Consider the following 121,896-nt stretch of genomic DNA (forward strand, 5'->3'; position numbering starts at 1 on the left):
CATCCCAAAGCAAACAAAACTCTGACTGCACATTTTTCTTGTAATGTTTCTCACAGTAATGCATTAAAATGAAGAAAAGCATGGGCCTTTCCTTGCTGCAATGTTTATTTATTGAGGCATGCACAAATGAAAACATCCCGATTTGTCATTCCACAATGCCCTCTTCGGTCACTTTGTAATTGAGCAAGCTAAGACCGACCAGTTTGACCAGGCTGATCAGGCTGAGATATACCTGGAATGTGCCACAGAAAATCCTGTCACACTAATGGTATATCAAAAGTATGATTGGGGTTTTATAGTGTAACTGACTCATTTAGACCACTTTGATTAGAAATTAGATGTGCAATCATGAAACCAACATGGCAAAGTTTAATTTATTTATATACTCTATATTTATCTTGTGGGGTCAGTTGAGACCAAGTTCACATTAACAACAGTGATCTGGAATTCACAGGCACTGTTTGCTTTAGTTAACAGAGTAAATATTAGCTGATTACACAAAGATCTGCTTCTACATTTAAACTGTCAAGCCTAAAAAGAAAAAAAGAATTGGCACAAGCTAACACATCCTACACGTACAATAAACACACTGTAGGAAACGGATGGTAGATGGAAAGTATGTCAAGTCTTGTTTCCCACATTTCACCTTCTTTGGTTTATCCAGACATGTTTAGCCTCATATTACCTCATGCCTGATAACTGCATTTTCTAGAACCCTCTCATTTAGTGCAGCAAGTGAATTGTCTGGGTTTTTTTTTATTCTTCATCAGTCACATAGTGCATCCACAAAATTACTTTACTCGTTAGAAAATGGGGTGGCCATACTATTAGCTGAAAAACATTCATTTTACAGGGATAGGGGGATCCGAAACACATTACGGACCTACTACTTAAGGGGAGAGAGCATTTAGGGAATAATGACATTGACTTCCAGGCACCAGTACTGCAAGGCTGTTATCTTTGTTATCTTTCTGGTTCCATCTTGATTATTGTAATAAATTGTTGAAATTTTTTACTGTTGTAGGCAATTGTAATGCAACTACTCTTTTACCCTTTTCAGTTATAACAAAGTGTACAATAACAGGCCACCACCCAGTATCAAAACATTTGCTCCCTCACAAACACTTCAGACCACTGCTCAAATCCTTCCTGTACTTACCCTGTGCTGAGTCACTTTTTTCCAAACTCCAGAATCTCTTGTAGTTACCATAATTTCACATTCTCATGTCCTGCACACTCCCTTTATTTCTGCCCAGACTTTGCAATTTTCTTCCATCTCCTTCTCTCCACTGCTTATTGATTTCAGATTTATATCATGAGCATCATCCTCAGAGATTTTATCACTCTGCACATACGCATGAGCCTCTGCGCATGAAAACAGCTGCTTCTTATGAAAAGTTGCCTTTGAAGACACTTATTTTGGCAGCACAACATTTTAAACAGTTATTAAAATCAAGGCTTTGCTTATGTCAACACATAATGTGTAACACATATCTTAAGACATTTTGGCCTATGACCCCATCTTGAATCACTAAAATTGCATGTATTGCTCTTCCCAACATGTACAACAAGATTACAAAAGATCAGTTGTAAAATTTATGCCTGTTGCTATTAATCCAGACGGTTCCAGTAGATAGCAAATCCTCCCACGTTAGAAATCTTTAAAAAAACAGTTGCGATAAATGGATGGACTCTTGACCTCAAGTATAAAAAAGAGAAAAATGTATAAATCATGACAATGTTCAACAATGTTAAATTAATTGCCTATTTCTGAAATATAGCCGTTACAAAATTTTTTGGTACATTATATCACTCTTTAACCACAGTCATGCTGTGGTCCTGTGAATTATTCACTTCATTAAAATTTGTCCCACATTAGTTTGACCTACACAGAATACCAACCTGTTACACATCTATACTGATGTATGCTTTATGAACCACAATTTTGTGGGAAAATTAATTTTGTAGAATGTCCATCTTTAATGATTTTTCTGGCAATAACAGTAGACCCATTGACTCAATGGGACGTCATTGCCCTCTTGTGGCAATACTGAAGAGCATCTACAATCAGAATGATTGGTAAAACCTACACTTTATACTTTATATCTTTGACAAAGAATATGTTATAGTAACAAACAAAAGTAAAACTTAAATAAATGCATGTCTTTTGTACAGGAGATACGGTCCTTTCAAAACTAATGGTGTCCAATTTTATCCTTTACCTTATGCTTCCCCCAGACACACTTGAAACCACCAAATATTAAGCTTGATTGTGACACGCTTAATATTTTAATTTCATTACACACTCAAATAAGCATAAGACTTGTGCTTTGCAATAATGTGATTTTCAAACTGGGATGAGGTATAGCACTAAAAATCATTAAACATAACCACTTTGGCCATCACAAATCATTCCATTTTTCTTCTGGTTTCCTCTCAATGTTTTTATTTTACACCATCTGTAAAACACTTGCTTTTTTATTTCACTAGTAATTTTGAAGTTCTAGAAAATTAAATGGCAGTCATAAAATGTGTTTTTGTTCTGAGGGCTTTACAATAATTCAAATACCATAATAATAATTGTACTCAGAGAGGAATTGAAAACAAACAGAAATATAAATATTCCTTTTGATTCAAAATATAGAAAAGTAGAGAATGAGAATTAAAAACGAATATCTCATCACAAAGATATTTTCATCGCAAAAAGCTTCATGAGCAGGTGGCGGCACATGGTGGTATGGCTACTGGCTGGACAACTCGCAGCTTAATTCACTATGATTATTCATTGAAATATGGTCATCAAGTCAGTAATAAAGGCAAAAATTTACAAATTGGGCAAACATTCAAACAATGATCATAATAACAATTGTAATAGGTAAGCCATATTTATACTAAATAATAAAGATTGCATAACAAGTGTGTTGTGGTTTTTAAATGTTTGTCCAAACATACACTCAGTGAACACTTTATTAGGTATTTATTATACTTATTTTTTAGACTTATTAAGTCTTTGGCTGCTGTAGCCTATCCACTTAGAGATTTGATGTGTTGTGTGTTCAGCAATGCTCTTCTGCATACCACTGTTGTAATGCGTGGTTATTTGTGTTACTGTCACCTTCCTGTCAGCTTTGACCAGTCTGGCCATTCTCCTCTGACGTCTCTCATTAACAATGTGTTTCTGTCTGCATTGTTAACTCACTGGTTTTTAGTGTGCATGAAAATCCCAGGAGATCAGCAGTTTCTGAGATACTCAAACCACCCTGTCTGCCACCAACATCATGCCATGGTCAAAGTCACTTAGATAAAACATTTTCCCCATTCTGGTGGTTGATGTGACCATTAACTGAAGCTCCTGACCTGTATCTACATGATTGTATGCATTGCACTGCTGCCACACAATTGGCTGATTAGATAATCACATATCACAAATCACGTAATAAAGTAAATATGTTCCTAATAAAGTGCTTGGTGAGTGTAGATATAGCCATATTAATCCAGATGACGATGATGATTAGGGGATGGTCAAGTTTTTCCACATAATTTTGTCACTGCTGTTCAACACATTGGTGTAGTATTTACAACATGTTAATATTTTTAAGTATTGCTCTGAGATGAAATGAGGAGGGCCATTAGCTATGGATAGCATTGTAGTATAACTGAATGCCTGCAGTTGTCTACAAACAGAGCATTTTCGGCATTGTATGAATAAGTTTAAAAGATTCATTCCAGGTGTCTTCATCAGGGACCTCAAGGTATTTCACTCTTTTGGACATTGAAACGTGGCCAGTAACGCTGCCAACCACCCTGAGAATTGTCAATTGTTTGAGAATTATTTGTTCTCTGCCGTCCTTCTGATATGTGCATGCCTATAGCTGCCTTCATAGACCGCTATCATGCGTGAGGCACAGAGGCTGGTCAAATATGGCTTTGAATTCTCAAAGAATCCTAGAACCCTCTTCCATCTCCATTGTCTCTTCAGTGACTTCACCACATTCTGTGTGACTGAGGAGATTCTGAGGAGAAACTGTTTGGGTGTTTCATCTGTAGTTTTCTGGCTTTGTCTGCTCTTTTAGACCTGGCTTCTTCTCTTGTAGTTTATTGACAACATGGGTAAGAGGATACCTCCCTGAGCGTCTCAGAAGTTTCAGATATTTTAGGTAGTTTTCAAAGAAGAAAAACGCAGAACAGTTGTCCAGGGAACCATATTTCTCAGCATCTGATGTGATGTGGACCATGGAGTGAGCATTGACATAGCAGCAAATTCCTCCCCATACAACCTGATCCCCTACTCCAGAAAATTAGCAGGCTTCTTGAATAGGTTCTGTACTGGCAGGTAAGTATAGGGCAAACCAAACTGCAGAGTGCAGCACTGAAGGCCATGAAGTGATGTTATAGATCATATGGAAGTATGCCCCTGAGCACAAGTTTTCCTGTGTACAAGGAAGGAGAACTGCCTCAACTCTGTTGTTTCCAGAAATCTACCTCATCCAATCCATGGGGCTTACAGGCAAATATGCTTGGAATTGACAGCTTCACCTCATGAACTTTTGCACTGACCTGCTTGATATGCTGAGGTGACAGCCTGCTCATTGTGTTGCCATGCATCTGTAACAAGAGAGATTGCCCGAGTCTGAGGTGGGATTTGAACCCCAGCCTCTCACTTATCCAAATAATTGCGAACGAACGCGTTACCAGTCAGCTAAATCATCTCGAGCCACGGGCAACAACGTTCTTTTGAATTTGAGAGTCATCAGGGAGCACTGCCGCGCTAACCTGCTACCTGCCTTCACATTCACAGCAAATTCCGCAGCAACCTCTTTTTCTTTACAACCCATCAATCCGAGTCATGGCACCAATGTGACGAGAGAGACATTGCCTGAGTTTGAGGTGCGATTTGAACTGCGGCCTCTCACTCGTCCAAAGAATTGTCAGGCAAACACATTACCTGTCAGCTAAAGACAAATTTGCCTCTAGTCAAGGGTAAAAACTGTATGTGCACACGCACACACACAGAGCCAGCACCATTAGACAGATATTTTACAGACAATACTTTGGATTTTATTTGGCTCATGAGTTACTTATTTGGACAGGCTGCATTGTTTGTGATACTTTAGAACATTTGTATAAATCAAGTCAGAACCATGGTCAACGTATGGTCATAGAATCAAATCAGCAAGTCAACAAATCAACTAACCATAGTTGCAATATTTACAGAACTAAAGCTTAGGCCTGTAGGCTACTCATGTGTCAGTATCAGAGGAAAAGCACAACACACTGAATGTATTGTTCACGGTGTTTTTATGCCTAATTCATTGAATATGTTTTTTACAATAAAAGATTAATTCATGTATTAAAATCTGTAAAATTCTTAGCTTTTGTTTTATCTTTCAATTTGTCTTTTTCATTATTATTGAAATAATGAACGATATATTTATATTTATTGCAGGTACTTATTCGTATTCTAATTCTTATTATGGACGTAACTCCTCCTGCTGTTACTAAACAGACCAAACTTGCCAAGCAAACCTCCACACACCTATTTGGTCACTTCCTCTTTGTTAAGCGATAGAATTTATATCATATATCATAGGGTTTTTAAAAACAGCCCCCTGAATTAACATTGTTGGACCGCTGAGTTTACAGCAAAAAACTAGTCCAGTAATTGGATAAACAAATCTAAAACACGGTAACTGCTGGGAGAATTAGCAGCTTCTTTCACTCGTTTTCAGGGGTGTCACCAAAGTTTGAATACATTTGGGGCTGAGCCAAAGTCATAGCTGAGCTGGGAACGGGTGTTCCATGCATTTTACCTTTAGAGGTTAAAATTACTGTAATGTTTAGCAGTCTGTATGTATAAATATAATAAACAATTATATTCTGATCACAGTAGATTGGATTGAAAGACTTATTTGTATAACCATTTAAGCAGTAGGTCTTTTGCGTTATGTTCCTCTGTTCTGTGTGTTAGTGTATCATTGTTTAGTATTATTTATTCTTGTAATTTATTATTTTTCATATTTCATGTCTGGTTCTGTTTAAATTCGTTAGTCTTTGCACTCGTCTTCCCCTGTGTCTGAGTCTGAATGTTTTCTAGCCCAGTCACTCCCTTGTCTGCGTGCCCCACTATTTGGGTGTTTACGGTAGTTCCAGGGTTCAGTCTTCCTTCCAATCTTACATTCCTTACTTCCTGCTTTCTCTCCATTTCATGTTTGTACATAGCACTAATATACTAATCCCAACTAACATAGAATTTGTACAGTACTAATTATACTAACACACTAATATGTTTGTCAAACTAACAAACTAACATTCACTAGTTTTGGGTATTTGTAATATAAAACACTTAACTAACTTACTAACGCATCTCCAGTTTCAATTCTGTTCTGTAACTCCGCCTCCCTATTCTATCACTGATGACTTGCTGAGTTTCAGCGAAGTATTCGCACCTGTCTCTCTCTATCTCTGCATCTCCTGATTCTGTGCAATTGTCTACTCTCCAGAGATGTGGACTCGAGTCATTGTGACTCGGACTCGAGTCGACTCGAGTCACCTTTTTGACGACTTGCAACTTGACTTGACAGAAAATAATTTACTTGAGACTCGACTTGGACTTGGAAGTTAAAGACTTGAGACTTGATGTGACTTGAGACATGATGACTCGAATGACTTGTTTGTGTTCGTTTTGTTTTCAGTTTAAATATTATTCAAATGTTCAAGTTGTCAAGGTTACCGGTATGCGAGCGCGTACACTGGGAATGGCATGGTCATGATTGGATGACTGCCCTGTCATGTGAATGTGATCTGATCATGGCGACCGCGACTGTGCCAAGAGTCATCACTTTTGGATTTAAAAATTTCAAATGTGATGGAAAAAAACGAACTGCTGAATGCAAGACCTGCTCAACAACGATTTCTGACAGCCAGAGTACAACATCAAACTTTGTTCGTCATTTGAGGAGTCATTCGGATCGGTAAGTGTGAGAGGTGGCTCATGTTAGCTAACGTTAGCCAGATAAAATGAAATAACCAGTGCTTAGTTTGTAAATCAGGAGGTCCCGATACAAAAAGAGGCTGCTGTTCTGTCGCGTCAGGGGAAGAAAAAAAAAGTCCTGGAACGCCGCCAAGAGTTACCAACTATCCTGTATTAGCCGGGACATCCCATACATTGGGCTAAATTAGTTTGTATTGACTGCTACTCTACTCTGCTCAATGATCGGAATCCTTGTTGCTTCAAAAAGTTGCCGGTTATTTTAGTCTGAACACTGTGGGTATGCTCAGTGAGCATTACTTCTTCTTCGTGTGTCCTTCTGTTGCCGCCACAGCACCCGACCGTGATGCTGCCCCCACACAATTGCACCCCCAATACTCTCCATTACCAGCTCCCAAAACAGACCACAGACTTGTAACTTGTACTAAACGTTTGTCAGAAGCCGTTTCTACTTACCTCCTGCCCCGCGCTTTGAAAGCGCTGTAGGACACGGTGTCGTGGAGGAGGAACGGCTGATTAATTTAGTGGCTGTCATGCGACTATCAAAACCAACTATAAGCCGCTGAGAGGGCGAGTACAGGGGGATCTGTCCGACACGAGTCCAAGGAACGAGCATGAGTCGTAGCTGCAGTTAAAGAGTGTTTATTGATACTACGACAAAACATTGCTCTGCATAGATGGTATTGCATTTGGACTTAGATGTTAGTGTTAGCGTTTAGTGGTCAACAGAAATATCGGCACCCTGACTCACCCTCTCTCAGTTGCAAACAACAAACAGACTGATTCCTAAATAGGCGCAGGTGATATTAATTAGTAGGGAGGGCAAAGTGGAGCTTTAGAATGTAGACCGCTGTGTGTGCACGTGAGCTCGCCAATAGATTTCTCACAGAAAACGTAATTTGTCCACTTTTTTACTTTACAGTAGAGGTGATCAAACTTACAATAACTAAGTGCTAGTGTGTTCTAAGCCTTTACTGGTCCCTGTACGATGTTAGCATGATGTAGCTAGCATACGCGAATAGCACAAAGCCAAACAATTTGCTTTTTAACGGCACTTGTCATTCGAACGATATAAATAAAAGCATTCGATTAAGTTTGATGGCACCGGAATTTTCTGTCGTACCGTCCATAAATGGCAGAAGTCCCACCATAGGATTTATTTAAATCTTTAAAAGTTATACATTTTCTGAATCGTCATTAATTCATCTTGTTTCTATCAGTGATTCGGCGTGATCGGACAGTTCTGTAGCTATGTAAATGACGTCAGAAGGATACAGCACTGTTATTTGCTACCTAAACTTTGACGCACGCTCGAGAGCGTTAACATGATTGAAGTCTGACATGTCTATTGTCAAAATCCATTGAAACTATGAAAAAGTAACCAGGGACTTTGGACTTATAAGGCTGGACATACCGAGTACCCAGCAAAAATATTGACCTGGCTACAGTCACACTTTTGACAGTTCGAACTGCCACCAACTGCCATGTATGAGCGCGTGAAGTAAACCAGCAAGCTATTGTTGTGTCACCATTTTCGAGCTCCATATACGTAAATAATGGAATGGCAGTGAAATCTGCCTGTTTTGAGTGACTCGACTTGGGACTTGACTTGCCGTAACCAAGGACTCGACTTGACTTGACTTGACATAACCTGTGACTTGACTTGACTTGACTTGCCCAAGAAAAAAATACTTGGGACTTGCTTGAGACTTGGACCAAATGACTTGAGACTTACTTGTGACTTGGATAAGAGGGACTTGGTCACATCTCTGCTACTCTCTAGTCCGGAGCCGTTTGTATTACATGTGTGTCATTGTGAATCCAGTCCGAGTTTTCATTTCCCCCGGAGAAACCCAGTATCGGGCCCCTGAGCCGCTTCTGCCTGGAGAGGGCCCATCTCGGGCCCCCGAGCCGCTTCTGCCCGGAGAAACCCCGTCTCGGGGCCCCGACCCGCTTCTGCCCGGAGAAGCCCTGTCTCGGGCCCCCAAGCCGCTTCTGCCCGGAGAAGCCTCGTCTCTGGGTTCCAAGCCCCGTCTGCCCGAGGACTGCTCGTCTCCGGGTTCCGAGCCCCGTCTGCTCGAGGACTACTCGTCTCCAGGTTCTGAGCCCCGTCTGCCTGGAGAAACCCAGTATCGGGCCCCCTCCTTCCCTCCGAGAAGCCCCCGAGCTCCCTTCCTTCCCTCCGAGACCCCCGTTCCCTTCCGAGATCCCCGTTTTCCCGTCCGAAACCCAAGCTCCCTTCCGAGACCCCCGTTTCCATCCGAGACCCCCATTGCTGTCCGAGACTCAAGCTCCATTTTGTTCATCTTATTTTTTTTATCATATATCCTTTTAACTTATGTCATCTATGCATACATCAAATAATAACATTACATTCATAAAACAATCTTATAAATTGTGTTGTTTGTAAGAATTTAAGGAATATTTTGAAATTATGACACCTTTGTTTTTGCCCAGTGGAGATTTTAAGGAGGGGAAATACTTAAGGAAGTCTGCATAATGCAATGGGTGCATACACAGCCACCTAGTGGATGGACAAAAACCTATTTAAGATATTTTTACCCTATTGTTTTTCTGAACCAATGTTTTCAAATGTAGGCTAATCTCAAACAATCTCATAGACTGCCCATAATTTAGATATATCTAATGTAGTAATGTAGTAGGTAAGTTCATATTGCCTTTTAATGCTTGCACAAGGGTCCCCAGAAATGTTTTGGAACCTTACATAGTTAAATACTTTACATAGCTAACGTTAACATTTGTTACATAGCTAGCTAAGTAAAATGCTAATGATACCCTAGGTTAGCCTCATCGTGTTTTTTGGACATGACATTAATGAACTTAGACCCTCACAACTGACATCACTTTTATCTCTCTTATCATATATGTTTTTTAAATTTACCTTTTTGGTGTAATGAAACACCTTCTTCGATCATCACACGGTGTCAAGATAACAATATTAGAGCTAATGCTGCATTCCAGACAACTCGGAAGTCTTTCCGACCTCATACTAGGAAAAGTCTAAATTCAAATCCATCTACCCCAACTTCACGATAAGCAGTTGTCTGAAGTCGCACAATAATGGCAGCACCCGTGGAGCCACACATCGTAAATGGTAAACCATTTAATGCAACGCAAATTATTTTGTTCCTGCATGACATTGTCGTGTCTAGGAAACGACAGAGTCCAAATCTTCAATTTGTCGAAAAACATCTTCGCGAGGGAAAAGACAACACCACGGCAGCAAGATCTTCAGGAAAATCAGACTTTATTAGCAGCAGCGCATAAAGCCGGAACAGTTCTCCAGAACTGAACCCCGACTGTCATTTTTACACCCATTTTATACACAGTTACTCCACCTACAACTCCTCCTCAAACCTCATTCTGGCAAATCACCCACACTGTTCTTATCGTAACTCCTCCCAACGCTCCTCCCACAACGTCATTGTGGCAAATTGCCAACGGTCCTTATGCTTTACCAACTGTACAAAGTTCAGGGCGTTCTGCCAACTACGAACAAAGTTCAGGACTCCCCCTGTCCTCACTTCACCCCGCACCTGCTCTTGGCAAACTACCAGACCTCATAAAGTTCTAACACACACATCATCCATACACGTCACTCTGTATCTTTCGCTTTTATAAGACGAACTAAGCAGCAGTAATCATTGAAAATATAGAGACAAACTAAACATTTCATTCATATTCACTTCTAATATACTTTTCTAATATACAGACATACTAAACATTTGATTAATTATTCTCTTCTAAGGGAGATCAATCTTGTGATTGTTTATCATGCTTTTAGGAGGGAGATCTTTTGTTCTGTGAATTTTCCCCTACAACATTAAAATAGAACATACTGTCATATAGTAAAGCCTGTTCTGCGCATCAATTGATATGAAACGAAGTTGCCAATGTTATTAGTGAGATGGTTATGGCAAATTACCTCTGAAAGTTATCTTCTCTGCACAAAAGTTATTTGAGAAAAAAAAACACCACCTGTATATTTTTTGTTCACGTTTGGTGTCATGCACCTGGAAGGTCAGAACTTGGAAATTTCAACTGGGAAAGTCTAACCTCCGATGGTAAATGGAACGCAGCATCATGAGAAAGATTCCCGACTGAAGCCCCGGAAGCTCGATGCTGGTGACGGCACTGCTCATTTTAATCCAATGCCAGTGAAGAACATTTAGGGACTTAAATGTTAAATTACGGACTTGACTAATGTTAATCATTGCAAGATTGAGCAATGTAAGTTTACTTAGCGAACATGAACGTTGCCTTTGCCGCAACAACCGAATGAGCACGGTTGTGCACTAGACGTCGAGAGAGGGGGTGGACGGACTAGGTTAACCCCAGTACAGCTCAGGATTTACCTGGATATAGCATGGCTACGTCCTAGTTGCTAGAAAACTTTCACTTTTCAGCCAAATGTGGCAGGATTTTCCCCTGAAAAAGTACAGTAAGCTACAATATATCTAGCTTGCTATCCTGCCTGGAAGGTTTTGTGTCCACGGGTGAACAATTCTTTTTAATCCACCCAGTTTAGATAGCTTTGCTACCTTTTCCTCCTGATCTTTTTTTATCCTTTCTTTTCTGCAACCCACTTTTGTGCTTTATGGGCATTTTCATACCAGGGAGCTAAATGGCACTCAATATGATACTCATTAGACTAGCTATCAACACATGATCAAGCCATTTCACATTGGGAAACAGCAAACATATTTCCCAGCAGCACTCTTTGCATATCAGAAAATTATACCAACACCAAATTAACTAGCCTGTTATTTCATTGAATAGTTTATACAATATAACATGTTATCTGGAGAACATTCATTCATTCATTCATTCATTATCTTAACCCCCTTATCCTGAACAGGGAACAGGGCCTATCCCAGCATACATTGGGCGAAAGGCAGGAATACACCCTGAACAGGTGTGTACATGCCAGTCCATTGCAGGGCACCCACACCATTCACACCTATGGGCAATTTAGACTCTCCAATCAGCCTAACCTGCATGTCCTTCATGGACTTTGGGAGGAAACCCACGCAAACACAGGGAGAACATGCAAACTCCACACAGAGAGGCCCCGGCCGACGGGGATTCAAACCCAGGACCTCCTTGCTGTGAGGCAGCAGTGCTACCCACTGCACCATCCGTGTCGCCATCTGTAGAACAGATTACAGTAAATTTAGCATGATCACAGACTATTCTACAAATTAAGTAGAATAACCATGACCGAGATGAGTTTGCTTATTTAAGGATATATAAATACACACCACTGCTATAGTAAACATACTCTGTGTGTTATTTTCCGGGGAGTGGTTAAAATATAAATGCCTGTAAACAAATGGAAGTATTGATATATGACATGGAGAGGCATGGGCCCTCCTAAACCATGGGCCCCAGTGCAGCTGCACCTGCTGCACCACCTATATCTCCGCCATTGACTCTTTCCTTTGATCACTTGCTCATCTTGCTTGATTTCATTTTTCTCTTTTCCAAATGGTGTGGTAAAGCTTTTCCTTGGATTTTTGCTTTTTTTTGCACTGAGAACTAGATTTACTGCAACCTAACAACCAATTTAGATAACAAATTAGTAAACAAAACATCAGTGCATATCAAACACAATATTATTTAGCTTCGTCATACTTTGATAGTGGAATCCATTAAACATTCTTAGGTGTAACATTGACAAAGAACATACCTCCACCCTTCCCATGAATTAAGTATAATCTTAACTCAAAACACCTGTGAGTAAACCATTATTGAAATGTTAGTTACTTTTTATTGCTAGAGTTTATTGTATCCCATGCCTGTTGTTTAGCCTAGTGGTCAAGGAGAAGGCCTAGGAGTGAACAGGTTGTTGGTTCAATAGCCTTCAATAACCTTGCAGATCCAGAACAAAATTAGGAAAGAGAAAATAAAAAAGAGCTCCAAGTAATCCATACAAACTTTGCACCTTGGTTGGTTTTCATTGATGTCCTCATTTGAGTATCTACTAAATACAATGGAAGATGAGGATAATGCAGATGTTTCTCCCAAAAACTTTATTCACCTGAATGAAGTCCTTTGTTGTGTTGGCAGTGTATTTTGGGTCATTGTCTTGCTGCATGATTAAGTTCCTCCCAATTAGTTTGGACGCATTTCCAAACTAAATGGTTACATCATCAATAAAGATCAGTGAGCCCACTCCAGAAGAAACCATGCAAGCCCAAGCCATGACACTTCCCCCACCGTGCTTGACAGATAAGGCAAATCCCAAGGCTAAAACCAAGAGTAGACATTCAGAGCTATTTATTGTTTAACCAATCAATCTAACAAGACACATCTAGGCAACAAGAAACACCTGTCAGTCACATGTTCCAATACTTTTGCTCACCTAAAATGTGGGTGATCTGATACAAAAGGTCATATGTTCGAAGTTGTTTAACAAATCTAGATGAACAACACCAGGAAATAAAAGCTGAAATTCGGATCTGTCATCTCATGTACAGCATTTCACCACAAAATCAATTGTCTTCAATGTATAGCGAAAACAAAGGTATTGACCTTGCTGTTCAAAAACTTTTAGATGTGACTGTACATTCTACAGCAAGGGGCACGTTTTAAGGACTCCATTTATTTTTGTTGTTTTGCAATTACCTAATTTGGCTGGGTTTTTGGGTGCACATTTGGCTTATTGTCCTCATAGATATTAAAGAAACTGCATTTCACAGGTGTCTGAGGATCATTTATTGTAAGCATATACTCAAAACAGATTAGTAAAAAGACTGACTAGAAATATTTTCTGAAGAGAAACAACAAATATTTGTTTAAAATATATCGTCACTGGCTGATCATGGTGCCCCTGACCTATTGGGAATGTCAATGAGCATATGCAATTAAAGAATCAATTAAACTTTTTTTTTCTTTGTAATACTCATTTGAGCATCCTGGGGCAATACAAAATCTCCCTCCCTTCCACAGTCCAGTAATAGGAATAGGTAGTTGGGACAAACCGACCTAGTGAGGTCACAATCTAGCTTGTAACAAGATTGCTGCACCCTAGTAATGCTAGTAGCTCGAAAAATTCAATTTATTTTTAGAGCAAATAGGGGTCTATGTGTGATTTAAATACAGTTCCATATCAAAGGTAAATACCAAACAAACCAGAGTCATATTACCAAGTGCTTCATGTCCCCCTTATAAATGAGAAATGACGCCTTTCAAAGATTAGACCCAAAGGGAGCCATTATGCTGGATAATAAAGTGTAGAAAATTCCCCATATTCAGGTTTTAAATCTATATATTCAGCTTTTAACCCCTTAAGTATCACCCCTTTTTTTGACTTGAAGCTTAATGACATACCCAAAATGAAATGGTTACTATTCTTGAACCCTTTTGAGTACAGGCACAATCCTGAAAAGTTAACCCTTTAAGGTTTGTTTTCCATGAGTCAGAATTACTTCAAATATTACTGAAACAAAGTTACAGAAACTCAAACACAGTGAAAGTGGAAGCTTTTTTCCTCACTGAAAAGATGTTCTGTTTTTGACTGGATACAGGTTATTGTAGCTGTGGCTGGTGCGCTTAGAGTCACAACACTGGACAAATCTATTTTAAAATTTGAGGACAATCATTAAAAATGAGCATTCTACATTGTCTAGGCAGTTTTCCAAAAAGGATATGTAGAGACTCCAAAAGGACACATGGAAAATAAATGATATTGAAAATGAAAATATTGCATTTTGTATACTAATGTAAACTATACAACACTTTTTATCCTGAAAAAATGTGTTTGCACTTCCCCCTACCTGTCATCTTCCCCTGCCTCTTTCCCAAACTCCCTCTCCTTGCAGCTATCCTGAGACAGCAACAGGTCGAGAAGATAATAAAAAAATTGGTCCATTGACTGATGTACCCAACCCCCATCAACAAGTCAAACACATGACATAATTTCACCTTATTTATTATTCAAAAGCAGTTCAATGTTTCCTCAGAAATATTCACTCAGATGAGAGATTCATTGGAACTCCTCCAAAGGAAGTCCTCTAGTTAGACGTAGGCACCGTAAAAAATTTTGGGGGGTAAAATAGCAACCTCTTTTGGAATGAAACCGTCTTCACTTCAATAACACTCTGTTCTTTGATGGGCTGAAGTTACACTTAATTTTCCTACACATGGATGGAGGTAACGCATTTTCTCTGCAACTATGTTATAAACACTGGTCAGAGACAGTTGTACTTGGGCTCATGGTGTTTGAGAGACTCTATACAAAACATAGATAATAGATTTTCTTTGTGCAAGTACTTTTGTAGAAGTATACAATGGCAAAAAGGACAACAGTGATACTTCCTCCAGAGAAAGTAAACAATAGACATTCTACCAACATTTCTCAGAGTTAGCACATTTTCTGAATAAGAAACTATTATGCATTTGGTCTGCTGGACATTTTTCATGAAAACGACACTGACATTACCTTATTTCTTGCAGTATGTGGATTTCCAAAATGCAGAGAAGGTGAGGTCCCCCCACACTTTTTCTATGCACATGTTACAAAATAAGGAACTGTTGTGACTAAAGCAATGACATCTTAAAATAGGTTATACATCTAGAACTGTGAATTTTAATGCTTTCAAATGGTATATCCTGTTACCATAGTGATTGAAAATTGCACCGTGGAAAAAAGAAATGAATGCAAAAAAAAAAAACATGAGAGTTAAGGGAGATTTAAGGGATTAAATGGAAACACACACTTATTTTTAATCTCAATTTTATCTCTTTAATATTAGTTTTAATAAATGGCCCAAACCTAACTTTGTTTTTGTCGCCTGGTTTCTTTTGTAACTTCCTACATTATTCCTAAATTAATTACAGCTACTGGCGAAATTCATAATTCTTGTCTTGAACAGATTTAAGAGAAATTTACAGAGCCCACGGACACTTGCTTTGTTCGTGGATTCAGAACAAAAACATGTTCATGACTTATTACCTTTGGGTAACAGCAATATTGACCAAATAAAAAAAACAGCATGAGCAGGGCGGCCCTGGACGGAGTGGCTCATTGTGTATGCCAAATGTATGATCATAAAAATGCATATTCTTTATGCAAAATAACCTGTCTGCCAGTGGGTTGTTTAACTGTCATTTTCTTTTTACTCAAAGGAGCAGACACCAGATCTACTTCCAAAAACACAACATGCCAGCAATAGTCTCTGGAATTGAAGTGCATTTGAAAGACTATGTCATAGGATGTGTTGTTAGGCTCTGGAATAGCCCAGCCAGGATGCAGACAGGAGGCTGAGCCCCTTTCCTGTTTTCATTTTCAATTCCAAAGACTTTCCTGGCTATAAATCCCTTTGTTAAATATTCAAAGCTCTGCTTTTGCCACACTTTTCATGATAAGGGACACACACACACACACACACACACACACACACATATCTCAACCAGAAATGGGCAGTACTTCAAATACACTCAGTGAGCACTTTATTGGGTCTTTATTTTTTAGACGTATTAAGTATTCTGCTGCTGTAGCCTATCCACTTAGAGATTTGACACTGTGTGTGTTCAGAGATACTTTTCTGCATACCACTGTTATGCGTAGTTATTTCGGTACTGTCACCTACCTGTCTGCTTCAACCAGTCTGGCCCTTCTCCTCCATTAATAACACGTTTCTGCCCACATAAATGCTGCTCACTGGATGTTTTTTGTTTTTCGCACCATTCTCTGCAACCTCTAGAGACTGCTGTGCATGAAAATCCCGGGAGATCAGACATTTCTGAGATCAAACCACCCTATCAGGCACCAACAGTCATTGTATGGTCAAAGTCACATTAGATCATATGAATTCCCCATTTTGACATTAATTCTGAAACAAAAATAGCTCCAACAAACAACAACTGAAGAATAGATACTAGGTCCTTTCATTAAGTGCATCAGTCTCCTCCCAAGCTAGTTGAACATAATCTGGTTTTGCTCAATATCAGAGTCTGGGCAACATACTACATTGTTAGAGAGTCTAAAAATAAAGTTCAAATATGTGGGTCATATTCCAAAATAACCAAGGGAAAAGTTGCCTGCAACGTGCCCAAACAGCAACTGCCCATTTTTCCACTTTAAAGGAACCTGCTCAGTTTAGTTTAGTCTAAGTACGCCATGTCATGGTTTGAATTAAAGATTTAATCATATGTTATATATTTTTTTAAATTTAGTTTCAGCAACAGTTCAGAATAGTTGTTTCACTGCTGTGAATAAGATAACTGGCATTGTTATTATTTAATTGTCTGTTACAATTTCTTTAATTTGAGCAACAGTTAATGCCACGTCATTTTACAGCTATGAACCGGGTCATTGGCATTGTTACAATCTTCCACATTTTATTTTGTTTAATTCAACTTCAAGATACTGTTGTATATCTTAGTTAGAGCATGTTTAAACTATTTAGCTACAGGTTTAATGTAAAATTAAAACTTGCTCATAATAAACATGTCCCCCATGTTCAGCTATGTCATGGCACAGATTATTAATTTTTTTACTGCTAGCAAGCAATATTCTATCTCTCTTGGTAGCTAACTATCTATCTCTCTAACTAGTCTAGCAAACTAGCAATATCTATATCTGAATATTTGCTGTAGCGTAGATCTCTCACAAGCCAGCTAGCTAGCCTACCTCTCTCTCAATTGCTAGCAAATAAAATGTTAGTGATACAAGCATTATTGAAATGGAATAGATCATTAGCAATAGTCCGCTCTTCAGTGCTGTAAAAAAAATCTAGATGTTTGTGTTAATGTGACTTATTTTAGTAAAGCAAGCTCCATTATTTGCCATAATCTGCTGTATGAGGTTGACGGCAACTTTTTTCTGCCAATTTTTGTTGCTCAGTTGCCCAATTGCTCATGTTTCTGCCCATTGCTCAGCTTCATAGAAAATGAATGGACTTCCACTAACTGATTGACCAAATTGCTCACTATGAGAACAATTACTGTGAGAAATTGTTTTATTTCAATTCTGCAGAAGAAAATTTTAACAGATTTCTCATATTTTATTTTATTTATAAATCACATATATCTGTAAATGTAGAAGAGAACACGCTTTATAACTCCACCCAGTGAACGCCCTTAATTGTCCTTATATGGTGGCTTTGTGCATCTTATTTAGCTATTTAAATCTTTCAAATGGCAGTAAAACTATGACAAATAAGGAAATTTCAATTGTAGTAAAATATAAGGGAACATAAGCGCAGAATTTTTTTCAATTGCAGCAATTAGCCAAAAAAAAATAGTACTCTGAAGGTGACACTGAAGTGCTGTTAACAGATGTGCAGGGAGGAGCACAACTGTTGTAGCTGAATAGTACCTACTCTAGGATATCCAGAAAAACTAAATATCTTGCTTGGCAAGCTTTAACAGGTTGGCTCTGGGTAATGGCATGGACTTATCTTTATGTAGGCATGTAGGTAGGCTATTAATTAATTTTGTCTATATTATTCACATTTTGCTGTCCCATTCACTCTTAGGCTGTTCTTAGGCTACACATTTATGCTGTTCAGATATCAAGGTTGTTGATGGACGGAGAATTTCAAGAGATAATAGCCTCTCTCATGCCTGCAGTACAGTTGAACAGCCACAAGGAATAGTTTGTACAGATGTTCTGGAGTGTGTGTCCACGTGCAGAAATTTTCATGATAATTTAAAGTTTATGAATCTCAATGTTGTCCTGGATTTTGGCATATGCACAATTTACAGTCAAACAACCTACAACCTATTTATGCATGAGGCCCCAGAACGCTGATGAGAATGACACTGCTCAGTGAACCATAGTCATAAACACTATTCCTCATACAAGATTGCAATTAAATGTGTACACAGTACTTTCAGTACTTTCTCATGTATACAACAGGATACATTTCAGGTTAAGTGGGAGAAGCATTGAAACAGAACTACCTTTGCCGTTGTACTAACTGAATTAATAAAGTTGACCTCCAAAGTGGGAGGGTGGTGGTGGGATAAAAAAAAATAATAGAACTGTCTTTGCAAGAAATGCAATACTAAACACATGACAAAAGTCATCCATGCTTGATTTTCACAAATACTTCATGAAAATCTAATTTTTGTTCCATATATTATTATTCTATAAGTGTTATACTGATTAAAATTTTATTTGTACAGTGTTCTGAATTTGCTAATGAAGCAGCAATGATGGACTGAATAATGTCACTTTTCTTCAACTAAAATAGTTGTCAATACTGGAACACAATAGGAGTCCTGTGAGGATTAACATTAATCTGAGGGCATACGACAAGGAACAAGGAATTCACTATTGAAACCCAAAGGATTTCACTATTGATTTGCTGATTTGATGCTAAAAGGTGGTGGCTGATGTAAAGATGTAAAACATGATGACATACTGATGTGATATGATATCAATACATGACACATTACTTTAATATAGATCATAGATGTTTCTGTTTGTGTATTTTATATAAATGTGGATTTGTATTTGAAGTGCATGTAAAGCTTTTTTTAAATTACTTTCGATAAGTGTTTCAATTAATTCAAGAATGTTGCTAAATATTTTAGTGGTCACCTTTTCGGAAAAAATGAAGGGGTCTGAAAAATCTTCAGATCAAGCAGCAAAGACTGCATGCCAACACTGCATGGAAGAGGAGCTTGTTGATGACAGGAGCCCTCAGCCCTAGAGTCAGCTTCATTTGAAGTTGTCCTCCACAGAAGCACAGGAGTTTCTGAAATCCCTTCAGGCATGGGATCGTGATGGGACCATGACGTTGGCAGCTACTGAGAGTGGAGTAGAGTATCCTGCAGTGAAAGTCTGCAGCCCAGCCACTAGGCATCTCCAGCTGAAGCGCAGAGCCTTGCCCACATTCTAAAAGAGACAGGAGATCAGAGAAGTTTCAGACAGGAACCAGCTACAAGATAAAAAGTCAACCAACTGGAGAAGTCTCTTTAACATGTCTAGCCAAGATAAACAAACAGAAAAACAGTCAATTGTGTTCATATTCTGTCTCCAAAGTCAGCCTACTCAGGAAAGAGTGCTCCCAGGGTAACTACCAAGGAGTGACCCTTCCTGGTTTAGAGGCAGTTCGAAAACAAACTTGGGCCTCAATCACTACTATTGTGGAGCTATAACCCTTACCTCAACCGCTGCAGAAAGTTTATAATGTTGCATGCTGCCCAACTCAAGGCCATCTGGAGGCGATTGGAGCAATGAGAAAACCCTTAAAGGGTACCTGTACTTAAAAGGAGCATATGACTAGATCTATTCAATATATCATAAAAATAACTTTACCCATTCTCATAAGCTAAATAAGTTATGCATACAAACATATTTAATTTATAAGGTGTGACGCCAATGTGTGTTTTATGCGACCCTTACGAGCTAGCGTTTGTGCTGGAGGTACCATAATGTCATCATCTGAATCACTGCTTTCTCCACCTAAGCATACTAAATGGGGATAATCCCTCTTCAGTGGTTCATACAAATAACGGGTTTCTGAATCATTTTCACAATTCATAATGATGCCTAGATCGAAGAAATCTGCAAATCCTCTGCATAATTTTGCATATATACTTGGCTTAAAGAATGGGAAATGTTTTTTATGATATATTGAACAGATTTGGGTAAAGGTACCCTTTAATCATTACATGCAAAACACTGGTGGACAGAAAAATGAAGCAAAGCCATCCATTTCAGCATGGTTTTTAAATGCAATGATATGCACAGTAAAATGTTCAGTGTTCTATCAAACAACTCTGACAGAGTACATATGATTCCTATTTGACTCATATGTCAAAGGAGTAACATGGTGGTTGGTCATACTTTCTAGGTTTTTATATGCAATTTGCACAAGAGGGTATTGAAGAAACACAATGAAAGTATTAAATATGTCTATTCTTTACTTTGGAGGAGTAAGCATTTTAAATGTATCATCCTATTTTCAACTGGTTGAGAATGTTCACACAAGGATAACCACTCTCCTTATCCCTCCCCTATAACACGTGACCCACAGAGGAAAGTGGGGGCACGTCATAGCTAATTGGCAGTTCTCATTACCATGCCCAGACAGTTTGGGAAATTTAGACTTGTTATGTTTTAAAGTACATTTAAATGACTGAGTGATAAAGATTATGCACATTTGTTTTATTGTTGCCTAAAAACAACTGGAAAGTGTCACATTCAACCACCATGTTACACCTTTACCACCTTTAGGTGTTTTACTGTGTATGTTTTCTGGCCCTCACAGCACAACCACTCCTTGCATTACAACCCAGATTATGAACTGAGTATTTTATTCTATTCTTGACCATGGATCATTTCCTCTTCATTGTTCTTAAAGGAAGCAAAAGAACACTGGCTTTTGAAGGCACAAGATATGTCCACAGATTTGCACGAAACTTATTTACACATGCACATTAAAAAATGTTTTGACCTCAAATCACTGTCAAATTCGAAATTAATGTAATGAGTTGAATCACATGCATCAGATAAGAGGCCTTTTACTCCTAATCCAATTTACACAGTTAAACCACATCACATCAGAATTAAGGCAATGCCATGTAATTGAATGATTCCATAGTTTAATTTGGAGAGGTCACAAAGAATTAGCAGTACTTTCTGTGATGTTGACAAGCTATAGTGTGCAATCTGACTGGGAACCAAAAAAAAGTTTAATAAATCATTTGTGGAGATTAAACGTAATTATGTAGAGATAAAGCTTGGGCTTTTTTTATGTTTTTGTGAATTTACTTACCTTATTCAGGTACATTATCTACTCAGTAGATTGTGGATAAACTAATATTGAAAATATCAGAAAATCAAGAATTTGTAAGGTTGAGTAAATAATCATTTTAATCTGATGCAGAGTCACCATAAAAGCATTACAGCATCAGCAGTGGTAATGAATGGTGTTCAAACCAAGAAACGTTTTTTATTGGTAAAGCCATTTTATGGCCTTTTGTGGATTAAAACTCCCCAAATAATTCAAAATACAAAAATGTTTCATAAACAAGACCATATTATATAAAGCCAATTCAAATGCAAGTAATGGAAAATGGCCGGTTTGGTCCAGAAAAGTGTGCTTGTTCATAGCTTTTTTATATTCCCATTAATTTCCGAGATATTTAAGATTTTCGAGGGGAAAAGTCCCATAGGAATGAATCGTGGAATGTTCAGTTTCTAGAGTTGTGACTGAATTTTTTTTTAACGTTTTTTTAAACTGGCATTAGCTACTCTGTCCATTTTTACACTACATGCATACATATTATACATCGAAATGCTCATAACTCAGTGACCACTTTATTACACCAGCTTGTAAATGAATATATATTTAAACACCATAGTGCTAGCAGTAGTAGCAATAGAACACCGATTTGCCGCAATCACACTCACACACACACGCATTTTATTACTATATTCTATATTCTATAAAATGCCTTGGGTTCCTATTTTATCTTAGATGCAGGTGACTGCCGTCCTCAGTATAGGCTTCATAATGGGTTCAAGGCGATTTCTAATGGATAAAGCAAAAGACCAACTGCGCTTTATCATTCACCTACATCGGTTTAGATCAGCTAAGACTTGCGCAATTCAACTCGTATGGGTATTCTAATTGTGGACGCAGATTGTTAGGTCACTGCATCCACACATTAATATAACCAGATCTGCAGAACCCCAGTCCTAAAAAAACAGCCTACCCGTTCAAGTGACACTGGGCATCAAATATGCAGAAACAATGAGTAAATCGGTATTTACAAGAAACTTTATGAAACATACCTTCCTGTACTTCTTATAGTTTAGTTTCTTTTTAATGAGCTTTTCCTCTCTCAATCGTGCTCTCGTTTCATCAAATTCTATAAGGGGCTCGTACCCCTCCGGCAGAAAAGCGAAATTAATCGAAGACTTGTCCTGTTTTTCTTTATTGCTGCTTTCCTCGGTCAAGTTGTCGTTATTTGTAACTTCAGTGCGAGTGTATTCAGAATCAATTTGTCGCCGATACCTCGTTCCTCTGTTGTTTTCTGTTTCATCTAATCTTTCACTACTCTCAAATATTCTCGATACCTCTCCCCACAAAGACTTTGACTTCATTTCAATTTCCAGCACCTACTTACCACCCTCACTTTGAAAAATTATGTTCTCTAATGCAAGCAGTGAGTTCATTTAATTTTTTCCTTTGAAGCTATTCTGGCAAAAGTTATAAGACTTGGCACCATTCCCTTAAAGAGGTATGTCTTAATACAGCTGAAACGGTACCGCCCACCTTTTCAGCGGCCCTGGTTCCAAGATTAAGAGTTTGAACCTTGAGCCTAACCATCCAGCTATGAGATGACTCATTACATTATAAAAATAGATTCCAAGCAAAAAAAACTACAAGAGTGTGTTCTTAAGGCTTTTTAAGAGGGAACGAACGACTCATCAGATAAAGCATAGCGAACAGTGTCAGCCACTCAATGGGGTGCTAAGAGCGTCACCCCACCCCGACCTGTCACTGGGGAAATCCATGCTACAGCAGCAGAAGACCAATAAGTCTAAAAAATAAGTCTAATAAATACCTAATAAAGTGCTCACTGTGTATATTATTGATCAAATATATGAAGAAGATATGCTCCTTTGAATGTTGGTACTGTTGGTACTGAGGTATCTGTTCACAGTTATTGGCTGTATCAATTTGTTATTTTTACACTTTCCCAAACCCATCCCTCAGTTTAATAAACAAACTGGCAGGGTTACCATGTTAAAACTGCAGAGGGTACATTGAAATAAACTTTAATGGCTGGCCTGTAGCGTAGTGATTACGGTACATGACTGGGACCCGCAAGGTCAGTGGTTCGATCCCTGGTGTAGCCACAATAAGATCCGCACAGCTGTTGGGTAAGGCCCTTAACCCTACATTGCTCCAGGGGACGATTGTCTCCTGTTTAATCTAATCAACTGTACGTCGCTCTGGATAAGAGCGTCTGCCAAATGCCGTTGATGTAATGTAATGTAATGTAAAGGTGTGTTTACAGCATACAATAGTACAATATGGAGTGGAATGGTGGAATGATGCAATGTTCAACATTCAGCTCTATAATGCCCAATGCAGCTGGGGAGATGCAGTCCCAATGCAGATGTGAAGCTGGAGAGCCTTGTTTTGAGCTGTTGTGGAGTTGTTGGAGGCATGATAACTCTGGGAGGTTGGACATTAGCATTGCACAGCAGCTGAAATCTATTGCTACTGCATCACAGCGCTCTTTGGCAATAAGCACTGGTGCGACACATGGGGTACTTATAATGACACAGTAGGCATCAACTGATGTATCAGAAGTTTTATTCTTTCAGGTTGCATATCTTTGCTGTTCTGTGACTTCATCGTCACTGTGATAACTATAATAGAAACGAAACATAATTTATTATAAACAGTCTTTGTGTCCATGAACTCCTGTGGAAAGCCACTCAGTTCTAGCATTAAGCTAGTGAGAAAATTAGCTACTATATTTGCTCGGTTAACAACACACAAACTCAAATAAAGTACAGGCTATTGCAACAAAGGATAAACCATACCGTTGTGCGCCATCTTTCCCACATGTATCTAGGTTGGCTTCATACAATGAGCAATCAACAACTTTGGCTTATAATGAGCAACTTTTCCTCAAGTATTTCCTGGTGGCCTGATGATGTGCACGCAAGCATTACAATAACTACACTCGGTCACGTGACATAACGGGTTTATTTTCATGCATCACTATATTCAAACCAGCAGATGGCACTATCACTTATTTCTTATAAGTGATAGCAACATCTTAACTAGATGTTAATAGAACCTTTAAGAACATTTCCCACAGTACATGGTAAATACTGAAAACAAACTGTCTCTACGGACAGCTACAACCACACCAGGCTTCTAAGCATCAAAGCTTTAACAGAAAGAAGACATTAAATGGCAGGAAAATGGTCAAAAACATACAGCCAAAGCAACCAAGGACTTTTTTGGGGCAAAAGCGTGGAATGTTCTTGACTGGCCAAGTCAATCACCTGACTTCAATCCAATTGAGCATGCATTTCACTTACTGAAGCCCAGACTGAAGGCAAATAGCTCCTGAAACAAGCAGGAACTGAAGATGGCTACAGTACAGGCCTGGCAGAGCATCACCAGGGAAGATACCCAGCATCTGGTGATGTCTATGGGTCGTAGACTTCAGGCAGTCATTTATTGTAAAGGATTTTCAACAAAATGTTGAGTATGATTACATTTCAGTTTGTGTTAATTTGTCCAATTACCTTTGGTCCCATAAAATCTGGGGGACTACATGAAAAAATGAATACACTGTTCACCCAATATGGATGTAGATGAACAGATAAGGCTAGTTATTATATGGAAATCCATATGGGACTGGTGGCACTGAGCATGCATTAACAGTACCAGTGGGGTTATCACAACCTTCGTCACCGGGGAGGTCCATACAGTACTGTTGTTGTTCTATACATGGGGTGCACTAGTGTTAAGTGATGAGGGTATGGAGGGGGTGGGTCTGGGACCCCCGGCTTCATTGTTGAGCCTTCTGGAGGTGTCATGGGTCTTACTAAATAAAACACAAGTGAAGGAAGGTGCCTTCACAACCATAGTGAAATGCTCGCATTAGCACCCTTTTGGTTGATAATATTATTGTTCGTTGCCTGGTTATTTGGTTGGTAGGAACCATGCTAGTTTTGGAACATTTGAGCTGGGCTTTTATGCACAACCCCCTAATTTTTAGCACAAGGAAAATAATATCATATCATGTGTAATGTAAAACATTCAAATAAAAGCTAAAAGGCTGCACTTTAACTTAACTGCAGAAGCAGCCATGAAAGCCATGACCTTTCCAACACTTTGGTAGAGGTTAATCTTGGTCTTATCAGTCCATATAACTTTGGTCCAGAACTTTTGTGGCTCTCTCTGTATTTCTTTGCAAATTGTAATCTCACCTTCCGATTCCAACTACTGATGAGTGGTTTGCATTGTGGTATAGTCTCTATATTGCTGCTCTCTTCGAATGAAGTCTTCTTTGAATGGTTGATTGAGATACCTTCACCCCTGCCCCGTGGATATTGTTTGTGATGTCACTGACTGATGTTTTGGGGGTTTTCATCACAGCTCTCACAATGTTTCTGTCATCAACTGCTGTTGTTTTCCTTGGTGACCTATACACCGACACTTTGTGCCGTCTGGCGCCTCCCCCTCACCACATCTGCACTTCACGCTTACGATTGCTGTCTGTCCTGGTCCCATGGTGGTGGAATGACCTCCCGGTGGATGTCAGAATGGCAGAGTCTCTGACCTCCTTCAAGCGCAGACTGAAGACCCATCTCTTCAGGCTACACCTTTCCCTCCCCAACTCACAATCACTGTGATTAGCCTTAGACCGTAATGGCACTTATGTATAGATATCGGTACTTGTATAGGTATTGTTGTTTTTATTGGCTGTATTCTAGCTGCCAACTGTGGTATGCTAGGTTGAAAGTTGATTGTACTCTTCAAGGGTTCTGAATTTCTGTATGTTTACACTAGGACTCGGAACTGTACTGTCCTCTCAGGTCCACTTTTGCCCTTGTTCTTGTGTTTGATTTGCACTTTGTTGTACGTCGCTCTGGATAAGAGCGTCTGCTAAATGCCACGTAATGTAATGTAATGTCTGATGTCTGTTGTATGGGAACATTTTTTTTTTCACTTTTCAGGACATTCCAAGTTGTTGTACAAGCTATCCTCAGTGCTTGTGCAAAAGATTTCCCCTCTTTTCTAAGCTTCAAAATGGCTTGCCTTTCCCAAAAAGATAGCTCTCTCGTCTTCATGTTGGTTTATCTTTTCTAACAGAAACACAGTTTTCACAGGCAAAACCTAAGACTAAAACCAAGGCTAAAACTAAGAGTAGACGTTCAGAACTATTTATTGTTTAACCAATCGATCTAACAAGACACATCTGGGCTACAAGAAACACCTGTCAGTCACATGTTTCAATACTTTTGCTCGCATAAAAATTGGGTGGTCTGATACAAAAGGTGATATGTTCCAATTTGTTCAACAAATCTAGAAATCCAGAAAATAAAAGCTGAAATTTGGATCTGTCATCTAATGTACATCTTTTGACCTCAAACTCAATTGTCTTCAGTGTATAGCAAAAACAAAGCAATTGACCTTGCTGTTCCTTGCTGTTGTTCTGTATATATACTGATTCCAACATCTTTGATATAAACTTATGTAAGGCTTTACCTACCTCCACAAGACTGTCCCGATGGTATGGGGGTATTTTAAAAATGCAGAGGCCTTCACTACATTGATAGGATGTTACATATATGAAAAACTGTGATAGAAAATGTTGCTGGGGTCCAACCTGAATCCCAATTGCCTGGCCAAAGCATCATGTCAAGCTGCCTCCCCTGGACATAATATCTCAATGATATGAGGGTGTTCTGAAAAGCTGGGACCCTCCTCTGTTCAGATATTATGTCATAGAAAATGTGGCTAGGGATTAACTGTGCAGTACCAAGGTGACTTACATTAAATGAAACCCAAATTGGTTGATGGTTCGATCCCCGTTGTTCGATCTCCAGAATTTGGGAGTAGAGAGAATGGAATGGCCTGCCAACAGTCCTGACCTCAAACTAATTGAACACTTGTGGGATCAGCTGGGGCGTGCTGTTCGTGCTAGAGTGACCAACACAACCACGTTGGCTGACTTGTGACAAATCCTGGTTGAGGAGTGGAATGCCATCCCACAGCAGTGTGTGACCAGGCTGGTGACCAGCATGAGGAGGTGCCAGGCTGTTGTGGCTGTGTATGGTTCTTCCACATGCTACTGAGGCTCCTGACTGTTTGTTAAATGAATAAATTGTAAAATTGCAAATATGTCTTGTTTCTTCCTTGTTACTGATAGACTCATCCAATCCACCAAACAACACCAAACAAGAGAATAAGCTGTTTGGCATTGGCAGAGAAGATTTGGCAAATTTTACATGAGCGCAATCCACATACTCAGCTGTGCTGCTCATCCCACAAATGCATGTTCCTTACAAATTGGGCACCATGTAAAAGGGAAATAAACAGGCTTTCCAACGGTATAAAATTTATTGCTGTTACAACAGAGAAATAATCTACCAAACACAAATTTCCTAACTTTCCTATCTGAAAGAAGAGACCAGGATTATGCCTGTAGTCAAAAGGGTTCAAGAATAGTAACTATTTTATTTTGAGTATTTTTAAGCTTGTGTGCAGAAAAGGGCCGATGCTTAAGGGGTTAGAATACCAAAATATGAAACAACACATTCAGTATCACATCAATTACATAAGAAAAATGTATATGATTGCACAGTAGCAAGAATGCATATACACCAACAATAATACACAAAATGTACTCAAAAGAACCAATATAATATCACAAATATTCAGAATTACAAATGATAAAAATCAAAACTTCACTTTAAAATTATAAGGAAATATAAAGAAAACAAACTACTTTAACCACAACTGGCTTACTTCTGCAGCGACGTTTCGTGAAACAAGTGATGGAAGAGATCCTTCCAGACATTCTTACCCATACGAAATGCTTCAGGAAACTCACCCTACGACGGAAACAGCATTGGGCTTGTCTATTTTGAGTGATGATAGTCCACTTAACACCACCCCTTCGTCCACAAAAGCCAATAGTCTTATCCACCCCTCCATCCCAATACTGGTAGAACTGTGCATCAGATGGTCGCAACAATAAGGAGCATGCAATACACGTAAGTGTATGATACTAGCTATATGTGCAATTGGCTATAATAGGAATGTGTATTTTGTATCGCTTTTACATGCATATATTGTCCTCTGCTTGTGGACCAAAAGTAAATTGAAACCAGTTAGCATCAGTTAACAGTCAATTACGGCATGTTCAAGACAGATTTATCTTTCTTCGGCTGCTGTGTCTTCCGGATTTACATTGTTATAATCGTTTCTCGCTTGAAGTTTATTTTAAACAGTGAATGGATAAGATCGTCTATGTATATAGTCAAGTGCATAAAATAATTCCCCTTCATAGAGAAGGTGGTCATTGGGGGTATCGAGGGTCATCTTTATTGCAATGAGTTTGTCTTTGCAAACAACTTTGGGATCAGGGAAATATGTGCCATTAGTACATGTAGGCTACACTATCTCTATTGTGCAATGTAATTTAACTGATTCAAGTTTTGTACTTATTTATTTATTATTCATTGACCAATTAATTGATTGCTTGGAGGGGAAATAGGTTATCAGTAAGTGCTTAGCTGGATCATTGATAATTTTATTTGTTATTGAGTTATTTGTTATTGCAGGTGAATTCAATTCAAATTACCTCATCTCTGAACAACCAGAAGACAGACAACCTTTAATATTTTTTTTTTATAATCAGCAAAAGTTTTCCACGTCCCAAATTTTGGAATTAATTCTAGAAAATCAAAATGCCATTGGCACACATCTTGCCTCTGGATGGCACCGCCGTTCTATTTATTATCTTGAGTTTCATCATCCTTATTTCTATTCTTAACCACAAACAAACCAATAAGAAATTCCCACCAGGACCCAGGCCTCTTCCACTAGTAGGGAATGTATTTATTCTGGACAGAAAAAGACCTTTTAAGACTCTGATGGAGGTAAGTAGCCTACAAGCATACCAGCATACTGGTGTTGTCACATAGTTAACAAAAATACTTGTCTAACTGGTCTTTAGAATATTGCACAATGAAGAGGAACAGTATCTTGTGATGCATGCTAATGGTTAATGGTATACAATGTCACTCTGTTACCAGGTGGCTTGCTCTGGTTGACCTGATCATTAGATCATTGCTTGTTCGACAGGACTTTCCACTGGCATTTAAGATATGCTGAGAACCTCATCAATGCACACAAATCTAAGGTGTTATTGTTCCTCATCTCTTGGAAGGTTATTGCCTCTGAACACAAAGCTATTTAAAGGATCAAGACCTAGTGTGGTTAGACCATACCACAAAAAGTTTTGATTTTTAAAGTTTGAATGAAAAAATATGTCTTTTATAATCACTTTGGTGCTAATCTAAGTTTTTGCGCTATTTTTAAAACAAGAATCGAAACAGTCAGGATTGTAACAGCCTTGCATTGTGCATTCATATTTTTGAAGAAATCTTCATATTCCAAAATCATTGGTTCAAATGATTCATTTATCATGAAATATGTTAGGAACGTTTGTTTAGATCACCTACACACAAGATACCTACAGCTTCACTGTTTAGCTGTTTTTATAATACTTTAATATTGCAGTTAAATATACTTAAAACATGTTTCAATATCGTATTTTGTGGTTCTATGGTTCTCAATAAAGGGAATAATTGAAACAGTAGAAGAGAGTGGAATTATTGAATAAAATATGAATAAAAAATACAGTTACTTTTCACAGTTAGCACAGGAGCACTGTATGTGGACAAAACTGAATGTTTTTTTTTTCTAGAAAAAAAAAAGCAAAAATAAAAATGATTAGTGAGGCTGAACTTGACAGAAAGTAGTGCACCTACTGCAATGCCACAGGTTGTTTGGGTTTTTTTAGATCATTGTTTTATGACTGACAAAAACATCTTGTTGGAAGAAAACTAGTGCTCGTGCTTTGATAGAATTATTTTATTTTGCAGTGCTTTGGTGCATTTTGTGCATCAAATTACCTGTTGTGCCAAGCTGCATGTTGGATGGTGATGAAGTATTACATCCAATGATTATGTGGTAAAAATGATCATGTTCCAAAGTAATTGCTGTCAATAGATGTATTTATCCTGAAACATTCATGATTTAAACATGGAATGTTGTAACAATAATCAATTTTCATAAAACTATGCTTTAGGAGCAAAATATTACACTGACTTATAATTTTGAGGAGTTGAATTCATTGAGGCGGCACGGATGGTGCAGTGGGTAGCACTTCTGCCTCACAGCAAGGAGGTACTGGGTTCGAATCCCCGTCGGCTGGGGCCTCTCTGTGCGGAATTTGCATGTTCTCCCCGTGTCTGCGTGGGTTTCCTCCCACAGTCCAAAGACATGCAGGTTAGGCTGATTGGAGAGTATAAATTGCCCGTAGGTATGATTGTGTGAGTGAATCATGTGTGCGCCCTGCGATGGACTGGCGACCTGTCCAGGGTGCATTCCTGCCTTTCACCCAATGTATGCTGGGATAGGCCCCTCCAGCCCCTATTCAGGTTAAGATAATGGATGTTTGGGTTAAGATAATGGATGGCTGAAGAGTGAGATTACAACAGGATAACCACAGATCTTGGTTTTGAACTTTTCCAACCTTACTCTTTGAGAAATCAATGACTAGCCTAGCCAATGAGGCAATGAGGACACAACTCTCACAGTTACTAGACCATTTACTTCATTACAGGTCAGGTTAGCCTGGTGAAGAGGTATGTCAATATACTGGTCCCCAACCCCCTGTATTAATACATTTGTTTGATCTGGATCTGGCTTCACCCCATTCAACAGCCTCTGCCACCACTAATGACTGAACAGCCCTTGTGTCTCATAAAATTACAACAGGACACTCTTTTGTGTTTCCAACAAAATAAATTGCACCTTGGGAAATAAAACTAATTAACAAATTTTCAGACTGAATCAAGAGCTGAATAAACTTCGGGCCATTTCAAACTATTAGCCACTTTCTCGAACGACAGGAAAAACACCTCAATCTTGTAACCAAACGTATATTAAGTTACCGTGGACCCCTTGTCAAGCTCAAGTTTCCTCAATTTGAACTCCATTCGTATTCGTTCTTGTTCAAACGCCAGTCAAAATTGGGTTTTTTTTTTTATGTCCTCTAACAGCAATGCCTACTGTGATGCTGGCTTTGAAGCTTGGATTAACATTTGGAGCAACTTGCCAGAACTTGTGTGCGCACGTGTATGAGTGAATATTGCAACTAACTACCTATGTTTAGTGTTAGTGTGTCTAATTGGACACCCCTGTCTGTTTTCATCTTCCATTGCCAAGACATACTGAAAAATAAATAAATGTCAAAAATAATGAATCAGAACAATCAGAATTAAGTGTCACAACCATCCCCAACCCAGGCAGCCATTACATAGCCAGCTATTTTTGCATGCATGTTTGAAGCTAGCATGAATTTGAAGCATCACATTTGACTAGAAAAACGGCATATTACTGCAATGGAAGTTTGCATTTTAACTACAATCTTGTGACTGCTAATTAAAAAATAGGTGAGACGCAAATACTTTTATTTTTAAAACACCCACTATTTAATATAGATTCATCAAACCTCTTCTGTGAGCTCAAAGGGGAATATGGGTCTGGACAAATGTCATCACATTGCCACAACTCATCCCTCGTTGGTCAAATTGATGGTGTTACTTCTAAACCATTATTTTAACCATCCCCGTTCTTCCATACCGTCTTATTCACATTTCTGCGTGTGTGTGTGTCGAGAGTTATATTTTAATACTAGGAGTACAAAAAATTTAAAATAATTTGTACACCTTCCCTTGCAAGGACACAACCAATGTTGAGATTGGTTAATATATTAGGTTCAAGTCTGGTGACTGAGATATCCAAAGACATACAGTAATTTTATTGTCAATTTACCATTTCTTAGTTGAACACAAAGTATGCTTGAGATCACTGTCTTGTTTACAGATCCATTTGCCTAGATTGAGCTTTCTGGCAAAACGTCTTCGTAGTCATTGGATTTCATGAATTTCACTAACCTTACAAGGTGGCCCAGGGCCAGTTGATCTCAAACAACCAAATGACTAGGATCATAATCTTTTCAAAGCAGTCCATGCTTGCATTTCATCATCCCTCAGCATGAGAGCAGTAGCACCATTATTACATTATGTACATACTCAGTAGATCAGTTTTATAATTTTTTCTAAATACATATTTAAAATATGAATATATGTGAAATATATAGATACAAATATATTGTGCATATGCATTATATTTTTAAAGATGAGATAATATATTGTTTAAGGTTTTATTTGAAAAATACGGCCAGTACAGACATTTTATTTTCATTCATACATGCACGCTTCTTGAGATATTTTGTGCAGATTCTTGTGGAGGTGATTATAAGTGCTTATGTCCAAAGTCAGCATTACAATCTTAATTAGGACGAGCAGTTAGGCAATGCAGTTTTGATAATTCAGCTGAACAGTTATTGTTGTTTGTCTCACTGGATCACTAAATGATAAACAATTCATTTAAAGTTTTTTAAATTAAGTAATTTAAAAAACATGGTGTCCTTTTATTCTGAATATTTTTCCTTAGAATTTTGGGGATTAATCTTGTTTTGTTTTTCTTTCAGCTGAAGGAAAAGTATGGCTCAGTATTCAGCATCCAGTTGGGCTTGAGGAAAATGGTTGTTCTGACTGGTTATGAGACTGTGAAAGAGGCGCTTGTCTTGAAAGCTGACCAATTTGCAGAGAGACCAGATATTCCAATATTCAAGAAAATTACTAAAGGAAATGGTAGGTACTGGCTTCAGAAAGATGCCATAGTTTGTTTTACAGGCAGAAGTTTTTTGTTAACATGTGCAAAATCCCAATTCATATCATTTTTTCACACTAGGTATCATTTTTGGCCATGGGGATTCATGGAAAACTATCCGTAAATTCACACTTACAGTCCTACGTAATCTCGGAATGGGAAAGCAGAACATTGAGGAAAAAATCATCAAGGAATCTGAACATCTCGTGAAGCAGTTTGAAGCAAAGAATGGTTAAGTGACAGCCAATCAAATGACAAATGTTACTGCTCAGTGTAACTATAGATACCACATGATTAGAAAAAGGGCTTCTCAATGTTTCTATGGGAAAAAAAAATGTTTGGACACATCATCTTACTGTTATGTAAACCTGTTATGAGGTCTCTCATGATGGGAGGTGCCTTCAGGCATGAATTTCTCCAGACAGACCAATCACACAGTGATTAGGCAGGGAATTATCTTCCCCTTATAAGTGTACATCAACTGAAGAGGTTCTCAAGCATCTTTATTTTGCATGCCAATGCAAGTCGGGCAGCACAGTGAGACTTCACTCTGTCCAGAGACATGGGAGATATGGCCCAAATTGCATTACGCTCTGAATCCATCCCGTTGAATAAGGTTGCGGGAGCACCGCAGCAATACCACAACCCCTCATGTACGGCATACACATAAGACTGAATGTGCCACTGATGCTGCTGTCACATCCAGTCTGTAAAACCTTACAAACGTACATACTCAACATGGTTCGACCAGCTCAAGCTTTTGAAACAGCTGGTCATAGCTGGATTTTACACCAGGGACAGCTAACATCAGCTAAGTTGTACAACAAACATTTGTTTACTTAAATGTTAAGTTAATGTTTGTACTGATGAGCTAATAGTAACAACATCTAGGTCTCTATAACAGTAGTTCTGAATACATTGCAGTACCGACCAGGTCCACCCGACACCACACGTTTACAATGTAATGTATAAAACAAAAAAAGTTTAATACGGATAGACAGTGTCAGCTAACTGATAACCAGTACTAATGTTAGCTCTCTGTAGCGGCCTGTAGCAATGCTGTAAACAGAGAAATAGAGTTGTTTGCTTACAAGAGCAATTTTAAATGAAAGACTAGGCTAAGTTATTGCTGGTGCTGCTTAGCTGTATCGAGATAGCAAAGTATGCCTTTGAATTACATTCAAGCTAACTTGCATATTGCAGTATGCTCTGGGTAGATTTTTTGGTAGAAAGGAATTACAGATCTCACTCCTCACCTATACTAATCTGCAATGCAGGTCACTCCAACCCAAGCTTAGCAGCGGCTCATATACACACTTTCAGCAAGTCCGCCTCCCTGAAGGAGCGTGGTGGACTGCTGCTAAGAGTGCTACTCAGTGAGTGAGAATAACATCCTCCTCCTCAAGCATATCTCTCCAAGTCTTCCTAGGCTTGTGATAGCCACAGCATTAGCTGCAGCATTGGTAAACCCAGGGATTTATTTCAGGGTGGCAAATATGCGCCTGTGTCTTTTCAATTTTGACACAGTGCACACAGGAATTTGGGTTAGCCCAAAACTGCTGTGTGTGCCTAATTTCCTTGCGTGTGATGCAGAGAGGGGTTGGGTCCCTACCTGAAATAGTGGAGCTACAAGAAGGGGGGCACAGACGACAGATCACTGGCTTGCTCCCTTTGTCGTCCATGTTTGTGCTCCTCTGTAGGGGGCTAAGCTGATTTTTATGTAATGTAATGAAAAGTAATTACATGAAGAATTTAATTACTAGGAGCTGGTTGGTTCACAGTAAAAACATTAGGCTTCCTGCTAGCAAGAAGGCAGAATGCTGAGTGGTTAGAGTATGAGTACAGCTAACCTACAGTGGGTGGGCTGCTTGCTTATTCGAAAAGCAACTTCATGATGAAGAGTATACAGCACAACCGGAGGTTTGGTGTTGCTAACCTTGATGGAGCACACTATGGTTCCCAGGAGCTGTGATCTTCATGTGGAAGAAAGGTGATGCACACTGTTATAAGGGGAGGATAAGTCCATCCTTAATCACTCCATGATTGGACTGTCTAGAGACAAACATGGTGGTATTGGAGTTTACACTGTCGGTCATGCCTGAAGGATCCTCTCATTGTGTGATACCAAAGTTTCATAGAGAACAAGTGTTACAGCTTACTATTGCTATAGACAAAACAAGCTTTTTTAGTATTTCTTCTCAATATTGATACTGAAAAACATACTTGGATACAATCTCACCCAAGTTGTTCCACTCAGTGGAAGAAAAACATGCTTAGAAACTACAATATACACTCAGTGAGCACTTTATTAGCTATTTATTATTTATTTTTTAGATGTATTAAGTGTTGTATTCTGCTGCTGTGGCCTGTCCACTTAGAGGTTTGACGCGTTGTGTATTCAGAGATGCTTCAGAGATGCTGACCTCTGTCATTAACAATGCTTTTCTGCCCGCAGAACTGCTGTTCACTGGATGTGTTTTGTTATTCACACCATTCTCTGCAAACTCTAGAGACTGTTGTGTGTGATAATCCCGGGAAATCAGCAGTTTCTGAGATACTCAATCCACCTTGTCTGACACCAACAATCATTCCACAGTCAAAGTTACTTAGATCACATTTCTTCCACATTCTGACATTTAGTCTGATAAACAGCTGAACCTATTGACCACATCTGCCTGTCTTTATGCATTAAGTTGCTGCCACATGTTTGGTTGATTAAATATTTGCATAAATAGCTAGTCTACAGGTGTGCCTAATAAAGTGATCACTGAGTGTATGTGATGTGACCAGTCTCAACAAAGTGATTCTATCACTAAACATGCTTGGAAACCAACCAGTCTCACCCAGTTACTTCTGTGTTTTACAGTGTAGAAATCAGCTTTTTCTTCATGAAGAAATTCTTAGAAAAAAAAACCTTGCTTGTGTAGGAATAACAGACTCAGGGGGAAATAATTACACTGTTTACCTTGCGGCTTGTACTCAATCAATTGTGCATAATGAACCCTGTACGAGTACTTCATTAGGCATGAGGGCTATAACATTTGACCTGTCTTTTTCCCCCTTAGGTCATCCATTTCTGACAACAATTCCTATTAACGCAGCTGCATCTAACATAATAGTCTCCCTGATTATGGGAGAAAGACTGGAATATGAAGATGAAAATTTCATTAAACTTTTGGTCTTGATCAATGAGAGCTTCAGACTTGCTGGAGGCCCATATATACAGGTGTAGTAAATACTGCAGCTATTATTATTGTAATTATTATTATTACAAGCATTTACAGACACTTTTATCCAGAGCAACTTACACATTAATATTTTGTTTTTACATAGTATATATTTATCCAGTTGGATATACATTCACTGAGCACTTTATAAGTGGTTTGTAACCACTGTAAACCTAGTTATCCATGCAATTATCTATGCAGAAAAGCGTCTCTGAACGTATCAAACCTCTCTAAGTGGATAGGCTACAGCACCAAACAACTTAATAAGTCTAAAAAATACAGTATGTCTAATAAATACCTAATAAAGTGCTCACTGAGCGTAAACTGAAGCAATTCAGGTTAAGTACCTTGCTCAAGGGTACAATGACTGTATGTGCAATCTTTAGGTTACAATCCCAGTTCCTTACCCATTATTCTATGCTGTTGCCCACAAATTATTATTATTATTATTATTATTATTATTATTAGCAGCAGCAGCAGCAGCAGTAGTAGTAGTAGGAGTAGTAGTCACAACTAAAGTGAAGTAAGTAAATATTTAAGGTTAGTTCTATGTTTCACATTTTTATTCCATGCTTATCTACAGGCCTATTCTTAGAAGTCAGAAGTCAACTGTTGATACAGTAAAATAAAAAAAATTAAATACAAACTGAATCTAACCTGTGTTATAGTTGTACAACATGTTCCCCATGTTGCACCATTTGCCTGGACCACATCATAAAGTTTTAGAACACCAGAATATTCTGAAGGACTTCTTCAGAAAAATTTTCATCCAGCACAGAGAAGTTCTTGATGAAAATGACAAAAGAAGCTACATTGATGCTTTCATGAGCAAGATGGATGAGGTAAGCAGAGATATAGCTACTTTATATAATTATGTCTGATTCACAAATGTGTTTTATAGATCCACACACAAATACAGTGGTGTAAAAAAGTGTTTGCCCCCTTCCTGATTTTTTTTTTTTTTTTTTTTTTTTTTTTTGCATGTTTGTCACAATTAAATGTTTCAGATCATCAAAGAAATTTAAATATTAGTCAAAGACAACACAAGTAAACACAAAATGCAGTTCTTAAATGAAGGTTTTTATTATTAAGAGAGAAAAAAAATCCAAACCTACATGGCCCTGTGTGAAAAAGTGATTGCCCCCCCTTTTAAAACATAACTTAACTGTGGTTTATCAAACCTGAGTTCAATTTCTCTAGCCACACCGAGGCCTGATTACTGCCATACCTATTTTCAATTAAGAAATCACTTAAATAGGACCTGCCTGACAAAGTGAAGTAGACCAAATGATCCTCAAAAGCTAGACATCATGCCGAGATCTAAAGAAATTCAGGAACAAATGAGAAAGAAAGTAATTGAGATCTATCAGTCTGGAAAAGCTTTGGGACACCAGCGAACCACAGTGAGAGCCATTATCCACAAATGGCGAAAACATGGAACAGTGGTGAACCTTCCCAGCAGTGGCCGGCCGACCAAAATTACCCCAAGAGCGCAGCGACGACTCATCCAAGAGGTCACAAAAGACCCCACAACAACATCCAAAGAACTGCAGGCCTCACTAAGGTCAGTGTTCATGACTCCACCATAAGAAAAAGACTGGGCAAAAATGGCCTGCATGGCAGAGTTCCAAGACGAAAACCACTGCTGAGCAAAAAGAACATTAAGGCTTGTCTCAATTTTGCCAGAAAACATCTTGATGATCCCCAAGACTTTTGGGAAAATACTCTGTGGTCTGACGAGACAAAAGTTGAACTTTTTGGAAGGTGTGTGTCACATTACATCTGGCGTAAAAGTAACACCGCATTTCAGAAAAAGAACATCATACCAACAGTAAAATATGGTGGTGGTAGTGTGATGGTCTGGGGCTGTTTTGCTGCTTCAGGACCTGGAAGACTTGCTGTGATAAATGGAACCATGAATTCTGCTGTCTACCAAAAAATCCTGAAGGAGAATGTCCGGCCATCTGTCCGTGACCTCAAGCTGAAACGAACTTGGGTTCTGCAGCAGGACAATGATCCAAAACACACCAGCAAGTCCACCTCTGAATGGCTGAAGAAAAACAAAATGAAGACTTTGGAGTGGCCTAGTCAAAGTCCTGACCTGAATCCTATTGAGATGCTGTGGCATGACCTTAAAAAGGCGGTTCATGCTCGAAAACCCTCCAATGTGGCTGAATTACAACAATTCTGCAAAGATGAGTGGGCCAAAATTCCTCCACAGCGCTGTAAGAGACTCATTGCAAGTTATCGCAAACGCTTGATTGCAGTTGTTGCTGCTAAGGGTGGCCCAACCAGTTATTAGGTTTAGGGGGCAGTCACTTTTTCACACAGGGCCATGTAGGTTTAGATTTTTTTTCTCCCTTAATAATAAAAACCTTCATTTAAAAACTGCATTTTGTGTTTACTTGTGTTGTCTTTGACTAATATTTAAATTTGTTTGATGATCTGAAACATTTAAGTGTGACAAACATGCAAAACAATAAGAAATCAGGAAGGGGGCAAACATTTTTTCACACCACTGTATCTCTCAAATATCTTGTGTCTTCTGTTTTGTACAAATTCATACATGTTTGTATATAAAGAGCAAAAATAGCTACGTATCAAAATTCTGTGTGTACTTTTTGCTATAACCCAGTCTCAAATGTAAAATCTACATCTAATGACACACGTGTATTCAGTGACGTGAGTTGTAAGCTTCCTTTTTTCTTTTCTTCTGCAGTTCCTGTGCAATCCACATACAAATAGCTATCAATCATTGAACTGTAATATAACAGTATAACAGTTATATTACAGTTGAATGCTATCGATCCACAAATGTGCCAAGCTGTGTATGGAATGCCAAAAGGGTCACAATTCACCAGGTTTTGCCATAGTCCCTTTGCTCAGATGGCTAGCGCACTTAAATAAGACATTAGCAGTACCTAATGTCGTGACCAGCTGGCTAGGTCTGCAAATGTTGTAAGTAATATTAACTCCACAAAATTTGATCAGAAGCTCAAAGCTGAGCAGGCTATGCATTTATTTTGTTCATAGCTAGCCAACTCATTTAGACAGCTATGAACAAAATAAATGCACAGCCTACTCAGCTTTTGGCTTCCAATCAAATTATGCATCTTAGCTGCATCGCTAAATTCAAAACTTTTACAAAACTGGAACATGGACTGGTGTAGAACTGTGCAGGTGTTTTGTCTAAATATTTTCGTGTTCCCCTAATGCCCTGTGTGTTCATTTTAGTCTGAATTTGCCATGAAGACGTATAGATTATGAAAGCCCAAATATTTCTCGAAAAATATCATATGAATGTGAATAGTTTGCACTTTGCTGCCACAAAAGCAGCTTATGTGATTGTGTAACCGCAGAAAATGATTCCGGAGCGAGCTGATTCCAAAGCCCATTTTATATTATTTCTCGGGAATCATTGCGACTGTAGGGGGAACAGAGTTCGACACACCCGATTTTGCTGAGCTAAATCGGTAACGTTAATCCTACTTCATGATAGACCACCCGGACAACTTATCATGAAATTGGTCAGATTCAGCTAAAATATACAGCTAGCTAGCCATGACAAAATAAATGCATAGCCTGCTTAGATCGAACTGTGAGCTAATTTAGCATTACACCCAGCATTTGCAGACCTAGCCAGCTGGCCACGTCAGCTAACACATGGTAAATGGCTGGCATTTATAAAGTGCCTTTATCCAAAGTGCTGTACAATTTATGCTTGGGTTAAAAGCCATTCCTGGCTAGCTTCACTTGTGGATGTAGGCCACAGAGCAAGTTATGTGTAAAATAATCTTCTTAACTTTGTGTGTGACGATGTAATACGGTGTCCTGCAAACGGATACATTTTAAGGCCTACTGGAATGAAATCCAGAATGAAACCATTCACCATTGCTCAACTTGGAGACAGCGGCTACACTATCTACATTTGTAGTCTTTGGACAGGCAATGCTGAAATATTTTATTTTTAATATCAACATTAAACTACTTAAATACTGTTTTGTATTTAATATCAGAATGCCTAGGCTAATTAATTTAATGTTATTTATTAAGGCCCTTTTCAAATTAAACTTTAGTATTGTTGCGATGATCAGTACAATACTAACGTTGTCTGAATTTGCACTTAATATTTGCCCACAGTTTCAATAGGAAATACAATGCAGTGTATATGCAGGCAACCGTTTAAGTGGTGAGTAAAGGAGATATCTGCTGTATATGTCCATTGTTTAAGCTATGTCCAATGTCAGACCAATGTCGACCCACAGGAGAAGAACGACCCATATTCCCACTTCCATGAGATGAACCTCCTGTGTTCAGTCACAAATCTGTTTGTGGCTGGGACAGAGACCTCGTCCAGCACCCTTTGCTGGGCTCTCTTTATCCTGATCAAGCACCCCAACATCCAGAGTGAGTTGATGCCACTTTTACTTTAAAGAAAAGATTTTGTTAAATCTTGCAATGGGTCAGTAGTTCCATGATTATAGCAGATTCTTCTTTGCATACGGTAGCATACAGCAGAGTGGTGAGACCTCATCATGTGTATGGCATCTGTGTATAAGAAATGGGGACAGTTACAGTTAAACAGCGAGTGAGCCAAATCGATTCTTTCAGCAGTTCTCAGCAAAGGGTTTTATTTTTAATGCATATTTAAAGCATAATGACCTACAGTGGGGCAAAAAAGTATTTAGTCAGCCACCAATTGTGCAAGTTCTCCCACTTAAAAAGATGAGAGGCCTGTAATTTTCATCATAGGTATACCTCAACTATGAGAGACAAAATGAGAAAAAAAAAAATCCAGAAAATCACATTGTCTGATTTTTAAAGAATTTATTTGCAAATTATGGTGGAAAATAAGTATTTGGTCAATAACAAAAGTTCATCTCAATACTTTGTTATATACCCTTTGTTGGCAATGACAGAGGTCAAACGTTTTCTGTAAGTCTTCACAAGGTTTTCACACACTGTTGCTGGTATTTTGGCCCATTCCTCCATGCAGATCTCCTCTAGAGCAGTGATGTTTTGGGGCTGTCGCTGGGCAACACGGACTTTCAACTCCCTCCAAAGATTTTCTATGGGGTTGAGATCTGGAGACTGGCTGGGCCACTCCAGGACCTTGAAATGCTTCTTACGAAGCCACTCCTTCGTTACCCGGGCGGTGTGTTTGGGATCATTGTCATGCTGAAAGACCCAGCCACGTTTCATCTTCAATGCCCTTGCTGATGGAAGGAGGTTTTCACTCAAAATCTCACGATACATGGCCCCATTCATTCTTTCCTTTACACGGATCAGTCGTCCTGGTCCCTTTGCAGAAAAACAGCCCCAAAGCATGATGTTTCCACCCCCATGCTTCACAGTAGGTATGGTGTTCTTTGGATGCAACTCAGCATTCTTTCTCCTCCAAACACGTTGGGTTTTTACCAAAAAGTTCTATTTTGGTTTCATCTGACCATATGACATTCTCCCAATCCTCTTCTGGATCATCCAAATGCTCTCTAGCAAACTTCAGACGGGCCTGGACACGTCTGGCACTGCAGGATTTGAGTCCCTGGCGGCGTAGTGTGTTACTGATGGTAGCCTTTGTTACTTTGGTCCCAGCTCTCTGCAGGTCATTCACTAGGTCCCCCCGTGTGGTTCTGGGATTTTTGCTCACCGTTCTTGTGATCATTTTGACCTCACGGGGTGAGATCTTGCGTGGAGCCCCAGATCGAGGGAGATTATCAGTGGTCTTGTATGTCTTCCATTTTCTAATAATTGCTCCCACAGTTGATTTCTTCACACCAAGCTGCTTACCTATTGCAGATTCAGGCTTCCCAGCCTGGTGCAGGTCTACAATTTTGTTTCTGGTGTCCTTTGACAGCTCTTTGGTCTTGGCCATAGTGGAGTTTGGAGTGTGACTGTTTGAGGTTGTGGACAGGTGTCTTTTATACTAATAACGAGTTCAAACAGGTGCCATTAATACAGGTAACGAGTGGAGGACAGAGGAGCCTCTTCAAGAAGAAGTTACAGGTCTGTGAGAGCCAGACATCTTGTTTGTTTATAGGTGACCAAATACTTATTTTACCGAGGAATTTACCAATTAATTCATTAAAAATCGTACAATGTGATTTCCTGGATTCTTTCCCCCCATTCTGTCTCTCATGGTTGAAGTGTACCTATGATGAAAATTACAGGCCTCTCTCATCTTTTTAAGTGGGAGAACTTGCACAATTGGTGGCTGACTAAATACCTTTTTGCCCCACTGTATACATTCCTGTTATTGCATGTTCCTGCTTCATTTCTGTCACTTTTCAGTGAGGATCCATGAGGAGATTGACAGGGTCATTGGAGGGTCAACGCCCAGGGCTCAGCACCGTCAGCTGATGCCCTTCACAGATGCTGTGATTCATGAGATTCAGAGATTTGCCGACATCCTGCCCATGGACCTGCCTCATGAAACCACCTCTGATGTCATCCTCAGGGGCTACTGTATACCCAAGGTTAAATGCAGTTTGTCAGAGCACCCAAATATTTTCATACTCTGCTTCTAGAAGCACAATACACACAGTAGTCTGATCAAGAACTATTGGCACCCTTGATAAATATGCACAAAAATACAGTCCCGGCCAAAAGTTTTGTCGCATGAGTGGACAAAAGTGACAATTGCTAATTACCCAACTCATAATTAACTCTTAATTAGCTAATACAGTTAGGAAACAACACAAATTAATCATAAGTGTCTAAAGTTTATTTAGATGCTAGCAAAACAAAAATTTCATAGATGCTTATAAGGTTTATTGCTTGATGATGATGAACAAGCCAGTTTCTACCTGGACAAAAGTTTTGTCGCAAATCAAATTATAATCAATACATTTTATCTTTCTCAAAAAGTAAATAAAATACCAAATTAAAAATCAGTCTAGTATTTCATCATTAAGAAATTAATATCTTGTATGGGTTCCTTTGGCCTGCAGAACAGTTGCCATCCGGTTTGGCAGAGAGTCGTAGAGCTTGTTGATGAAATCGTCGGGGATGGCATGGAAGGCCACCTTGCAGGCATCCCAGAGCTCCTCCAAGTTCTTTGGCTTGGTCCTCCAAGCTTCCTCCTTCATTCTACCCCAGATATGCTCAATAATATTCACATCTGGAGACTGTGCTGGCCATCCCTGAAGGACCTTGATCTTCTTCCCCCTGAGAAACTTCATAGTGGAACCTGAGGTATGGCAAGGAGCTCCATCCTGTTGAAAAATCTGACCCCTCTTGTAGTTGGGAATGTACTGGGAGGCAAGAATCTATTGATATTTGGCACTGTCAATGTTACCATCCACCCAAACCATAATCGTTCCACCTCCAAATGTGACTGTCTTCTGGGTGAACCGCGGGTCCAGACGGGCCCCAGAGGGTCGTCGACAATATTGGCGGCGCTTGGGATGGAGCTCAACTGACGATTCATCGGGAAAAATCAATTCTTCGCCACTTTTCTGCTGTCCAACCTTCTGTCAGGCTGTGGGCCTTGGCGTACGCAACACGGTTTCTTAGCTGTCTCTTGTTTAGCGCTGGTTTCTGGGCAGCAATACGACCATGGAGACCATTGCGAGCAAGAATCCGACGTACAGTTCTTGACGAAACAGGTGTTGCTGGCGTCCACTCCTCCTGGAGCTGTGAGGCGGTTGACATGGGGCTGGCTTTTGACAGTCGGACCAGCAAGCTGTCGTTGTCTTGCGCGGTCTGCCCGACCTGGGTCTGTCATGGACGTCGCCAGTCTCTTGGCAGCGCTTGCGAATCCTCTCCACCTGCCGTTTAGACACATTGAAGATGTCTGCAACTTCAGCAGGAGACTTGGACTTGAGATTCTTGATGATCAGCACTTTGGTTGCTGGTTTGATCTTGGGCATGTTGACAGAAGCAATGTTGAGCATGAACTTGATGGCTTAAAGTGTCAAATTTCTGCTTTTATAGCTCAAAGTTACCTACAGCTGACTAATCAAGCCCCTTGTTTGTTTCTTCCTTATTCACTGTGGCCTAGAAATTGGAGTTGGCCATTGCGACAAGACTTTTGTCTGGCCAAAACTGACCTGTTGATCATTATCAAGCTGTAACATTTACTAACAATTTTGAAATGTAATTTTGCTAGCTTCTAATAAACTTTAGACACTTATGAATCATTTGTGTTGTTTCCTAACTTTATTAGCTAATTAAGAGTTGGGTAATTAGCAATTGTCACTTTTGTCCACTCATGCGACAAAACTTTTGGCCGGGACTGTACTGTAATTCCATTATTGACATAACATTTATTTTTCAACATGTGTAGTGTGGTTTTTAATAATTCAAAGGGAATCAACCAACGTCTTTCATTTTTTAAATAAAAAAGGTATTTCCCCAAAAAGAGGTTTCTTAATCATTGGAACCCCTGGTTTAATCATTTTTGCAGACACCTCTGGTAAAGATGACAGCTATCCTTTCCTTTTTTTGACCGTTTCCTCCATTTGTGATAATGTTAGAGAACACATTCGGGGAGAACTTTTCAAGGTCCTTGATTTCCCTCTTTATTTCAGAACACAGGTTTTTGATGGGATTGAATTCTGGAGAGAAAGATGGATATTGTAGAATATGGCTGTTGTTTTTATTTAACCATTTCTGTGTGGATTTTTATGAATGTTTGGAATCGCTGTCCTGCTGGAAAACCCACCTGTGTCAAAATCTCATGCCCCTAGCAGAGGCAACCAAATTTTATGCCCAAATTTCCTTTGTTTATTGTACTAAATAAGGGCTGTCTTTGTGCCACCCTTCCAAAGAGTTTGTTGGTATGCAGGTGCAATGTTATGGTATGTTTTTATACTTGTTGACCCCAAATATCAAAAAGCTAGTCTGCTATTTCTGCTATTCTAAACTGTAATTCTTGGGTTCTTTATGGTCTCCCTCACCATCTTCCTCACTGTCAGTGGGGACAATGTGCACTTGCATCCTCTTCCTGGCAAGTTTGCAACCATTCCATATGATTTATATGTTTTTATTATTGCCCATAAAGTGGTATGTTTAATCGTTTATGTATTTGTTCTGTACACATTATCAGACTTGTGATGCTCAATTTCCATCAGGCTCTTCTGAATTGACAGTTCTTTGGCTGTTCCATGCTGATGGATGACAAAGGCATTATGCATGCTTGTTCCATCATTTTTATTCGCTCGTGAAAGAGGAAGTGATGGAAGGATACAATATAGTTCCTTTAGACTGGAATTAATTATTGTTGAAATGAATGTTATTTCCAAATTTTCAAATTATACTGATTTCATTTACAGTTATTGTTAGCGATGCCAATCATTTTGGCACTTGTGATATTCAGGAAAAAATGGAGTACTAAATAAAAAACATTGAAACATGAGAGCAAATGTATTGAAATAAAAGTATATAGTTTTCAGCTGTGGAGTAGAGTGCTCACATTTGCCACCTGGTGATGGTTGTCCAACCATAATACTTATGTCGGAACCTCACAAGTATTATTTCCCGGCCGGTGGCATTCTTGCTGAAGAGGCAAAATGTCAAATGAAACATGAGACCACTGTATAATTTTCACAGAAATCTTAACATAACATATAGATCATAATCTGCATTATTACACGCAGCCTATTTTCTTCATTTTAATTAAGGGTGCCAATAAACCTGGTGCCCACTGTATATATACTTCATAGTAGAGTACTGTAGTACTCTACAGTACTGCACTTTCTGGTACTCAATACATATTCTGTACATTGGGACTTTTGCAGCATAACAGGATTGCTTGTCTTTCTCTTTGAAAGCATAGGAATGACCCAGGTTTTATGCTCATCTATAGGGGACCTATGTTATCCCACTGCTGAGATCAGTGCACCGGGATACAAACCACTGGGAGAAGCCAGACCAGTTCTACCCGCAGCATTTCCTTGATGAGCAGGGAAAGTTTGTCAAGCGAGAAGCCTTCATGCCATTTTCTGCAGGTAATGTCGTTTCCCAAATGGCAGGGACCAGAATTGCCTTCATTATTTGTAATAAACTGGGTTTGTGTTGAAAATGTAAAGATTGCACTGACTTGGAAGTTAAGGATGAATGTTGATAGAATACAAGCTAGAATCTTGATATCATAAATTAACTTAGTCATGTTTGACTCCTTAAGAACTTAAAACAGTAAGATGATTTAATTTTTTCATTTTAATTTGATTTAGTTTGACTAATATAAGTATATAGTGTTGTATTAATGCCACAATAGACAAAGGACAGCATACTACAAATGCTAATATGGAGATAATTATCCTTTAATCAGCAAGCTGTACCTTGCTCCTGGATGTCACCCTGATCCTTTCTCCCCTGGTCTTTGCTAGGCCGCAGAATATGCATTGGAGAGTCGCTGGCCAGGATGGAGCTGTTCCTTTTCTTCACATCTCTGGTACAGACCTTCTCCTTTCACGCTCCTGAAGGGGTGAATGGGGAAGATATTGACCTGTCCCCAGTTGGGGGTCTGACTCTTGTCCCCCCAAACATCCAGGTGCGCGCCCTGGTCCGAAGCAGAAACACCTAGGTGCCCCTTCACCAGCACCACTCCACATTATTTAATCTGTAGGAAAGAATGACTACTCCTATATTTAAGGCCAGTTCATGTCTAATTGAAGCAAAACAACTAGATACCATTAGCTAAATAGCCAGAAATATATTTGTGTTTTAAGCAGAGCTAAATGATAGGTGGTAATTGTTGTCCAATTAGATATCTAATCAGAAACTGGCAGCCATACACTACGATTTCCAAGACAATTTCTCATTAAACATGAATGAAGGTGTGCTGTATATGTTAATAGTATATTCAGAGCTGCTCAAGATAATGATGGTTTACATTGTCAAGTTTTTTAAATGGTGCATTCAAGATGGGGAAAAAGACCTTTTTTTATTTTTTTTTATTTTTATAAATAAACCACAAATGTGCATTACATTTTGCAGTCTGGGGTATACTACTGGAGTAGTATATCCATTAAATGCATTTGAGTGAAATTCAGAAGAGGAGAACACTATTAATATTTTTAATATCCATAGATCACTTAGATTGGCAGCTGGGTTGTAAAAAATGAAAAATACAGCACTATGTTGACCAACTAAAATATTTATTCATAAGATCTGTGTGCCCACCTTGATTTTGTAAAAATGAAGTGAAATAAAATTTGAAAGCAAACATGAGACCTTTCTGCAAGTTTTAAAGCAGGATTATTTTTATTTTTTAATGTTTATAAATTATACAAAAGGAAAAGGTGTGCAAAAGATTTTTAACTCTTTGTTACTTTTTGATGATTACTAAGGCCCAAACCCAGGTGATTTACCCATTAGGGCTTCAATGAGTCAGGTGAGTATAATCCAGGCCTTAACTTTTTATTCTGAAGTAACTCCATGCCTTCTGAAGTGGCTGTTCTCTCTGGTTCCTCTAAACAGTTGGGATTACAGTAAGCATTTCAGACAAAGTTCATTTCAGACAAAGTTCACAAGTTCATTTCCACAAAGAAGGAGAAGGCTACAAAAACTGTCAATGTTTCTAATTACCTATTTCCACTGTCAGAAAAAATATTAGGAAATGGAAGATAAATGGAACTGTTGAAGTCAAGGCAAGGTCTGGAATACCAAGAAAGATTTCGGACAGAATGGCTCGAGACCTATTGAGAAATGCTCAGAAGCACCCACACATCACAAAAGAGCTGCAAATAAGAGTAGCAAACACAAGACTAACTGTTCATAGGATAACAATACAACATACTTAGATGGCAAAGTTGCCATAAAGAACAACCTTAACACAAAATTAAGCATCTGAAGTATGCAAAAGAAACAGTGAGAAGTCTGAAGCCTTTTGGAACAATGTGCTTTGGAGTGACAAAATCAAAATGGAACTTTTTGGCCACCACCAAGCACGGAAAGTTTCGAGAAAAAAAGAATGCTTTGTAGAGAAGAACTGTACAAAGTGAACTGTGAAGCGTGGCGGTGGATCCATTATGCCTTGGGCTTGTGTGGCAGCTGGGGGCACAGGAAATATTGTGCAAGTAAGAATGGATTCCACCAAATATCAATAAATTATAGAGGCTAATGTTCAAAGGTCAGTCCAGACATTGAAGTTGAAGAGAGGTTGGGTATTCTAATAAGACATTGATCCAAAGCATACCTCAAAATCAAACATTAAGTACCTCCAGGAAAGACCAATGAAGGTTTTGGAATGGCCACCACAGTCCCCAGACTTTAATATTATTGAAAATCTGTTGAGAGATCTCAAGAATCTTTCTGATTTCCTGGTGTTCTGCCAGGAAGAATGGGGGAAAATTGCACATTTGAAAGACTCTTAGCTGGCTACAAGAAGCATTTACAAGGTGTTATAATTGCCCAAGGAGGAGTTACAAAGTCCATACTAACTGACAGGGTTCCCAAACCTTTGGACAGGGCCTTTTCCATTAAATTTTTTTTTTTTTTAATGTAAAAGAGTAAAATAAAAGGTAATCTTGCTTTTTTTGACACAATTTTAAGAAATGTGTCATGTTTAACGCTGTACCATATAGAGGTCAGGTTTGCTTCTGTTCTGTTAATTGTAAAAGGCTTTTTGACCAGGGGTTGCCAAATTTGTGTAAACCACTGTATACACAGGTATGTGCCTTTCTAAACTATGTCCAATCAATTCAATTTGCCACAGGATGCATCTGACCACAATTTGGAGTGCCACAGCAAAGGGTCTGAATACTTGTAAATGTAAATGAGAGATTTCGTTTTGAATTTGTAATACATTTGCAAAAATGTCTATAAACATGCTTTCACTGTGCCATTATGGGCTACTGAGTGCAGATTGATTGGCAAAAATGGCAATGTGATCAATTTTAGATTAAATCTACAACACAATAAATGTCTTGAATTTATTGCACTGATTTCCTTCCATTTTCACATGCAAAGAAAATTGCATCATTTACTTGATGGGAAATAACACTTACAATACTTTACCAAAAATCTTAATTATAGAAGTGCAAGAAATAAATATTTAATAGGTTTTGGGCACATTTCAAAGGTATAAAAATTGGTATTTGCTGCTTAGTCATGGGTATAATAATTGGTTGCAGTTCTCCAGGACCAGGTTTGGGTCATGGGTCTCATGCCATGCAGCTAGAATGAGTTTAGCATTCAGATACAGAAAACAATCACATCAGCTCAGTGAGGGTGGATCACAGATGAGGGTGGTGACTGAAACAAACTATGAGACTGAAGTAGTGGATCTGCAAAAGGAGGCATGTCAAATATGTCTTCTGAGCATCTCTGACATGCCTATCGCTGCTACAACGAGTGCAGTTCCCATACGGTAAGGCAATAGAGTCTCGAAATCTCCCAAGATCTGACCTACCATGAGGTCATCTGACCATAAAGACACCAACTCATCCAGACAGTTGAAGGGACTCTCTGTGATGGCCCAGAGCGATAGCATGAACTACACGGTGAAGATTGATCACTCCCCCGCCTGACAAGGATCCCATGTCATTTAGGGCTGCTCTGTCACCCTCTCCTGGCAGCACCTGAAATACAACCCCAGACAAATATACTGTAAACAAGACAGAAAATCTAGGACCTTTCGGTCCTTACATATTAATCACATTCCAAGCCAACATTCACTGGATTGACTAGGAAGGGTAAGTCTGTGATTGTTCCAAAGGTAAGATTTTTATATTTGAGCGCACCAGCACCATTTTTACAAATTATGAATTTTATAATTGGTGACTGTAAGCTCTGAGACACATAGGTATCCTTGGAAATCTGTGTATCCATGGATTCTTTTTATCCCCATACACAGTAACAGTCTGTCCTTAATGAGATGGCCAGTGTCTCATTCTTGTGGTAGGGTCATTTTAACAATGAACCCGCACTGAGACAGCATATGATTGAATCAGTACTTGCAGAAAATTGAAATAACAAGATGACAGAAACAGTAATTAATGTACACCTAACATTTGCTCAACAGGCACTGCTGGCTTTTAGCAGTGTATTTCTCATTTAAAATAGAAAATTAGCAATCTTACAAATAATTTTATTCAAATAGTTCCATGTGAAAAAAGGGGAACTATTGTAACTGATTAAAAACCTAATATGGAAACTGAAGTGGGGCACACATTAAAGTGTAAACAGTAGCTAAAGTGTTAGTTTACAGCCAAAATGTATTTTAAGTGTCTTGTTTAAAATAGTTGGGCCACTGCCATTATGCTTGACCAATATACTTAACCAGGAATGCTTTGGTAAATATACAGCTATAAAAGGGAAGAAAAATGATCGAAGTTGCTGGAACAGACATTTTTTTTTACTTCAAATTCACTCCGAGTGACTCTATGTACAGTGAGACTCTATGTACAGAAGACTCAAGAGGCATACCTTACTAAAGTTCTTAACTTTTCTAGGCGTGTTTCCCAAACTATCCCTTAGGCGGTTTCTTAAGGGATTCTACATGCAACATTACTAGGCCTATCGACGGCTCCAGGATTCACTCCATGCAGCAACTGCTTGACTGCATTATGAGAGAAAGTAGTGTTCTTTATGAATAAAACACTGCAGGAATACTTACAGAACTTATTAATAGAATTCAAAACTTACAACCTGAATTATATATACCTGTATATATAATTTTTGCCAAATGGGTGCAAGAATCAGGAACCCCAGATTGTGGTATCACACCTCGTCCCGCTATGCCACCTGGCAATATGCCTTCTTTGACCTGTCATGTCTTATTTACATCATTTTTATATATTTGCCATGGTGCCTTAGATGATTTTGCAATCAGGGTTGATTTGCCAGAAGCACCATAACATTACTGGTGTAATTCACTATTTTCTCTGATTGGCTAACATTTGCAATGATTTTCAATGAAGTGCACCAACAAGCAAAATGCAACAACATGAAATCAACATAAGCTATGGCGGAAAACAAAAAACAAAGAAACAAAATGGAGATATTGTTAGAGGAGGTGGCGCTGAATAAAGAAAAGGTATTTTCCAGTTTTAGGACTACGGTGACCCTTTGCTGCGCCACTCCAAATTGTGGTCAGGTGCATCATACTTGCTTTAATTATCCTTGAGATGTGTCTAGAACTTGATCTAAGCAAATAATTCTGTACTGATGCACTAAAGGATATGAGTTTTCAGCTCAAATGGTTTTGGCTATGAGGACTGCACTGGAGAAGGTCAGATTAGACAAGGGGTGCAACTTGATTGGCCAAGAGGGGGATGCACCAGGCTGCTCTCAGTTATCTATTAAGAGCTAGTCCCCATACACTGAGCTACAGGTGAAGCAAATTACCTGCCACTAAACCCAGTAGAAGTACACTTCAAAATGAATTCTGCTGTTGCTACTAGCAGTTACTGTACATTATCAATGAAGGCAAGTGAGCCAGCACCTGTGACAGCAATACATGCCCAACACCCACACCACCATGTATAACAGATGAGTGGGGGTGCTTTGGTTCTTGGGCAATTCCTTTTAGCCTCCACACTTTGCTCTTGCCATCACTGTGATGCAATTAAACTTTGTCCACAAGACCTTTTCCCAGAACTCTGCAGACACTTTTGATATTTCTTAGCAAACTTTAATCTGGCCATCCTATTTTGCAGCTAACTAGTGGTTTGCATCCTGCAGTGTAGCCTCTCTAGATCTGTCTGTGAAGTCGTCTGTGGACAGTACTCATTGACGCATCCATGCCTACCTCCTGAAGAGTGTTTCTGATCTATCGGACAGGTGTTTGGGGGTTTTTCTTCATTATGGTGAGAATTCTTCGATCATCAACTTTAGAGGTCTTGCTTGGCCTGCTAGCCCCTTTGCAGTTACTGAGCTCACCATCGTTTTGCCTACAGTGGGCTCCAGAATTATTGGCACATTTGATAAATTTGCGCAAAACATGCTGTAAACTAAAAAAAATTGGGTTATTGACATGAGCTCTATTTTACAACATGCGTAAAGTAGTGTGCTTCATTAATTATTCAATGGAATCAAGCACAATATTTTTTCAAATAAAAAAATATTTCCCCCAAAAAACATGTTCCAAAATTATTGGCCAGTGACTTGGCCAGTCTAAAACCTTCTACTTTTTCTCCCTAATGAAGTCATTTGTTGTGCTGGCAGTGTGTTTGGGTCATTGTTTTGCTGCATGATTGATTGAGATACCTTCACCCTTGCTCTGTGAAGATTGTTTGTGATGTCATTGACTGATGTTTTGGGGGTTTTTCTTCAAATTCTCACAATGTTCCTGTCATCAACTGCTGTTGTTCTCCCTGGTTGACCCGTTTGATGTCTGTTGCTCAGTACATCAGCGGTTTCTTTCATTTTCAAGACATTCCAAGTTGTTGTACAAGCTATCCCCAATGCTTGTGCAAAGGCTCTGATTGATCTCCCCTCTTTTCTCAGCTTTTTTGCTTTTCTCCCAAAGACAGCGCTCTGGTCTTCATGTTATTTTATCTTTTCTAACACAAATACACAGGCAAAACCCAAAGCTAAAACCTAATTTAGCTAATTTATTGTCTAACCAATCAATCTTGCAGAACACAACTCAACAACAAGAAACACCTGTCAGCCACATGTTCCAAGACTTTTGCTCACCTAAAAATGGGTGGTCTGATGTGCTATGTTCTAAGCTGTTGAACAAATCTAGAAAAAAAACAAAAAAACATTTTTTTATAAAGGGTGCCAATAATTCTGGAGCCTGTAAGTCTCTGCCCGCTTCTTGCTTTCTTATTTCTCAGGCTCATAATGGTTTTCTTGACTGTAATTGGCACAACTCTGGTCCTCATGTTGACAAACACCAATAACAAACAACAAAAGCCTAGAATCAAGATTAAATATTGAAAGCTTCTTTATATCTGCACTAAGGAAATGATTGAATACACGCGACTAATCAGAAACAGCTGAGAAACCAACTGTCCAATTACATTGGGTCCCCTAAAATGGGGGGACAATGTATAAAACACCCTCCAGATCACATTCTGTATTAATTATTAATTTCATTATTTCTGTACAAATATGTACAGAGCCAAAAGAACAGAAATTGTATATTGTCCAAATACTTACAAACTGCACTGTCTAAAGTACATACAGCATTTTGTTGACTGGAGATTAAATTTATAATGACTGAGTGCAATCTTGAAAGGATTTAGTTAAATCTGGCCATAGATCTTGTCAGTCATGTTCTTCTTTTTCTGGCCTTTATCAGATGGTCAAAGGGGAAATAAAATGACTTTTGTCTAATTGATAGAAAGCGAGTCTTCAAAGTGCCATCTCGTCACCGCATACTTTTCCCGCCATTCTCCAGAATTGCTACATATGACTTGAAATGGGGTTTGTCTTTAAACTGCTTTGATAGTTGGGGAGGAATGTGTCTATGTCTAAAAATGCTTCTCTTCCTGAAGGCATAGCAGGTTGAAATGCAATCAGAAGGACGTGGGCTGATTAACAGTCTCAGGTGTGTGTGCCTGTAGGTGATACCTCCGCAGCCTATAGCCCTGCAGGTCTCCCTCCCCCGAACCTTGCATGGTCTCATTGAATAACAGCAGCTTTTCCATAATTAAAAAGGTGGAGGCATAGGTTGCTTTTTTGGTGTCACTGAGGTTAAAACCATACAAATTGGTGGGCTACCCTCTAATGGAAAGTATGTTCCTGCTTAATTTCTGTCACTTTTGCAGTGAATGTCCTTGAGGGTATTTTCAGGGTCATTGGAGGGTCGACAGCCAGGGTTCAGCACGGTCAAATGACGACCTTCACAGACACTGTGATTGATGAGGTATGCAGACATCCTCCCCATGGACGTGCCTCATGAAACCACCTCTGATGTCATCCTCAAGAGCTACGATATTCCCAAACTTAAATGAAATCTGTCAGACCACCCCATTATTTTAATACTCAATCTCAATTTTATACATTTCAATCTAATGACACCATACAAATTGAATCACAAATTCAAGCTAGCTGAGGTTGAGATAACTAATTAACCAAGGTCAAGTTAAAAACATTATTTTATTCAAAAACAAATATATATATTTCTAATACATATCTAATTTGATGTCTTAGATTGAAAGAAATTTGACAAAGTAAGCAATCGACTCAGTCTCAACTAAGGAAAGGAAAAGGATTGTGGCCTAATTGTTATCAATTACACATAGGGATGAAAATACTTCCATTAGATACGATTTTTATGTTTCAGTTCACCAGCACGATTTCATAAGATTATTGATAAGTAATTGCTCAAAAATAAAGTAAAAGGTTTTTCATGTAATTGACAATGAAAATGTAAAATTATTTTAAGAATCAGTAAAAGAAAAAATAATGCTTTGACACTGACTCAACACAATTTTTGTAATATGTACCTGAGCTCTGAGACATGCATGTAGGTATTCATGCAAGTCCACGTGTCCGTATCTGTGGATCCCTGTACACAGTAATGTTCTGTCCTTACGGAGATGGCCAGTGTCTTGTTCTTGTGGTCGAAGGTTATTTTCCCAGTGTACGCACGCTGAGACAGCATAGAGTCGAAGTAGTACTTGCATTGCACAGAAAGTAACCTGATAAAAGAAACTGTAATTAATGTTCACATACCATTTGCTAAAGAGGCACTGCTGGTTGTCTGAGACACTTGTCTGAACTGGCTTTTAGTTGAAAAATAGAAAATTGGAAGCAATCAAACAAGTAATATTATTCAAATAGAGCCAAGTCTACGACATGAAAAAATAACTGCTTAATAACCCACTATTGTGGTAAGTGAATCTAAGCACGTGAAAGTCGAAAAGACTGCTGTAGTCACAGCACCTACCCGACACAAATGTTTTGACAAAATACACTGGATTTTTAATTGAAAATGTTTTTAATTGCTCTGCGTGAAAGTATCTGCTAAATGTAGTGTAATAGAACCGTTATGGCCCAACCTCTCTCCCACGTACCATGGGAATACATTTCCTTCAATCACTGAGCTGTGCCTGGGTCCTGGATGTCACGGTAGGGTTGACCCTGGCCCCGTTCTTCTCTTGTCTTTGCTAGACTGTAGGATATGCATTGGAGACGCTGGCCAAGATGGAGCTGTTCCTTTTCTTCACATCTCTGGCAAAGAACCTTTCCTTTGACTCTCCCAAAGGGGTGAATGGGGAAGAAGGGGGGGGGGGGGCTGACTCTTGGGCCCCCAAACATCCAGGTGCACATCCTGGCCAGAAATGCCTAAGTGCGCCCCTCCACCAGCACCAACCCGTAATGCAATGCCACACTGGCCTTATATTAATTCATACGTAGGATAGAAAGACCACTCCTGCATTTCAGAGCCTATTTGAAGCACAACAACTAGATGCTATTACCCAATTCATGAATCTGAGAGATTTGTGTTTGAAGCATACTGAAATGACATTTAATGTCCAACAGGCAGCAACACACTACAATTTCCCAGACTGGAAATCTCACATTGGGTTTATTATTTTTCCCTATTGTGAAAACATTCAATCAATATGGTGACAGGATATACTATTTACTTTAGCGACAACGGTTCCTTATTTTGTGGGTGGCAAAACAAACGTGGGGGTACCACACCTTCTCCGCATTTTGGAAATCCACAGAGGATACAGTGGTGTGAAAAAGTGTTTGCCCCCTTCCTGATTTCTTATTTTTTTTGCATGTTTGTCACACTTAAATGTTTCAGATCATCAAAGAAATTTCAATATTAGTCAAAGACAACACAAGAAAACACAAAATGCAGTTTTTATATGAAGGTTTTCATTATTAAGGGAGAAAAAAAATCCAAACCTACATGGCCCTGTGTGAAAAAGTGATTCCCCCCCCTGTTAAAACATAACTGTGGTTTATCAAACCTGAGTTCAATTTCTGTAGTCACACCCAGGCCTGATTACTGCCATACCTGTTCTCAATCAAGAAATCACATAAATAGGACCTGCCTGACAAAGTGAAGTAGACCAAATGATCCTCAAAAGCTAGACATCATGCCGAGATCTAAAGAAATTCAGGAACAAATGAGAAAGAAAGTAATTGAGATCTATCAGTCTGGAAAAGCTTTGGGACACCAGCGAACCACAGTGAGAGCCATTATCCACAAATGGCGAAAACATGGAACAGTGGTGAACCTTCCCAGCAGTGGCCGGCCGACCAAAATTACCCCAAGAGCGCAGCGACGACTCATCCAAGAGGTCACAAAAGACCCCACAACAACATCCAAAGAACTGCAGGCCTCACTTGCCTCAGTTAAGGTCAGTGTTCATGACTCCACCATAAGAAAGAGACTGGGCAAAAATGGCCTGCATGGCAGAGTTCCAAGACGAAAACCACTGCTGAGCAAAAAGAACATTAAGGCTCGTCTCAATTTTGCCAGAAAACATCTTGATGTTCCCCAAGACTTTTGGGAAAATACTCTGTGGTCTGACGAGACAAAAGTTGAACTTTTTGGAAGGTGTGTGTCCCATTACATCTGGCGTAAAAGTAACACTGCGAAAAAGAACATCATACCAACAGTAAAATATGGTGGTGGTAGTGTGATGGTCTGGGGCTGTTTTGCTGCTTCAGGACCTGGAAGACTTGCTGTGATAAATGGAACCATGAATTCTGCTGTCTAACAAAAAATCCTGAAAGAGAATGTCCGGCCATCTGTTCGTGACCTCAAGCTGAAACAAACTTGGGTTCTGCAGCAGGACAATGATCCAAAACACACCAGCAAGTCCACCTCTGAATGGCTGAAGAAAAACAAAATTAAGGCTTTGGAGTGGCCTAGTCAAAGTCCTGACCTGAATCCTATTGAGATGCTGTGGCATGACCTTAAAAAGGCGGTTCATGCTCGAAAACCCTCCAATGTAGCTGAATTACAACAATTCTGCAAAGATGAGTGGGCCAAAATTCCTCCACAGCGCTGTAAGAGACTCATTGCAAGTTATCGTAAACGCTTGATTGCAGTTGTTGCTGCTAAGGGTGGCCCAACCAGTTATTAGGTTTAGGGGGCAATCACTTTTTCACACAGGGCCATGTAGGTTTGGATTTTTTTTCTCCCTTAATAATAAAAACCTTCATTTAAAAACTGCATTTTGTGTTTACTTGTGTTGTCTTTGACTAATATTTAAATTTGTTTGATGATCTGAAACATTTAAGTGTGACAAACATGCAAAAAAATGAGGAAGGAAGGGGGGCAAACACTTTTTCACACCACTGTATAATAGTATAATAGCCTTTTATTTAAAAAACTCGGGAGAAACATCGATCCATTGTTTACTTCGGAATTTCTCTTGAATTATAATTTTAGTTTCGCTGTTGCATACTTGCACAAAAGAACTTGTACATTGGAATATTATCTACTTATCTATAGATCAGCCCACCTATGTGGTTCTCTGACCACTACTGGTAAAAGAGTCACTCAGTATAGGCAATGCCACCCTCTGTGGGTAAGCAACTACAGTACAACTTAGGGGTATGGTATTAAAGTGATGACTGAGGATCATTTTAGCTAATGAAATTACATTTCCAAAGGTAAATAGTTTGTATAAAGGCTTGTATATAACACATTTTCCACATGCCTAAAGTGTAAGAGACCATTGTGAGCAGGCAAAAACAGTTCTTGAGACTATGCCAAAAAAGGTTGATGCTTTTACAATTTATTTAACTCCGCCTTTGAAGGAAGAAATCACTTGTCTGAGTGAATATTTCTGAAGTGAAAACGCATTTGACTCCACAGCTGCGGGTTGTGGGTTTACAGTTTCCTGATGTCTGGCATCACAATTCTCAGCCTGTTCTTGGTCTCTGTGTGAAATAGTGGAAGTGGTTTATCATTGTTTTACTGTTTTACAAGAAAGTATGGTACCTGCACTGGAATTTCATAAAAAAACAGCATTTGGCAGCAGAAAATTACGTTTATTTTAGAAAATCAAGTTGTTTACATTCAGATACAGGAAAATAAATCTGCCTTCCACATACAAAAGTTAAAAAAGTTAAGTTTCTTACTTAATTAGGACAGAAAAACACTTCTGAACTGCACATGTAATCAATAATTGTACATATTGAGCAGTAACCAACATTCATATAAATATACAATTTTAGCAGAGCCCTCCCCCCACAAGAACTACAATATTACAAAATGGAGAGAAAACGCCACCCACCAATAGCAAAGTGCTAATGAAGTCAACAGTTTCATCAGTCTAAAACAAAACAGGTGAAACTATAAATCTGATTGGTTATTAGAATACAAATACACATTTTACAGAATTCAAACTTTCCAAAAGAGAAAATCCTTCATTATCCAAGATTAATTTTTTTCATCCTTTGGCTTTGTATCACACGGGCTGTAAAATGGCAAGATCTCCTCAGTCAGGGTGCTGATTGTGTAACTGCCTGGGGCCAGCTCTACCTTATCCCTCTGCTTCCTCTTGGTTCCTCTGGCCAAACGGCAGCACAGTCTGGGTGCGGTCTGGATCGTTCAGGCGGTGAACCCGGATCAGCTTGTTGACTGGGAGAGAGCTGAGAAATAAAGGACGGAATCTGAATGGCTGTTACTGACACACACATCACTCCATGGATCACTTTATTCTCACCTAACAGTAAGAATAAAAGAGTTTCAAAGACTGGGGGGAACTTAGGGAATTAAATAAGACTCATTTTGAGGAGGTCCTGACAACACTGTTTCCTTGCATACATTTATTGCCTTGCATTCCCACATGCATAGATATTTGAATTAGTATTATTATATTTACATTCATTCATACAAAAATCCAAGAATGAAATATTTGAAAGGGCATTGTGAAAATTGGATGACAAACAAAATGTTTCCAAACATTCAAACCAAAAAATTAAATAAAACGGTACAATACCTGCATGTCAAAGAAACAATACTCGCTATGCATTTTGTTCGCCCTTGACAGTGACACACAGACACAGCTGTCCACATGGAGTGTGAACAATTGGCTGATTAAATAATCGCATGAATAAGTAGATGTAAGAAAGTAAAAATGTTCCAAATAAAGTGCTCTGTGAGTGTATATCACTAAGTATATTTATTGTTGTCATAATTTGAGGCCCCATTAGTAATTTCATTTAGTTATTTGAGTGGTTGGCTTTAATGTTTTCTGCTGGCTAATGGTAGTTTTGACTAGCATGGGCATTTTTACATGTGAGTTCATTAACATCCATTTCCCAAGTCTTGTATGTGACAGACACATGCAAACACAAATTTGTTAAACGATTATCAGCGTGTCAGTGGTCACACAAACGCAGGTTTTGTATGCAGATATTCCAAGGTTCTTAAGAATATAACAGATTTTAATGCAAAGTGGAAAACAAGTTATGACATGAGTAAATTAAAACAGAAATCGGTCCTAGGTTTTTTAAAATTATGGATTAAATTATTTTGGATCAGAGCACCAAAACTGTTTTTGTCTCATTTCATCCCGCTAATCCAACTATTTGATCCCACGTTTGGAGCAAAAATACAATTTTGATTTATTTTAAACCGTGAATGTATGGTCTACATTACAATAACTATTTCTTTATCCCCAAATTACATGTAGAGGGTTTTTTATGTTCAAACAGAATATTTAAGCCCCTCCCCCCACCTAAAATATCTACAAAAGCTGGTATCTGTACCAAAATAAAAATGATGGTATCAATCCAACACTATCTTGGAATGAACACATAAAATGCTACTATACCTCATGTTCTGAGGGGTGAGGAAAATGAACTGTCGGGAACGTTGGCCATCAGCAATCTTAAGAATCATGTCAAGGGATATTCTCCGGTTGACCATATCCTGAAACAATTAAAACCATTAGTCAATGTGTAAGGTGCTTCACATAACCCTGTCGAACGTAGGGAAAATAAATCTAAATCTAAAAATCATAAATAAATAATAAAAAATAAAAAACACCCTTTCTGTAACTCCATACATAACATCAGTGCACCTGATACTATAGGCAACAACATCTTACCACCACTGCTCACTTTGATTATGAGCAGTCTTCAATGTACAAGGGAAAGCTGGGTAAAGGAACTGAGCTGATAACCAGTTTGCAGAGGGTTAATATCCCAGGTGAGCACCATGGTGTCTACAACTGCCTGCCAGCTGTATTTGTGCCGGATCCTGGAATTCTCAGTTTTGGACTGCCCGCATTCTGAGATGCATTAGCATGGATTGGTTCTGCTCATATTTTGGTAACATTTAAGGTTTGAAAATTAATATTTGCTGAATTGGTTGCCAATTTAGAGGTGAATAACCAATACAGCCGGCAGCTCACCAGGACCACATTGAGGAATCATTGTCTTGTCATGCAGCTAGAAGTTGGGCATTCAACTGATTTGTATGCATCAAAGGGTTAAATTGAGCATTTCTGAAGTGCTTTAGAGGAGAGATTACAAAATATTGTGTATCACAAGATACCCTAAAAATATCACAATATAATTTATAGGCCATATCACCCAGCTATACCTCGAACCTATCTTTTGTTCAGATAAAGGACATGCTACTAAAGGAGACATAATTTTTTTGTACATTCAGGTTTAAGGGCAAACCATCACGTGCATCATGTGCATATTTATTCATTTTGCCCAAAAAGTATTGACATTTTGAATAAACTGGTCTGTAAGCATTCCGATAATAAGATAACCATACTGTTGTGTTTTTATTTGAAGATATCAGAGGAGGTCAGAAAGTGAGCATTTTCTGACGGAATGCCCCTCTCATTGTTTGTTTTATTTGCCACCCTCATCTGAGACCCACCCACTGAGCTTAAAATAGTGTCAACTGTTTTTTTTCACCTCTATATCCACAACCAATTCAGACCCATGATTATGCAGCAAGTACACTTTTTTGGACTTTTCACACAAACGTAAATGTTCCAAAAACCTAAGCAGGTCTCTCAATTTCAAAAATCATAAATCACACTTTTAAAATGGTGAATTAAGAAATGTCTATGACCAAAGGTCTTTTTTCATGGACAACAATCGTACAGAAATTATAAAGCAATGGGTCCCAGATTGCAGGCAGTCCAAAACTGACAGGTCTCATTCTTATATAGGTTAACATGTTCATTCAAATGAACAATTCAAATAACAATTCATTCAAATGTTAAAAAACAGTGAGGATTGATTTCTGAAAATGTCCTCCTTAAAATATCCAATAAGTTGCCTTTTTTCTTTTTTTTCACAATGTAAACAAACCTCTGCTGGGGTCGTCGTCTGGTTGCTAGAGTAACAACATGCACTGTTACTGAACTACAAATGCAAAAACGTCGTCCAACACAGTTCCGTCAGTAGACACATTGTCAACACTGAAGCATAATTCAGCATTAAGGAGGCAAGAAAGTCACAAAATCCAGAGATCTGACCATCTAAGCCCAGAGACTAGTTGTGGTATAAGAAGTACCATGCGATCATCTCACCATGTAGACATCAAACTCATCCAGACAGCGGAAGGGGGTCTCGCCGATAGCCCAGAGTGAAAGCAGGAAACACACGGTGGAAAACGATCGCTCCCCTCCTGAGAGGGATCGCATGTCTCCCAGAGCTGCTTTGTCGCCCTCTCCTGGCTTCACCTGAAATAATATGCACTGCAATTAAATTAAATTAAATTTTATTTGTATAGTGCTTTTCATAGAAGACTGTCCCAAAGACACTTTGCAGAGAAATACACAGCAAAGATAGACCTTCTGGTGCTTACAAATTAACCCCTCATACTAAACCACTGACTCTGGGTTTAAAGGAAGGGCCAGACAACCTGTGACCCGTGACTACTATCATGTACACAGGGAGTTAAACCTATTCCTGTGATTGAAAACTAGCCTGGTCAATAAATAAATAAATGCTTACATACAAAAAAAAATGACACTGAAAATTACATGACACAGTAACAGTCTGTCCTTACGGAGATGGCCAGTGTCTCTTTTTGGTGGTTGAAGGTTATTTTCCCAGTGTACCCGCGCTGACACAGCATGGAGTCAAAGTAGTACTTGCAGCGCACGGAAAGTAACCTGAGGAAAGAAGCGGTAATTAATGTGCACATAACATTTGCTTAACAGGCACTGCTGCCTGAACTGCCTTTTGGCAGTATATTTTGATAATAAAGAAAAATTGAAAATGAGATCATACAAATAATTTTAGTCAAGTAGTTCCATGTCAAAAAAGTTTAACTGCTTAATGACCTAACATGGTAAATGAATCTGAGCACCCTTGTTGCTTAAGAAAAAGTCAAGGGACACAAGGGAATTGCATTTTTCCAAACGCTGCGTCGCTGCCGGACCATCGGAATAGCCCAAAGTAGAGAAAACAAACTTCTTTTCCAACAATCCAATGAATTAATGTTTACAGAAAATATTTACTCAGTCCTGTTTTCATTCTAATACATTTGTTGTTACATAAATTATAGAAATTTATTTATAATTTGCTTATTCTCCACCCAAAACAAATCTTTCAAACGCGGGTACATTCTCGCTTACTATGACCTAACTACCGTAACTTGTTTGGGGAAGTATTTCATTCATGAGAGCCAAGACTTGTATCCTTCAGATCAGATATGGTGCTGCGTTGCTCTAGGGGCAAAGATTGAGTTGAGAATAACAGGTACGTAAAAACACTGAGTAATAATTTTATTGACGGTGTTGTTTTTAATCGTAATCGGTGTCTATGGAAATGACCCTCTGTGTGAGTGACTGTGTAAATGGTAAATGGTTGGCATTTATATAGCGCCTTTATCCAAAGCGCTGTACAACTGATGCTTGTCATTCACCCATTCATACACACACTCACACACCGACGGCGATTGGCTGCCATGCAAGGCGCCGACCAGCTCGTCAGGAGCATTTGGGGGTTAGGTGTCTTGCTCAGGGACACTTCGACAGCCCGGGCGGGGGATCGAACCGGCAACCCTCCGACTGCCAGACGACTGCTCTTACTGCCTGAGCCATGTCGCCCTGTATATTTTGTGAAGTTGCTGCACGGTCTACCTACATCCTCATGTCCTCATATGCTCGGTGTCGGTCTTTCATGATCTTGGTCAGGAGTTCGGTGAACTTCCTCAGATTCTTCACCTGCAATGCAATGTTCTTGTAGTTCTCCAGAGCCTCCTGGTACTGCCTATGATTAGAGACAGAGACAACCGTAACTACCACTTCTACTTTTCATCTAGCATTTTCCGTTGCTTCTGCTTATCTATCATTCCCATAGGTATAAGTGATGACTACCTTCATCACTGTAAAGGGTATTTCACATATAGTTATCTTAAGGGGAGGTACCACAGGCAAATAGGAAAAACAAAACTCTCCTCTAATCAAAATTACATTCTATATTTTGAATGTGGGCACAAATGCAAACCTGTTTTGTATTATGACTTATTTTTATAGGTCAAATGCCTCTCCTTAAAATGCTAGGAAGCCCTCATATTGCTGCACTTCTGTCAATGCATGTGGCCGACCTTGCTAAACTGAATGTAAAATGTTTTTTTTTTCTTTTTTTTGGGAGGATAACATTGTGCCATGTTTCCAGGATGTGTGCAAAGAAAAATGTGTCAGTTTTGCAGAGCAGGGTTTTTGGAATTATCCACAAAATAAGCTACAATGGTATCGCTGTGCATTGATGATACATTCTGTGTTGCTGAGTTCTCAACCAAAGGTTTTGTTTTCATAGCATGCATACTTTTAAAGCATAGTTGGCATCATTATTTTCCATTTCAAAGATAATACAGCATTTCTACCGAGTCTGAAACACATTTATTCAGTCAAGGAGACGCCATCAACACGGTATTTGCATATTACATCTCGCTAGGATGATCGTATGTTTTCATATGTAATGAGAAATATCCTATATCAGTCAGCTAACTAGCTAGCTAGCAAGGTAGATCACAAACTACTTTTAAAAGCCTAGCTCAGATAGTTAAGTAGCTGGCATCAACCCTGTCCCATTTCTGTGTAGCTAGTGAACTCACTTTGTTGGTGTTTATGACTTAGTGTTAGCTAACTTTAGCTAATAAACAAGCTGGCAAGATATGTTTTATGGCTAGCATGGTAGGACAACTGAGCAGCTAGCTAGATGGTAGGTAGCCATGGAAGACAAATAAATGTCAAAAAGGCTTGCCATATAGAACTGTGGTTTCACCCTTGCTTTACTGGATCAACTGAATTTGAGTCTAACACAGACTGCTTTGGCGAGTCAATTGTGTGGCAAACACAGTGTGATGGTGGCAGGCTGCAGCTAAGACACAGTCCCTTTGTTCTCATGTTCATTTCAAATTAACAACAGTTAAAACTTGGGAAATGTTAGACTGATTTATAAGTTAGTATTATGTCACCCCATGTTAAGACTATGAGCAATTCAAATTTAATACTCTCCAGCCATTAGTTATTTTTGTGAAAAAAACGTATATACATTTCTTATGCTATTATTTTAGGGTATCCATAACACAGGAATGCTGCAACGTTGCTATACCGAAATCTGTAGTTGGCGAGCCCATTGTCATTGTAGTTGACCTGCAAAATGGCCTTAAGTTTGGGTTTGTAAGAGGTGAGATACTGAGGTGAAAATGTTGCTCTTTTACATGGGAGAGTCAACCAACCCAAGCATATTACATTACATTACATTATTGGCATTTGGCAGACGCTCTTATCCAGAGCAACGTACAACAAAGTGCATACCCATAACCAGGGATAAGTTCGCTGAAAGACCCTAGAGGGAAGTACAATTTCAACTGCTACCTGTACAACAAAGATAAGGACGAGGGCATTTTTTTTTGTTTTTTTTTTAGAACAAAGAAACAAAGAAACAGAGAAAAAGTGACCAAAGTTAACTATCCAAACACTGCTTACCTAGCCAACTAAAAATACAGATACACAAAGCAAGTCACAGAGACAACAATTAAGGTTCACAGGGAGGTAGGGAGGGATGGGGAGAGGTGCTGCTTGAAGAGGTGTGTCTTCAGCTTGCGCTTGAAGGTGGGGAGAGTTTCTACAGTTCTGACCTCAACGGGGAGTTCGTTCCACCACCGTGGAGCCAGAACAGATAGTAGTCGTGAGCGTGATGTGGAGGTTCGGAGAGGGGGAGGTGCCAAGCGGCCTGTGGAGGCTGAACGAAGAGGTCTGCCAGGGGTGTAGGGTCTGATGGTTTTTTGTAGATAAGCTGGGGAAGACCCCTTAACTGCTTGGAAGGCTAGCACCAATGTTTTGAATTTGATGCGAGCCATGACAGGCAGCCAGTGGAGGGAAGTAAGCAGGGGGGTGACGTGTGAGTATTTGGGAAGGTTGAAGACCAGACGAGCTGCTGCATTCTGGATGAGTTGGAGGGGTCTGATGGCAGACACTGGGAGGCCAGCCAAGAGGGAATTGCAGTAGTCCAGGCGGGACAGAACCATCGCTTGGACCAGGAGCTGGGTCGAGTAGGGGGTGAGAAAGGGGCGGATTCTCCGTATGTTGTATAGGAAGAACCTGCATGACCGGGTCACCGCCACAATGTTCTTGGAGAGGGACAGTCTGCTGTCCATCACCACGCCGAGGTTCCTTGGGTGATATAGGGTGATACATAGGAATCCCATTGCGGAACCAATAACATGAAAGGCAGATGGTCCCCAACTCTGGCCCAATTAGTGCTGGTTTTTACTGTTACTCAGCACTTATTTTATAAATGAAAGTAGTTTCACACAGTGAACTCAACTCTCTTTGCTGGGTGTGAACTGGTCATTCAATTTCAAGTAAAAAAAAAAAAAAATGGCTCACCAGGACCAAGACTGAAGACCACTGGAGAAAAGGGTAAAAAATATACCTGATGATTTCGTCCCTGTCTCCATGCTGATTCTGCTGCGTGTTGATCTTCTGTTTGAGGCGGCTAATCTCGCTGTCCAGACTCTTGGCTGTTCTGTTTACCGCCACCGCAGGGCAGATTGCCGTGGCTCTCTCAAAGGCTACCTGTCACAGATTAAAATGAGTGAACCACTTGCACCTTCTCAAAAAAACTGTAGATCGCTCAAATGAGGCAAATGTCATATTATTATAGGGATTCCTCTGGTACCTTTCCATAATTGTCTAAAGCTACTTTTAGATCGAATTACAATAGCAGGCAAGGTGAGTAGGATGTTTCTGAGTGAAGACTATAGTCTACTTAAAAAATGTTCAATACCAAGTTCTGAGTTGCTTAAACAGATCCATCTCACATTGATCCATCTGCATAAAACTTTCCCTAATATTTTCTGTGGGAATTCCACCTTAGATTTTTGTTGTGCCATTTATTATGTCACTTATTTCATGTAAAGGTTATATCTAACTGTATAACATAACTAACTACGCAAATAATTTGCTAACAAGCTAAGAGAAATAGGAGCTCTTTAGGTGGCTTTTTAGCTACCAAACAACAGTGATCAATGACACTAACTAAAGAAAAGCAGGGTTTTTGAAAATGAATCCTTTCCCCTTCCTCGCCATTATTTGTACGAGAATTCCATCTACTGGATTGATGATAAATTCTGTGTTGCTGAGTTCTCAACCAAAGGTTTTGTTTTTATAGCATGCATGATTTTAAAGCATAGTTGCCATCATTATTTTCCATTTCAAAGATAATATTGCATTTCTGCCGAGTCTGAAACACATTTATTCAGTCAAATCCCAAGGAGATGCCATTGCCTGCAATCAACACGGTATTTACATATTACATCTTGCATATTACATATTTCATATGTAATGAGAAATATCGTATATCAGTCAGCTAACTAGCTAGCTAGCAAGGTAGATCACAAACTACTTTTAAAAGCCTAGCTAAGTTAGTTAACTAGCTGGCATCAACCCTGTCCCATTTCTGTGTAGCTAGTGAACTCACTTTGTTGGTGTTTATGACTTTGTGTTAGCTAACTTTAGCTAATAAACAACCTGGCAAGATATGTTTATGGCTAGCTTGGTAGGACAACTGAGCAGCTAGCTAGATGGTAGGTAACTACGGAAGATGAATAAATGTCAAAAAGGCTTGCCATATAGAACTGTTGTGCCACCACCAGATACCCCAACATGACTCCTGTCCTACCCTGAGCTCTTGCTCTTTGATGTCCAGGTCAGCTTTCTGCTTCTGAATCCCAACCAAATGGGCCTTGCGCTTCTCCTCATAGTGCTTTTTGTGATGTTTGCTTTTCTCCACTTCTTGGTCGCTTTTACTCAGCTCATCCTATATATGAAAAAAAAAGTTATCATGAGAAAACCTTTCACAAAATAAACCTGGAAATTAGATTCCGTTAATTGAAGATTGTTACTGGTTAGTGGCTCCAGTTCAGAACTGAGAATGTAATGTTTTGTCATGTTTCCTCAAATATACCAAAACATCATTCCTCGCCAAAACTTTTTGGAACAATATCATCAAGAACAAATTCTTAGTTGAGGAGTATTCAGGTCATGAATTTCACGATAATTTGAAGAGTTTGGTTCCAAAACGCTATAAATCCATTTTGATTAATTTGAGTAAAAATGTGTTTTCTTTACCAAGAAAGTGGTATGATGAAAACCACCATTTTCTGTTTCAAAATTTCATACAGCATCTTGAGGTTATAATAACATTAAAAATTCAAATACAGATTTTAATATTTAAAGATTTATTTTAAAAAACAGATAAACAGCAATAAATCCATGACACATTTTTTCCCAAACTGCTATAAATCCATTGCACCAATACAAAAGTTTTTTTTCAGATTGAAACTGTGCAAAATACAATTACAAACAACAAAGTAAGTTGATCTACATATGACAGCCTCTGATCTTGGAAAATACTTATCTAATATTGGGCCACTAGGCCAAAAATACAGTCAATTACATCAATAGAACTTTGCTCATGTGCGGAAAAGTGCAAAATTTCATCATGAACAAGAAGAACATGAACAACAATATCACATATATTAGACCATAACATTTCCAAAATCACATTCCCCTTACATTCAACTTCCAAAATTGCATTCATCTTAGCCATGTTACATTTAGTTGTGTAGTGTATGCTATAAATTTGCTGCATACGCTGATTTTTTAAAAATTTAAGATTAATTTGGAACACATTGCATTAATTGTGTTGTCTTGTGCATTATACAAATCATTGCATTGATAAAAACAATATTTCAGTATACAATTGTGCAACAGTAGAACTATACTGTAAGAAAGAACACTAATACATGATGATATCCCTTGTATTTCTTGTTAATCACTACTTATATTGAGAACTCTCTAGGATGCCGGCTGCATACAGGGCGCCGCCATTACTGTTTACACGAAGTGAAATGGTGCGCTGTGATTGGTTGAGTGGATCTGTTGTGTTCTGCAGAAAAGGGGGACTGGCGTTTGTCACGGTTTGGAAAAAAAGGGAGTAAACAGGACAGTGTAACATGGCGAATATCGTGTTTTCCGGAAAATTGTATATGGGCTTATCAATAGTGACGAAATACAGTACTGATTTTGGCGGTAACTAAATTTTTTTTTAAATGCCGCTTATCGCATTTTGGAACCAAACTCCTAATTTGCAGTCTAAGTTGTTTTATGGTCTTTGGGCCAAGTGGCTTCTTGTGACAAGACAGAAGTGACAAATGTGGCCAAGACAGAAAATTACATTTGCCACATTAGAGGGTTATGATTTTTTTTTTTTATTGGTTGACTGAAAAGATGGGATAAGAGTTTTGCATAATTACTTGTAAAGTAATCTTCTCATCTTTTCAACTTTAAACTGAGATCGCTGATATTTTATGTATACTGCCAACTGTTGTGGAGTTTAATACCTTGCAGTTTGAATAAACACTCTGAAGCATGTGGAGGGAAAATCAGTTCTTTACAGACACTCACACAGCGCTTGGTGCAGAAAGCACAAAACAGCATTCACACAAGCTCACCTTGATGGGGTCAGCTTCTTCTGTGACACTGCTGACGATGTCTTTGTGCTGACGGTATTTCATCTCGGCCTCCTCCAAGGCTTTCTTCAGCTTGCTCGCCTGCTGCTGGGCAACATCACACTCCCTCCGAGCAACAGCAATCTTCTCGCAGATCTCCTGCAGCTCCTCCTCCTGGCCAGAGAGGAAATTTACACCCAACCCAGATTAAAACAGTGTTTCTGCTAGAAATGTATTTTGCCAGCTCATTAGGGGGGGTACAAGCTGCACAAAGAGCAAAGGGGTAAAAGGCAAGTTTTCTACCTCCTCAATTTTCAGCTCAGCAGACACCACTGCAAAAAACTTTCTTTAATTCCTTGAACATTGATTGCTGTTCATGATGAATTCAAATCCTTTAAAAAACATTCAACACGTAAAATACCAGTACCAGTCAAAAGTTTGGCCACTTACCTTTTTCTGCTTTTTCCTATTTATGTTTTATTTTATTTTATGTTTGTAATCAAACAATTCTTAAGTGGTCAAAGTGCAGATTCTCAGCTTTTATTAAAGGGTATTTAATACTATACTATAACTCTTTGCATTTGAATGGATCTCTATGGAAATTTTGGGGTGGGACTAGATTCAGCTGTACATTATGCTGACACAGTATAATGTACTAATGGATTTAAGTTACCAAGTGTCTCTAGTGATATTGATAGGTCACAGACATCAGGAAGTCATGGTATGCAATTTAGTACCTACTTACAACCAAATTAGCACCTACATACAAATTTAATTGCAAATGAACTCATGTCCACTAGAACAGATGAGAAGAAAAAGTTCTTACAAGAGGTCTGAGGTCTTCAGACTGAGGTTCTTCCACATTCTGGAGATCACCGATTTCTCGCTGCAGTTTGCGAGATTTTTCCTGGGGAGATTGAAAGGTGCGCAGTTGATTAGCAGCAGTGACGCTCATCATCATCATGGATAGGGTTTTTCCTGAATTAAATGTCTTAGGTAGGCCACTTTAATGTTTTCTCATACCCGTAACTAAGGATGTTTATCGTTAGGATTTTATTGATACCGATACCAATACCGATACTCCTTATCGGTGCCGGTATTTATCGATACTCTTATCGATACCACGGCGTGTAATTTAGTGTATAAAATAAAGACGTTACAAGATGGTAAAAGATTCAATCATTTTTTTATTACCAGAAGGGGGGTAACACCAGCAACATCATTACTTACAGCACCTGCCATTTAAGCCCTTAGCAAGTCAACATGTGCAGTGCGAGGCGTGTCAAAAAAACGAGCAGGCAGCTCCATACAGCCTTAAAGGTAACTGTCAAAAGGTAACTTAAAATTACAAATGCTTCTCAGAATAGATTAAATAAATAAAAAAACCTAGGGAGAAGACCAAAGCCCTGGCCTACATGTTCAACCCAGCACACACATACTTGTGAACAGAACAGTGTAGGGAAGGTGCTTCTCCTGAAGCATTTAGCCCTAACAGTTTTTGTTAAGGAAAGGCAAAATATTTACTTTCTCTGGCAGCAGCCGAGATCGCTCTGGACAGAGTGACGTCACGCTATACACTCGGATAAAATGGCGCTGCGCATGTTTTAAAAAAAAAGGTAATTTAATTACTTATTATTTTTAATCCAGCTTTACTGGCAGTCTTAAACCTTTAAGGATGTATATATTGGGAATCAATCTTGTAAATTATGCCAACTTAATCTAGTATTTCACTTCCCCTTTAATGATCCATACACTCACCATGACTTGATGAAGAAGCAATGTCGGAGTCTGCCTGCACGGAGGAGGGCACGGTGTTGTAAGCGTCTGCCGGGTTGCTAACTTTAGATGCGTTGTTTAGGCAGTGAAACACGCCAAACTCCTTCAGCTTTATGCTATGGGTAGACTGCAAGTGTTTCATGATGTTGGTGGTGTTACCCCCCTTTGACGCAACTACTTTCTTGCATATATTGCATTGAGCTGAGGATTCATTGAGTTTGATGAAGTGAGCCCATACCTTGGAGCGCTTAGCTCTTACGGCCGACATATTGACTACTAGATAAAACAACGGGGCTCAGCGTCATAAACTGTCGACGACGGCAGTGTCATAATTACGCGACGGTTAGGGAGACTTAAAAAATACCGAAAACAGTATCGTTTGTCCAGAATCTTTAGCGGTACTCTGGTACCGACCAATTAGGAACCGGTACCAAAAAATACCGGCTCTTGGTACACATCCCTACCCGTAACACCCAAGCTGAAATGCATAAAAAAAATGCTAAAACAATATGAAATGGTCTGTGCATTTATTGGACAGATTTGGGTGTCCTTCCAGTAGGCAGAACATGGCAGGTGTGAAAGTTTGTTACATTTAAAATCGAGCTTCGAGTCATATTTGAATATGTACATGAATTGTCATGTCATGAACGTGAAAGAATTTTTTTTGAATTTGAAATAATTTGCGTTTCATTCCTTCTGCCACAAAATCATTTGTGTGTTTCACATGTTTAAAATAGCCAATAGGATGGAGCAGATAATTTAGTTGAAGACTTTAACACAGCTAACCGTTACCCAAGAACATTGGCGACATTGGCTCAGGCTGTAAGAGCAGTCGTCTGGCAGTCAGAGGGTTGCCGGTTCCCACCCTGGGTGTGTCGAGGTGTCCCTGAGCAAGACACCTAACCCCCAAATGCTCTTGATGACCTGGTTGGTGCCTTGCATAGCAGTCAATCACCGTTGGTGTGTGAGTGTATGAATGGGTGAACGAGAAGCATCAATTGCACAGCGCTTTGGATAAAGGCGCTATACAAATGCCAACCATTTAGCATTTACCAAGAAAATAAACTTAATCAGTAGCCTATACAAGCACTCATCTGCATTCCACACCTAAGAAAAGTAACTTGATATTAACTTCATTATTACTATAATAAATGTTTTATCATCATCAATTCTCTCCACTCCAGTGTTATATGGATAGAATGATGACAAGACATTGGGAGAGTTGGCTAGAACAATGGTTAATACTGTGTGCATAGACACCATTACGTTCAGGTTTATGATTCTTACATTTTGATGTTCAGTTAATAAACATTGTTAAATTGTTACTGTAAAAAATATTAACAAAAGTTGGAACATATTCAAACTAATATGAATTAAAATGTTATCACTAATCAATAGCCTAATCAAGGTTGTTTATTTCAAACATGCATGAGTGAAAAAGCACGTTTATGAACCGTAAGCAGAACCGGAATTCAAATCTCTTATAGGTTACCCATTTCTTGGAATTTTAGATCTGGTTAAAATTTGATCAGGTTCTAACTTGGTTCCCAACCCTAGTGCTGATTAACAAGGAAAACCAGGACTGCGGATGGGGAACTCAGCAGACACTGTTGCTCTCCTAGACTAGGGTTAGGGACCTCTGTTTAGCCATGTGGAAGAGTAACTCACCTGCGCCCTCTTGCTCTCCTGATATGCTCTCTCCAGCAGGGTTTTATTCTGTCGTATATCACCCTCCATTTCCTTAAATTGGTGCTGGAAACTTTCCACCTGAGCGGTCTGATTCGCAATCTCCTTCTGCAGGTGTCTTGGATAAAACAGGTGACAGATATTTTCGGCAAATCTTAAAACGGCTGGAATATCCTTTTCCAAATAAACTCTAAATGCACTTACACTGCCCCTTTTACTCATAGTACTCAGGTCAGAAACCTGAATGTTGGATTCATTCCAGACATGGGCAGTTCATTCAAGGGTGTAATTTTCTGGATTCATTAGGAAAGTGATATTCAGACGCTACATGTCTGTCATCAGCAGAAGAGTTGGGTACATCATAAACACTAAGTTTTTGTACTCTGTTACTGAATTTAGGAAAATACGGCCAGATATTGTGGAAATCAGTTTCTGACTGATCAGAAAAAATGATGTCTGCCCAGCTAGTGTTTGGCTCCATTTCCCCCAGTTAACACACCTGATCTCTTCCTCCACGTCCCTGCTCAGAAACTGTGCCCTCTGTTGCTCACAGGAGTAGTAGCGGTTTGCATACACCTGATCTCCATCCATTGTGAATGCCTCTCTGCAGTTTCTCGGAGGCTGTCCTTGCTGCATCACTTGACGGGCATCTCGATTGCTCTGAAAAGCAAGGCAGGATGGCGGACAGTTCCGGTTCACCCTCAGATTAGGGAACAGTATTGTAGCAAAAATGACAATAAATGTATCCAAAAAAGTTGCCCACCCATTTCTGCACTAAAAACACTGCTGGGACCAACAATTTCTGGGCAGAGAATAAAAGTTAAATGTTACTTAGGAGATGGCCTAAGATGAAGAAAAAACAATATTTTATTTTCTGATCTGAAATTTTTCATATTTCTAGTCCACATGGAACAAAAGACACAGTAGATCTGATTTCCGATGTTTCCTCACTTGTGCCACTGTGTCATGATTACTTCAACCACTATCAAGTGTAAGAGATTAATTACATACGGGTATTATTACGGGTATTATAGAAATTTCAATCTTTTATTATTTTCAGGTGAGAATATTACACAGGTCAACGTTTTTGTGCTGAAAAACTGTCTTGACATTCAGGTGAAAATGCAGCTACTTTCGTCTGGATGATGAAAGTTTCCTAGCTGACTATAATGTCATCGGGCTATATCAGGGTGAAACATGAGCTATACAGGGGACAAGCTCTTTGTTTATGTCAAAATGTCTCACAACCTAGATTCTCACCCCTGATCTCTAGATTCCAGGTTTGCTCGCTGGAATGTTTCAACTGACTCGGTGGTAGTATTTGTCATCAAGTTGACGAGTGAATCCTGCAATGGTTTTCCCACATTTGTTTCAATGTGGAATTATTTTGAGTTAAAATGCCATGTTGTGATTGACAGGTTATTGAATTACACGGTAACACTCACGCTACGCAAACACAACAACAAGTCCAACCTAAAAACAAAGCTGCTACTTCATTAACAAATTATCCTGTACAAATTCTAGATATTGCCCTCCAAGGGGGTATATCATGAAGCAGGATGACTGAGTTAGCTGGATAAGTTCACAAAGTAAAACCTGGAACCCTTCCAAACCTAGAACATGGACAAGTAAACAGCTGCTCTGGGTCAATTCTCACTTTTGGCATTTATTTTTATATTTGTTGGAATCTATTCTTCCTTCCACTCGCACAATATTTCCTGTGCCCCCAGCTGCCATACAACCCCAAGGCATAATGGATCCACCTCCATGCTTCACAGTTGGCAAGGTATTCTTCTCTAAAAACGCTTCACCCTCTTTTCTCCAAACATACCTTCTTTTTACCTCTCCAAAAGGAAACATTTTAATATCATCAGTCCAAAGCATATTGTTATAAATGGCTTCAGGCTTCTCAATGTTTTCTTGTGTATACTTCCGATGCTTAATTTTGTGTTGAGGTCATTCTTTCTGGCAACTCTACCATGTAGGCCATTGTTGTTTAAATGATGTTGTATTGTTGTCCTGTGAACAGCTAGACCTGTGATTGCTGTTGACTAGGATGTACTAATAAGGTCTAATGCGGCATAATCACTTGGGTCTGGGCCTTGGTAATAATCTTTTTAAAAAGTAACAAAGAATAATCCAAAAGGGTTCCCAAACTTTTGCATATCATTTAGAAACAGTTGCAGGAAAGTGCCATTTTTAAAGACGTGATCGAAAGCAAACCTGAACTCTAAATGGTACAGATTCATTGCAACAGACAAACCAGGGATGCCCAAATTTCTGCAACCCACTGTAAGCTTGTCAGCTAATGTTTGCTTGTTAGTCTCTAACTACTAATGTTAAGTTAAGTCTTGAAACTTGAAACTAGCAATTTGTTTGCTTAGCTTTTGCCATAGGAGACTTGCTTTGTCAAAAGATTGGCTCTGGGCTCTGTACAGCGAGTGCCAAAGTAATGTATACAAAGCTAGATCCTAGAGTGGCGCATGAAACGTAATAATGCTAGGCGACGTGTTAGAAGCTAATTTTCAAATGATCCTCTTTACCAGTAGGTAGCTGGAGTTACTCAGTGAGTAAAATGTCTAGATGCCAAGATGGTGGAAATCTAGGCTGAGAGACATTCTGGGTAGCTGACCTGACCTAACCTGAGCTAACCTGAACCCCAAGAATGTGTTACGTTGACTTCTCACAACAAAAATGTTCACCGTAACGTTGCACCGTAACAGTACTTAATTCACTTTGCATTTCTTTCAAGTCATTCTTTTAATTTACCATTGAAACGTATGATGACATTATCAAAGCACATTGTGAATGGAGGCCCAAATGAGATAATCAGCCTTGCTGTCAGTTTCCTCATTTTATATGATTTTATCAGTTACACTGAAAAAAAATCTACTATTTTTTACATTTACATTACATTAAAGGCATTTAGCAGACGCTCTGATCCAGAGCCATGTACAATGGAGTGCAAATCAAACCCAGGGACAAGTACGTTCAGGACCCGAGAGGAAAGTACAGTTCCGAGTCCAAGCATGATCATATAGATACAGATTGAACCCTTGAAGAGGACATCAACACAACAATTCGCATACCACAGTTGGCAGCGAGAATCACCCGAGTACTACAGTAACTACACATAAGTGCTACAATAACCTATGGCATGCACAGGGCTAACCATGGTACTGATTTCTTGCTATATGGGAAGCGCCATGTACCTTAATTAGCAAAATAGTTTCAATCCCTCTCATATCAATCAGGCAGTTGGCCACCACTGGATCTTCGATTTCTAGAGCCTGGAGTACAGTGGGATATTCTGGATGTTTGACAGCTCTGGAGAGAAGCAAAAAATATATGAATAAAAATGGATTAACAGTGGTGGGTTATAACAGAGATACTTACATTAGAGATCAGCAGGAGTTCATAGAATGGATGATGCCATAACACCATGTAACGCTAACAAAGCATTTTATAACATCACTTGCATGTTCCGGCTCAGGTAACCCAGAGAAAATGAGATACCGTGTGTTGCAGACGGTCGGTCTTCTGTTGTGTTGTGTCTTGCCTTTTGTTGTTGTTTCAGTCTCTGAAGTCCTTATCTGGGTTTAAGTAGCACCCTTAATATGTCCAACTCACTTTTTTTTCCCCGACAATTTGACAAATTTCTGCAAGCATTACAGCTGGCACATTACCTATCTCTAATTAAAGTATCTCTGTTTATAATGTGCAATTCTACTTCACAGAACACCCTAGAAATCCATTATTGTTCTGAGGGCTACCATCACATTGTCTCACTTATGAGACAAATGAAATGGCAAAATTCTAATGTGAAATACACACTGCATGGGTTTTAATCTGCGACAGATTAATGACAAACATGCATTCCCTATAAAATAACATAAGGACCTATGTGGATCATTTATCAAAAATATATTTACTGTTAACCCCTGAAGAATCAATCTTTTTCCTGAACACAAGCTTGAAAATTACATACCTAAAATAAAATGGTTACTATTCTTGAACCCTCTTGACTACAGGCATAATTGTGGTGTATTGCTGAAACAAAGTTACAGAAGCTCAAACACAGTGGAAGTATTTTTCTAAAAGTTTTTCTGTTTTTGAATGGATACAGATTATTGTGGCAGTGCCTTGCGTGCTTAGAAACACAATGGAGCCACAGCCAAAATCCCCTGATGACAATATCGCCAAAAATGCATTGCTTTTTCTAAGCTATGTCTAGGCAGTTTTCCAAAAAGGAAATTTGGAGACTCCAAAAGGACACACAACTGATATTACGGGTCTTATGATGTGTAAAATACTGTATTTTGCATACTAAAGTATAAAACATCGGTCACCCTCTCCCCGATCTCTCCCTCGCCTTGTTCTGTCCTCAGACAGCAACAGGTTGAGAAGATTGCAAAAAATACAGTACAATAATCCCCATAATAATATCTTGTATACTAATATACTGATTTAGGTCCAGTATACTGAATAATAATTAAATATTTTCAAAGTATCCCTTACATGGTTAACCATTTTTAAAATGTTTATTAAAAAGTTGATGATTTGTCACATCCGTACTGTTGTCTCCACAAAAGAGGGCATTTTCAGTGACCCCATTATATACTGAAGAGCATCTAAATACATTCCCAAAATATAATTATATAGCCTGTGAAATTGTGGAATGTGTTTGACTTGTTGATGGGGGTTGGGTATTTTATTATTAGTGAAACATATACAATATAAGCTAGCAATGGCTACGATGGTTCCCCATTAAGAACATTGAAAGACACAGGATTGTTTTCTCCTTCCCTGGCTCCCCCTACTTGCCTATGACATGTTACTCATTACATCAGTGCCAGCAGAAAGATGTAGATATGCAAGCTTATCTCAGTTGTTTGAAATATACAACACCAACTAGTGGACAACTGAAATCATTATGTTGTAATTAAGGATGCGAGAGGTGCAATGCAATGTGACCCAAAATAAAATGAACTTTTTTGTTAAGCTTGATAAAGGTGAATCGATGAATCGTTAACAGCCCTAATTCTCTGAAAATGGCACATTCCTAGACTCAAACACAGGTTGTGGTATTGGAAAGGAGAGCAATGTGTCGTACTTCCCACTGATGTTGTACAAGGAGTCGGAGAATTCACTAACGATGATTTGAGGTCTCTTAAGGTTGTTGTAATGTCGGGACATGAGGCCCTGCAGGGTCTTCTCATCCTTGTAGTTATCGCAGCAGAAGGCCATCATTAGCGCCTTTAGACAGCTCTCCACTGCCACGGCCAGCGCAGGGTCATTCAGGCGGATGCAGTAGCCTGAAAAACAGGGCCCCGAAAAATAAAAAACTGTCTGTCAAATACAGACCTAGCACACAAAACTGTTCAAGGGACATTCAGTGACATGCATTAGCCAGAGAAATGGGCAGCATATTTATCCAAATCATCTGCAGTAGCCAAACCAAAAAGGCAAGACCTACTAGTATACTCATAACTTAACTTATTAAGCTGCAAATGACCCAGCAAAACTAAATTTATATTTATTAATTTAGTTATTGGGGATAATGCAATTTAACTCGGAGATGCACAAGGCTAATTTCCAACCTATGGAACACACCGATGCACCAACTGGCCCACAGCACACTGACAGATGCAAGGAGTGTCACACCACCGGCGGCTGAACAGCCTCTATATCTGGACTTACCCAATGGTCCAACGGGCTTCTTCCTGAAATGGCCCTTCCTGAAGGCCTCATCGATAGCAGCCAGCAGGTTGGGCATCTGCTCTCCGAAGCGCTTGATTCTGTCAGTCCTGCTAGCCTCCAGGCCTCTCAAAGCTCGCCGTTTGATGTCCGTGTCCTTCAACAGTTCCTTCTTTTCCAGTCTGGACCAATGGGGATGGGAGAAGTTTCAGCTAACTTGCCCACCAAAATAGGGACACACAGAATACCTGGCTGTATGTGTTTTAGAGCTCACCAGCATTAATTTGCAGACACTACAAGGGCTGTTCTTCGCTCCAAATTTCATAATCCAAACAAGATAACCAATTGTTAAACAGCTGTTATTGGCTTGTTGGGTTGCCAATGTTAATACCTTATACGACATTAAAGCCAGCAAGGAACTTTTGGAGTGTTTTTCAGCACTGGTTGCATCAGATAGTCTTCTCGCTTTCCCCAGAACCATATAACAGCCTTTGCAACAAGGCTAGTAGGTTATGGTCTTTCCATTGCAGGAAACACTGAATATGCTAGATAATGTGTTAGAATTTTGTCAGGACAATCATCATAATAGCTAACTAGGACATTTAGAATTCTTTCCATGTTCAGGGCTTGTAGACTCATCAGCATTTAAGGAAAAAACATTCCTTTTTTTAACTTGTCAGATAAACATTGCTACTGCCGTGTATAAGTTTCCTGTCACACACCGTGCAGAAGCAACAACCAGCGTCACAGAGTTTCTTGCACCAAGTGTTAAGCGGTTGCCCGTCAACACCATTTTCTTCAACCCAAGCCTATCTCCACTCAATTCACTCCCCTCTCAATTAGATTTGTGTCATCCTGAGTTTCAACACACAAGTAATTTTTCTGTCTGTAATTATTTTGCAATTGCACTTGATCCAGATGCATGTAATCAGTGACCGCACTTTTAAGACAGGAGAACACTCACTCAATTCTGTTCTGCGCCTCCTGGCATCTGGCCACCACTTGCTGGAACTGGTTGATTTGCTGGTTGAGTGTGGAGTCCTGGTGGCTCAGATCCTCCAGCTCGGCCTGCAGCCTGCAGATCCTCCCCATCCGCTCCGTGGTGTCAGCATCCCTGGACTGGCTGATACTGCGGGGAGCAAAGCCTTCTTCATCACACAGGCTAGAGCAGGGCAGGGGGAAACTCCTGGCTTCTTCAAAGTCGGACCAGGGACAGCCTTTCCACAAAGTCAGGCCCGACTTTAAACATGGTACTAATGTTCTATTAACATCGTCATTACTAGTTGGTTAGGACTCATCTAGGACATCGGAGGAGGATATATTCTTGACATCTAAGTGCGTAGCATTACCTATAGCTTCGGCATAAACAAGACCACTTTCCCCCATTTGAATCTTAAGAATGTGTTGGGAAAGAAAACCGTCAAGAATGAGCTGTGGATATGTTGCGGATCTGGAGAGGGGCAAACTTTCTGGTACAGCTTCTTTCCGTGATGATGAACGAAAAGTTATTGTTAAAAATAAGCGGAGAGTTGAAAATGCTGGGCTGTACCTGTAGGGCAACAGTTCCCACTATCAGCAGTACTGTACCTGTGCTTCAGTTCATCGATCCGCTTTGTAAGCTGCTCTTTGTCCTTCTCCAGGTCTCTCAGATTGGTCTTGATGCGATGGCAACTGGCCTACAAGATTCAAGTCAAATATTTAATCCAAGTTGGCTCATCTACCAGTGTAAAAGGACATCATCGGGAAAAAACGCTCACAGCCATTGGGCAAAACAATAAAAATACTAATATCATTCAGCAACATAGGCGAATCGGGAAAACGTGCTTACCTCCAAACAAAATGACATTTTATATTTTATATATCACTTTGTTGTACGTCGCTCTGGATAAGAGCGTCTGCCAAATGCCAATAATGTAATATAATGTAATATTTTGAATGTGGACACAAATGCAAACATTCTGACTATTATGAGTATTTGTTCTGAGCATTAAAAAAAAAAAGTGAATTTTTCAGCATCAACAGACAATTCTGTCCTGCAGTCACCTCTGAATTACTGGGTAAAAGAAAAGCAGACTGGAGTACATTATTGTCTTTACCTCAGCTGCTTTGCACGCTTTGCTGCACTCTTGGGCCTGGCTCTTTAACTGAGCGCACTGTGGCTGCAGCTGCTGCACACGCTGAGAGATGCTCTCCAGCTTGTCATGGATCTGCTTGTACATTTTCTCTGCCTCCACCACTTTACCCTGTGGGACAGAACGGTTAGAGTGTGTGAGTGTCTGATTCATTAACAGAACAAGCACAGGTTTAAATCAGACAAACGGCACAAAAGCTTGCGCATGGAATGAATTACGTAGCCAGCTAATTCCAATCGAAAAGCAAGAGTCTTAACCCAAGAATATCTCATTCATGTGGTGTAAGTTCTGTAACTTCGGTTTACTAATATTTGGAGAGAGGGTTACCTTTCAGAAGAGACCAGTATTATGCCTGTAGTCAAAAGGGTTCAAGAATAGTAACCATTTTATTTTGGGCATATCATTTTTAAGCTTGTGTCAAAAAAATGGTACTTAAAAGGTTAACCTGTGGACCAGAGACATCACAGCATGTCAAACATGGCACAGATCCAAGAGAGCAGTCTGAGCATGTCCACTTCTGTCTGTACTACAGACGGGTCACAGTGTGACCCTAGGAGCCATGTGCAAAACCTTACCTTCCACTCCTCTACTTTTTGTTCATATTTGATTGTGCCCTTCTCTTCAACAACAATTCGCTCCCTCAATGGTCTAACTTCTTTTTCCATTTCAGCGACCTTCAGAATAAAGACGTGAAAGACAACAAAATTCTATCAATAAAGGATTTCATATTACTCCGCGCAGCAATTCCCAAATGGAGTTTCAAAGGGGGCTGTTAGGCCAGATGGTGGTCGTTGTTGGGAGTGTTGAGATTTAGACATTTAGGAACCTCAACTGCCATGAGCGCTGATAAACTTTTTGTGAAGTTCTGCGTCTGCCCTCTACTATGCATTAAAGCAAAAACTTTATGGACCTACAAATCATCAGTGACGGGAAGAAACAAGTACTAGAATGAATGAGGTCACAATGGCTTAATTGATTATTAGCTTACCAGCAAAAAGTGCTTTGACAAAACTGCTAGGTATGACATTGCCTGCCAAAATACTGTCGCGCCAGTTACCATATCTGGGAGACATGGAATATTTAAATGTGCATTATAGAAATGTCTACTCCAATAATAAAGACAGTTCCACACTTTTGTGGAGGGAAAGGTATGGTAAATTTGCTTGTTTTTGGTAAACTCGCTGTTGTTCGAAGCAAGATTAGTCTAATAAAAATAAAGCCTGTCTTAGGCAAACGCAACCATTCCCCGCTGTAACACAACTTTCTATCTCAAACTTGCTGTTAGAGTGGAATCCCACTCAATATTTGAATAAGTAGAGAAAAGTCCCACTTTTCCCTGTTCTGTCTCAAATGTTTTCACCAATTATGCAGCCAATACTGTCTTACTGTAGATACATATGAGAAAAGATAGATACACTGAACAGCAAGGCACAATGCCCTACCAAAGCCCATGCCATCTGGTGTTGGAGCGCCTCTAGTTTGGAATGCATCTCATCCAGGGATGCCAGACTTTTATACTTGTCTTTTTTTTCCAGATACTTGTGTTTCAAATCTTCCAAGCACTGAAATACAGAATTCAGAACATGTCTATTATTATGAAATGCCCAACCTGCCAGACCCCACCAGAACAAGCAAGAGGCAGACAGACTACTAAAAAGATAAATAGTTAACTGCTGGAAAATGATCAATTATCTGTCTTTCCACCATTTGTTTATATATACAATGCGCTCCATAATGTTTGGGACAAAGACAAGTTATGGCTTGATTTGCCTCTGATTTGGGGGACTATGCATACTGCTATAATTTCTTCAACCAAAAAACCTAAAAATTCCCTTTTTTTAAATCAGCACTCAAACTAAGAACTGGTTGTGAATTGGTTGTATTAAAGACAGAAATAGATAAAAATATCAAATTTTTTAATGGTTTCATTCAACAAATTACACTCTTAGGTAATACAGTAAAATAAAGTTTCTAGGAAAAGGAAAAAGCAAGTACCTCTTCATGCTTCTCAATATTATTCTTGGTGGCAGCCTTTGTCGTCATAATGTAGGTGTAATCGTCTTTCATTTGCTCCAGCTGCGTTGCTTTCATGAAAAACTACACACACAAAAAACGAATTAAAGGGCTTAATTATATGAACTACATAAACATGGAATATTTCCAAAAAGAGAGAATTCCATTCCTTCCATTCCATTTCATTCATTCACATGCATTCCATTAATTTCCTATCGGATCAAACAGAACCTTGAATCAAACTTTCAAATGAGGCTTTGCAGATCAAATATGAAGCAATGGCAATGCTTATATCTCAACTCAAATGTTTTCATAAACGTACTGTTTCATAAACGGATTGTTTAGGAGGAATTGGATAAAGTAATTGAATCCCATTGGCCATCTATCCAAGGGAACCCACCGACAATACTGTATATATTGCATTTAATGGACTTGTTCATTTAGGGGTTTTCTGAAGTTCGAAGTGTTCATTGAATACAGTGTGGTATACTCATACAAGCCCTTCATATGAAAAAAGTATGAATAAGAATATAAAAATTATCTTGCACGAGCCGCACAATATTTCCAAAAAGGGAAAAACGGGGACACAATCAGATACTGCCAGCAGTTTGTTATTTTATGTGCCAATGTTATAACTGCCATGTCATGATATTACTCATAACATGGCCAAACAAATCATTGTATCAATCAAGACTATACTCACCTTGTATTTATCTCCTTCCCCTTTAGAGTGCAAAAAATGCTTGCTCATTTCTTGAGTCAATATGGAAACCGGGTTATCCACCTGTGTATGCAAGTAATGAATTACTGAGAATGATAAGGAATTAGTCGGTCACTCTCCACTCAAAAGCAGTAAGAATTCTAGGCTATTTTTACAGGCTGATTCCCTCATTGCATTACCTTACAACGTAACTTTGTTGTGAAGTCAATAGGTTATCATAACCATTATCAGGGCGTATGAGGCATCATAGAGGATGATGCCCCCTCTGTTCTTAATGTCCTTGTTCTCACATGGTATTTGGGAGTTCCATAATGTGATTATAATGTTAATAATGTGATATCCTTCTGGCAAAATGAAATTAGGTTTTTTCCATTGCTCAGAAAGTATTTTTTGTGTTTTTGCAGTTGTGTGTGGCTTGGATCAGGTTGCCAATGAAGGCACCTGCAGGCTGCAGATAAAAATTTTATATTACTGAAATTCAGGAAAGCATCTCCCCATCACTTTCATTTAATATTGAAGACACAAACATGTACAATAACATCCAAGGGCCCCATTGGACAGTTAAGACAAACTGAATTTGACCTACAGTATTGACTTCGCCAACTAATCAGTTGTCAGCATAACCAATGTAATCAACGCACTGATGGATAAATATAGTCTTCCTCATTGTACCTCGAGTACCCCAATGCAGAACACACCCGATTACAAACACCAGCCAGTAATAAAGCCATCATACCTGAATGTTGAAATGATCAAGAATTGAAACAAGCTCCTCCTTTTTTGTGGACACAAGCTGACCTACAATTCAAAACAGACTTTCAGGGCTGTTCTCATTTTGGTTATTCAAAAAGATGTTTTAAGCATCTGTACAATATACATGAAACCATAACCCATATGAATAACAAAGCCTTTATATTGAATATTGATATCAGGCCTTTGTTAGTTTGTTAGTATTGCCCTTGCCAGAACAACAGCAGAAATTACCCGTTTTGCTTTTAAGCTTGTATGTTCTCAACCCTTCACTGGAAATCCTCAGATCCACAATAATGGATGGTCCAAACACCTCAAACTTATAAGCCTCCCGCCCTTGGTTGCGCAATGTGATGGACACATCTGCTGAGCTGTTTACACAGAAAAGCAGAAATCAGAAGGCAACCTCTTCATCAGTGGCAAGAATGTGAAGGGTTGAAATCAACAATGAAGTTATATTACAGGCTTGGCCAAAACATTTAATTCAGACTCATTTCACGCCCTTACAATGTGCTAGCAAAAGGTCAATTCCAGATTCCATAAGTTCCAGATTCTTTCATATAAATATAAAGTGCTCTGCGGTATCTGCAACAGCTAACTAACCCAGCATTTACTTTCAGTCAAGGCACATTGGCCAAACCGCTAGCTGATAAAAATGTGAATGTCATCACAAAAAGTGAGAGCACAGTTGAGTTACCTTTCCCCTTCCTTCACAAATCCTTTAACAGAGATACCCCTGTTTGTTGTTGTTGCTTTTCCACCCAGTCCAACGATGAGGGCTGTAAGGATTGCGCTCTTTCCACCTGGTATGCAAAGATAGCAGATTAAAATCCCAAACAGGACACTGCCACTATGATTTTAAGAAGGTAATCCTGAATTGATTCAATAAAATATTAAGCAGCACATATGGTTAATAAATGAAATGTGTTATGGTATCAAATCAATGTGAGAATGGACCAATCACAAGGGATGGTCAAGGTGACAAATGCAGGAATTACAAAAAAATACAGTGGTGGTCAAAAAGCCCTTTACAATTAATATCAATGTGAACAGAAGCAAACTTGACCTCTGAATGGTACAACGTTACACAAGACATTTCTTCACATTTTAAAGCAAAGTTACTTTTTTTTGTTTCAAAATAATTTTTTAAAAACATTGTGCAAAAGTTAGGGAACCCTGTCAGTCAGCACTTTATAACTCCTCTCTGAGAAAATATAACAGCTTTTAAATGCTTCCTGTAGCCAGCTAAGAGTCTTTCAATTCTCGCTTTTTGCATTTTCCTTCATTTTCCTAGGCAGAACACCACTAATTAATTTGATTTTGATTTGATTTTTATTTTTCTCGAACCATAAACAAGACATCATGAAAAACACAATTTGTAATATCACCAAATACATTAAGATAAAAAACATTCAAGTAAAATAAAACAAAAAATAAAACAATAAGTTCGAGAAGGGACAGGATGAAGCCAAGGCTTATCTTGTCCTGCCCCCTCTATGACAAGTTTATATTAGAAAAAGTAGTAAAAGTCAAAATGAATCAAGTAATTACTTCACTAATCACTAGTTACTTCAGAATAAAAGGTTCAGCCCCGGAATTATACACACCTGACTCATTGAAATCCTAATGAGTAAATCACCTGGGCCTTGATAATAATCTTTTTTAAAAAGTAACAAAGAATTATCCCAAAAAAAAATTTCTATTTAAATTTAAAGCAATCTTGCTTATAAATTTCCAGAAAGGTCTCATGTTTAACCCTGTACCACTTAAGAGTTCAGGTGTGCTTTCAATCAAAGAGATTCTTTGTAACAGACATACCAGGGGTGCCCAAAATTTTGCACCCCACTGTAGTGTCGCTTTTCAGTTATTGGTAAGACGACACAACACAATTTTGGACCGCATTGACACAGACTTTATTGAGATTTCAAATAATACCAGGGCTGGATTTGGATTTGAGGGCCAGAGTTGGGTTGTTACATCATCTCCAAATCTGTATCGTCAAAGACACGTTCCTGCATGCCGTCCATACACTTCACACAATACAGGGTACACAGTCAAAAGCTTTCCCTTCTGCTTTACCAAGCCACCTGTTATTCTCACCGAAATTAGCACTGTCAGGCACGTTGAAATGAAAATGGCCAGGCAAAACGGAACAATAACCAAATCAATTACGAATATTTCTAAACAACTGATTGCAATATGATGCAAGCACATAATAGTAATATTATGCACATTAATTAATATAAAGTTTGATGATTTCAGCAAATAATTTTAATTAAAATTAAAACAACTCTTACAGCTTTGTCGCAACTTATGTTTGTGTTTGCATGACATGAATATCGTACTATTACAGCTAAAAATTGAGGACTTGGTCGGCAAGAAGAACACAACCCTGCAGTTTGTGCTGTGTCTAAATCTTATCAGCCACCCGCCATATATCAAAATACATGGGATCTTTTCTTACATGCAGTACCAAAAAAAGATCTAACAACATGCAAAGTCCAGCGGTCTGAGAGAAGTGGCGACTTATACGTGATGTTAATGTTTCCAATACAGTAATGTGAATGAGATTTGGCATCGACAGCCAAATCTCAATGTGACTTTGTAAATCTCATGCAAATAATCGGTAGACTGTCGCTATCTTGGGGCCACACGTGTGTCAGCCCAGGGCCTCCAAACCCCTTAATGCGGGCCTGCCTACAGAAATGGAGATAGGGCAAGTCATGTAGTCAAGCTAATTACTGCAATCATTGTTAGCCCATATCTTCCTGATTAACAATCCAAGACAAGTGTAATTTTGGTTCCAGAGGTTTCTTAGAAGGCCAAATCAACATTCCAAATCTCATGTTTATGCAGTCCAAAAGTGTGTTGAACCCAAGAGTTGATTAAATTGCTAAGCCACTGTCAAAAAAATTAATTAACTTACTTCCATTGTTTCCAATAACAAAGTTGACATTGTCTCCAAAAGGAAAAGGCCCCAACAAAGAGTGGCACATGAAGTTTTTCAGGAAAATGCTTTCAACTAACCCCACTTCTCCGGTGGTCTGAAACGAAGGAAAATAGAAGCTTAGTGCACTCCTTCACCACTCACAGAGACACGCACACACATACACTCCGTGATCACTTTATTAGGTAGACCTGTACACCAGCTTAACACAAATATTTAATCAGCCAATCACATGGCAGCAACTAAATGCATAAAATCATGCAGATGTGGTCAAGAGGTTCAGCTGTTTTTCAGACCAAATGTCAGAATAGGGAAGAAATATGATCTAAGTGACTTTGACTGTGGAATGATTGTTGGTGCCAGGCTGGTTTGAGTATCTCAGAAACAGCTGATTTCCTGGGATTCTCACGCACAGTAGTCTCTAGAGTTTGCTGAGAATAGTGCAAAAAAACTAAAAACTAAAAACGGCCGGGCAGAAACGCCTTCTTAATGAGAGAGGTCAGACAAGAAGGGCCAGTCGAAGATGACAGTAACACAAATAACCAACAGTTACGCAATTACAACAGTAGTATGCAGAAGAGCATCTCTAAACACACAATGCGTGAAACCTGTAAGTGGATAGGTTACAGCAGCAGAAGATTTAATAAGTCTAAAAAATAATAAATCCAATAAAGTCTGTTCACTGGGTGTATACAGGTGCAACAAAGAACTATCACACTACTCAGTAGGCTTAGTTATTGTAGGTAGTTACATGCTGTAGCAGATAATTCTAATGTACCTTTACTGAAGGGGCAGTCGGGAGGGTAGCTTGACTTGGTCCAACTATGTCCTCCTCATCATCCTCCACTTGTTCAGACCTGGCTCTTTTGTTATTGCTCTCATCTGAGGACCTATGTTTCCTTTTAGACATCTCTTAATACTGAAACGACACCATTTATTTAAGACGGGTTAGTTCATTTTCGAATATGTCATTAAACTCACTTACCAACACACATCCTGCTTAGTTAGAATAAATATAGCTAAACAAAAAAAACAAAAAAAATTAAGTGTAAAATTCATTCTTATCGAACGAATCCCTCACTTGTTTACATTCTGGACAGATGTGACAGCAAAATTAATCCATCTCCGTTTCCGTCGCTGCACTTTATACACAAGCAATGCTGGAAGCGCTATCCTATCTTCCCTGTGTAACGTAAGTTTACATGCTGAGCAAAATTTTTACTATTGCTAACTTCAGTTCAACTTGACTAACACGTTTCTACGCTTGTGGCATACATTCAGTTCTGTGCTTGTAGGTCAGACACTCTTCATAGTAAGAAGATAGGATAGCATGGATTCTGCTCAGTAAGAAGTTATGACAACATGACTTGCAAAACAACCAGCTACCCTCACTGGCCAAAACGTAAGAGCAACAATTACTAACTAACGTTAGCTCTAGATATTAACAGGTTCATGTCAACTAGCTAGCAATCCAACAATCCAAAATCATACCAGCACCAACATACTTCTTTAAGGGCAAATCAAATAGTTTGTTAACTTCAAGTGTAACATTAGCTAATCGATATGGTGACTTGTGCAACATGATTAACGTTTAACTTCATGATTATCGATAGATTGCTAGGTATCTATGTAACTAACTAACTAGCTACAGTTAACGGGTTAGTATCGTGCTACAGACTGTAAGTTAATCAAGCATCATTACCTAGCTAGCTAGCTACGTTAACTGATGGCTTCAAACACAAACCGAAACCGAAACCCAGTCACTTGACAAGGTGACAGGCAGACAACTTTCCTGAAAACTACGACAGCCAGTCTTTTGGTTCTAACAATGAACAGCTAACCGTTAACTGTAATAATCTTAATATTATTCATTAAAAACGGATATCGTCTATATACGAGTTAATAACTAGTCAACAATAGCTTCCCCACCACACTGTCACTGGGGTGCGCCTTTTACCTTGTCATTATGTACGATATGCTGAGACAGATCGGAAGTTTTAATGAAGAGAAATAATTACACTTTACACGCACAAATATACCAAAGCTGATCTGGAAGTATTTTTATTTTTTTTATTCCTCATGAAAGTTCGAAATATCGTAACTAACTTGGTGTTCGGAACACCATGAGTTTACATCAGCTCATCAGACTAGCAAGCTGATTACGGTGTGTTTAGCTACGAACTTTACTTGTTGGTTAAAATAGCTAGCTGGAGTAGCTAGCTAGCTAGCCATGCAATACTTTCAAACGGTTGTTAGCTTGTCTAATTCACGATGAACCTACACAAAAACCAAAATAAAAAGTTGCTTGCCGTGTTACGTTTTCCGAAGCACTGCCGCTGTCTGCAACAATCGCCTGTACACCATGGACGGTAGAGCTCGCGGGTCACTTCAAAATAGGGGTTGCTCGTGAGCTGCTGGGTTCATGATGGAGTTCACTCTAAAGGCGGGAGAGGATAGACACACCATAGAGAGTTCTGTTACATGAATGCAACGCCGGAAGATTTTTGACGTAACAATTCGGATACGGAAGTGTTCGCTGGAAGAAGCGCTCATTTTGAATTTTGTTGCGGCTTTTCCACAAACAATCAACAACGAAGATTCTAAGTGGCAAGCCTGTGTAATCTTTAACTGTAAGTAAACGTTGCTAGATGCGTGGCAAAAGTGAATTGGATAGCTTGCATCTTATATTTACCGTTTGAAAATTCAGCAAAGAAAACATGGTTGTTGTTTTATAATCTTAGCTACGTTACCATAAAGCACCCTGTACTAACGCTACACACGTGCATTTTAATGTTGCAGTTTAAATTTCATCCATGAAAAATATAGTATCTACAGTACGTTTAATAACTATCTAAACTAATGTAGGTTCATTTAAATGTTAGGTAACGCAACAGCAGGAAACATGATTGCTAGCATATGTACAGCAACCCTTAATCTAAATTTAACTTGTTGTAATTAATGTACAAATGAGGATACATGCCATGTCATGAATGTTGCATGAGTTCGATTCATATCCTGGACTCCTTCAGCCTAAAGAATGGGTGTTCATGAGTTGTGGTCTATCCTGGAACCTGTTCGGGAGTCCGTTCCTCTGTACCACCTCACCGGTAAAACCCTGGCTGTGGATTTGAGCCTGTGGGTCTGCGAGGCCCAGTTTGTAAAAGAAATGATGGGGAGAGTCGTCAAACCTCACCTGCGGTGAGTTCTCTAATGCACAGCAGTCAAGCCACACTCCTTTCATGCATAACGCACTGAGAATAAGCCTAGACATTTCTGCTATTATAATCTGAGTTGAATAGGACAATATCAGATTTACTACCTCTAATTAATAGCTGGATGCATGCTATCCTTACAACAGCAATATTCTGTACTTTTTCTTCAGGAATCTGTTTTTCAGGGTCTCGGCTCTTACACAAATGGGCATTAAGCTGATTTTTGTAATGGAAGGAGAAGCACCCAAAATGAAGGCTGAGACAATGTGTAAGAGAAGTCAATTAAGATGTGGACCCTCCAAGAAAGCCGCGCCCAAAACAACAAAAACTGGCAGATCGCACTTTAAGGCTGTCCTTAAAGAGGTTAGAGTACAACTTTCAAGGTCATTATTACTGCACTCACTTGTTGGGTTGAGTCCTCCGTGCTGCCATGAAGTTTAATGAAAGATCATTTCTGCCTGTAGTGCGCAGGGATGCTGGACTGCCTGGGTATTCCATGGGTCACTGCTGCAGGAGAGGCTGAAGCGATGTGTGCCTACCTGGATTCTCTTGGCCTTGTTGATGGATGTATCACCAATGATGGGGATTCCTTTCTTTACGGAGCCCAAACAGTTTACAAAAACTTCAATATGACCACAAAGGTAATCTTACTGATTTCATATTTGACACTTGACTAAGGTTCCCTTCCCTGTGTTTCGAATTGTATTATTTCACCTTGAGGTAGAAGTAGCATTGCTTTCATAGAGCACTGCAAGGCTCTGTGTGCCAATTAGTATTGAGGTCAGTTTAATATTAATCTCAAGGTGAATTATTAACAATGTTTGTGCTGTTAAGTTTTTATTCTGCAGCAGTATCAATTTTACAACGGCTTGTCGTGTCATTTTTAATTTAGTCTATTATACGCCAATTTTTGTTCTTTGTGCTCTGGTTTGTTTTTCTGTGTCATGTGATGCCACCTACTGTATTAAGTCACTCTCAATTGGTCAGCCTTTTATTTTTGTTATTAATTGAATACTTTATTATTATTCTTATTATTACACCATCTAGGACCTTTGGTTTCCATTGCATTTTAGACACTTTCAATCTATACAGCTGTATTTTAATGTGTTTGATAACTTATATTTTAGTTAGTTATAATTTAAATCAATGGAATATAGCTTTGTTCTTTTTTCCTTTCTTTTTCAACAACATGTTTTAACATTTTGGAACCCATATCGCTCTCATAATTAAATTTTTGTGTGTTTTGTAACTAATGCCCAATTTGCTATTGCACAGATTTGCCATGTACCATGTCTGATTTCAGGATCCCCAAGTCGATTGCTATCGGATGGCAGAAATTCAATCTGAGCTTCATCTGACACGAGAAACTCTTGTGGCTTTTGCAATACTGCTTGGTTGTGACTATCTTCCCAAGGTAGGATGCAGAACTGTGACAATTTTATGTTTACTGGAATATTGGTATGAATATAAAATGTTTCACTCTACCTTCTCTCATTATTATTTCACTCCACTTCTATTTGTTTGTTTCTCCTTTTCAGGGTGTACCAGGCGTTGGGAAAGAACAAACGCTGAAACTGATAAAGACGTTACAAGGTCAGACACTCCTCCAGAAGTAAGAAGAGGTCTCCCAAATTATAACTACTGCTCCATGTATATTTCAAAGAAAAGAACACCCTCCTATGTTAGCATATTGCTCTGTTTTTTTGCAAAGAGAACACACTACTGACATACAGATTTCCCTCTTGTGGTTCTAGGTTCACTCAGTGGCAGAGTGAGGGGCAGGATATGCAGAATCCAACAGTGAAAAAGGTCACTCATTGCCTTGTGTGTCACCACCCTGGTGAGTTTGCCCCAATAACCCAGATTTCTCACTCATAAAAGCTGTTCAATTTGGTGACTGAGGCCAGTTCCAGACAATTTCCCAACATGTATCGGTTTTGAAAATTATTTTTTGTTCTCTTTTGAACATATTTTGTTGTTAAATAAAGCAAAATCTTGTACCAAATGTAATAGTTTTCACACTTTTTATTAGGTCTGAGCCCGTCACACACAACTGTAATCCTGGGCTTATCCCAAACACATTTCACAAATGTGTTTCAAGCATCTGTCTTCAGCCAGCTGGAACATCCATCTTAAAGCAAAGTGTCTGGACTTTGTAAATGAAATGCCTAATCACCCATTGGTCTATGGAAAGATGGAAAAGGTGTCCGGTGTCCGGTACTGGGTTTTCAGAAATTGCTCTTTCAAAGCTGTTTCATGCTGTTTTGTTGTGTTCACTTTTATTGTTGCCACTCACATGTGTTGCCCCCCCATTAAATGCTCCTTGAAGCAGGCTTGTGTTAAGCTGAGTTTAGTGTTTACTAGTGTTTCCCATCTCACAGGCTCAGCTAAGACTCATGAGCGCAGTGGCTGCGCTCTGTGTGGTAGCCAACATTTTTGTCAGCCCCGGGACTATGATTACTCCTGTCCCTGTGCTTGGCATCAGACAGAACAGGCACGGCAGGCTAGCTCCGCTGAAGCCAGCATTAAAAGGTGAGCTGTCCCCCAAAGTGCAAAGAATATATTTTCATTTTTGGCCGCACCGGCAGTTGGGAAGCAAAGTATATCTTTCATTCTTCTGTCAACCTTATCCTGTCTTATCTCCCAACAGGAAAACTTTAGCAAGTGAATGGTTCCCTTTCAAAGAGGTACTTGTCTGTAGGATTGAAATTATGCCAATAAGAAACCATACCATTAGCGAAATGGAGGTTTCATGCACGCCTTGTTTTCCAGATAATTGATGAATTCTTGGTGAACAAAAACAGACGCATTCAGAATGTCGCAACACGGAAACCAAACCTCTTGTTGATGCAGGTACTTCAGCCTCTACGTGCATCTGTATATTAATTGCTTAATTGTTAGACTGTGACTTCATTCTTACATCATAACAAAGTTTTAAAATACTTTAATTCCTTTCTATTCCAGTGAACACTGCATTAGAGCAATTTTATATTCTTTTTTGTATCCTTTGAAAACAAAAATAATTAATTTTATTTAATCCTTTAGAACTTTGCTTTAGACAAAATGGAGTGGCCAAAATCTTATACAAGTGAGAAGGTGCTGGTGCTAATGACTTACACAGAAATGATGAACAGAAAATGTGGAAGAGGAAACACAACACAGATACAGCCCATACGGTACGAAACCACAGCCTGTACCTTACGTTTTCCTGTTAGAGCTGATCTGTCCAGCATTGAAAAAGACTTTCTTTTATTGAGATAATAAAGTTGCTTTTTTTCCTACAACAGGATATTCAAGCCTCGTGTAAGGAGTGGAATTGCTTGCTTTGAAGTAATCTGGGAAAAACCAGGTCAGTAACCTAAAGATTTCTTCCGGCCTTGATAAATGGTCTTTCTTTTCCTTTCAAATGAAAGGTCAGGTCATGTTCACTTGAATGAGTGTTCCGACTTAAACACTTAACCATCATTACCAATTTTGTATGATCACAACACAAGAGGTTAAAGTAGCACTGGAGCCATAAGTTAAATATATGAATAGCTGGATATATGCTTCTTTATACTGGGTGTCCTTGCATCCTGAAGCAGAGGATTACATGAAACACCCACCCATAACAGACATGTCATTGGTGCAATATCCAAATGCCCTTTGCATCTCTAATATGCTCTGAGAAGGCCTGTCCTAGAAAGTGTAAAAGGTCCTACACAATGTTACCGTCTGTTACACCAACTCATCGACCACTGACAGCTCTGCCATCCGTCTGATGTATGGGAATGATGGTAATAAATGAAATCATCAGGGTCGTAAACTCAACATTCAAATTTCAAACCCACAAGTTGTTTTCCAAAGCCTACGGACTGTCACGGCCACCAGTACTAAAATTGAATGTGTCTGCGGTGCGACCACCTGTCTCAAAAGGGCCGTGCATCTCTTTTTATGCCAATGGACCAGACTTCTGAAGCGTATTCCTTCAGGAGGCTGAAGATGGTATCCATGTGGCCTGTTTGAGTCTCATTGTGAGGTTCAATGTGTGTGTGTGTGGGCGAGGGGGCTTGGTGAAGGGGGGGTTGGGTGTCCAGAAGGAGGTGCGAAGTCAGCTTCCTCTCCACACTGGGGAAACTGTCAAACTGCTCTAACACCCCTTTCTCTCTCTACTAACACCCAGTTTCACACAGCTGATTATAGTTCAGTTCAGTTCTACTCACAGATATCTGTGATAGCTGGGATCATCTGTTCAATTCAGAAGTCCTGACATGCAAAGAGTGCATTTAATTATTTTTCGACAAGGGTAGCTGATGAGTGTGCCTTCTTTTCAGAGAGACTTTTATTTAGGTGATTGTGGTCAGAACCCTACAGTTAATTGCAATGGTTTTTCTATAAGATAACTGTGTGCATTTCTCTAAGTGACCAAATAAATAATTCTGCTCAAATCACCTTATACTACTGGTAATCCTTTTTGACATGCTACCGGAATTCTGCTCCTGTAGATCACTACGTGTACGGAGATGATCATCCAGAGGAATGCCTGGACACGGTGAGAACAGTGGAGGAGGAGGCCCTTTTTCAGACCGCGTACCCAGACCTTGTGGACCGCTTCCTGAAAGAGAGGGAAGAGGCTAAGGAGAACAAGCTCAAACGTATGTTTCTAACACTTGCTGCAGCTAACACCCAGCAGGTTTTTGCAAGCACCATTAAACCTCTCTAGGTGGTTTTGGATCAAAGGCCCCCCTTGATTTGCGACATTTTCAGTTTAGTACCTTCACACCTGAAACTGTATGTCTGCCAGTGAAGTTGCTCACTTGAAAGGCTTTGATTAACAGGATGTGACATATACATTATAGCGCCAGTCAGCATAAGCCCATTTCATCTTTCACGTTGTTACAAATTTTTGAATTTTGGCACAGATATCAAACTTGGGCATCCTGAAGGTCCAGGGTTTCTCCTGTTTTTTAGTGCGTTTCAGCAATTAAGTGCTTTATTTAAGTCACTAAGTGCCTAGATTCCATGCACCTTCATTAAGGCCAAAAACCTGTATAGACAGCTTCCCTCCAGGACTGGAGTTTGAAACCCCTAATTTAGGAATAGCTGACTCATTCATTCAGGGAGTGGTGTGGCTTTAAAATAGTTATAGTGCTTCATGTTTGGCAGTTCATGTTTGTCCTTTGCCTAGGCTTGACCATCAGAAAACTTGTTTGTTTTTCCCTCACAGCAAAGAAATGGAACAAAACGAAAGACAAGGAATCCAACATTGGACCTGATGATGTTTCTGATCTCCTCTCCCGAATGACGATACACAGTTCCTCCACTGACAAAGCAGGAACATCTGGCTCTGACACAATTGCGACAGCTGACCGCAAAAATGCCCAGGAGTTGCCAAGGTGTCCAGAGTCCTCTGACCAGCAGAGAAAGGGTAGCAAAGATCATGACGACATGGCTGCACCTCAGGGGATATTTATGAAAGTGGTAGAGCCCAGCCCATCTCCTGTATCCTCTGAGAAGGTGTCAGCAAATGCCCTCTCGCCCTCAGTTTCTGCTGTGATTGAGGCGATGCACTTGAGTGATATCGACTGGGATGGCATGTCTTTCAGCTCCTCTCCGTCTCCACAAGTAAACACTGAGCGTCCTTTACCACCAACTGACATTGACCTCCTCACTCCTGTCAAAGGCCTAAGCGGCACTGCAGAGAAGAAATGTACATCCTCCGACACAGGAGAGTCAGCTGGTCTTGAGGTTTCAGTTTTGAATACTGCAAGAGCACCCGAATCACCGGCTGCTGTAAAACTGTCAAAGATTCCTCTGAGGGAGAGAGTCCTTGCAAGAAACGCCATTAAGTCGAGCGGCAATCATACTGACATAGCGACGGCACAAACATACCCATCTACGAATCCACCTGATTGCACAGTTTTCAGGCCTGTACTTCCAAGTGCACCCTCTAAAGACAGAGGTGTTGTCACACACTTAGGACAGCAACAGTTCCATCTCAAAAAAACATTGACTAGTGATTCTAAGAATCGTGCCAGAGTGAAACATTCAGAAAATCCTGTGATAAAGATGGCTAAAAAGCAAAATGAAAAAGGCTCTGTAGGTACCAAACCTCTGTCACAGCACAAGTTTGTAAAAGCAAGCCGTGATCATGCTGCTTTGCCCCAGCGAAGCCACAGTGACTCAAGTGTTGGGACAGGCCATAAAAGCAGAGCTCAGGCTGTAAAGAAGAGTGTCTGTGTTAGCGTGTGTTCATCCAGTGAAAACAGCGATGCAGAGAACAGACCGGTACGGGAGCAGAGGAGGACGGTCAAGTCTAAAGCCAGGAAGCGGTGTCCATACCTCTTTGATTACAGTCTGAAATCAACCAAAGTGATGGGGCTTCATGCCACTGTAGGGGCTGGCTCAAATACTGTAGACCATGAACCACAGGCTTTGTGCTCAGACCATGGAAAGAGTGGGTGTGCACCAACCATAGAGAGAAAATTGGAGGCAGCTGATGATGGGGATATTTTTATTGAAAACTCTGCTTGGAGTGAAGTGAGCATGGCCAAAGGAGAGGACTCTGTCATTTCTATTGATAGCCCGTTGCCGCTAGCAGAAAGACTTAAACTTAAGTTCAAGTAAAACTCATTATCAAAATGCATGTTTTCCACTCCAAGATTACCAAATGTTAAGAGAATCTTAACTGTATTTTATTTACTAATGTACTTTAATGATTGTATGTCTGTTTCATGTTTTTTTGGATGACAATTGTCCATAATTTCTAAATTCATAATTGACAATGCATTTAGTGTATAGCACCCTTTGATTGTTTGCATTGATTCCAGCACAAAGTATTTTACAGTAGACGAAGCACAAGTAAAATAACACAAAAAGGCTGATAAACGTAAAAGGCTGGAAATTTCATAATCAGATCCCCATTTGCGTTCATATAAATTAAGAATAATTGTATTTCAAGGTAATCCTACAAACCCTGCATTAAATAGCAAAAAACATGTTTTTCCATTTACTTAACTGAAAGCCAGTGCATTCAAATCTACAGGATCAGCTATTCTTTACATAAATAACTAATGGTATGTATCTGGAAGTGAGGGGTATAGGCATATATCGAAGTACGAATCCATTATTACAACATTAGTTTATTAATAGAACTACAGATCCACTTCTATATTCGAGGTACTGTGTATGGATTTTCAGATTTGTTTTTACTATGTTTGTAAATTTTAAAAATACAAATGACATTACCTATTTTGATTTGAAGACTGCTGCAACGTGTTTACCCATGTACATTTGACTATTATTGTAGCCTCAACTTAATTCTTCAGAACTGAAATGCATTAAAATGTTTATCATGAAAAAATAACCCTGAATCGATCCGTGTTCGTCCGTTACTGTATTAACTCGCGACTGCTTAAGATACATGTGGTTTGTTATATCATTATTGGAGCAATTACATCTGTAGAGCGGAAGATAGAATTCGCAACACCGACCTGTCAGAGTTAAGTGTTGAGGTTATAGCTAGCCCGTGTTGGAATTCCTTCATCAACGGTGAGGCAATACACACCTCGGACATGAAAGAGCTGCCTTTTACCTTTATCTGTGACGTCCCTTTAAAGAACAAATGAACCGATGTTGATATGTGAAGCATTAAAAGAACTATAATTGTACATTCGGATTCCATATTCTCAATTCTTATATCCGACAAAGTAATCGATATAAGAACCTGGGCCCTATTTCTATGGCCTTATAGGTCATTAGGCCGATTCAATTCTTCATGTTTTGGGATAAAGTCAGGACGTTAGGTTTCATAAAGGGATTAGACAGGCTTATTGCTGGGACTTAAGCACAAACCTGCAGAACCCCAGGTTTAAGGTTAAGTTAGGAGGATAACATGTAGGCCTATGTAGCCTATAAACCTATCTTTGAAATAAGAGCATATAGAAGGAAACGTGTTTTTTCAGAACGACAAGACGTTTAAAGACGGAGTACATCCGAAGTGAACATTGCAAAGCAAACCCTGCAGAGACTGTATTGCGCTCTCGCATTGGCACATTTTATAGCCTACATTCTCTTGGCGACGCCGAAACTATAATAAACGTTATTTGTCCACTCGTTTCATACACAATGTACAGTACATAATCACTAACAAATATTTCCATAGCGTTCCCAAATTTCGATAATGCCACCGCACTGAAACAATGAATTATATTATTTTTCATCTTACCAGCGCATGGGAAGTCATGAGATTTATATTATTCTAAGTCTCATTGTGCTGGCATTTTTAGGAAGTAAGTAAATCAAAGTCTAATTACGAATTTACTGCAAATAGGGCTATCAGTTCTTCTTTCATTTTGGCCGCTCAGGCTATGTTTGATTTGCGAGTAAAAGACAACATACATTATGAGAGTTAGAGATATATTACTTCGTACCGAGCCCCCGAATAATATATATATATATATATATATATATATATATATATATATATATATATATATATATATTATTTTTCATCTTGTGCGCCCAAGATAAAAAAAAAAAAAGAATTTTGAGAACTTCCTTGGCTCCTTAGCCTACTTTCGATTCAGTGCTAAATTCACTAGTCAAATCATAGTTCACAAATGGATGAGGAAGGAATCTGTGGGAAGTGTTCAGAAAGTGCTGGGATATCAATAATAATAATAATCACTATTGTTGTTGTTGTTGTTGTTATCGTTATTATTGTATTTATTATTTAATTTTGTAGCTATTCTAGCATTCAGTTCTTGATAGGCTACTGTCCTTAGAGTTTTGGTCCCCCTATAGGCTAAATATTAAATGTTACACATTTTTTCTTGTTTATTTGCCACAGTGTTAAATAAACTAATAATTAGGCTATGTAACATTTTTAAAAAACACAAGTGAAGACTAATGAATCCACGATTTACTGATGAGTAGCTGTGATATCATGTCCCAGTGGAATCCAATCCTTTTAAAATTTCAGAGAATAAAAAGAAAAAGTGTCCACTCATTTTGTGTTCTTTAATAATCAAAGTTGTCTTAGTCTGTTTACTTAGTCCAATATTTCGATTAGACAATGGCACACGAGACCTATTCTGTTGATAATTAGCTACATGTAAAAAGGCCAGGTGTACTGAAAGACTTTATTTTCTTCATTAGTCTGTTCACATCAAACTGATAATTGTGGTCATGCCGGCTTAAAAAGCTATTCCCTCAAAAGCGAACGTAATTATTTTTCTTTCTGTTACACATTAGCCATGTATTTAAAGCTATTCACGTATCGGTGACAACGAACACGGTCTTTCGGGAATGCTGGATCTTAGCACTTGATTTTGCTTTGAACTTTCCCCTGAGCTGTGAAATCGTAAACTGTTACAGCGCTCCGCCCGTATAAAGCGTTGCACCAGTGTAAACAGCTCTGTAGAGCGCTTCGATCAGATCAACGGAATACTTAATTCTGGGGATGGCGAAACTCACTGGGGATATCGTTAATTTCGATGGTAACATTGACATGCTAGTCACAAAGATCCTGACAAACTGGGACTGTTGGACACAAAATAAATCTTTTGAAGGCTGTCAAGATTCGTCTCAATGTGCGTCTCCAGAGTCGTCGTTTGATTCGATGTGCTCTTCGCCAGAGATGCCAACAAACACGAGTGGGTGCCCGGATTTCGCATGCGCCTCACAGAAGCCGTCCAAGCCAAAGATGTCCACCAAGCGACGCGTGAAGGCAAGCGAGAGAGAAAAGATGAGGATGAGAAGTTTGGCAGATGCTCTTCATCAACTCCGTGATTACCTGCCTCCTGATTACAGCCAGAGGGGTCAACCCTTAACAAAAATCCAAACTCTTAAATATACTATTCAGTATATCAACGAACTTTCAGAACTTCTCAGAAACGCATAATTATGTATGCACATAACCCAAAGACCTGGGTTAAAGTGGACTGCGTAATATACTGTCGCGCGAATGCAAAATAAGTTAGATGTAGCCGTTATTTCTGCTTTTGAACTTGAACGGACAATTTCCACGTGAGACTGAATTTGCCATGTTTGGGTGTTGACTTTATATTGTTGTTTTAATATTTTTCTATAACCCTTAATGTTGTCTTGGGTTGCCTGATTTACAGCCTATAATATGGGATATTCGACGGCTTGACGAATGCCATAATTCCCATCTGATTTGCTTGAATGGCACTTGAACTTTGCATCATGTATAACTTTGTTACATTATTACTCGCGCATTATAAACGAGGATACAATCGACAAAAGTGATAACGCACATGACAACATTCCAAAATCACTTTCGCCGGTCAAGTGTAAGTAACCATTAGAAATTAATTTGAATTGTAAAGAGATAATAAAAAATAATTTCATTAAAATATGTCGAGGATTCTATTTGAATTCAGGAGTATCCAGGTAATACCATTCACCTAAACTGTTAATTAATCTCCCTGCTGACAGAACTTGAATAAGCCACAAAAAACACACCATACGTATACCTTCACTGTATAATATTGTCTGATCCAGTTAAATCTTTTTATCAGGATTTGTTTCTGTCAAATAACTTATAGGCTAGTAATGTATCAATTTGTCATTGACTCGGATATATGCTTGGTCTCTTACGGATATGATCATATTAAGTAGGCCAATATGAAGCTTTGTATCTGTGGCGTGCAGTCAGCGTGAATTTTCTAGGCTATGGCACATAGCCTATCTATGGACTGTAGGCAGGAGTTGCATGGGCATTTCTGTAGGCCTACATCCTAATGACATTGATACAAGATTACCTATCGCATATTTTCAGTATGTATCGCAAAGCACGATGCAATGTACAGTGTATCACATGTTGCAAGCGAGTGCTGACTGGTTTTTCGTGGACTTTAGTTTTAAACGCTTTCCTTCGCTGTGTTTCTTTCAGCTTACAAATGAGCTCCTCTTTTGCTGTTGTAGCCTACTACATATGATGATCATTTTCCATCCAAAAATCCGCCAGTGCAGAACGTTTTTCTCCCACGAATAAGAATACTACAATTGTTATGTGGGTGTCTACAAGAGTTATCATAGGCCAACCGAGTGCTGTGCTTTCCATAGGCGGGGCTTTGCCCAGCTAGAAGGCTAGAATGAATCCTTGAGAAAGAAATCTGCTGAATGTGACGTGTTTGTATACGCCGCCATTTCAAAGCGAACGGGGACCAGGATAAGTGTAGTCTGATTTATTTATTTATATTACAGGCTATTTATTTTACAGATTATTTCGTATTGACAGACTTATTTTAATTCTGCTGTTAATTGAATCTGCATCGCCTTGGGAACTTTTTAGTTCTTTCAGTGAGGTGAGTCATTACAGCATTATCCGTATTACAATGGAAGCATGTGTTTCATTTGACGTTTTCCGCCCGTGTCTGCCTCCCAGTGAAGGAATGAAATGCTAAACAAATAAATCCAACACCAATAATTGATCTGCATATGTAAACATAATTTTGTTAATACTAATAATTCTTTAAGCACATTATTTTAGCGTGGGGATGGGCGAGACATTAGCAAGCAATGCTGACGAAAGCTAACATTACACATATGGGCTGTCTCGTTGTGTTGAATGTTTACCCCATCATATATGGTTCAGCCTACGGTTATAGTGTTGATGATATTTTTCGTATTTGGGTTAGGAATATCATGCATTTCATGATTGAGCTAAATATATAATTGGCACAAATAGCCTACTACATGTGAAAACATCCTTGTTAAATCATTTGGCTACTTGAAATAACCTAATATATGTGCAATACATAATGCGAGATTATTCCCCCCTCCAGTTAATGCTAATTATTAAAATAAAGAGTCCTCATGTAATTTCATTACGTAAGCCTAATTTACTTAATTGATGATTTAAAGCCAAAACAAATTCGGGCTAGGTAGTTCGTTATTCTGTGCTGTGAAATGGTTCCATCGTGGCGGAAATCAAAACCAAATTCTTACATAACTACACAACTATGCTTCAGAAACATCTGTACTTTTACTAACCGCTCCAATGGGGAATCGAGAAAAGGTTGTTAGTTCATTGCTCCAGTGAATGAAATGACGGAAGTGCTTTCCACAGACAGTGGTGCTGAAACTTCCCCGTACATTTATCAAAGAGGTTTTATGTCTGCTGTTTTGGTTGGATTTTTAACCCGTTGCGATTTTTCTGTAAACAGCGCTGTAAAGAAACGAGAAGGCCTTTTGTTGCTGTTATTTGCTGATTTGAGTGCTATTATCTGGCGTTTGTTTAAACGTTTTACTTGCTCGGAGGAATTATTCTATATGCTCTTGTATGTATCAAATTGTATATATGACAGTGTTGTAATAACATATCTATATCTCATAAAAATATAAGAAAAAAAGATTATTGAAATATGGACAAAATATGTGACTTCAACTGATTAAGTACCTGGTACTAGTAGGCTACTTAGAATTACTTTCATCTGTGGTATCACCCCCACAGTCACATGTGACTATTTGGTATTCTGTGGCGATGTGATGATTTGGAATATTGATATTCAGCTGTAAGCTTTGGCCTAAGCTTGGTCCCAAGCTTCATAGTTTAGACCGATATCTAATGTTGGTGTCATTGCCTCATGCATTTTGTTTTATAACAAATAGGCTATAGGCAATCAGGGGCGTCACCAAGGTTTGAATACATTTGGGGCTGAGCCAAAGTCATTTGGGGCTGAGCTGAGAGGAGCGTTCCATGCATTTTATTGCTGTAATGTTTATCAGTCTGTATGTATAAATATAATAAACAAGGAGCCTGATGAAAGTCAATTGGATTGAAAGACTTATTTGTATAACCATATAAGCAGTAGGTCTTTTGTTCATCTCACTTTTCTCCAAATTATGTTACCAACTCCCAAAGTATCATATATCCTATCATATATCCATATAACTCATGTCATCTTTGCATACATCAAATAAGAACATGAAATACCTCATTCTTTTTACACTTTTCTCATATTCACGAAACAATCTTATAAATTATGTTGTTTGTAAGAATTTAAGGAATATTTAATAATAAGTTATAGAATGATAGCTTTGTTTTTGTCAGATGAAGATATACAGATGAAGGGAAATACTTAGGAAAGTCTGCATAATGCAATGGGTGCATATGCAGCCACCTAGTGGATGGACACAAACCTATTTAAGATATTTTTCTTGACCAAATGTTTTGACAACCATAACATGTAGGCTATATAATCTCAAACTATCTGATATATTGCCCATCAAACTAATTTAGACTTATCTAATTAATATAGTTCACAAGGGTCCACAATTTTTTTTAACCTTACATGCTTAAATACATTACATAGCTAACGGTAACGTTAGATACATAGCTAGCTAAGTAAAATTCTGTAAAGTTAGCAGCTAATGTTAGCTAGCTGCAACAGACAATGCTAACGATACCCTTGGTTAGCCTCATTCAGACTTTGTAATGTAACATTAATTAACTTAGTCCCTCACAATTGACACTTACTTTTATAAACTGTCTTATCATATTAGTTTTCTTAAACGTATCTTTTTGGTGTAATGAAGCACCTGCTTCAAATATCATGTGGGGTCAAGATCACAATAACATAGCTAATGCTGCTAATGCTGGCAAATACATCTACTCCGACTGCACGAGAAGCAGTTGTCTGACATCACACAACAATGGCAGCATCCATGGAGGGTGTAAATAGTAAACCATCAACAAAAAGGCATAACTGTTGCGAACAAAAGCCTGCCTGCGAACTGATGTGATATAATGTTGCAGACGTTATTAGTTAGTGGTTTAGGGCAAATGATCTCTGAAAGTTATCTTCTCTGCACAAACATTATTTAGCAAAATGTGAAAAAATATAAAAAAACGTGAAACCATTTTGAAATATACCATTTACTGACTTTTGCAGATTAGCTACCAATGTAGCTAGACTGGAGCACAGTTAACCAGTGGTATAATTTCTGCCATTTTGTCAGTGCAGAATGCGGACAGTTCATGTGGTTATACACTTGCCACATAAACACCACCAGTTCACGGTCAGCCATGTTTTTTGTCTACGTTTGGTATCATGCACCAGGAAGGTTTGGAGGTCGGAAGTTGAAAATTTCAACGGAAAATTCCAATCTCCGATGGTAAATGGGACGCAGCATAACTTCCGGAATTGAGTCTGCTTGAATCATGGAGAAACCATAGGGAGAAACGTTATAAGGCTGGAGTAGTCTTAGACAGCCCGCCCATAGTCACATTGTTGCAAGGTGACTGACCTGCATTGGCTATCATCTAACGGTTTTTCATTTTGACTCAAATGAGTATTACCGTGGAGTGATACTTTACATTACATTACATTAATGGCATTTGGCAGATGCTCTTATCCAGAGTGACGTACAGTTGATTAGACTAAGCAGGCTACAATCCTCCCGTGGAGCAATTCAGGGTTAAGGGCCTTGCTCAAGGGCCCGACAGCCGTGCAGATCTTATTGGGGATCGAACCACCAACCTTGCAGGTCCCAGTCATGTACATTAACCACTACGCTACAGGCCGCCCTCAACTTCACAGTTCTACTTGAAATAGAAAAACCAATATCACTGCTGTTAACCAATCAGATTGTGAGATTTGTCCTGCAAATTTTATGATAGTGCTATTCATGTTAGTTTTGTCTTTGTTGCATGGACATCTTCAGTAATACAGCTGACATTTTGTGAAATGTGTGTTTTTCTAACAGTGTCTGGTGGCGGACTGAGGACACCTCCTACTACATATGATGGAAAATGATCATCATCTGTAGTAGGCTACAACAGCAAAAGAGGAGCTCATTTGTGAGCTGAAATCGTTTAAAACTCCCACTTTCAATCGTCATCTCTAAGCAACGGAAGTACTCCTGACTTGATAGCAGTGTGGACGTGTACAAAACACTCATAGCAAAGAGCTTAGAAGAGAGAATGATTAGGGCAAGGTTCCAGCAAAATTAATTGAAGGAGATGTCATGAAAATCTCAGTGTGATGACATCGCTAAATGACTGAGCTAAACGCAGTACTGAACTTCATTATTCGTTTCACTGTTTAAGCTGCTTTTCATAGCCTAAGTTATATTCATTTTTATATGAAGGACAACAGAGTTTTGCACCCAAAGTTTATTATTGCTAGAGTAACAGGGTTAGCTTGGCTAGTTAGCTGGTAAGCACAATGAAATGCAGGAAAGGGAAGGCTCGTAGCAGGTTTTAGCTGACTGGTAACACGTTCATTCAACAAATCTTTGGACCAGTGAGAGACTGGGGTTCAAATCCCACCTCGGACTCAGGCAACATATGTACATACAGAACAATGCATATTGGTAATCTAATTTGCAACATTAGCTCTGACCTGATACAAGTTTATTCACTGCATTCATACCCTTGTCTGTAGAATAGGAATCAACAGCGAACTGCTTAGTATTTATATAACTATGATATTTGACATGAAACAAATGTTCTTCGTCATACAGTGCAGCTCTTGTGATTCCAAGTTGATATTGTATCGGTCGTAGCCAGCATATGAATTTAGAATGGTGTTCATACTGATAGCAACATTGGCTTACGTAACATAGCCTACTGTCTTGATTCAAAGATCAGAGTCTTCTGTAGAATAGGAACAAGCACCAAACTGCTTAGCTTGCTGAGTGTTTTTGTAACTAGGTGATATAAAACAAATAGTCTTCATCATACATTTCAGTTATTGCAATTAGCTAAGTTTATTATTGTATCAGGGGCAGCCAGCGTCTGAAAAAGCCTATGCTGATTGCAACATTACCTAACATTACTGATGCACGTAACATTATGAATCTGAGTATATGATTCAGGAAGCAACTGGTTAAATGTAATTGATGTTAATATTTACATTGCAAATAAAGCATGTTTATTTTGATGCATGGGAGGCAGGGAGGAGTTGGAGGATGTGGGGAGGAGTTGTGTGTCCTCAGTCCGCTGTGTGACCCCTCTCTGACTTTCGACACATTTGAGAGTCATAAATCTCCCCTGCATAATCTCAAAAACAAAATGGTTCTATGTTCATAAATGACAGTTATTTGTTGGAAATTAACCCTGTAAATGCTGCCCCCTTGTGGTTAAGTAATCAACGGCAAGTTATTGTTGCGTTCGTATTTCTATAATATGAACTACAATTTAATAAAACCACAAAATGGCGATGCCAGACTCTCCGCTAGTGAGAACAGTTTTTTTATCAGCCTATTATTTGCAAAACAGGGCAATAAAACTTCAGTCTCCCGTGGTTTACAAAGGCATAGCCTAACAATCCTTGGTACCATTTATCTACATCAAAAAATCATGTTCCAATATAAGAACAAAAATATACAATTCAGAAGTTGCATGAAAAAACAAAAACAAATATTCTTAGTTTACTTTCATTGCACGTGTGGCCGACATATTTCCGTTTTTGGACATTATTTGATACAGACGTTTTTATGGAACCAAATATCCCACCTGGTTATGTATCGCTATATCGCTGTAAAACTATGTTTTTTTCTTATCCTGGGGGTATTTCTATGGCTGTTATGCATACATGTCTGTAGGATACATCAATATCAGAGGACAGTTTCTTTTACCGTGTGCATGGGTTCAAGTTTGGTGGTACAGTCGACATCATATTGTTTTCTGTCTGTGTATATTCCGATATTGTGCTTTTGTAAATATTTTTATGCTCCTTTGCCTCCTAAAATCCAATCCCTCGTCCATGTCATATGAGGTGGTAACAGACAATTATAGGATTGTGACTTGCTATAGATGTAATTGTCCTGTCTAACGGAGCTAACGGGGCTCTGGTTAACATAATTTTGAAATAAAGTTCCATTTTAAATGTCATGCAGGTTCTGGACACTTTGGGCATGCTTTATAAAAGTATACTCTCATATACACTCAGTGAGCATATGATTACATATTTATTAGACTTATTTTGTAGACATATTGGTCTTCCGCTGCTGTAGCCTATCAACTTTGCGGTTTGATGTGTTTGTCTGATCAAAGATGCTCTTCTGCGTACTACTGTTGTAATGAGTGTTAATTTGCTCTGTCATCTTCCTGTCAGCTTCGGCCAGTCTGGCCTTTCTCATCTGACCTCTCTCATTAACAACACATTTTTTTTGTTTTCTGCACCATTCTCTGCAAACTCTAGAGACTGTTGTTTGAGAAATGCCAATAATGAGACAATCACAGGAGATCAGCAGTTTCTGAGATACTCTAACCACCCTGTCTGGCACCAACAATCATTCCACAATCAAAGTCACTTAGATCGCATTTCTTCCCTATTATGAAAATTTGGTCTAAAAAACAGCTGAACCTCTTGACCATGTCTGCAGATTAAATATTTGTATTAACAAGCTGGTGTACAGATCTACATTACATTTACATTGTAGGGATATCGGTTCCACTACTGAGGAACCAGAACAGAAAACAGGCGTGAACGTGCAGCTCGACTGCCAGGTGCTCGTAGTGAGGGAACCACAAGGTGACCAGAGCTGGCAGTGGTCTTGCTGGGGAGTAGGGAGTGATTACCGATTGTATGTAAAGTGAGGCAGTCCCCTTTGAGCATGAAATGGCAACACTAGGCCTTGAAGCAGATGTGTGCGGCAATAGGAAGCCAGTGGGGGCCAATAAGGAGTGGGGTGACGTGAGCCGACCTGGGCTGACGGGTGATCAGGCAGGCTGCAGCATTCTGGACCAGCTGGAGGGGCTTGATGGCACAAGCTGGGAGACCAGCTAGGAGGGAGTTGCAGTAATCCAGGTGGGAAATGACAAGCGTCTGGACTAGGAGCTGGGTGGCGTTCTCCGGCAGGAGATGACGGATACGGGGCGGCACGGATGGTGCAGTGGGTACCACTGCCGCCTCACAGCAAGGAGGTCCTGGGTTCGAATCCCCGTCGGCCGTAGGTATGGGTGTGTGAGTGAATGGTGTGTGTGCCCTGCGATGGACTGGCGACCTGTCCAGGGTGTATTCCTGCCTTTCGCTCAATGTATGCTGGGATAGGCTCCAGCCCCCCTGCGACCCTGATCAGGATAAGCAGGTTCAGATAATGGATGGATGGATGGATGGAGATGACGGATACGGCGTATATTGTAGAAGAAGAACCTGCAGGTTCTGGCAGTGGAGGATACATATGGAGCGAGGGTGACGTCACCCCAAGATTCTTGGCCGTATGGGAGACCTACTAAATTGCTGACTGAGTGTATGTGAACGTAAGTGAAAGTGAATTTTCTTAATTAAAACTTGGTCCATAGCAAGACATAATCTAGGGTGGAGAGGACAATCAGAATTGGAATCACCTGGTTTATAAACTGGTTGCACCACCTTAGTGGCAAAAACTGCAACCAAATGCTACCTGTATTTTATATCAGTCGTTCACATCGCAGTGAAGGAATTTATGGCTAGTCTCCTTTAAAGATCTGCTTTAATTCAGATTTAATTTTTGAGCATAAACTGCTCATTTCAGGTCCTGCCACAGCACCTCTATTGGGACCAACTCAGCGCTTTCACTTGACGACTCCTGATCCTTTATGCAAATTGTACCTTATCCAACCTGTGTTCTGTAGTTGTTATTTGACCATTGGTATGTACTGTATGTTGTATGTCGCTTTGGCTAATATAATGTAATAATTGTTTTTCTGCATAAACCAATTGTGCTTCAGTTTACAGATTAATGACTGGACATTCTCCTTAAGGATTTTCTGTTACAAAACAGAATTCATGGTTCCTTTAATAATGGCAAGTTCCCAAGACAGCAAAGCATACCTACACCATCGCAATATTTTGGTTTGACTATGATTACTGTGATGTTCCAGACATAATGGAATCCAGTAGTTGTCCTAAAAGTTTCATATTCATCTATCTATAGTTCCTCTATCTATAGAACATTATCCCAAAAGGTTTAAGGATCATCCAGGTGCTTTTTTTTGTAAATGTGGGACAAGCATTCACCATTCCTGGGAAGATTCACCTCTGTGCCAGGTGTTCCCACTGTGGTTTGGTGGAGTCAGAGAGCCTTAGTAATGGCTTTGTAACTGTTTCCAGAAAAATATCAACAACTTCTGTCATTTCCTTTGATCATGGCATAGTGTGGTTGAAATTTTGTGGTGACTACAATTCTAATGGTAGGTGTCAATATGACATTGGATTCAACAGGTCTGGCTGCAGTTGAATCTAATGATCAGTTACATTTGGTTAATTGAGTAACTAAGGAGGCAATTATCAATTTTCACATGTGATTTGGGTGTTGGAATGGAATGAGTTAATGAGAGACAGAAATATGCTTTGTTTTTTTTATCTGACTTTGACTAATATTATAAAATATCTGAAACCATTCAGTGTGACAAATATACAATAACAGAGGAAATTAGGAAGGGGGCAAATGCTTTTCGCAGTACTGTATGCCAAGAAGGCATACAGTGGAATTGTTTTTACTCCTGTTATATGTTTAGATTAGTCAGTTTGAATGCTGTGCTCTAGTTTATTCCTACATATTTCCTGATGGGCCACACAAAATATCCCACAGATGCCCAACCATTGAGCTACTCAATAGCATAGTATTGCCCTGTCCAATAGGCTACCCTGACTCAGAATAGGGGTCCTGTTTGTTGTCTTATCAGATGGATGTTGACACAGAGCAGGTGATGGAGCACACAGAGAAGCACCAGGTTTCCACAGAAGAGGATATATCAAACAGCAAAGCCAGGTATGTCACATGACAATCATGCCCAATCATTCAACTGTAATATTGGAATTTGAAAGTCGAGTGTTATGACTGCTTTGTGTCTTTCCACAGGGGAAGAGGGTTTAAAGGGCATGGTCGAGGTGGCTGGGTAGGACGAGGTGGACGTGGTGGGAGGGGCATGATGATGAAAGGATATGGCCCTCTGGGGCGGAGCAGGGGTCGAGGCCGAGCTGGGGCCATGAATGGGTTTGGCCCTGGAAGGTAATGTTCACATCCACTGGATACTTTGCTTGCTTTGTCGATGTAGACCTGTGAAGTAACACATTATTGGCAACGATCCCATATTGCAAGTGCAATCATTTGTGCAGTAATTTTCTTATTATTAGATGGATACACTGTCAGTCTATTTAACTAAATACACCATATCTCTGTGCACATGTTCTGGATTTATTTGTAATGTGTGCTTGTATATGGCTCATATCTTGTTTATTTGGTCTGCTCTTTTCTGTGCTTGCTCATACAAATTGCACACAGAAATGCATAAGAACACAATGAATTTAATCTTCTAATTTCACACACACACACACACACACACACACACACACACACACACACACACACACACACACAGTGGGTTATCATGATATGATGTAAACATAAATTATATGGTACGCTCAATGATAGGCTACAGCAGCAGAAGACTTATAGAAGTCTAATAAATACTTAATAAAGTGCTCACTGAGTGTATATATTTCTTCTTCTGGCTGAAGATAACATTTTTAACTCATCTGTACTTGTGTATATATTACTAAACATACTGTACACTTCATGGAATATAAAAATCATAGATGGGTTGATGTCATACATTTATAATATAGTGGCTTCAGAAAGTATTCAGACCTCAGACTTTTTGCACACTTTATTGAGTTGTAGATTCATTTTAAATAGATAAAATAGCTGTTTGCTGCATCTATCTATCTCTAAATCTAAATCTAATCTAATCTAATCTAATCTAATCTAATCTAATCTAATCTAATCTAATTTATTTATCCACTGCTGTCTGTCTATCGATCGATCCGGTGAGAATGTGTTGAAGCGATTTAACTTAGTGTACCGCCGGACTTGCCGCAGGTGCCAAACAAAGCTCTCGTTCTCAAAAACTACTCATCGTATAAATGTCAATTTGGTATGGAAATGCTCAAAATACGTCCAGCTTGTCGGGCATATAATAAAAAAACGAAGAAGTATTTTTACCCCCAAGAAGGGGCGTGGCTATGGCGGTGACGTGTTGCCAGTCTGGTCTATTGAGTGTAGATTTATGGGCAAAAATGGCCAAAAGGTGAAGCCACTGTATACCTTTGTAAATGATGTTAATGATTGCAATAATTGTAATTTTTAGTTGTTTGAGTGTAGCCCATGATGGTAGTCCCACCAGGTTGTATAGAAAACAAAATCACCATTCATCACTTTAATGGAAGCTCTGGCCGAGGTCAAAAAGACTGAAAGCTTAGTAAAATATGGATGGTACTTTTGCAATGATACATGTGCTGTGTTGTGCCCTCTTAGAAGAGGAATGGGGAGGATGAGGCCCTACCCTGACCTTCGTGGTCCTCGGGGTGGTATGGGTGGGCCAATGAGAATGGGTCCGCCCCCTCCACCACCACCAATGCACATGAGAGGACCCTATCCACCTATGCACAGGTAGGTTCTGCACACTGATTGGGCTCAGTGGCAGTGATAAAAAAATGGGCCAAAATGTAAAACCAAGACTAAAAAGTAAATGCATGGCTAAAAAGCTAAAAATCCGTTTCTATCTTGTTTCTTCTGAATATTCCTGTACTTCATGTTACAATACTGTGCTGAAACATGAACAGTGTGTATTAATTGGTTGTTCCTGTACCCTCACTTAAAGATGAAATAAAAGACAACAGTCTTCCAGGGTTATCGTGGTTCCCCAAGGAACACTACTCCAATAGATGCTGAGCAAAAGCCCTTTCTGTCCCAGCCACACATTTTAAAGAGATGACAAGATGGCATTTTGGCTTGGGGCTCCCAATTTTATAGAATAATTTGTCTTATTTGTTTTATTTGGGTCACTAATTGAACTAATTGTTTTTTATTAATGTTATTAATGATTATTTCAGTCAGGAAAACTCAAGTATTTAGATTAAATATATAATGAATATGCTATGTAGTTATTTTGGTTTGCCGATGAGTGGATCTGCTTTAGGTACTTCTGTGCATGTACCAGCATGCACTACCTACTGAACAGGGAGCACGATACTACAAAACAAACTCCAGTACCAAACAACAGGTGGAAGCTGGGGTGCTGGACGGTGAACACAATTCTGTGAGCTTCAGTAAACATAGCATGCAAAGAGCAGTGCAGGCAATTAGCAACACCTGAGAGGTCTGTCTGTCAGTTTAAGTAATGGCTCTATTAGTGATGTGTACATGTGATTGGTTGAATTGAGATGAAAAAGTGAAAAAGTATTTGCTCCTAATTTCCTTTATTATTGCATATTTGTCACACTGAATGGTTTCAGATCTTTCAACAAAATGGAATCATTGACAAAATTAGACAAAGGGGAACACATTTTCAAAATAAGTGTCATGTATTTAATTGAAAAAAGTTAACAAACACCCATGTCAGCCCAGTGAAAAGGTCATTTTCAACTTTAGCTTTTGCAGCAATAATAAACCCAACACTTCCTGTAATTTGATATCAGATGAATTTGTAGGTTTTCAAGCATTAATGCTCTTTTCATGTCCTACAACAGCTTCTTTATTGGATTCAAGTCAGGACCACTCCAAAACCTTAATTTAGCTTTGTTTCAGCCCATTAGATGTGGACTTGATTTTGTGTTTAGGATCATTGTCTCACTACATAAGGGCGACATGGCTCAGGCAGTAGGAGCAGTCATCTGGCAGTCGGAGGGTTGCCGGTTCGATCCCCCGCACGGGCTGTGTCGAAGTGCCCCTGAGCACCTAACCCCCAAATGCTCCTGACGAGCTGGTTGGTGCCTTGCATGGCAGCCAATCGCTGTTGGTGTGTGAGTGTGTATGAATGGGTGAACGAGAAGCATCAATTGTACAGCGCTTTGGATAAAGGCGCTATATAAATGCCAACCATTTACATAACCCAATTTTGCTTCAGCTCAGGGACAGATGACCAGACATTCTCCTTAAGAATTTTCTGGTACAGAGGAATAAATCATGGTTTCTTCAATAATAGCAAGTTGTCCAGATCTCAAGGCAGCAAAGCATCCTCGCACAGTCACACTACCATCATGTTTGACTTTTGGTATGATGTTCTTATTGTGAAATGCTGTAATTGCTTTACATCTGACATATTGGGACCCATATAGTTCAAAGGTTCCTCTTTTGACTCATCTGTCCATAGAACATTATCCCAAAAAGGTTTGGGGATCATCCTGGTGCTTTGCAATTGTGAGATAAGCATTGATGTGTCTCTGGGTTAACAGTGGTTTCTATTCTCAGTCTCTTTCTTATTGTGGAGTCTTGAACACTGACATTAGCTGAGGCTAGAGAGGCCTACAGGCCTTTGGATGTTCTGGGACAGTTTGTGACTTCCTGAATGAGTTTTCACTGAGCCCTTGGAGGCCAAGGCCTGGCCAGTCTTGGCAATACTCACCAATGTTCCAAGTGTTCTCTATTTGGAAATAGTGGTTCTCACTGTGGTCCGGTGGAGCCTCGGGCTGTGTTTGAAACCACATACTAGCATATTACTCATACAAAATTTCAGGCTGATTTTCATTGAAATGCAGTATGATTAGTATGCTAAGTATGCAACTGTTTGGAACTGCGGGCCAGTTAAGCCTTAAGGCCAGTTAATAGTTAGGTGATGTACGATGGATATTGTTACATTGTTACCAACATTATGTTATCGATTGACTTTGATGTTGACTGTCACTCATGAAAAGTATAAACACATAAAAGATAAGAATGCTTTGCTGAAGTAGAATAATTTGCGAGCTCAAGAAATGGAAGCTTGTTGTTGACACTTTGCTAAAGATAATTACAGATGAGAACATTCTATAATAAGGTTGTCATGACAAGCATATGTGGACACCTAGATAAATGGTAGAAGCATACATATGCAGAACATCATCATAATCTATTAGAGGTAATAAAAAAAAAAAAAAGCTTTTACAAGTTTCTTTTTGATTTTAAATGGAAAAAAACAAGACTTGTTTCTAAAGGGAAGCCCCAGGTTTAGCAGGGCAGTTTATACCCTATGTATTAAAATATAAATAGTCATCCAGCCAAAGGCCAAACTACTTCTAAGAAGATACTCTCTTGATGACAGTGCTATAACAGCAACTTTAAGATGTCTGTAAAGCACTTTGTATTCCTGCAGAAAAGTGCACATACATTTAGATACATTTATTTTATATTAAATTAAAATGTATTATAAGTAACTGTTTTTAATATAATATTGCCCCTATATTTCCTATTAAATCCACTTTCCTTTCTAATAGGCATGGCCCCCTTCCACCACCTCCCCCAGGACACCCTGGCTTTAGAGGACGCCCTCCACACCCCCGTGGTAGAGGGATGCACCCCGGCCCACACCGACCCTTCCACCCCAGAGGGTAAGGCTTCCACAGTGCCCTTCATGTGACTCTTAACTTCTGGCTTAATTCCTGTTTTTGTCTCACTCCCTATGATCTTACAAACTGCTTTTCTAATTAAATATGGCAACTGATTCAGTGACAGTATGGTTAATAATAATGGTGCAATTTAAACTATTAAGTACATTTGTCAAGAAACAAAAATACCTTTTTTACATGAGGGAAGCAGAGTTTGAGTATTGCATGAGCCTTGTTGTGAAAAGCCATAAAATGCGACTGCTTGTAAAGAAGGCAGAAGTCAAATTAGCAGACCTCGGGGAACGGATCGCACCGGCACCAAACAGGTTGGTGGTTCTTGTGGCGGACCAGCAGAATCAAATGTGTGGTTTTATCCTTTTACACAGCTTCCACAATGGACCAGCCTCTCTCCCGCCTCCCCCTCTGCCCGGCAGAGGTCAGCGCTGGCCAGGGCCCCCTGGTGGCCGGCGCTTTTAAAGCAGCGTACTGTTAATACTGACCACTTCAGTAGCAGGGGCCCACATTCACGTCTAACCAGATGCCTCAGTTAGGGCCTCAACCCCCAACTCCCACAATTACCCTGTAGCAAAATGTCTTGTTTTCATGGACTGGAAAAGAACAAAAAAAAAAAAAAACCCTGGGGGCCCACAATCGGACTAAAGTATGGACACTGACAGTTTCATTCATATTTCTTTTAGAAGAGAAAATTCTTACTGTTGAGATTAAAAAGTTGTTTTGTTATGAAGAGAGAAGATTCTTAAAAAATAGGGTCTGAATACTCACTTCCAAAGGGACATGAAAGTTGGCCAAAGTCCCTGAGTGTCTGTGACCTAAAGTGACATTCTAAGAGAGGGAGAGAGAGAGAGAGAGAAAAAGACAGATGACAGCACAACAGCCCTCAAGCGCCAGGGTTAACACTGCATTCCATGACTCCTTGGACCTCCCAAACATTCCTTTTGTTACATAAATATCACTCAAAAAAGCAGATTCTTACACACTAAAAATGACAAGTCTATATGTCAAGTGTTTATGATCCTTCAAAGTAACAAGGGTTATAATATCCTTAATGTGCAGCTATAAGTTAAGAAATATTGTTGTTAGAACAGTTTGTTTGTGTACTATAATCTATTGTGGAATGGATTTTAAAAATAAATGGATATTAATGGATATTTAAATATTACACAGATTATACCTATATATATATATATCTATATTTAAAAGCAATTGACAAAGCAAGGAATTGCTTTACTCCAGTATGAATCCTACACAACTGTGTTTAATTATGGTGTTATTTTACCTTTGCTTAATGTAACTGATATACGTTATGTGGATTTGTGAATGTACTATTGAAAAACAAAAAGTTAACAACTCTGGCATAGCCATGAAGGAAAAAATAAAAGTAAAAATAAACTGTGAACTGCTCCTTTTTATTGTTTTATAAATTACATTTGCAAATGGTTTTCTTCTTCAGCTGGACGTAATTACCTTGTCAGCTTCCAATTGAACTTTTTCAGCAAATGGAATCGTACACTTTAATGTACTGTATATGTGTATATATTTCCAATTATATTGGTAGCAAGAAATGTATCTGAAATACATAACTGCACATTATTACTATTACAACTGTTGTGTTATTACTACGATCATGATTAATTATACCATTAAAATGGTTGTTTCTAAGTATTGTTAAATTGAATATGTGAATACATTTTGTGCAATAAACTAGTTGCCATGGCCACATTTGATTTTTAAGTTGGAGGACCAAGAACCCTTTTGGAAATCCAGTAACAATCTGAGGGTCATCAGTTTGGAAACAATTATTTCCACCTAAAAGCACTTTTATGTATTGCTGAGGGCTGAATCATGTGTAAGAACTATAGTGTAAATATGAATTTCCAAGAAAACCCTAGATGTCTAATTGTGGGTCCATCTGTAAATGAATTTATTGATTTACCAGGACAGTAAACAACATTTCAGAGGCATCATTCAATAATAAAATACTGATCTAACAATCACACTGAAATATCAGGGGCAGCGTTGTGCTATGAGGACATTTCAAGTGCTTGTATTTGATTTAAACATTATTAACTAAATATGTATTTGAAATCTAATTCAATTTATGGCTTCCAGTTTGGTGTTATAGGCAAATATATATTTCTTTGACTTTTATGTTCACACACTCAATCAGGTGAATTGGAATCCAGCCTGACACCTTTAGTGATTTTAATGCAACACAATCAGCTGCAGTGCATGTTAATGCATGTAAAGGTGCAATATCTCTGATCAAATTTTACATAGATGAAAAGCAAGGATTGAAGAGGTTATTTATTTGTCTTTTTCAGTTGTTGCATAATTTTCCAATGTTATCTTCTGATAATTAGATAACCATTCCTTTAGAAAAAATCTATATCAAATTGCCATGTCCCATGCAATTTGGTGACTACAAAATGCATCTCAGTGTATGGTTGCATATCATCTTCATTTCCATTTCTGGGTCCAATGAACTGTTTTTAAATAAAAAATGTCTACCACCCAAGTATAAATCTCCCCTGAGAGATAGAGCTTCCTGACAGTATTATCAGAGTCTGGTATCAGACTTTAAGGCACATCTGCACACAAGAATAGTGTATTAGCTGGATGAGCGGCAAAACAGAACATTTAGTACTTGTATGTCATATTTTAAGACAAAACCTTTTGTATATGAGTATTCAAAATTTTCTATGTTAAAGCTGTTGTTTGACCTTATCTTAAGCGTACAACAAAGGAGCGCATGGCTGTCTGACAAATGGACAAATTAAAGTTAATAAAGCTTCAGTTGTCACACTAAGCTGGTAATTTCACAAAATTTTTCATAGTGTACACGTGCTTGATGTCAATATTCAAAGGCAAGAATTGAAAGGCTAGTTTATATAATTTTACAACAAGTGATAATGAAAAGCTTGCCTACATATTCTTTGAAAGACAGCAAGATGCATCATACATATTTCCAAAATATTCCAAAATATTTCAGGTCCTCAGATGCATTTTTAGCTATGGAGCACATATGTAAAATGTTGTGTGAGTATAGAGTATATACAGTATATACAGTGGGCACCAGATGCTTGCAAGGTCCTTCCCATTCTTGGGTTTGTGCTTATCAACTACCCTCTTCAGTTCAGCCTTCATATATTCAATTGGATTGAGGTCAGGCCCCTGAGATAGCCATTGCAGAACATGTAGATTTTGTTGTCACAAATTTTGAAGTATGCTTTGGGTCATTATCTTGCTGGAAAATCCACCTACAGCAAAGTCTCAACCTTGTGGTATAGACAACCGGATTGATACTTGGTGGAATCCATTGGAATCCATTGATCTTAACCAGTGCCCCTTGACCTTGAAACAGCCCCAAAATATTATTAACCTACCACCATATTTTGCCTTGGGTATGTGGTGCCTCTCCTTTTATACATTTCTGTTTTGATGCCAAACATGCCGAAGCTGTATCTTACCAAAACATTTAATGTTTGTCTCATTTGGTCTTTTAAAGAACTGAACGAAGGTGCTGTGGGCAGATGAGACAAAAGTGAAATATGGTGGTGGGTCAGTGATGTTTTCATTCCAGACATCCAGGAGCACTGGTTAAGATCAATGGTATAAAGGATTCCATCATGCATCATGGCTAAGACTTTGCTGTACATAGAATTTCCAGCAAGATAATGACCCAAAGCATACCTCAAAATCCACACAGAAATGGTTTTGTGACTACAAAATCTAGGTTCTGCAATCTCAGGTGCCGGACCTCATCCAATCAAAAACCTGTGGGCTAAACTGAAGAGAACAGTTGAATAGTGCAAACCCCAGAATGTGAAGGCATTTGCAAGGATCTGCATCAGTGCAGGGTGATTTTGGTGAAATCTCTTTTATTAAATGAATGATTGATTTTGGTTGGTTTCATTGAAACATCAATAAAGTACAGTATTTTTTGAGTAATAATATTGTTTATTTATTTTATTTTTTTGTGCATTGCCAGTCAGGGGTGCAAATAATTATGGAGCCCACTGTATATATGCGCACACACAACATTTTTTGGTGCTCTAAACATCTAGTGAGTGCTGAAGAACCACTCTGAGCAGGTGTTGCACCTTTCACTTTTCTATATTGTCTTTCTCCAAAGTGAATGCATTCTGCTGCCACATGTGAAACTGAAGTCCGCCAGTTGCTCTCTAAAGGTGAAAGATTGACTGTTGTTGTCTCCTGAAGGGTAATATAGTCACCCTTTCGAAGCCAGCAGGAGATGGCAGCTGACCCCCCTACCCCCAAGAAGCATGCAGTGGGCCCCGCGGCCAAGGTGAGCTTTTCCTCACTCGGCATCACTTTACCGCGCTCTGACTTGCCTTTCAGCTCTCTCTCGCTTTACATCACTCGCCTATGCCAGGTAGGAAATGAGCTGTAGCGCAGGTGAGGAAGCCTGAAACATATTTCATCTTTTGTTTTTAATGCCTCAGGCCTTATTGTGCTGAAACCTTTCCATTTTACAGCTGACCAGGTTTTAAGCAAGTGTGTTACTGTCATCATGAGGATAAATCTGCCAAGCCTTTCCTTTCTATTGTAATGCGTAATTGAATTAATTAGCAGTGCTTCTTGTTGCTACTGGCACGTGCTTATCAGCTAATCGAATATGCAGAACTGTTCTTTATTTTAAAGAAATATAAGGCAAGATGGCAAGAAATGAAGGTATGACCATTGCAATGGATAAGGGACACCGTTTGGAGGCGGTGGGGAGTTAGGACAATTTTAATTTGTAATCATGCAAGGATAGGGTGGCCTGGGGTGGTTGGGCCGAATGTAATCTCTCTTGGTGCCCCTGCAATGGTAGCCAAAGACAATTTCATAAATCATCTGTGCCTCATAATTGTATCTAATTTATACACTCAGTGATCACTTCATTAGGTAGACCAGTGCACCAGCTTGTTAATGCAAATATTGAATCACCCAGTCATATGGCAACAACTAAATGCATACTAGCATTCAAACATGGTGAAAATGTTCAGCTGTTTTTCAGACCAAATGTCAGTATGGGGAAGAATCTGATCTAAGTGACTTTGACTGCGGAATGATTGTTGGTGCCAGACAGGGTGGTTTGAGTATCTCAGAAACTGCTGATCTCCTGGGATTTTCATGCAGAACAGTCTCTAGAGTTTGCAGACAATGGTACAAAAAACAAAAAGCATCCAGCGAGCAGCAGGTCTGCGGGCAAAAACACATTGTTAATGATAGAAGTCAGAAGAGAATGGTCAGACTGGTGAAAGCTGACTGGATAGTGACAGTAACCACACATTACAACAGTGGTATACAGAAGAGCATCTAATAGGATAGGCCACAGCCGCAGAAGACCAATAAGTCATGAAAGAAGTATAATAAATACCTAATAAAGTGCTCATTGAGTGTATACCTTCATGTTTGATGGTAATTTGTTGCAGGGAATCAATACAAAAAACGTAGTGACTAGTACATTCAGAATTCCAACCGTTGCAAACTGTTTAACAAGTCGGGCTGTTTAATAGAAAAGCATATTGAATTTCGCAATCAGCCCTTTGAATGAATAATCAGGGAATCCTATCAGTTTATTGGAAAGCCACACAAAGCATGACAATAAATATTGCAGTAAATAGGTGGACAAAAAAACAAGGGATTGCTTATTATTAATCCCCTGTGGGTGATTCAATGATTTAGCCATTGTACTTCATTTTTTGTAATTTTTCAATGTTCAATTGAAAACATTGTCACTTTTCAATGTTTAATCCAATAAAACATGTTTATTTAATACACCGCTTACGACCCCATCCCTCGGCCCGGAGGGATCTGACGATCCAGAGAATGACACGCTTTCTTCCAGCCGTATCGTGTCAGAGCCTGTGACCATGATTCCGAGGAGACTGGGGCACTGTTGTATCTAGCCCCTTCCGGGTCCCTCCCATGGAGCGGCAAGCCAATTATGCCGCTCCATGTGAGCCGACCGTTACTTTAGCCATGCGCCACTGTGGCCATCTCAGGTATATGCCATTTATTACAAGTCTTTATTTAAGATGGCTGCACTTTTCTCAACCCTGTTACCAAAACGTATGCAATTGTAACTCTTAAACATGAAAAAAGAATGAGATACCTTCAAGACATTCAGATAAGGCAACTTCCTGTTGAACATGTGATTGTGGAATATTCAAAATATTCCATGGTGATTTTGAGGTGAATGCGATCAGGTAATACGGTTGAGTGAGTATAATGGAATACAACTAAAATATTATTTATGAAAGATGATGTTTCAAGCATGAGATATGAAATGGACTCACACAATAATGCAAAAGTAATAAGACTCTTGAAGGATTTTCATGATTATATATCATGGTAAAGTTAAGTTAAGTTATCCGGAAAGTATTCATAGCGCTTCACTTTTCCCACATTTATTCCAAAATGGAATAAATTCATTTTTTTACACCCCATAATGACAGCATGAAAGAAGTTTTTTTTTTTTTTTTGCTAATTTATTAAAAATAAAAAACTAAGAAATCATATGTACATAAGTATTCACAGCCTTTGCTCAATACTTTGTTGATGCACCTTTGGCAGCAAATACAGCCTCAAGTCTTTTTGAATATGATGCCACAAGCTTGGCACACCTATCTTTGGGCAGTTTCGCCCATTCCTCTTTGCAGCACCTTTCAAGCTCCATCAGGTTGGATGGGGAGCATCGGTGCACAGCCATTTTCAGATCTCTCCAGAGATGTTCAATCGGATTCAAGTCTGGGCTCTGGCTGGGTCACTCAAGGACATTCAGAGAGTTGTCCTGAAGCCACTCCTTTGATATCTTGGCTGTGTGCTTAGGGTCGTTGTCCTGCTGAAAGATGAACCGTCTCCCCAGTCTGAGGTCAAGAGCACTCTGGAACAGGTTTTCATCCAGGATGTCTCTGTACATTGCTGCATTCATCTTTCCCTCAGTCTCCCAGTTCCTGCCACTGAAAAACATCCCCACAGCATGATGCTGCCACCACCTTGCTTCACTGTAGGGATGGTATTGGCCAGGTAATGAGCGGTGCCTGGTTTCCTCCAAACATGATGCCTGGCATTCACGCCAAAGAGGTCAATCTTT

The 121,896-nt window shown here is 39.1% G+C and overlaps 5 protein-coding genes across 9 annotated transcripts; 4 read left to right on the top strand and 1 right to left on the bottom strand.

Annotated features, from left to right (window-relative positions):
* The first annotated feature begins 29,426 nt into the window (after positions 1-29,426).
* Positions 29,427-47,241, top strand: LOC133128853 (cytochrome P450 2F5-like). The gene is made up of 9 exons (XM_061242659.1): positions 29,427-29,618; positions 33,305-33,467; positions 33,568-33,717; positions 36,552-36,712; positions 37,382-37,555; positions 40,979-41,120; positions 43,005-43,189; positions 46,522-46,663; positions 47,045-47,241. The coding sequence occupies exons 1-9, from the start codon at positions 29,427-29,429 to the stop codon at positions 47,239-47,241; spliced, it is 1,506 nt and encodes a 501-aa protein (XP_061098643.1).
* Positions 47,242-58,559: 11,318 nt separating this feature from the next.
* Positions 58,560-89,716, bottom strand: si:dkey-119f1.1 (Structural maintenance of chromosomes protein 6-like). 2 transcript variants are annotated; one of them, XM_061241713.1, is made up of 27 exons: positions 89,577-89,716; positions 88,038-88,178; positions 87,239-87,356; positions 85,010-85,115; positions 84,547-84,683; positions 84,299-84,360; positions 83,545-83,625; positions 82,824-82,925; positions 82,271-82,390; positions 81,404-81,502; positions 80,793-80,939; positions 80,284-80,372; positions 79,661-79,825; positions 78,700-78,878; positions 78,113-78,314; positions 76,212-76,326; positions 73,499-73,659; positions 72,982-73,117; positions 70,364-70,444; positions 69,541-69,711; positions 67,707-67,844; positions 66,459-66,601; positions 63,660-63,785; positions 62,578-62,683; positions 62,096-62,248; positions 60,371-60,468; positions 58,560-59,183 (listed from the first exon to the last, which is right to left on the bottom strand). In XM_061241713.1, exons 2-27 carry the CDS (start codon positions 88,167-88,169, stop codon positions 59,075-59,077), a joined length of 3,276 nt encoding a protein of 1,091 aa, XP_061097697.1. In that variant the 5' UTR covers positions 88,170-88,178; positions 89,577-89,716; the 3' UTR covers positions 58,560-59,074. The 2 variants fall into 2 exon arrangements, with proteins under 2 accessions (XP_061097697.1, XP_061097696.1); XM_061241712.1 differs by having other exon boundaries at positions 89,569-89,702.
* Positions 89,717-89,733: 17 nt separating this feature from the next.
* On the top strand, positions 89,734-97,823 carry LOC133128322 (flap endonuclease GEN homolog 1). Of its 2 annotated transcripts, XM_061241714.1 has the most exons (14): positions 89,734-89,889; positions 90,289-90,457; positions 90,642-90,834; positions 90,936-91,112; positions 91,775-91,885; positions 92,010-92,083; positions 92,226-92,311; positions 92,853-93,003; positions 93,122-93,158; positions 93,244-93,324; positions 93,517-93,647; positions 93,759-93,820; positions 94,956-95,105; positions 95,678-97,823. In XM_061241714.1, the coding sequence occupies exons 2-14, from the start codon at positions 90,297-90,299 to the stop codon at positions 97,075-97,077; spliced, it is 2,814 nt and encodes a 937-aa protein (XP_061097698.1). In that variant the 5' UTR covers positions 89,734-89,889; positions 90,289-90,296; the 3' UTR covers positions 97,078-97,823. The 2 variants fall into 2 exon arrangements, with proteins under 2 accessions (XP_061097698.1, XP_061097700.1); XM_061241716.1 differs by lacking the exon at positions 89,734-89,889 and having other exon boundaries at positions 90,116-90,457.
* Positions 97,824-99,913: 2,090 nt separating this feature from the next.
* On the top strand, positions 99,914-100,354 carry msgn1 (mesogenin 1). The gene has a single exon (XM_061241083.1). The coding sequence runs from the start codon at positions 99,914-99,916 to the stop codon at positions 100,352-100,354; it is 441 nt and encodes a 146-aa protein (XP_061097067.1).
* Positions 100,355-101,594: 1,240 nt separating this feature from the next.
* si:ch211-51e12.7 (uncharacterized protein LOC336335 homolog) lies at positions 101,595-121,173 on the top strand. 3 transcript variants are annotated; one of them, XM_061243737.1, is made up of 6 exons: positions 101,595-101,783; positions 110,096-110,181; positions 110,272-110,421; positions 111,727-111,861; positions 114,663-114,776; positions 119,013-121,173. In XM_061243737.1, exons 2-6 carry the CDS (start codon positions 110,096-110,098, stop codon positions 119,020-119,022), a joined length of 495 nt encoding a protein of 164 aa, XP_061099721.1. In that variant the 5' UTR covers positions 101,595-101,783; the 3' UTR covers positions 119,023-121,173. The 3 variants fall into 3 exon arrangements, with proteins under 3 accessions (XP_061099721.1, XP_061099720.1, XP_061099719.1); XM_061243736.1 differs by lacking the exon at positions 119,013-121,173 and adding an exon at positions 115,160-116,464 and having other exon boundaries at positions 110,072-110,181; XM_061243735.1 differs by lacking the exon at positions 119,013-121,173 and adding an exon at positions 115,160-116,464.
* The last annotated feature ends 723 nt before the right edge of the window (positions 121,174-121,896 follow it).

This window comes from Conger conger, chromosome 5 (assembly GCF_963514075.1).
Source record: "Conger conger chromosome 5, fConCon1.1, whole genome shotgun sequence".
NCBI lineage: Eukaryota > Metazoa > Chordata > Actinopteri > Anguilliformes > Congridae > Conger > Conger conger.

Bases quoted from the DNA above. Each gene is read 5' to 3' on its own strand.
- LOC133128853 (XM_061242659.1), top strand. From the start codon at position 29,427: ATGCCATTGGCACACATCTTGCCTCTGGATGGCACCGCCGTTCTATTT. The intron at 43,190-46,521 runs GTTAAATGCAGT...GCTCATCTATAG, and splicing joins GGGGCTACTGTATACCCAAG to GGGACCTATGTTATCCCACT. The intron at 46,664-47,044 runs GTAATGTCGTTT...GGTCTTTGCTAG, and splicing joins CTTCATGCCATTTTCTGCAG to GCCGCAGAATATGCATTGGA.
- si:dkey-119f1.1 (XM_061241713.1), bottom strand. From the start codon at position 88,169: ATGTCTAAAAGGAAACATAGGTCCTCAGATGAGAGCAATAACAAAAGA. The intron at 82,391-82,823 runs GTACTTGCTTTT...TCTGTATTTCAG, and splicing joins ATATTGAGAAGCATGAAGAG to TGCTTGGAAGATTTGAAACA. The intron at 79,826-80,283 runs GTACAGTACTGC...TGCTCCCCGCAG, and splicing joins ATCGATGAACTGAAGCACAG to TATCAGCCAGTCCAGGGATG.
- LOC133128322 (XM_061241714.1), top strand. From the start codon at position 90,297: ATGGGTGTTCATGAGTTGTGGTCTATCCTGGAACCTGTTCGGGAGTCC. The intron at 90,458-90,641 runs GTGAGTTCTCTA...CTTTTTCTTCAG, and splicing joins GTCGTCAAACCTCACCTGCG to GAATCTGTTTTTCAGGGTCT. The intron at 95,106-95,677 runs GTATGTTTCTAA...TTTCCCTCACAG, and splicing joins TAAGGAGAACAAGCTCAAAC to CAAAGAAATGGAACAAAACG.
- msgn1 (XM_061241083.1), top strand. From the start codon at position 99,914: ATGGCGAAACTCACTGGGGATATCGTTAATTTCGATGGTAACATTGAC.
- si:ch211-51e12.7 (XM_061243736.1), top strand. From the start codon at position 110,096: ATGGATGTTGACACAGAGCAGGTGATGGAGCACACAGAGAAGCACCAG. The intron at 110,182-110,271 runs GTATGTCACATG...GTCTTTCCACAG, and splicing joins ATATCAAACAGCAAAGCCAG to GGGAAGAGGGTTTAAAGGGC. The intron at 110,422-111,726 runs GTAATGTTCACA...GTGCCCTCTTAG, and splicing joins AATGGGTTTGGCCCTGGAAG to AAGAGGAATGGGGAGGATGA.